This window comes from Schistocerca serialis, chromosome 2 (assembly GCF_023864345.2).
Source record: "Schistocerca serialis cubense isolate TAMUIC-IGC-003099 chromosome 2, iqSchSeri2.2, whole genome shotgun sequence".
Classification (NCBI taxonomy): domain Eukaryota; kingdom Metazoa; phylum Arthropoda; class Insecta; order Orthoptera; family Acrididae; genus Schistocerca; species Schistocerca serialis.
The window spans coordinates 459,655,606-459,799,784 of record NC_064639.1 but is presented as its reverse complement, the minus strand read 5'-3'; positions in this window follow the sequence as shown (position 1 = coordinate 459,799,784).

The window sequence follows — 144,179 nt, the reverse complement described above, 5'->3', positions numbered from 1 at the left end:
GAAAAGCGTTAATGGCCAGATGCCCCGAGGGCAACAGCTGCCTTAGCAGTCAATAGTCCAACATGTTTCCGAATTGTAAACAGTAAGAAAGTGTGAAAACCTTTACTGCTGTGACGAAACAACCGACGAATTAGCTGTCTCAGCCTGAAATAATACGAATAACACCTAAGGCTGTCCACTATCTCGAACACCCGTTTCAAGCTAACAATTACAATTACGGAAAATCACGGGAGGCAGAAGACAGGAAGTAATTTTTTTCGTAGCCATCATCCTCACCAAGTACATAAATTTCTCGTGCTGCAATTTTCTTTTCTTCCATACGTCTTTCGCCTTTTACATTAAGGCATCTGTTCAACAAGATTTCTAAAAATATTTGCCAATGCTCCTGAAACTGGGAATCCCATTGGTTATTCATGATCATAGAAATAAAAATTGACTGATTAATTGATAGTAGTTTTGTTCCGATATAAGAGCAGGAACGAGTATCTAACAATCACACTGCAACACATTTGATGGGAGGGACGTGCCAAACAGGTAGAAAGCTCGATGTCACCTGAAATCTTGGGAGTATGGAGCAAACCAGTCCACATTTGCAGAGCATCTCAGAGAACGTAATCACAAGCCAACCTGTATCAAAGACATGTACATAATCAGAATAACCTTATAAGAAAATTAATCTTATTTACAAAACCAAAGCAGAAAAAAAAACATTTTGAGTGATCAAATGTACATGTAAACAACTCACTGGTTACATTAATAGATGAAAAAATTTTAATAACAGTCCATCAACTGATCTTCATAATAATGCCACACAGCCGTTTCCGCTTCGTTCTTCCCCTCAAAATAACGTCTGAATCAAATATCCAGTCATATGAACTCCTAGAACGTTTTACCCACTCTCTGAACACCTATAAAGTCCACATTCAACTTTCTACAAGCTGTTCCGACTAGTCACAAGACCCTCCCTCACAAATATCTCAACATAAGATCTGAAGAAAATGACTTAACGCGCACATGTTAGGGACAGTCTAATGAAAAGAGGCAAATGAGAAAAAGTAAGTAGATTGCCTATTATTTCAAAAGTAATCGCCACAACTGTTTATCCCACTGTGAGACAAGACCGTCAACGTCTTCGTGGAGAAACGAACCATGATTGACTGCCTACGGTCGCAGGTTCGAATCCTGCCTTGGGCATGGATGTGTGTGGTGTTCTTAGGTTAGTTAGGTTTAAGTAGTGCTAAGTTCTAGGGGACTGATGACCTCAGATATTAAGTCCCATAGTGCTCAGAGCCATTTGAACCATTTGATTGACTGCCAGCGAAATTCACGCAGCGTAGTTGAAACAGCCTTGGCAACGTATCCTTACACATCCTCCATACAGCTATGACTTCTCTGCAAACGATGTCCATCTTTTTAGATCTCTCAAGAAATACATTCGTCGCCACTAATTTGTTTCGGACAGAGAGATGCATGCCTGGGTACAGTTATCGTTTCGTAGGCTGCCGAAACATTTTGCCATGAAAGAACTCACTGTCTAGTCTCACAGTGCGAAGAATGGATTAACAATTATGGCGACAAATAAAATTCTCTCGGGTTTGACGCCATGTGAACTGGTTTGAAATCCACGAGCTTTCGACCAAGTGCTCGTCGGCTATTGTCAAGTGGTGACTGTCGACTTATTGCTGTTGCCGTCCTTGTGTAGCCACGCTAACTCAAGTGACGTCACTGGTGTTCGTTCCGTCGCCATATAAGGTATTGCTTTTGTTGCACGTCCGCTTCAAGCGCTCAACGAAAATATTACCATTTAATGGTTTTTATCACCAGTGATGTCACAGGAGGCAGCGCGACTTCGTAGGACCAAAGCAACATACATTCGACAATCACTACTTAACAATGGCCGAGGAGCACTCAGCTGGAAGCTCGTGATTTTAAACCTCTTGACGCGGTGGAAACCCGATACAATTTTGTCAGTATACATCCCCGCAAAATTATGCCTTGATATAAATTGTGGCGACTACACATACAAACACACACACACACACGCACACACAGGCACACACACAGAGAGAGAGAGAGAGAGAGAGAGAGAGAGAGACGAACAGAGAGAGAACAGTAGTGAACAGTCGTTAAGTTTGTATCATGTCCTTCGTTAAGTTGGCAACACTTGCGTAAACAAGTAAGAAAGACACAAAGTGAACATACAATTATGACAGGAAACATTCACATTTGTGGTAAGAAAAATCTGCCGTTACTGCCAGTGTAGTCATTGTTATTCATAGTAGATAACTTACTAAATATGAAAACTAAAAAACAAAGATATCGTGAAGTGAAAATGTGTCGTTGTTTTGTAAGTGAAGCGACACCGTGACTTTTGACTAAAGGCCGGATGAGAGGAAACACAAATTTCGCCCGAAAGAAATGATAACTGTAAGAACTACTTTATTTATGTAAAAATTACGACGTGAACTACTTCCTAATTTATAAACATTGCATATAAAAACAAAGCTGTATTATTCCAGGTTAAACCCATGGAACATACCTTAATGCAAAACGTGAACCGCGTCTGGAACAAGGAAAACAGTTTGCAACAAGAAAAAGTCGATTAAATTCATAAAAGAATAAAAGGTAAAATTATCAACGAATATGAGCTAGAGAAACAGAGAGGCAGAGAAGGAACAGCTCAGTAGGAATTCAGTTGAAGAAGGCAGTCACAGAAATAGGAAAGAAAACCGTAGGTACCAAGGAAGGGAACTGCGAAAAATCACGGATAACAAATGAAATACTTCAGCTGACCGATGAAGAAGGAAGAACAAAAACGTTCATTGAAATTCAGAAATACAAATCACATAAGAATGAAATAAACAATAGGTGCAGGGATACTAAGGCAAAATATTGCTTGAGATATGTGAAGAAATCTAAAATGAAATGATCGTTGCAAGGACGGACTCATCATATAGAAAAGCCTGAATGAAATTCGGTGAAATCAAAAGCAAGGCTGGCAAGCTTAAGTGTGCAATGGGAATCCCACTGTTAAATGCAGAGGGGTTAGCGGATAGGTGGAAAGAGCACGCTGAAGGCCTCTATGAAGGGGAGACTTGTCTGATGACCGGATGGAAGACTAATAAGAGTCGATATAGAAGAGATACAAGATGTATTATAACTACACTCATGCTCAGAAATTAAGAATAATTGCAGAATGTGGTGCCACACAACATGGCACTAGACAAAACTGGCGCCAATAGCATAGGCACATAAGGAACACGCACGACGCAGACTTGTAAGTCCACGATATCGGTGATAAGTTGAGAAATCCGTCCCCAAACACATGTACTAAAAACGCCACTGTTTCCTGCGATTTCCCCCATCAGTATGGGATGTGATCACCATGCACACGTACACGTACACAGGCCGCACAACGGGTTGCCATACTCTGGGTCAGGTGGTCGAGTAACTGCTGGGGTAAAGCCTCCAATTCTTGGACCAGTACCTGTCGGAACTCCTGAAGTGTCGTAGGGGTTTGAAGACGTGCAGCGATATGTTGACCGAGAGCATCCCAGACGTGCTCGATGGGGTTTAGGTCTGGAGAACAGGCAGGCGACTCCATTTCGCCTGGTATCTTCTGTTTCAGGGTACTCCTTCACGATCGCAGCTCGGTAGGGCCGTGCGTTATCATCCGTCAGGAGGAAGGTGGACCCACAGCACCCCTGAAAAGGCGGACATACTGGTGCAAAATGACGTCCCAATACACCTGACCTGTTACAGATCCTCTGTCAAAGACATGCAGGGGTGTACGTGCACCAATCATAATCCCACCCCACATCACCAAACCACGACCTCCATACAGGTTCCTTTCAAGGACATTAAGGGGTTGGTATCTGGTGCCTGGTTCATTCCAGATGAAAACCCGGCGAGAATCACTGCCCAGACTATACCTGGACTCGTCCTTGAATATAACCAGGGAGCACTGTTCCAATGGCCATGTACTGTGTTCTTGACACCAGGCTTTACGGGCTCTCCTGTGACCGGGGGTCAGTGTAATGCACCTTTCTTTCAGGTCTCCCGGCGAATAAACCATGTCTGTTCAGTCGTCTGTAGACTATGTGTCTGGAGAGAACTGTTCCAGTGGCTGCGGTAATTTCCCGAGCAATGCTACATGCAGTATTCCGTGGCCGTCTGCGGACACTGATGGTGAGATATCGGTCTCCTTGTGGTGTTGTACACTGTGGACGTCCCGTACTGTAGCCCCTGGACACGTTTCCTGTCTGCTGGAATCGTTGTCATAATCTTGAGATCACATTTTTTGGCACACAAAGAGCCCGTGTTTCGACCTGCTGTATATGAACATCCTCCGGTTGCCCTAGTATTCTACCCCTCATAACGTCATCAATATTGTTCTTTGAGCCATTTTCAATACACACAGTCTCCATTAGCATGTCTGAAAACGTCTGCACACTTACTCTCTGCACCGTACTCTGCCATGCACCAACACACCTCTGCGTATGGAGACTGCTGCCGGCGCCACCGTGCGACGACCGCAGGTCAAAAGCATCGCATGGCCATGCCCCGAGGTGATTTAAATCCGAAAACCACCCAGCAGAGCGTTGTTTCACCATGTATCAGCATTATCCTTAATTTATGAGCGTGAGTGTAAAATTTAAAAGAGCTTTGGAAGGCTTAGATCAAATAAGGCACAAGTAAATGATGTCATTTCATTGGAATTTCTAAAATTATTGGGGGACGTGGCAACAAAACAACAATTCACGTTGGTGTGTAAAATGTATGACACACCAACAGACACTCGGAAAAACATCATCCATAAAATTCCGAAGATAGCAGGAGCGAGAAGTGCGAGGATTATCGCACAATTAGCTTATCAGCTCAAAAAATGGTTCAAATGGCTCTGAGCACTATGGGATTTAACATCTGAGGTCATCAGTCTCCTAGACGTAGAACTACTTAAACCTAACTAACCTAAGGACAGCACACACATCCATGCCCGAGGCAGGATTCGAACCTGCGACCGTAGCAGCAGCGCGGTTCCGGACTAAAGCGCCTAGAACTGCTCGGCCACAACGGCAGGCTAGCTTATCATATTATGTATCCAAATTGCTGTCAAGAATAATATACAGGAGAATGGAAAAGAATATTGAGGAACTGTTACATGACGACCAGTTTGTCTTTAGGAAATGGAAATGCATTAGAGACTTGGCTTTGACGTTCCGGTAGGTAACGAAAGCAAGACTGAAGAAAAATCATGATATACTCAATGGATATGTCGACCTGGAAAAAGCGTTTGACAATGTTAAATGGTGCAAGGTGTTCGAAATTCTGAGAAAAATAAGGGTAAGCTATAGCGAAAGACAGATAATATGAAATATGTACAAGAACCAAGAGGAAACAGTAAGACTGGAGTTGCGATTAAAAATAGTTTATGGGAGGGACGTAACCTTTCGCCCCTACTGTTGATCTATACATCGAAGAAGCAATGAGGGAAACAAAAGAAATCCTGAAGAGCCGAATCAAAATTCGGGCGAAAGGTGCTGATATCCTTGCTGAATTACAGAATGTGTTGAAATGAAAAGTGGACGAGTATAGAATATGGATTTAGAGTAAATCGAAGAAAAACAAAAGTAATGACAGTAGTAGAAATGGGAACAGTGAGGAACTTAACAGCATAATAGGGGATCACTAAGTCATGGAGTTCTGCTACATAGACAGCAAAATAACGCATGACGGTTGCAGCAAGGAGGATATAAAAAACAGACTAGCACTGGCAAGAAGGCAACCCTGCAAAGTGAAGTCTACTGGTATCCAACATATGTCTAAATTTGAGGAAGAAATTTCTGAGAATGTACGTTTAGAACACAGCAATGGTATGGTAGTGAGGCATGGACAGTGGAAAAACTGGAACAGAAGAGAATCCAATCCTTTGAGACGTAGTACTACAAAAGAATATTGAAAATTAGATGGACTGATAAGGTAAGTAATGACGAGGTTCTCCGCCGTATTTTTGAGGAAAGCAACACGAAAACACTGAGAAGGAAAAAGTACAGGATGGCAGGACATTACGGAAAAACTTCTATGGCACCAGAGGGAGATGTAGAGTATTAAAGCCGAGCGGAGTGGCCAGGCGGTTTTTAGGCGCCATGTCACGGACTGCGCGGCCCCTCCCGACGGAGGTTAGTGACCTCCCTCGGGCATGGATGTGTGTGTTGTTCTTAGCATAAATTAGTTCAAGTAGTGTGTAATTCTAGGGACTGATGACCTGAGCAGTTTGGTCCCTTAGAAATTCACACACATTTGAACATTTAAAGAGTATGAAAACTGTAGAGGCAGACAGAAAATAATTGAGGATGTAGACTGCAGCTGCTATTCTGAGATGAAAAGCTTGGCAGAAGAAAAGAATTCGTGGGGAGCCGCAATTAAACCAGCCAGAAACCTGATGATGAAAAAAAAAGAAAAAAGAACATTGAACCTCAAATCAGTCGCAAAATTGAAATCACACTGAAAATCACAGATGTTTTATTTGCAACATTCAGTTACACCTTCTAGCTACTTCTCTCAGTAATTGCCGCTCCGACTTCGAAATTTTGTCGTAGCGTGGTACCAATGTCCCAATCCCCCCGTCATAGAAACATATGATCTTCGCCATCCCTCCACTGGTCTGCAGTTCGTCGTTGTCTGTGTCAAAAAACTGTCCTCACTGCCAGTGGCTTATGTGAGCAAAGAGATGAAAAGCAGAGGAACCTAAGTCCGGGATGAATGGTGGGGTAATCAAAGACTTTCCACCCGAAACGCAGCAGAGCGTCTTCGTTACATCTGCGGTGAGCGGCCGAGAATTGCTATCAAAAAGTAAACGCATGACATTTACGCTACATGGGCTGCGTTAAATCAGGCAAAACCTCTCGATAGATTTTCGCGCTTGACGGTAATCTCGTTGTTCTACGCACCGTTACGTAGTCACTGTGTGCTCAGAACTGTTGACATTTTCTAGTGGCTGTTCCATAGTTCCCTCCGTCGTGGTTTTTCGTGAGTCGAGTCTTCCGAACCGTTCTCCTCATGCTACGCTTTCGTAGCTTTCGTGGACCATCTAAATAAAAATAATATCCTCCCACGATGAAAAGCTATCGCTTACGAACAAAGAGAAGATAGTCCCCTTATTACTAGGAAACGAATAAATATCTGAACGTGATAAGGACTGCTTTCTCGAACACATTATCGTGAAAGTCTCCTCACGAGTAAAGGAAGGGAAAATACGTAAAAATAAAATATGTAACATATTTAATTAATAAGGAATAAAAATTTCTATAATAACCTGCGCATGACAAAAAGGAAAATGATCTAACTTTTAAATTTTGAGGAGCGTTTTAAGTATTTTTGGTATCTGAAGCCCTATAGAACAATTTTTTTCCAAACAGAAGCCGACACATTCACAGAATTCACCAGAAGTTGAATTTACTCTCAGTAATGTTAGAATAAGAAGCACAACAACCAGGAAATCAAAAATTAATGATGATATATATCAAAAAATTGAAAAAATAGTGGGCATGATAAGGAAGAGAAGACTGTAGTTTTGGGCAGTAATATGGATGGAAAGATAACAGTCTAAAAAAATGAGAAAACTATCTTCAAGATAGATCCGGAGACTTAAAAAATTTAGACATCATAAAAGAAGAATTAATAGCAGAAAGATGTATTTAAAGAATGTAGTGCCAAAATCAGGTAGAAGTGCTTAGGCAGCTGGAAAGAAGTAACTGAAAGAAGAAAGTAACATGAGGAAAACATGTAGGAATGTCGATGGAAAATGAAATAGTAAATGAAAAGGAATCGAATGTGACAATTGATCATTAGCTGCCAGTAACTCATAAGGTAAACAAATCATCAAACAAAAGTAAAACAACCAGTGATAAGCCGTTGAGTAATTGCACTCGTAACCATGAAGGAATCTGACTAAATACTAAAGTTTTATGAAAACTACCATTGGCCATTTAGAACAAAAACACACATGAAATGTGGCACAATGTATAGAACTGTTCACCCCCCACCCCCCCAAACACCAAAACATACGGCCGTAAGAACAAGGGAAAAATCACAGTGCAAGTTGTCCCTCGTGACAAATGGTGTTGTGGGCAGACATCAAAAAATTCAGCATGTCGGTGAAAGTCTGCTCTTGTGTGTGATACTGACACTGTGTTTTGTTTTTGTTGTGAAATATGGTTCAAATGGCTCTGAGCACTATGAGACTTAACATCTGTGGTCATCAGTCCCCTAGAACTTAGAACTACTTAAACCTAACTAACCTAAGGACAACACACACATCCATGCCCGAGGCAGGATTCGAACCTGCGACCGTAGCAATCGCGCGGTTCCGGACTGAGTGCCTAGAACCGCTAGACCACCGCGGCCGGTTGTGAAATATGCTGTAACTTCTGTGTTCCAGATAAAAGGCACATCTCGTTGTCACGATATTAATTTATTGTAACGTAAGCAATGAAAACTCGTAAATTTCAGTGAAATTCGGACGATGTGCATGTTAATCAACAGACTCTGCCGCGTGCGCAACCAGTGAGGACATCAGAAAGATTGACTGAAACTACAAACAGATGAATTTCCAATCTATAAGCCAGCGTAGCTGAGCGAACAGCATACATCGTTGTTACGTGGATGGCCTATACTCTATCCTTGGTACTATCTAGAACCTTGTTTTTTTTAATAATTTTTTGTTGGGTGCAGTCAGCCAATTTAAAGTACCCGAAGATGAAAAATTAGCAGCTCCGGTCGTAAATAACGGTAGCTGTAGTTGGACCAGTGAGAGTGCAGTGGTCATCACATGCCCCTCCATATAAACCACCGGTCCGATGGTACCTTTGAGTTGCCAATAAGCAATTCTTGGCACGACGGAAAGGTCGCGTGGACCTTGTACTAGTAAGTAAAAAAAACCGCTACTTGCTATTTGTCACATGAATCCGCAAATGGAGAAAGCTTTTTTATCTAATAACGGAGTCGAGTTTAATTGCATGCGATATCTGAGGGGCGGTGGAGAAAACCTTAATGTAATACACAAGAGTAGTTACCAAGAGCCGGTATGAGCCCAGACAACGATCTTAGGGTCAAAGTCACCTCCTTCCGTGAGGCCCAATCCAAGACTCAATGAGATTCATATAGCATAACAAATAAAGGACATGCAATTAATTGCAGAGATTGAGGGCATTGAGACACGTGTTAGCATATCGATTTTTGTGATCACTGGTATCACCCATTACCAGCACCAAATATTCATCAGCCTGTAGAAAAGTGATATGAATTTCGATAAAATGAATCGAAAACAACCGTATATAATACGTGTCAATCCACCGTTTGACTGACGCATTTCAAAGCGAGTTGCATACGACTAAATACTGTGATTTTGACAACTAGGGATCGTCAACTAATCCCCAAATAGCGCAGTTGTTTCTCTCATGCAGCCATCCGTGATTGGATAAAGTTTTTACAACATTATCAACAATCTTACACAATATAATTAAATATATATAATTAAAATAGTCTTAATCGCAAATTTCTTTTAATTGGAGTGACCGGTTTTAATTCTTAAGGATCATCTTCAGACTCCAGTACGGCAGGTGGACTTCCATGGAGCAAGCGGCGCCGACCCACGACGCTGAACTGACTGTTCTGTTGCTTCCACGCTTGATTCGAAACCGAAAGATCATGCCCTTTTGGACGTCAGATGAATTGCCCAGTTTCCGCATTGTGACAACGACTGCACTGTTATCCACGTCTTCGAGTCATATTTTATTTACTCTCTGCTGCTAGCGCTCCCACCTGCAGTTTGTGAGTGGTTATTGCACCTTAACGTCGGACATTGATATGACTATACTGTGTATAAAGGATAATCACATCTCAGTTTTAGGCAAAATATTTGTCTATACACTCCTGGAAATTGAAATAAGAACACCGTGAATTCATTGTCCCAGGAAGGGGAAACTTTATTGACACATTCCTGGGGTCAGATACATCACATGATCACACTGACAGAACCACAGGCACATAGACACAGGCAACAGAGCATGCACAATGTCGGCACTAGTACAGTGTATATCCACCTTTCGCAGCAATGCAGGCTGCTATTCTCCCATGGAGACGATCGTAGAGATGCTGGATGTAGTCCTGTGGAACGGCTTGCCATGCCATTTCCACCTGGCGCCTCAGTTGGACCAGCGTTCGTGCTGGACGTGCAGACCGCGTGAGACGACGCTTCATTCAGTCCCAAACATGCTCAATGGGGGACAGATCCGGAGATCTTGCTGGCCAGGGTAGTTGACTTACACCTTCTAGAGCACGTTGGGTGGCACGGGATACATGCGGACGTGCATTGTCCTGTTGGAACAGCAAGTTCCCTTGCCGGTCTAGGAATGGTAGAAGGATGGGTTCGATGACGGTTTGGATGTACCGTGCACTATTCAGTGTCCCCTCGACGATCACCAGTGGTGTACGGCCAGTGTAGGAGATCGCTCCCCACACCATGATGCCGGGTGTTGGCCCTGTGTGCCTCGGTCGTATGCAGTCCTGATTGTGGCGCTCACCTGCACGGCGCCAAACACGCATACGACCATCAGTGGCACCAAGGCAGAAGCGACTCTCATCGCTGAAGACGACACGTCTCCATTCGTCCCTCCTTTCACGCCTGTCGCGACACCACTGGAGGCGGGCTGCACGATGTTGGGGCGTGAGCGGAAAACGGCCTAACGGTGTGCGGGACCGTAGCCCAGCTTCATGGAGACGGTTGCGAATGGTCCTCGCCGATAACCCAGGAGCAACAGTGTCCCTAATTTGCTGGGAAGTGGCGGTGCGGTCCCCTACGGCACTGCGTAGGATCCTACGGTCTTGGCGTGCATCCGTGCGTCGCTGCGGTCCGGTCCCAGGTCGACGGGCACGTGCACCTTCCGCCGACCACTGGCGACAACATCGATGTACTGTGGAGACCTCACGCCCCACGTGTTGAGCAATTCGGCGGTACGTCCACCCGGCCTCCCGCATGCCCACTATACGCCCTCGCTCAAAGTCCGTCAACTGCACATACGGTTCACGTCCACGCTGTCGCGGCATGCTACCAGTGTTAAAGACTGCGATGGAGCTCCGTATGCCACGGCAAACTGGCTGACACTGACGGCGGCGGTGCACAAATGCTGTGCAGCTAGCGCCATTCGACTGCCAACACCGCGGTTCCTGGTGTGTCCGCTGTGCCGTGCGTGTGATCATTGCTTGTACAGCCCTCTCGCAGTGTCCGGAGAAAGTACGGTGGGTCTGACACACTGGTGTCAATGTGTTCTTTTTTCCATTTCCAGGAGTGTATATCCAAGCGATCGCCGACACAATACATTATTATAGAGATCCGTGTTTTCCGCATTTGCCTGAACCACACTACCAGTTTCTCGCCGCTTTTCTGGTAGTGGCATCAGTGTTCTATTTTGATGCGGCCCGCCACGATTTTTTCTCTAGTACCACTCTCTTCATTTCGGAATAAGGCCAACACCAACCCTCTTCACTTAGTTGGTGTATTCAGTCCAATAGTTGTCTTCCCATACATTTTCCCCCTGTTCTCTCTAGTCCCGTACCAGATATTCCCTGGTATTTTAACACTTCTTCTGTATCACAGCCCTCCTTCTTGTTGAAGTTCACCGCCGGTTCTCCGGGAAGACATCTTGTTACTTATGAGCCTACTTAGGTTTGAGCATCCTGACGATACACTAAACTTCTATTCTTTCGTGTCCAGTTTTGTCTCACAGTCCCAGACCCATTTCTGAACAATACTGTGCTCCAGACGGATATTCTCAGAAATATCTTCCCCAATTAATGGGCTTCGTAGTAACCTTCTACGAGTAGAATTCTTTCTTGCCGGAATGATGTCCTGTTCTGTGCTACTCTCCTTATGCACGTATTTCCTCGCCCACCCTTCCACAGTCCAAGAATGTGATGAGTCCGTTTTTTTTAGAAAAAAAGGGGCGGCAGCGAGACCCCCTGTGGCGGCCCGCGGATTGCCGCGATGAGCAGGAAGGCCTTGGCGCATTCGAAGGCGAACGCGTGCTTTATCTTAAAATAACTCTTGTTGTGAGGCACATATTCCATTAGTGGGTAAATCTACTGACACACACACCTGAGCATCCCTATGTCCCTGAAAACGCTGCTCCTTTATCAACTTACCACGATATTCTGACTACACTCTCCTGTAAGTTAATACTTTTATTTATATTTTATCTACACTGCCACAGAGGAATATGATTTAGGATGATACTGAAAATATGTCAGAAAACCGTTATTCGGATCAAAATGACATGCTAGTAAGCGCAATTGAGACAGAATGGATGATTTTGTTTAAGTCTTTGTTTTAGTTTGTCTTCTTATCTCATCACACTAATTCTTAATACTAACTTTCAAAAAATTCGGCAATAAACTGCCTTAAGCACTGACGTGTACAAACCATTTTGGAGCCGGCCGGTGTGGCCGAGCGGTTCTAGGCGCATCAGTCTGGAACCGCGCGACCGCTACAGTCGCAGGTTCGAATACTGCCTCGGGCATGATTGTGTGTGATATCCTTGGGTTAGTTAGGTTTAAGTAGTTCTAAGTTCTAGGGGACTGATGACCTCAGAAGTTAAGTCCCATAGTGCTGAGAGCCATTTGAACCATTTGAGAAACAGTAAACTGCACAAACAGCTAACTTCAGCATGTTGTAAGAGCCAGATTTCCGGCAGTCTCTCACGCACACGCTACGAATTGTCTGCACGGATGTGATGTGAGTCCACAGATTTGAGCACCTCTGCTCAAATTTCCAACTCCAAGGTTTGCGCACATCTTGTATCTGCACAAGTCACCTGTGGACACACTACATTCTGCCTGCGCTGACATGCTGTGTGCGGACATTTGCTGAAAAAGATTGCTGCGTCTGGAGCGGCCTTTTTTTCATTTTATAGGGTTTCGTGCCGCGCCCATGCAGCCATCTGAAGCCTGATGTCCTATTATGAGGATATGAATGTAAGGGCAGCAGAACACCCAGTCCCCGAGCGGGGAAAATCTCCGACCCGGCCTGGAATAGAACCCAGGCCTCTTCGGCTATTAACGCGACGCGCTTAATGCGCTGCTACAGAGGCGGACCAGCGGCCTTTAGAGAGCAGCATGTACAAGCTGGCTGTTGCGGTGCTTCCTCCGGAATGTCGAGGTGGAGCTGCCAACTCGGAAGTAGCAGCGGTGTCCGGGAGCAGCGGTGGTGGGGTGGCAGCAGAGCCATGAGGGGGAGGGGGGCGGGGGGGGGGGGGGGCAGGCCGCGGCCTCCCCAGGGACGCGGCGGCCAGATTAATCTGCTGCCGGCCGCCGCCTCGCATTACTCTTCACGCCACAGCGCGGCACTGCAACGGCACGGCACAGCACAGCCAGAGAGCGTGCCGTCTGCCCTGCTCACTGCTACCGCCAACGGCCACGTGCTTCCTGCACACCTAGGTGCTTACCGAGACGACAGTTCCCAACCCCCCATCTACATTCACATCTACGTACATACTCCGCAGGGCACCGTACAGTTAATGATATTCATGGTGAAACCTTCCCGTCTCCTTTATACTTCTTTTGTTAATGATAACCTTCCCTTTTACAATAACCTATGTAACCTTTCCTTAGGATTTCTATCTCTTGCTGAATAATAACAAATGAAATCTTCCCTTTGAAATTTATTCTCTTTCTCAATCTTCGCATACAAATTTAATTGCTGCTTGTTAAAAGTGATTTTCTGATTATTTCGACGAAACATAGAATGTGTCGTCGTCGTGGCCCTCAGTCGTTATCTACAATAACCCAAAGCTGTTCCTTACCTTTTTTTGCTGTTACTGGATCGCCATCTGACTGCTACAGCGAACTGCGACATGAATATACTTACTCTGGTTTACTATACCCTCAACTACTGGTGGGCTGTCATAATAAGTGGCTGTATTTATTACCAAAGCTGACGTTATTCTTTAATTAATTTGACTGAAGTTACGTAATTCATAGTTACACTTTTTCTTGACAACAATAAAATTTTGCAAAGTTTTACGTTGATGGTTTTTGGGATGGATTATAATTAGAAATGCAATATTTCTGGTAAAAGTTAATTATATTCTGAATGAAATGATTTTACAAACGTTCAAATGGGACTTACTTTTTACAATAATCTTACAACTAGCAATGCGCAAACATACCTTCAGTAGTCTTGAATTTCTCAAAAAATTAATTCAGTAATATTAGTTCCTCTTATTACAATAGTTAGGTGATGTCTCTGCACATCCGTTTATAATCTCTTGTAAATCATAGCTGGTGGCTGGCAGACACACCGCTGCTCTTAACCTCTCGCTTCAGACCTGCTACCGATTCGCTTCACATCTCGCTTACTACTGACTTCCTACGAACGCTAAAGTGCGGTCTCTCCTGCCAACAATGCTTCCTGGTGCAGACAATCCCTGCTACCATTACAAAGCGTATCAATGCGCGGTCTTTCCCGCTCTTTTCTTAAAATGTATCCATACGCGGTCTCTCCCGCCCTTTTTAAAATTATATCAATGTGCGGTCTCTTTGGTGCAGACATTCCCTGCTACCACAATTATTTCCAATATGACAAATATTAATTATTCCTACTTAATCCTATTAATAAACAATAAACATCTTTCATAAATTGTGGTTTGGCAATAGACAATAGAAATATATACGTCTTACAATGGTCAGGAACGACTGATTAGATACGTTTTGCTAATAAGCATTAAATCTTCCCCAAAGCATCGGCAGCATGCCGCCTCATTCCTGCCGGCCCTAGTTATTTTCAAATGTGTGTACTCGACGTTCTGTCCGAAATACCCTGTTCTACAACACGTGATAAACTGAAAGTGAACGCACTTCGTACCCCTCGATCACAGTGTAGCCATTACTATGTAGATACCGTTATTCCTCCAAAATGACCGGTCTCAACAGTCTTATGGTGCCATCACCTGATCTTATTAAACTTGTTATAAAACATTCATGTTACATTACATGAAGTCAAAGCATGAAAGGTGCTCTCCACATACCCATGTCTTGATAAAAATCCAGTTGATAAAATGTACACAGTTGACAAAATACACCTAGTTTCCAAGATACTACTCCAGGCGGGTGTAAAAATGAAAGTGCGCAACAGAAAATAATAAACGCTAAAATGATGATTTGCCCCTGTCTGACTACCCCCTGAAGCAGATCTTAGGATCTCTTAATGCTCTTTTTTTTACATATAAATTACAAGCTAAGCATAAGTGAATGATGAAGGCAACTAATACTACTAAATGATAAACTTTGTTGTCCAATATCTATTTATTATAGATTAAAAGCAACCCTTTAAGTACAATTGTCTGTACTTCCTAACTAAAATTATTAATAAATTGCCCAACTCTGCCCCTTATTATTACTGCACGGTCTAATATTACTAACTCACTAGAAGACACTACTTTCAAAGATGATTACGATGGTGTGGGACCTCAGTGGAAATAAACTAACGTAATCACAGTTGTTTAGCTTTATTGCCCTAATAAGCTGAAGCGATTTGCGATATCACCGTATGTACTGCGTCCGGTGCGTCGAAGTGATGGTTCTCGTACTCGTCTGCGACGATGGAAGATCCCCAGCCACAAATAAACTCTTTCGAACATTAGGACGGCAGAAAGCGGTCCTCTGACATATTCTAATACTGGCTTCTCCTCTCTCTGTTCTACAGACAAGAAATGCGAACTCCCAGTCACAAGGTCGGAGTTTAAATAACGTCTCAATGTAAGTAGAAGCAGAAGAAGTGCTCTCAAACACTGAACACTACGTACTCAACGACGACTTCCAACCCGGAGGCGAAGTGCAGAATCGTATAAGTTCGCAACAGTACAGTGCCTAACCTTTCTAACTATAAACTCTCCTGAGAGCAAAGATAGCAAGTCCGTCTGTACCAACGAAGCTGATACTGAGCGATCGTCACACATGGACGCTCAAAAACGAAAGACATCTTCCTCTCCACCGCTGGCTTCCCAGCAAGGCTCGGCTCCCCACCCTCGTAATTCCGAAAACGAATCATATTCCCGAAACCACGGGATATTCTCCCTCTACAGATTCTTCCGAACGCCGATCAACCATATTTCAGTCTTTTGTCGTCCAGCGGGGAAAGTTTGCGAGGAAAAACCTCTACTCATACAATGATATGCTTCTGAGTAAAAATGCTTGGAAATAACCCACCCTGCGTGTTTTCCGAGGTGCTGCTTCTTCGTTCCTCTCACCTGCGTCCAAGATTTGCAGAGTTCCCAATTATGCTTCCGGTCCTGCTACAATAGCCCTATTGTGCTCCAGAGCTCAGGTGCCACGACGTCCGTCTAGCTACTTCCTGTTTCTAAGCAGGTCCAACACCTGTGCGAGCCTTCCACCCAGAGCTTGAGTTCTGCTTGCCGTTTCATCTCCACTGGCGTTCCAATCTCTACTAGTATAGGCAATCATTCATTACACCGTTCTGATAATAAAGACAATCCGTCACCTTTCATGCAATAAGCGTTAACAATTATTTACAAGTCGTACGTGACAGTGTCAGTCTTCTTTAAATATTCATATATACGATGTATAACCTATCAAATGATATCTAATTGTGGTTGTAGTTCACGGCCATCTATGTGGATGAGTGCTTGTAAGGTGCGAAATTGCAACCACCTTACAAGTTGATAAAATGCACGCATCTGATGACATACCTACATCGCCGATGCTTTTTGCTGGCGAATACATGATCCTCATAGGCTTGTGACTCTCCACTAGCAGTGTAGTGTTGTGCGACGAACTTGTAGAATTATGTTCGCCACCAGTAATGGACGATATAAGAATGTTATCAACTATGTGCATTTTATCAACTGGATTTCACCAGGACATTTGTATGTGGGGAGTTCCTTTCACGCTTTGACTTCATGTAATGTAACATGGCAATTTTGTAACAAGTTCATTAAGATTAGATGATGGCATCGTAAGACTGTTGAAACCGGTAGTCTTGGAACAATAACGGTGTCTACACTGTTATCGCGGCGTACGAACTATGTTCATTTTCAACCGTACCGACCGCCTCAGAGCACAGCCTTTGTACCTTATATGATATATTATTGTACGTTCAACTAAAATGGTCTTTCCCACAGTTGTAGATTGAAATGGGAACCAAAAGAGTGAGCATCCACTAGATCCTTTCAATTGAAAGCGCAACTCCGCAGCTCGCTGTAGACCACATTGTAGCCATTGAATAAAAGTTCCTTAAACTACCACTTCCCCTCTGCCCCGCAAGCATAATGCTACCTCAGCTCGCTCCACACCATACTAATCCCGCACTCAGAGCTACCAACAATTGTTCAACTTCAATGAATCAGCACTGTCAATTGTTGCAGAGGCATTTGTTGTTATAGTCCTTTTTCTTGTGACATACTCGTTGCTATTGCTATTTTTATAGTCACTTTAGCTGTCATCCGTAATGTTATCTACATAACCTATCTCCAACATCGAAACCAATAATGAAACTGTAAAACCGTCATGTCTGTCTGTTTGCACACGCTTATCTCCAAAACTGATAGACGAATTTTCATGGGTTTTTTATAGGTAGCTTGAGCGTAGCTTGTCGCAACATTCTTTATTTCATCAAATTCAAATTACGGAAATAAATTAACAAACGTCGTAATTTAGAGTTATAGTATTCTGCTTAGCTTAATAGTTCGGATGTTTACTTTAGTGACATGATCGCCATGGGATAGTACAGCACAATACCAATGGATGGCACTGTTACATTTGTAGTACACCAAAGAACCAATAGTGGGAGCAGTTAGCTTTTTTTATCTCAGTGACATAAGTTTTTACTGACAGACGTTGAATTTACTTTGCTAGGCTGTACGGACTTACCGATTTCGCTTTATTTATTAGAAACTCAACGAAATTTCTTTGCTTGTTTCGACAGGTTTTATTTACATTTGATTTCTTGGCTGGTAAAAACGAATTTATTGACAAAGTGACCCTATGTTGGTTCCATTTTTACCGATTCAGATACAGAATAGACGATACGCAAAAGACTTTCTGTGACTTCTGCTGCGGTTCACGGACGTAGAGCTACGAAGTAAGCAAACCACGGTAGTTTTACTGGGGAAACATGCCAGTGTGCGAGGAAATATCGGTAATCAGTGCAATGCCGCACGGAAAACTTCTCGCCACTAAATAGAAAAGAAAATTACAAAGATTTGCTAAGAAATAACACGGCCAACTGGCTATATTGATAATTATGCAAAACTGCGTGTAATGTGCCGACGAAATTAACAATACCAGTAGATAAAGCCAGTTTACTAATACGTCAGATCCATTAATCTGGTGGAAAGTAAAGGGGCAAACAATATATTCATCTTAAATTACAATTAATTTCAAGATGCCAGCTTTTATCTAACCGTCACTTCGAAGTGAGTGCATGGAAAGTATTTGTAAGAGAGAGTTTGAAAGAATGCACAAAAAGAAAACCTAAGCTGGTAATTGCAAAAACGTGATGACGACTCGAACGTTCATCGAAAACAATCAAGTACAAAGTATAAAATTATTCTTGAACATACAGTAATCCACTTTGCGAAGGCCTCTTTTCCTTTTCTTTGCGGATTGGGGAATGGTAGTATCACGGGAGGGGGGCCAAAGGTGGGGGGGGGGGGTGGTTATGGGTAGGGGGATTGATTGGAGATGCGAAGCCTTCCTTTCCAGTACCAACCTCTGGTATGTTGCACAGACAAAATATACGGGGTACAGGTACAGTTCCGATCATAGTGATTTTGCAGAATTTGTGGGATGTCCTGCGCCTACTGTCAGCAGAACGTACCAGACATACTAAACAAATCATTTCAGTTATCTTTGAACAACACAGTTAGCACACAGTTCACTAATGTAGGCAACTGACAATGAATTGCACAAGGTGCCTATAAAAATTCAAAATTTTAAAAAAAAATCATACTTAGGCACGTCATATCTTAAATCTAGATGAGAGATAGCAGACGGATTTCGTGTGAACTATTCCGTTCAAAATGTACCCGCAAAGGTCAAGGCAAATACCCATAATAGGAATGCTGCTGGGAATGTTGATAATATTACTTTGCAATTAGCATTCATATGGTTGACTTTTTTTTCAGTCGAAAGACGAGCCTGATGCAGTTCTCCACGCTTTTCTATCCTGTGAAAGCCCCTTCATCTCTGTGTAACTACTGCAAGCTACATCCACTTGGAGCTGCTTGCAGTTATAACTCATGTCTAGCAGGTTATCTAAAGAAGAACTATTCCTGACTCCGAAGGTAGGCGTAACTAATTTCTCTCAAACCAGAATACTTCAAATGACTTTTGACCCAGCAGAAAAGTGTTATCTGAACATCACTTTCCTGCATTACGAAATTTTCGATTCCTTGATGCCTTAGGCTGCTCCTTACCAACCGATGCCTCCTTTTATTCAAATTATGCCATAAATTACTTTTCTTCCCAATTCCGTTCAGTACCTCGCTATTAGTTGGCCAATCCACCCATTACTTTTTTATTGCTATTCTCGTCTTGTCTAAACTGTTTGTCGTCCACATCCTCCCATGTCGGTCCTGGTTTTTTCTCTGGGGAAGGACTGGCCTAGAGCTGCGATTCATTACTGATGTTGCAGTTACATGCTGTACCTGCACCCTTGGGGCGTCGCTTTTTGGTCCCAGCCATTGCCTCCCGTAGTGCAGTGGACGGAGCTGGATTGATAAGGTTTCTCCCCTGTTTTAAACTGAGTCGGCGATGTTATACAGCTGTTCGACGTTTCCTAGCAGAGTGGTATCTTACTGACAACAAGTTTTCCGCGCCGACTCAGTTGGTACCAGCTGGCGTCGGTCAGAATTTTTGGAATTTTATGACTGTCGCTGTATTTATATGAATAACAACAGAGGATTTACTGACTTGCCATTTTCATTCCTCATTTCATAGTGTCTTGCACTCATTCTGTTAGTGGTTCCATTACTCCTCTTTTAGTTTCCTTTGAACTGTGTATTAGCTACACCCATATATCTACAACAGTAAAAAGTTAGTTTCTCTGTGTATGAGCATTAATTCTGAACATTGTGGTTTAATTATTTAGCTTGCAGATGAATATCACATGTGGAACAGTTTCGGCAGAGACAAGATAGTGGGGTACCAGACCGTCTAGTCACATTCATGAAGAACATGTCCTTATCAGAAGTCTCGAATCTTCTCCTAGGAAGAAATGATCTGCTTCTTTCCAGTCAACCTGTTTTCGGCGTGCTTGCTTAATAATGTCAAGCTTCTTTTTTAATTATCTCAAGTCATCTCTGTTTCCAGTTGCAAAGAATTGTCTTCCATATTCGTGTATTTTTTTCTCAACAACATTGGCTCATTGTTCGACCGTCCAGATGGTATGTTGATGACTCCACTCTAGATATTCCCTTCTGGGAAGACGCGTCAGAGGTACACATACAGCGGGTCTCTGACAATAAAGGCCACTCTGCGGAAGCCTTCTGCACGCCGTTTGCCTTGACACAATACGTCCAGTGGATGCTGCGAGCACAGATGCCAGTTGTCGTGCAGAACTGAGGCGGTACTGTCGTGCCCTCCCAGCAAATAACGTTCCTCTCTTCTGAACTCACGCACTGTTTTTTTTCCCAACAGCATTCCGCTTACCATTATTTTGTACCTTAGAGTGTTTCCCCGTCCTGTGTCTAATTCACGATATAATCATACAAACTATCAACCAGATATCCGCACGGAAGATGGTATTCCAAGCAACGGACAACCATGCCAACGATGACGACAGGGCACCTACGAAACGAGGGAGTGTTTGCCGGGTAGCCTCACAATCACAATCGTTATGTACATAGTCACAGACGGAGCAGTATGGCACAGAGAAGATGCCTACCAGACTCTCTGCGGTGGAGGGCCATAGAAAGAAAGGAAGCAGGACAGTCGCAAACTGATGTGACCCGATGGCTTAATGTGAATCGTTCTGTTGTTTCTCGGATGTGGAGACAATTTATAGAGACTGAAACTGTATCCCAAAGGCCATGGCAGGGCAGACCATGTGTGGCTTCAGAAGAGAGGACCGTTATTTGCTGGGAGGGCACGACAGTACCGCCTCAGTGCTGCACGACAACTTGCATCTGTGCTCGCAGCATCGACTGGACGTGTTGTATCGAGTCAAACCGTGTACAGAAGGCTTCCGCAGAGTGGCCTTTATCGTCAGAGAGCTGCTGTATGTCTACCTCTGACGCGTCTTCCCAGAAGGGAACATCTAGAGTGAAGTCATCAACATGCAACCTGGACTGTCGAATAATGAGTCAATGTTGTTTTCGCAGGTGAGTCCCGATTTAGTCTGGAGAGTGAATCTCGAGTGATTCACATCTAGTGACCCAGGAAAAAGATCGATGTCGAGGAGGATCGCTAATGGTTGGGCAGGGATTATGTTGAGCACTCGAACTCCTCTCCATTGTACGGGTGAATGGGCTATGTTTAACTATTGTCAGGTATCGTGATGAGATCTTGGGACCTCATTTGCGATTATTGAGAGGTGCTGTAAGCCTAAACTTCGTACTGATAACCGGCCGCTGTGGCCGAGCGGTTCTAGGCACTTCAGCCCGGAATCGCGCTGCTACTACGGTCGCAGGTTCGAATCCTGCCTCGGGCATGAATGTTTGTGATGTCCTTAGGTTAGTTAGGTAGGTAGTTCTAAGTGTACGGCACTGATGACCTCAGATGTTAAGTCCCATGGTACTTAGAGTCATTTGATTTTAGTATTGATGGACGATAATGCTAGACCTCATAGGACACGGGTGGTTGATGTTTTTTTGGAAACGAAAGTTATTGCACGTATGGCGTGGCCTCCTCAGTCTCCCGATTTGAATTCCATAGATGATGTCTGGGATGCACTTGGGAGACGGCTTGCATCATGTCGGCATCCACCAACCACTCTTCAAGATTGCGAGCAGCTGTGCAGGAAGAATATGTGTTATTGCCTCAACATGAGACTGATGACATCATTCTCAGCATGCCCTGTCGTTGTCAGGCCTGTATTGCTGCCAGAGGTGGTCACACACCATACTGAACACATTAACCAGCTGTCGGAATGCATGTGTAAATCCGTTAAGTTGGAAAAACAGAAGAACATTTTTGTCTACCGTTATGCAAGTTGCAATTGTTTCCGTACTGATTTCTTTACATTGTTTTTACTTTACTATCGTCTGTTTGTACTGTTTTGTGATCAAATATAAGCAGGCTTTCAAAATTTCCGTTGTTTGCTTTAATTTTGAACATCAGTGTATTTCTCTTGTACTTGGATGATGTGCTCCTCGTAAAGTTCTTCCTTTATTTCTTGCATTCAATCTGCCAGTAAAAGCACAGACATTTTCGAACGTATCATAGAAATTTGTGCAACTAGGTCGGCCGTATGTCCGTTCCTTGCTTCGCCTCCGAGTCACTGGAAGCGGATCCCCACCTCTTCCGCACGTCTTGCGCAGTCGCGGCTCCCATACCAATACCAGCCGAGAAACCGTGGTAGACTAACTCCGAAGGCGGTATTTCGTATTCCATTCTCGGGCGAGCCAATTTCCTGTGCATTGTAAGAGTTACATGACACAGCAATATTAATGTCAAGGGACAGACGTTACCTAGTTATATTTTCCTCCAAATATTTTCAGATTCGCTGACTCATCTAATCATACCATGATTACCGTGAATTCAAACAAGAACAGAGCTTTCACCGCTGAGGAACGAATCAAATTATACGTTAACAGGCAATAACAGCTACCACAGGCTACTTCTCTAAAATATACTAACAACGAACTGTAAGTAGTGCTAACATGTCCACAACGCCAATTATGGGAATTACTCCAACATTACTTTATTTATGTGTATTTGGAAGTAATTTTAAAAAATCCGCTTGTCTCCCTCTTAAAATATTCAGTTTTTATCAAAAGTGCCACTGTACAAGATAATTTGTTTGTTAAAGAAAGAAGTCTGTTCACATTTCACCATCGGTAAGGAAGTCTTGCAAATCTTATAATGATGCACAAAAATTTGTTATCTGAGATTTGTTAAAAAACTAGGCATTAGCTTATTTTTAGTCCATCTATTTCACACCTTTATAGCGATAGCGAATTAAAGCGCCATATTTTTACATCTATGAATTACTATTTCAGTTAAAAAGATGAAATCGAAATGTAAATACTTCAGAGACAATTGCAGATAAGAACTTGAAAAGACAACTTGAGAGGTGAGATTAGGTGATTGAGGGTAAATTCCGTCAAAACACATTTCCACTTGGCCTTTGGTTTCACCACACGAATTGCTCAAAAGCTGTTGTAATTTCAGTAAGTCCTGTGCAATTATACCACGAATTTTTGCTCTTCAATCTGTCGGTGTCACAAGATGAAAATCATTTGCAGAGCTCAATATTAGCTCCAGACGATGAACCATGACCGCATCATTAACAAAAAAAGAAAATAAAACTTGACAAAGAATTTTAGGACGAAGGAGGACAAATTAGCTTTAATAAAACCACAAAACGCCATATAAGATGACGACGTTTGTTACTGTCTGAGGAGTCTCATGAGTGCAATAAACGCATAGGCAAACATCTGTAAGACCTACAGTACAACGGCTTCTGTATAATGAATGGGACGCACCTGGAAAGGATAATATAGTTGCTGAACTATGGAAGTACTCTAGTGACAACATGATACAATGCCTATCAGAAATACTCAAACTGGACATCTGCACTAATGCATCCACTACATAAAAAAGGGAAGAAAACAGATCCTAGCAATTATAGGGGAATCGCCCTCTTACTAGCGACCTATAAGATCTTGTCTAAAGCGCTTTTAAAAAGAGCAGAAGAAATACTTGACATATACCTAGGAGAATATCAGGCTGGATTTAGGAAGTGAAGGTCATGTGCACAACAAATATTAAACTTAAGGATCATAATAGAAATGAGGAAACTCAGGGACTTAAAATATGTAATTACTTTTGTGGATTTTAAAAAAGCCTATGATTCAATTGACGGATATACACTGCTTGATATCTTAAAAGAATTGAGACTCGATACTCAAACAACGGAAATAATTAAAGCAACTTTGACAAATACAAAATTGGAAATAAAATTTATGGGAGAGCTCTCAAAATAGTTTAAAATAAAGTCAGGTGTTCGACAGGGAGATGGTATGTCACCTCTGCCTTTCAATTGTGTGTTAGAGAAGGTAGTTCGAGAATGAAGGAAGGCCATCAATAGTAAAGGGATTCAACTAGGGAGAAATCCAAACAACATCACTGTCGACTGTTTAGACTTCGCAGATGACATGGCATTGATTACAGATTCACTAGATAATGCCCAAGAACTAACAAGATAACTGCAAAAACAAGCAGCCAAAGTAGGACTACAAAGTTCATGACAAACATCTGTGATGCTCCTCAAAATATTGCAGTTGACAACAATACAATATACAAAACAGATTCATTTAAATACATAGGAGAGTGGATTACATACAATGCCAAAGAAAAGATAACTATAGCCTGTATGCGGCAGAAACACTTAAACTAACAAGAAATGGAGATCTTCAGAAATTAAAGAAGGTCGAAAGAAGAATTTTAAGGAAAATACTGGGAGATAAAAGAAACGATAATGCTGAAAATAGGTTAAGACCAAACAGAGTGCTATGCTAGAAAACTGAAAAACTAACTGATGTAATGGGGAAGAGGAGACTGCAGTTTTTTTGGACATATATTCAGAATGGATAAAAACATACTAACCAAGCGGATATTCACATTACTCAATAAAACCCAAACTCGCTTGGTTCATAGAGACTGAAAAGGACATAGAAACTGCTGGAATTACATTTGACACAATATAAAACTGAACACATTTCAGAAAGGCAGTTCAAAAGGCAGAATTTCAGGAGAGAAAGAAAACCACTAGCCGAAAGTGGACTCAAGAAGAAAGGGAACAACACTCTAAAAGGATGAAGGAAATCTGGAAACTAAGGAAATCTATACAATGAAGAGTAGCCAAAGTTGATTCATAGCACCCTCCAAATGGGTTATTCGAAAGAAGAAGAAGAAGAAAAAGAAGAAGAATGGGACGCAGTCAGCTCTGTGCAAAGTTTTTCTTCAAAACAAAGACTGTGCTTTAACTTATCACATTTTATTGTCATACAGTCCACCCCGATAGCTGAATGGTCGGCGTGACGGACCGCCGTCCTAGGTCGGGAATTTTCTTCATCATCGTTTCATCCCCATCCGGTGCGCAGGTCGCCCAGTGTGGCGTCGAATGCAATAAGACCTGCACCAAGGCGGCCGGACCTGCCCCGTAATGGGCCTCCCGGCCAATGACGCCAAACGCTTATTTCATTTCATAGTCATACACAATTTTTCTTTTGCTCTTATACTCCTACAAAAATTTGTTCTGATTTGAAATTTTGCTTGTATGTCCTGCAGCACATATTGACGTGTACTATGACTCATTACGTAATACGAACAACGATTTTCAAAAAACATTTTTACTTCTTCATGTAAGGAAAACAGTCTGAATGTTGGTCAATATTCTTGAAATGACTCCATAACCTCTGTCTTCTATACGCCTAAACTGGGTGACTCATTGTACTGTCAAAACAATGCCAATAAAACATTTCAGTTACTTCTCTGTACGGCGACTCAGACTGGCTATCAAAATGTAGAAATTTTCTTGACAGTGTGAATCAGCTAGCCAATGAGAAATAAACGTAACACAGAAACGAATACAAAAACATGCGTCTTTCACTGTTTAAACTGCTTTAAACTGCGTAAGGATACAACAGTACATCTCCATCGATCGAAAGTAATTCGTTAATGTGGCCCGCAGTGTTTGACGTTAAATGAAACCTGTCCTTTATTATTCCTGTTAAAATGTTAAAATCGGAATGGGAACACCTTAGAGACCGAAGAATTTTAAAAAAACTAGCAACATCAGATTAGGTGATCTAAGGAAAATTCTACTTAAACGAACTTCCACTTGGACTTGGTTTTATCACACGAATTATCTAAAAAAATTATCGTACTGCTAAGAACTGCACATGTTTCTTTGAAAGTGGTGATACGGTAATTATTTACAACTTATGGTACAGCATTCTGCCAAAAGTTTGAAAGTTAAACTGTCAAACTGGAACACTTAGTGTGTTAATCACGGTAGGCATAGAAACAGCAATAAACGTACTTCTTTATTTGGCTTCGACCGTTTTTCATCTCCAATTAGAAGGCAATAGAATGTTACAAGCATTTATTACGGTCAGTCTACAACAAAGTCTCGTTTTACATTAATTTATTCTCTTATTCTAGTTTTATATACGAAATGTGCATTACCCACATAGTTGTAACACGTGGATGAACATTAATTGCTTGTCTCATATGATGTAACACGTGGGTTATTGTAAGACCATAGTAGATGACTGTGTCCAGAGGTACCAGTCGATGCCAAGGAAAAATCTCTGATGTATTTGGAATCTTATGAATCGTTAAAATTGCACGAGGGTCCGATATCAGGCCCGCATTGCTCGCTAGTAATTCGTTTCTTATGTTCTGAAGTGCTTGCCACTGTGGTAAGCCCGGACGAAATTCGCCGGCTTGCGATCGTTCGCGGCATTGACGCCATCCAATAACACTCGTTTACCTGTGACAGAAGACAGCTGACAGTCTCACGACCATTTCAAAATCTTTTTTTGTACTTGTGGTCTAAAATATAGCAAACAGTGAGCTTCACGCTATCACACTTTCTCAATACAAGATTCGCAAAACAAGTGCATGTGCCTGACACATAGTGTCATTTCACAATGACTGTTACTAAAAATGAAAAGGTAAATTGTTTATTAATAAGCTAAGATCCCATGCGATCCTGTGTGATGAAATCAGATTTTTAAACGGAATACTTTTTTTCAAAGGCGATTCAGAGACAGTACGCAACTAAAAAAATATCCCGAAATGAAAACAGTTTTCTTTTTTCACAAGGAAATTAAAGCTTTTGACGAAAAAGAAACGATGACTTGGTCTTATATCCCTTTTAATATCGCAGTGCGAAAATCGGCAAAGCGATTTTTTCCCCTTCAAGTATTCGCGCACCCCTGCCAGGCTCCAATTTGAACACAGGAACGAACTGGATCACTCTGGCGCTCAAGTTGAGAAAGAGACATTCACCCACATGCGTGCCTCTACCTGCGTGTTGGGCAAAAACAGCCGCGCGACGACTAGGCGCGATGTGCACATGTGTAAACGCAGCCTTAGCTCAGAGTGCTATTGTGCGCTACGCGAAGGGGGCCGTGTTACTGTTTGCGACAGTACCTGTAGCACACCGTTTGTTTTCTTCTGCCCTGGAAACCAGCGCAATGCATGTATGAAAACTAGCTTGTCAACGGTGGCCTCGGTGCATCTATTGGACATGGGGAACATACTGATTTCAAAACCGATTTCGTCCAAATTTGAGGCATATGCCGAGACTGGCCAGGAATAAAAGTGAGAGAAGTGGAAGCTCCAGATGGTCAAGCCTTTAGAAAAAGTAGCATTTTTGGCGTGGGTCGGACGGGGCACTAGCTGCTTATGTTGACGAAGTCTCCGGGCAACGGTTGGTGCAACAGAACGAGTGCTGGCTCTGAGCACTATGGGACTCAACTGCTGTGGTCATAAGTCCCCTAGAACTTAGAACTACTTAAACCTAACTAACCTAAGGACATCACACACATCCATGCCCGAGGCAGGATTCGAACCTGCGACCGTAGCGGTCGTGCGGTTCCAGACTGTAGCGCCTTTAACCGCTCGGCCACTTCGGCCAGCATGAAAGGAAAAGGTAATGCAAAATTTTGGATTGCTAATAAATTTTACTAAATTATTGTACTTACAAAGTCCACGAGGCCTCAGCAAATAACTGTCGAGGAAGGGATCGTAATTAAAGCTTACAGGAATACGTATTCCATTAGTTTCATTTTTACCTTCTAACGGTCCTTGGGAGACAATGCTACCCTGCGATGTCCTATTTTTATCGCCAGGAAAGGATTTGACCAAATAGCTACAAAACTGCTCATATCTCATCGAAAGAGACAAAGAAATCTTTTCCCGAAAAGAGATTCATTCCATTGTACATCACCTGCTGTCCTGAAAAATATTTGGCGAAATGATGCGTTACGCGTGGTTTACTGCCAGTTCGTGCAGTGAGAGAGAACCTTTTATGAACGTAAACCAAGTTTGTTTTTCTATAGAAACTTTAAAGCTACCACGTAGTTGTAAAAATGCGGCGTTTATAGCGTTTGCAAGATTCTGAGGAAATTACTGCTATGCTATTTTTAGGATATCAGCCCAGCTCGTAAAAATAATAAAAGTATCTAATTTTACACCTGAAATCCTCGTGTATGTCTTAAAATCCCTTCCTGGAAATTTATCTGCAATCTCAAATTTTCCTTCACCTTTTCTTTTCATTCCTTTTACGAAAATCTCTATCTCCAGCATGATGGGCTTGAAAATGTTAATAAACACAATAACCCGGGAAATATTTCGACTAATTTGTAGTGTAAGTAAGACAAAAATTTAAAAAAATGATGTTTCCGCATAGGGACTCGACCTCACGACTTTCTGCACTTTTTCCGTGGCACCAACAGCTGACTACGTGACCAAAAATAGCTCATGTCTCGGTCGACCCACGCCAAAAAGGCCTTTTTTGCTTTTTTTTCTAAACACACCTGGAGCTCCCGTTTCTGTCACTTTCATTTCTGGCCAAGTCCTACACATACTATAAATTTGGACGAAATCAGAGATGATGTGTAAGTGCAGTCCCCTTGTGAGTATACCCGAATTTCCAGGAGGTTTTGAACAGCTGCACCTCACTGAACCACGGATGGAATGCCAGTGTGACGTTGTGTCTGTTCTATTTGTATTACTTCTTAATAGGAGACTATTTTCCTGCCGTGTGCCCTCTTCCCAGATCTCGATACTGGTTTGTTACCAGACTCTTGGTGTTGTCTGTACAAGGAGCTTAGAAAGGATCCCGCAGGCGACGCCACTCCGGACTACTTACAGTGATGAGAGACGCAGCTAGCTGCGCACTGCGTCCAGTTGTATAATGGAGTTTGTCACTCTGTTTGTAGAGAGTTAATGGCCCAGTGTCCATTTCCAAGGTTATTAGCTGGGCAAGAGCTATCCCTGGTGGGTACTGAGCTAAACTTGGAAGTGTCTTGACCACTTATGAGCAGTTACTTTATGTACTTATTTAAGCATTTATAAACATTTATTTTAAGCTATCAGTTGTTGTTAATTAATTGAATGAAAGCGTATTCGTCTCGGGGTTTGAAAGTTTATATAATTCCGCTCATGTTATTTACTCTACGGAGTGTGTTTTGAGCTGACCCGCTGGCTTGGCTGTTTAAGTTTTACGTAATAGATTCAAAAATGGTATATAAAAAGAAAACAGAGAGCATGGTAGGGCTTGGAACTGCAACCTCATATCTTGGCCAAATTCTATTGCGATCTGTTTTTCAGATGACTAGAGACCTCACTGTATACAATATTTTAGTGACTCGTCAGCAAAGTCCATAGGGTTTGGTACCCATAAGCGGAGCAACGTTCAAATCCAAGGGGACAAAGCGGCTACCGTCGTATTTAATCTAAACACTTGAGTTACTTCAGTAGCTGGGAAAGGAGTACTTTCCTGGCATGAAGTTAAAATTTTGTAATACTTAATCAATTAATTTCGAGCAGTCATTTCCCAATTGACTTACCCAATTCTCACATCCACTATCACGCCGAAGTGACAACATGAAAACCAGTTACTATTCCTACAGATAGTCTAAAGTTATATCTGGTGTACTTCCATTTCTAAAATTAATTGTACATTTAAAAGCCACTGAGGACGCACAACCCAATTATTTGTTTGTGGCTTACATTTGTGGCACCTGTCATTCCCTACTCACAGGAGCTGAGGTGGTACTCGTAGAACTTTGCTCTTGTCGATGAAAAACGCCACAAGATTGGAAGTGGGATTGTGGAGTTCCGGATTAGCTATATTTTGTTCCAGCTTTGAATTCGCTTGACAATTTCCCAAGCTGGAACCAAGAGATTAAAACTTTTCACCAAAAACCCTATAAGACAGTGTCTATGACAGTTGTAAATATCCTCTTTTTCCAGTATTTCCATTAATTATCCTTTATATATTTAGCGTATAATACGGATCAAGTCATTAATACTGAGAGTTTTCTGTTTCAGACTCCATTTCATGTTCTGCAACGAAATTCTATATCGCTATACAACTCGCCAGGATTATTATTTTATGAAGATACAGATCTCACTGTGTTCAAAACATCTGTTTTGAACACCTGCAAATTCTTTTTATATCTACCTTTATCATTGTTGTTATTATTCTCATTATTATTATGTGATCACTATTAGTGGCAGCAGCAGCAATAGTAGAATTACTGCAAGTATAAATTTAATAAGTTCATAGCCATGATTACTTACTCACATTGTCACTATAGACACTCAAATTATTTTAACGCGGTTTGTCATGTTGAAATTGCTATTTCTTAGATAACTGCGAATTAACAAAAATATTGCATGTGTGAGGTGGCGCAGTGGTAGCACATTGGACTCGCATTCGGGAGGACAACGATTTAAACCCGCGTCCGGCGATTCTGATTTAGGTTTTCCGTGATTTCCCTAAATCGCTTCAGGCAAATTCCGACTTCCTTCCCCATCCTACCCTAATCCAATGCGACCGACGACCGCGGTGTTTGTTCCCATCCCCCGAATCAACAAAGCAACCAAGCCGTGGTTCTACTGAGAGATCCTAATGGCCCTAATCAGGTCAGGTTGAATAAATAAATAAAGTAAAACAAATAATAGCAATTTGTTGTACTTCTAACCTACAGACTCAAAATACACAATGAATAACAAATTTTAACTAACGTATTATAAACAGTTATCCCAGTGATCATACCCTACACGCATGCTATTATGTACATCTAGAAAACAAAGACAGACACACACACACACACACACACACACACACACACACACACACTTCATAACAGTACCTTCCGTTGAATTGACAATATACGCCACCAAGGCATTTTTCTGATCAAACAGCTAACATTGCATTTTGTAAGCTATTGCATATAGTGTAATTTTAAATGTTCTCGTTAGCTACTCCTTTAAATATTACATAATAATAATGTGCTGAGCGTCTAAAATGTTTTTTATAAAAAAAAAGGAATTAAAAGGGTACTTGAGACGTGCCGAAACCCTTTCCATCTGCCAGATGGGTTGTCAACTTTACGCAATATTCTCACTGCACACTTCCGTAGAATAATTACTTTCTTGACTGGTTTGTCGAGGAGAATGATGCCGTAGGAAAATATTGCAGGCTAAAAAAGGATGTGGGCGTCCGATTCAGCTGCAAGTGAAACAGAACATCTCGGAAGTACACTCTAAGAGAGAGAGAGAGACAGAGAGAGAGAGAGATAGAGAGAGTAAGTCGGTAGATGCGATGTACATATCTACCAGAAATAATTTCATAAAAAATTAGATAATTTATTCATGAGAAAGGGCTTCACAAATTAAGCACGTCAATAGCGCGTTGTTCCACCTCTGGCCATTATGCAAGTAGTTATTCGGCTTAGGATTGATTTACAGAGTTGTTGGCTGTCCTGAGGGATATCGTGTTTAATTCCGTTCAACTGGCTCAAAAATCCCGAGCTGGTCGGAGGAACCTGCCCATAACGCTCCTAGTTCCGATGACCTCGCTCCCCAAGGTAGGATTTGAAAAGGACGAAAACAAGCAATCAAAGCTCTTGCCGTGTGAGTACAGACATTACATTTGCTGAAGTCTTAGCACAGAATGGCTTGCCATGATGGTGAGGAAAACTGAGGGTAGAATGTCGTTGACGTATTGCTGTGCTGTAAGGGTGCCGCGGATGACAATCACAGGGACCTTCTTGAAAAGAAAAGCCATCCCAGACCATCACTCCTGGTTGTCGGATTCTATAGGGTGCGAGAGTCATGTTGGTAGCTCAACGCTGTCCGGAGCGTCTCAAGACACGTCTTTGCTGGTCATCGGGACTCAATTCGACACACGACTCATCACTGAAGACAGTTCTACTCGAGCCAATGACATTCCAGGTCGATGACTACACGGACAGCTGTGGGACAGCAAACTAACTGTCGTCCGCCATAGCGGACCGGGAGTGATGGCCTGAAATGGCTTTTCTTTTCACGGCAGGACGCCTTTGGTTATCAACCGCTGCACCTTTACAGCACACCGGTACATTAACAATATTCTATGCTGCGTTTTGTTGCCCTTCATGGGAGTCCATCCTGGACTTACACTTCAGCAAGATAATGACCGCCCACACATAGCGAGAGTTTCTACTGCTTCCCTTCATGCTTGCCTAACCCTACCTTGGCTGGCGAGTTGGCCGGATATTTACCCTACTGAGCAAGTTTGGAGCATTATGAAGAGAGGCCTTCGACCAGCTCGCGGTTTTGACGATCTAACGCGCTATTTGTGTAGAATGTGTCACGATAGCCCTCAGAAGGACATCCAACAAATTTTTCAATCAATGCAAGCTTGTATGAAGGCCAGAGATGGCCCTTCACTTGCTCAATTTCTGAAATCCCTTCTCTTCAATATATCACCCAATATTTCTGAAACTGCAATAATTTGTTTGTCTGTATATGTACATCTCAGGTACAGAGTCCCGTGCTGTTCGGATAATTCCTTGGTGGTACCTCGTTCTCTTTTTATCTTATAGTGTAATAACATGCACTACTCTTCATTACAAGACAAAATGGGCGCACCAGAGAGACAACGTACAAGCCACCAGTAACTCCGTGGGGCCATCGCGACCGATTATTTGTGGATAAAAATCTAAATGCAGGAAAGAAGTGGGAGGACGCCGCACTGGTTCAAGAGCTGATAACAGAGAGTTGTCTCCGGACAGACGTCTGCGCATCCAGTACGTTGCCTCCCCTTCCTATGTTTTCTATTGGTTAGTTGAAGGTGGTGAGGGGAAACACAGTCTGCCAGTATTCTTAACTGGAATAATCCACTTTTTGCTAAAAACGATGCTTCAAGTCGGTTTGTATGCTACGAAAATTACTGTCAGTGCGAGATAGAGAGATTTTTTTTTTTTTAAATTTGTAAATGAACTGCTCCCGATACACCATAGAATGACGGTGGCTTGTGCAGCATGCAAAATATGCTAACTGTCCCATCTGCAGGTCAACATAATGAGGTACACTGAAAATCATCTTTGCATTTCATATGTGTGAATGCTTTTAAGAGTACACATGCTTCGTTAACAACCTGAAAAATTGCTCATGATCAAAAGGAAATGAAGTTATTAACTGCCATTCGATACTGAAATACGCCAATGGGGAGACTGAACATTTGTGGCAGACCAGGAATCGAACCCTAATTTTCTCTTTCTCACGAACAGTCGTCTCCACCGCCTCAGCTATCCAAACACGATTCCCGACCGGGACGAATCTCCAACTTATCCACGCACCACGGACGAAGTGGTCCTGCCTGATATGCTCACTATCCGCAGCGATTCTAACATGTCAGAACAGACACCGCATGTGTTGGGTTGGTGCATAAGTTCGTAGCGTTTTTGTTCTGCATAATGGTATTCCAGTTGCTATGGGTTTATTTATGGATTGTCATTTTTTATTTGTACTTCACTGTTGCTATTTTGGTTTACATATTGTCATCGTGTCATTTGGAGATAGTGAGTGGAATTGTATACGCTAGAAAATATAGTGCAAAGTGGAGAAATCGGAATATTTCTGACGTATTCTTCTAGTTGAATTTATTAGAGAACTGATAGCAAGGGGGCAGCCAGAAACATTTGGCTGTATAAAGCGACAATGCCATTGGATAGAGCACTGCAAGGAAATAGTTTTCTCGTTTCCACGATGATCGTTTAGACATTGGTGACCCTCCAAGATCAGGAAGACATTCAGGGTTTGATGATGATCGTTTCAACGCATTAATCCACAATGATCCATATGAGGGTTCTCGAGAACTGCCAGATGTCATGAACTGTGAGCATTCCTTCATCGTGCGAAAATTGCATGCAGTGGCGTAGATTAAAAAAATTGTGTGTATGGATACCACATGTTCTAAGCCAAAATCACAAAAATTTGCGGATAGCATGGGTGTATCTCTGCTTGCTCGTCATCAACTGGCTCGTGAACAACATCGGCTATTCCTATTTTGTAACGTAACTTACGACGAGAAATGGTGTGTTTATGCTAACATAAGGTATGACTGAGACCAAACAAAGCAGAAACTGCCCTTACATACGCGCATTCATCAAAGATAATGTTGTGCGTCTGGAGGAAAAACGACGCTGTGGTGTACTACGAATTGCTTCCCCGAGGTGCTACCATCACTGCTCACATTTATTGTCAGCGACTGAGACGTCTTGGAGACTCAGTCCAAGAACAAAGACCAGGAAGACTGCGTGAAGTGATACAACTCCAATATAACTCCCACCCGCATTCTGCTAAACTGACAAAAAAATTAGTTGAGTTGAGAAGTCATTCCGGACCCAACTTATTCACCTAGTCTTGCGACCTCAGATTTTCCCCTTTTACATCGTATATTGAACAGTCCTCAAGGCTGAACATGGTCCGATGTGTCCTTTGCCTCAAAAGCACTTGACTTCTACTGTCGCGGAATCGAAAACTACCCTAGCATTGGCAGACTGTGGTAAATAGTGAAGGAGAATATATTACTGATGACTAAAGTCTGTGTTATGCTTGTCTGTTGTCGACATAAAAGTTTTCTGGGTCCCATACCCAGAAAACTTTTATTTCGACTGACTGACCGCGGTAGCCTTCGCAATTATATTTATCTGTTGTGTTTATTAAACTTATGGAAAAAAACGTACGAAATTACGAGCCAAATTAACATATAACTAGGCAGGGAAGGCCCAATGATCCTTTCAGTACAGATGCAGAATATACTCGATCTCTTAGGGGAATCAGCGAATCGCTGCGTATATGGTGAGGTAATGAGCAGGCACACTACACGAGTCGTAAAAGTTGGTAATCTGAGTCGGTCCCAGACTTTGCCCGAATCGCCGTGGTGGTCAAGGTTAGTTCGCAAGAAACGGAAAAATCCAGGTTCGATTACCGGTCCGGCTCTAATTTTAAACTTTACCCACTGATGTATTTCAGTGCCCAATGGCAGCTAATGTCTTCCTTCCGTTTGGGTCATAATAGCATATGGCTGTAGGCTCGAAGACAGTGTCCGTTCTTTCGGACGGTGTGGGAAAGAGAAGACACCGCATATAAGGAACGTCGCTCGCTGCGGAGGACGGGCTGTGAGACGGCTCGGCCGCACCCGTGCCTGCCCTGGACCGCGGAGGGCGCTGAGAGGTAGTCCGCCCGCCGAGGCATAATGAGGCGAGCATGACCTGCCGCCTAATGCGCGCCTTTGAATCCTCCCGCCCAACCATTCCCGCTTCTTTACAACTTTATTCGCTGCTTCGCTACTTCATTATTCATTCACCAGACGCGCCAAGAGGAGCTTTTTAAAGAAAAGTCCGCCTAAACTTTTTTCGCTCCCTAACCTCGCGAGCTTACACTTTAAAGTCTCCCTGCAGGCGCGGCGCGGCGCTGCCCGGACACTTTATTACGCGCCGCTGTTTTGCTATTCTGCTAGGAATCGTCATTTATTACGGGCGCAGCGCCGGGGCTCGCCATTATTCATTAAGAGGAAGCCGCGCGAGTGCGAGAAACGGCAGGCCACTTTGGTCTCGCCGCTGCAACTTAACACTCCGCTCGTAATCGCTGCACTCCTCTCCGCTTTCACTGCCGACTCGACACTGGCTTCCTTCTCTCGACGTAGAAACTGCGAAAGCAAGTCTAAACACGACAAAATAACACGGTTAGTATTTAATTTGAGGTTTGAATAACTTTCCTCCAGAGTGCTGAGTGGAGGCTGAATAAGTAAGTAAATAGGTGAATGAAACGTTCGTTTACAATTTTTCCTTGAGAAAAATTTAAAAATAGACAAGCATAAACAGAAGGATAGAGGCCATTCAATGAGTCCAGTAATATGTTTTATCTATTCTTGCCTCCGTCTACCCTAATTAATGTTTCCAAAGTATTACTCCTTACAATACCAAGCGAACTTTGACTTTGGCCTCACTGTCAGGTGTTTTCTTATGGGGAGAGAGTTCTGTATGAACCACTGGATTTTGATGTATTAGCCTCGGTCATGCTAGTCTGACCAGACCCATTTGTGACCAAACCTACTTACTTCCTGTGGTCTGGCTTTTTGCATCACATGCACAAAATGATTATAAAATATGAAAAGAAACTCTTATACTACGCGCAGCCAGCGGCACAACAAGCATAGAAAATGAATGAAGGCAGCCTGCTCAACATTCAGTAAATTTTTTATTATACGATGGCGTGCTGAAAAGTAATGCCTCCGAATTATTTATGTAAAAACTCTTAAAGCTTTTTAAATAAAATAGAAGTCTTTAACGTTCTACATCTTTATTCTTCACGTCTATATATTTATTTCTCTCGATTGTCAGCGTAGCGACGAATCCATTCCTCTCAACGAAAGACCAGTTTGTAGCTGCCTTCACTGTAGAATGTTTGATTTTGTAGGCGGAGCCATAACCTCGTCTCTCTTTTCACCGCAATACCACTATCAAACTGAAGTCCTCGAAGGTGTTCTTTAAATTTTCTAAACGGATAAAAATCAGATGGAGCCAAGTCGGAAGTGTATGGAGGATGATCGCTGACAATGGACGCAAGGCGTTTGATTGTAGCAGATGTCGCAGTGTTTGTTTGTGCTCTGGCATTTTCATGCGAAGAAGAGCATACCCCGTATGTGCACGGACTCTTCGAATTCGGAACTCGATTACATCGTGAATGAAATTTTCACTCTGTAGCGGAGTGTGCGCTGATATGAAACTTCCTGGCTGATTAAAACTGTGTGCCGGACCGAGACTCGAACTCGGGACCTTTGACTTTCGCGGTTAAGTGCTCTACCAACTTGGATAGCTCAGTTGGTAGAGCACTTGCCCGCGAAAGGCAAAGGTCCCGAGTTCGAGTCTCGGTCCGGCACACAGTTTTAATCTGCCAGGAAGTTTCGATTACATCATCTTGTTTCTCAAGCACCGACATGATTATGTTACGAAACGGAATGTTACATTGTACATTTCGCCAAGCTCTAGCGGCAGAGTGCTGCAAATAAGTAGACATGAGGAACAAACGTAATGTTAATAACGTTTATCTTATTTAAAAATCTTTAAGAGGTCTCACAGCAATCGGATGTATTACTTTTCAACATGCTCTCGCCGATACATACCAGGTTAAATGCAGGCAAAATGGCCGCAAGTCAGTGACGTCTTGAAAGGTACCGACATGGATGTGGGATGTGGTGCCATGCCGAGTCCTCTGCCGTGACCAGTTGCGCTAGGGGAATTCCGTGATCAGGAAAGTACGGCAAATTCGTTTGGTGCTCTTTTAACCACGCGCGTACTATCATCAAAAATGGTTCAAATGGCTCTGAGCACTATGGGACTCAACTGCTGTGGTCATCAGTCCCCTAGAACTTAGAACTACTTAAACCTAACTAACCTATGGTCATCACACACATCCATGCCCGAGGCAGGATTCGAACCTGCGACCGTAGCAGTCGCACGGTTCCGGACTGCGCGCCTAGAACCGCGAGACCACCGCGGCCGGCAGTACTATCATCCTCAAAAGTATCCGAAAGAAGTGAATTTCGTTTTGCCTTAAATGTCAACTCACATAAAGTAACGGTCGTAATAGTCCTCTGCTCTCTTTTCGGTACAGCCGTTTGACTACGTGAAATGGATACTTCAAGAGGACACAAGAGATAACTGCTCTCTATAGCTATCATTCCAGATGCAAATTAGTATCGCGATGATGCAAATATCAAAAAAACGTTATTACACCATTATTTCGCTTTATTACAGTAAATTAGACTCAAAAATCAAGTTCCAACTTGAAATTGCTTTACGAACATTTTTGCAGTGGACTGGAAACCAGAACTCCAATCCAGTACCTATTTTTCCTGGTAACTAACTTGAAAGCTCATAAACATGGTTTCAATCACAAATAACAAAGTGTGCCCATTTTAAACTTGAAATGAACAAACATAATGTTTTGTGCTGCCTGGGGACTCGAACACAGCACCTAATCGGATTTTTAACTAAGCACTACCAAATGTCAGAAATCGTAATATTTCAGCAACTAAGAACTGAATGAAACTGAAATGACGAGATGATAAGGTTTCCAGCTACTGGGATTCGAACCCAGTGCCTATCATCATTGACTTCTAGTCACGAATAGACGTTGAAAACCGGTTCATTTCACCAGTAGCGAGATGTGAAAATGTCTGAATTGGAAATAACGTGACGTAAAGTTGTGTGGTGACTGGGAGTCCAACGCTGGAATTTTCTTCGTCGTTGACTACACACGAAGAGACGTTGACTATCAAATTCTTTTTCAACAGTTACTGAGAGTGGCAGGTTTGAATCTGAAATGGTATGACGAAAAGTTCTGTATCAGACTGGGAATGGAAACCGGTACCAATTGTTATTTCTGAAAACACACAGAGAGGTGTTAAACACCATAACCATTTGTGACCTGTAATTTGGTGTGCGCATGCTACGAGTTGAAATGACACGATAGAAACGTTTGTGCCAGATCAAGATTCGAACCGAAACAGGAACTTCTTTCGGAATCTTGAGGAAACAATGAAACGATGTAATTGCATCGTCAAAGGCATCAAAACCAGAGAATCGAGAGATCTGAGCTCGAATCCCAGTGCAGCATTACAATTTTCAATATCTCAAGTTCAGATAGAATAAGAATCAAGTGCTCGTTGACCTTACGTGGCGATTTGCTCATCAATAAAAAAAAAGTCTTGCATGAAAGCAAACCCATGACATCGTTTCTACTTGGCGTATCTACTGCTTCTATCGTGCCTTAACCTCCACCACTCATCGAAGGTGGTCGCGAAGAAGCGTCATGTTTAATGTGCGTACCCTGCATTGTTCAGCTTTCGGCACCAGAGGTTGGGAAGGTCTGTTTGTGCTTGTCAAAAATAGTTGCCTGATGTGTGAATCGAACCCGGACTTTAAAAATATGTAACTTGAATCATCCCAAGAGACAACCACCCTACACAGTGGATTGGTTCCTAATTGTATCATGAAGGAAGATGCTCCACACAGAAAAAGAATTGTGATTCTCTGGAGTTTATCTACAACTTGCTCGATAGATTAATCTCCTTGATCGTCCGCATCGATACTCTCTACCTGTCTCCCCAATGCGTGTTTTTGACATGATTTTTTGATCACTGAACTAACGTCACACAACACCTAGCTGCACAAACTCGCAATACTGTAGGACGCGGAAATCTTTGCTGGAAGTGTGGTTTTCCAATGTGTGTGCTGATGTAGGTCTACTTACAAATAATGGCCCACTGTAAACTTAAAGACCATATATCGAGCACGCTCTTGTCTTTACGTTTTTAACGAGCATTTCGTATGATATAATTACACAGGTAAGTGCGCAGTGACTTCTTCTCATCCGGCCATCCTGATTTAGGTTTTCCATGATTTCCCTAAATCGCTCCAGGCAAATGCTGGGATGGTTCCTTTCAAAGGGCACGGCCGACTTCCTTCCCCGTCCTTCCCTAATCCGATGAGACCGATGACCTCGCTGTCTGGTCTCCTTCCCCAAAACAACCATCAACGAACTTCTTCTCATGCAACATATTATGTGAAGAGTATTAGTGTATGTAATCCACCAGGGCAAATTTTACCCAAAAAAACTGGACAAATGCGAGTAGGACTCGCGTTCTGAGGATTCGGTTCAAACTTAATTATGTTTATACATAATAATAATAATAATAATTATGTTTATACATAATAATAATAATAAAAATAATAATAATCAATATTAACCGTTAAACCCCAATTCGCCATGTATGAGTGATGGAAAATGTGCGAAAAATACTCAAAACCATACTTGGACGACACACAAACCGGAGTTGATGCCTCCAAATACAGAAAACGATCACCAGAAAACAGTCGCTGCACACCAAAAACACGAATACGAGACAGCGACGAATTGGAAATAGATAATGCTTGAATAGCGTAAAGCTGAAATATTAAACATCTTTTTCCAAAGCTGTTTCACAGAAGAAGACCGCACTGCAGTTCTTTCTCTAAATCCTCGCACAAACGAAAAAATGGCTGACATCGAAATAAGTGTCCAAGGAATAGAAAAGCAACTGGAATCACTCAACAGAGGAAAGTCCACTGGACCTGACGGGATACCAATTCGATTCTACACAGAGGACGCGAAAGGACTTGCCCCCCTTCTAACAGCCGTGTACCGCAAGTCTCTAGAGGAACGGAAGGTTCCAAATAATGGAAAAGAGCACAGGTAGTCCCAGTCTTCAAGAAGGGTCGTCGAGCAGATGCGCAAAACTATAGACCTATATCTCTGACGTCGATCTGTTGGAACCCCAGAATCTACTCTGTAGGAATCAACATGGATTCCGGAAACAGCGATCGTGTGAGACCCAACTCGCTTTACTTGTTCATGAGACCCAGAAAATATTAGATACAGGCGTTCGATACAGTTCCGCACTGTCGCCTGATAAACAAAGTAAGAGCCTACGGAATATCAGACCAGCTGTGTGGCTGAATTGAAGAGTTTATGCAAACAGAACACAGCATGTTGTTATCAATGGAGAGACGTCTACAGACCTACAGACGTTAAGGTAACCTCTGGCGTGCGGCAGGGGAGTATTATGGGACCATTGCTTTTCACAATATATATTAATGACCTAGTAGATAGTGTCGGAAGTTCCATCGGCTTTTCGCGGATGATGCTGTAGTATACAGAGAAGTTGCAGCATTAGCGAAATGCAGGAAGATCTGCAGCGGATAGGCACTTGGTGCAGGGAGTGGCATCTGACCCTTAACATAGACAAATGTAATGTATTGCGAATACATAGAAAGATGGATCCTTTATTGTATGATTATATGAGAGCGGAGCAAACGCTGGTAGCAGTTACTTCTGTAAAATATCCGGGAGTATGCGTGCGGAACGATTTGAAGTGGAATGATCACATAAAATTAATTGTTGGTAAGGCGGGTACCAGGTTGAGATTCATTGGGAGAGTCCTTAGAAAATGTAGTCCATCAACAAAGGAGGTGGCTTACAAAACAGTCGTTCGACCTATACTTGAGTATTGCTCATCAGTGTGGGATCCGTACCAGATCGGGTTGACGGAGGAGATAGAGAAGATCCATAGAAGAGCGGCGCGTTTCGTCACAGGGTTATTTGGTAACCGTGATAGCGTTACGGAGATGTTTAGCAAACTCAAGTGGCAGACTCTGCAAGAGAGGCGCTCTGCATCGCGGTGTAGCTTGCTCGCCAGGTTTCGAGAGGGTGCGTTTCTGGATGAGGTATCGAATATATTGCTTCCCCCTACTTATACCTCCCGAGGAGATCACGAATGTAAAATTAGAGAGATTCGAGCGCGCACGGAGGCTTTCAGACAGTCGTTCTTCCCGCGAACCATACGCGACTGGAACAGAAAAGGGAGGTAATGACAGTGGCACGTTAAGTGCCCTCCGCCACACACCGTTGGGTGGCTTGCAGAATATAAATGTAGATGTAGATATAGATATAACACACTTATTTCCAAAATGTTCCAAGCACACAAAAACGTACAATGCTGCAATTCATGGAAATCCATCAAATCTGTCCGTAAGTATGTGAACAAAGGCAGTGATATGACATTATTTCAAATATGCAAAGACTGCGAACAACAAAACAAAAACGACGATTCCCCATTTACCAAATGTGTAGAAACCAGTAACGAAGCAGCATGGCGGATTTCGGTTTTCTCACGCACGAACGCCAACCAGCTGTGCAACATCTCTCAGTACATTTGGAGAATGGACAGAGAGTTTACTTCACAAAAGACACCGGAAGATAAACTGCAAGAGAACCACCTCAGAACACAGCATTAACAACTTTTTAATAACTAGACCAAACGAATTCATTCTGGAAAATATTACTAGTTGTTGACGTCCTTAGGTGGAACACAGCAAGAAAAATCTTTCAACGACCGAAACAAGAAATTCCAGTAGAAGATCATCCAGAAATCATAAAAACTAAGGCACTAGGCCGAGTATACACAGTACATCCGAACAACGCCGAATGTTTCTATCTCCGGATGTTGCTACACGAATGCAGGGACCAACAAGCTTCACAGGTCTCAAGATTGTTCATGGCTACCTAAGCCAGACATACAGAGAAGCATGCCAACGCCTAGGACTACTGGAAAATGATAACCACTAGGAATTAACTCTACAAGAAGCCTCATTCACAGCCTCAACTGAACAAATGAGAAACTTATTCGCCTTCAGTCTAAGAGCATGTAGCCCACTCCAAAATAGCTATGCAACTCCTTCAAAGGGAGTATGAGTGATGACGTACTGTACAAAATTCGACAAGCTCATCCTGAACAGCGAATTGAACGACGCCATCTTCAGTGAAACACTCATTCGCCAGAAGATAAATATTTAGCATTTAAAAACCAGACCTTACTACAACTTTGGATGTAAACACCACGAAAAGATGCTATCAGGTTACTAAACTGGCAGCTTTATATTATATTACATATATGTTGTTATTATAACCCATTCATCTCTGACAGAGTGAACGCTAGTTAACTATATGTTAATTGTATCGACACTCCATGACCCGTCACATCGCACATGCAATAAATAATTTATTTACATTATTATTTTTACATTATCTATAAATTTTTACACTGTATACTGTTCGTTTGTCTGAATGAAAATTCCTGTTGGAACTAAATCCCTCTAGTTAAGAGTTATTGCTGAAAGGCTTAATACTGACAGTAGCTTTAGTGTTAGATAAACAAAGTCCTTGGATTACAGAAGAGATACTGAAATGAACTGATGGAGCAATGAATCAGATAAGTTGAAACAAGGCATTTCGACTAGGTGACATTCCCTCAAAATTGAGATTCTCTGGAGAAAATACCATGACAAAACTATTACGTCGGATAAGCAAAGAATATTCTGTAGAAAAAATACCTTCTGACGTCAAGAAGAATGTACTAATTCCAATGCCAAAGGTGGCAGTGCTGAAAGAGCGAGACTAGTACCGATCTATCAGCCTAATAAGTCATGGTTCCCAAATACTGACACAGATTATTTACAGATGTATCAAAGAAAATAAATAGAGAAAGCCGGGCTCAGGGAAGATGAATTTGGATTCGGGGGAAATGTAGAAACAGTCACGCTATTTTAGAAAGCAGGCTGATGAAAGGTTAACTTATATTTCTAACATTCTTCGATTTTATGAAAACATTTGACAATGTTGACTGGAAGACAAACAGATATTCCGAAGGCAGCTGGTATAAAATACAGGATATTAAGGTTATTTACGACTTGTATATAAACTAGAATGTGGTTGAAGGACATAGAGGGCGCCAGTTGTTGAGGATGTGAGAGAGTGTTGTATTCTAGTCCCGCTGTTATTCTATCTGTGCATTGAGCAATCAGTCAAAGGCACCAAGGGGAAATTTGTAAAGGGAATTAAATTTCTGAGAAAAAAAATTAATCATTAAAATGACACTGTAATTCTGTCGATAATGGAAAAAGACAGAGGAACAGCTGAATAGTAAGATAGCGTAGAAGAAAAGAGGCGATGTGGTATATATCAACGAAAGCAGAATAAGAATAATTAAATGTAGTCGAATTAAACCTGGTAATAATGGAGGAATTAGATTAGCAAATAGGGCACCGAAAATAGGTTAATTTTGGTATTTTAGCAGCAAAATAAGAAAAAATGCTTAATAGGGAGGATAGAAAAAGCAGTGTGCAACAGCAAGAAAAACATTTCTGACAATGAGAAGCTAGTATAAATGCAATACTAATTTAAATGTTGGAACGTCTTTTCGGAAAATGTGTGTCTGGAGTTTAACCTTGATCGAAACTAAAACGTGGTTCAGGCTGGAAGAAAATAGAAGCTTTAGAAACGTGGTGCTTCAAAAGAATGCTGAAGATAACAAGGATTGATTAGACGATGATGGGGTACTGAATCGATCTGGGAAGGAAAGATACTTATTTCACAACTTGACAAAAATTAGGGAACGGTTGATAGGAAACGTCTTGAGGCATCAAAAAAATTATTATCATAGGTCGTTGTGCTCACTGCTGACCGTCGTGACTCCATAAAACGGACATCTCCATCCTGGACGGGTTACCAGGTTCTCTTAGAACCTGTTGAATAGTTAGACCCAAAATCTTCTTGATTTGATCACCTGGTTCCCGGTCTTCCTCTCGATGTCTTATCCTCGATCTCCTCTTACACGATTACTTTTTCAAGGTTTTCTTCATCTCTTCACACGATATGACAAAAGAACTGGAAATTTTTTTGGCTGATGCGAGTAGAAAGGTGTTTGGAGATACTAAATTGCTCAATAACGGACACATTTTTTGTTCTTTCAGTCCATTTTGTGCGCAACATCCTGCTGCAGCACCAAAGCTCAGATGGATCGATGAGCTTTTTGGCACTGGCTTTAAGGGTCCATCTCTCGCAACCATAAAATAAGACGGAAAACACGAGTGTTGCAACAAGCCGGTCCTTTGCGGTGTTCGTTATTGGTCTTTCTGCCAGATCTTGGTGTGCTTCTTCACAGCCACTCGCCCTATGTGATCCATCTTCTTATCTCACCTCCACTGCTTCGCGTCTCGCAGGTGGTTGACCCAAGATAGATGAAAGAATGTACGAATTCCAGACCCTTTAATCGAGCTGAGGGTTACACCTGCACTCCTCAACTAATTATTATGGTTTTGGACATGCTGAGATTGAGGTCCAACACATATGATAAAGTCCTTTACTTTTGTTAATAGCTCAGCAAGTTCGTCTTCGCAGCTGGCTAAAAGCACCGTGTCATCAGCAAGTCGCACGTTGTTAATAGTTGTACCGCCAGTTGAGATGCCTTTAGTCCAGCCTTCAAGAGCATTCTTAATGACACGTTCTGCAAAGATATTTGGAGGCATAGAACGCAATCCTGTCTGAAAAATTTGATACATTGAAGGAATCACACGTATCGGCATTTGTCTTCACAGCTGCGAGGTGATTATTGTATAGTCTTCTAATCAGTGCTACCAGATGTCGTGGAACTCTGCAAGCATCTGTCACAGCTTTTCCCGGAAAACACAGTCAAAGGCTTTCTTATATTCAAGGATGTAGATGAAGACAGGAACATAGAACTCTCACGATTTCTCGGTTATTTATTATGGGAGTATGTTGAGTGGTGTCTGTTCACGAGTTCCTTTACTTCAACAAAACCTGCTTGTTCTCTAGATATGTGTGACTGTGTTGCTTCAAGCTCTGATTCAGCATGTAGAGGAAAATTTTGCGTGCGTGAGATATGAGAGCAATGGTTCGGTAGATCGAGCAGTTCCTCGTTGATCCTCTCCTGTGTAGTGGGACGAATAGAGACTTTGACCAGACTTTTGGCGATTCCCCAGTTTCCCATGTTCTTGTACACACTTAATGCAGCATATCAACACCTTCCTGTCCTATTTCCTTGATCATCTCACCAGATATACTGGCCAGACCAGGGAATTTACAGTTCTTCAGACTTTTTATTGGATTTTCTATCTCGCTGCGTAAGACGGTACGTTGCAATGTAAGTTGGCCAAATGATTGACGTCCCCTACTATTGATAATCCCAGACTATAGCTTTTCACAGTACTGTTTCCACCTAGCAAGACCTTTTTCCTTGCCTCCAGTAGGGTTGCCATTCTCTTTATGTCCCACTCACGTACGAAGATTAAATTCAGCGGTGATGCTTTTGAATTTTTTGAAGAGATCACATATTTGATTGTGATTATCATGTTATCATTTTTGTTCATCAAGGAATAGTGCTTTAGTAATGGATGGAGCTTTGTGTAGGGAGGGGGCCGGAGGGGGAAGAACAGATGACAATGACCATGATTTGAATATGGGAAAAAGGTAGAAGAGGCAATTATGTAGAGATAATGGACTTGTTGGAATAGTGTACAGAAGTGCTTCAAACCAGTCTTTGGACTGAAGACCACAGCTCTAACAACAGCAAGAGCATATACATAACTCTCTAAGAAGTGTTTCGTTTCATCCACTCTTCAGAATTATTTCATGTAGCTCGTCACGACTGCCTCTCCCGTGAAAACTTCTCAATTCGCACTAAACGTTTTCAGTAATATGATGCATATATTTCAGTACGTGTCATCCCCTACAGCTTTTGTCGTCTATGGCTCTCTCTGGCGCCATGGATGTTTTCGCCTACTATCGTAACACTTGTTCTGTCACCCTCTTTTAGTTAATGTTTTCCACGTATTTCTTCCGTCGTCGTTTCTGCAGCTAATATCCTGTTTTATTATCTTATCAGACAGTTTTCACCATTCTTGTGTGAAACTACTCCTAAAACGAATTGACTTTCTTCTTTCACAGTTTTCAAATGAAAATATGACTGTATCACAAAAAAATGTCACAGGTGAAAATTCCTGGGTAAAAGCCTTAGAATGAGTCATTTCAGTAGTTAGAATACGTTATGTACATCTACATCTACATGATTACTCTGCAATTCACATTTAAGGGCTTGGCAGAGGGTTCATCAGACCACAATCATACTGTCTCTCTACCATTCCACTCCCGAACAGCGCGCGGGAAAAACGAACACCTAAACCTTTCTGTTTGAGCTCTGATTTCTCTTACTTTATTTTGATGATCATTCCTACCTAAGTAGGTTGGGCTCAACAACATATTTTCGCATTCGGAAGAGAAAGTTGGTGTCTGAAATTTCGTAAATATATCTCGCCGCGACGAAAAAGTCTTTGCTTTAATGACTTCCATCCCAACTCGCGTATCGTATCTGGCACACTCTCTCCCCTATTACGTGATAATACAAAACGAGCTGCCCTTTTTTGAACCCTTTCGATCTCCTCCGTCAATCCCACCTGGTAAGGATCCCACACCGCGGAGCAATATTCTAACAGAGGACGAACGTAAGTGTAGTGTAAGCTGTCTCTTTAGTGGACTTGTTGCATCTTCTAAGTGTCCTGCCAATGAAACGCAACCTTTGGCTCGCCTTCCCCACAATATTATCTACGTTGTCTTTCCAACTGAAGATGTTCGTAATTTTAACACCCAGGTACTTAGTTGAATTGACAGCCTTGAGAACTGAACTATTTATCGAGTAATCGAATTCCAACGGATTTCTTTTGGAACTCATGTGGATCACCTCACACATTTCGTTATTTAGCGTCAACTGCCACCTGCCACACCATACAGCAATCTTTTCTAAATCGCTTTGCAACTGATACTGCTCCTCGGATGACCTTACTAGACGGTAAATTACAGCATCATCTGCGAACATCCTAAGAGAACTGCTCAGATTGTCACCCAGTTCACTTATATAGATCAGGAACAGCAGAGGTCCGAGGACGCTTCCCTGGGGAACACCTGATATCACTTCAATTTTACTCGATGATTTGCCGTCTATTACCACGAACTGCGACCTTCCTGACAGGAAATCACGAATCCAGTCGCACAACTGAGACGATACCCCATAGGCCCGCAGCTTGATTAGAAGTCGCTTGTGAGGAACGGTGTCAAAAGCTTTCCGGAAATCTAGAAATACGGTATCAACTTGAGATCCCCTGTCGATAGCGGCCATTACTTCGTGCGAATAAAGAGTTAGCTGCGTTGCACATGAACGATGTTTTCTGAAACCATGCTGATTACGTATCAATAGATCGTTCCCTTCGAGGTGATTCATAATGTTTGAATACAGTATATGCTCCAAAACCCTACTGCAAATCGACGTCAATGATATAGGTCTGTAGTTCGATGGATTACTCCTACTACCCTTCTTAAACACTGAAGCGACCTGCGCAATTTTCCAATCTGTAGGTACAGATCTATCGGTGAGCGAGCGGTTGTATATGATTGCTACGTAGGGAGCTATTGTATCAGCATAATCTGAAAGGAACCTAATCGGTATACAATCTGAACCTGAAGACTTGCCCGTATCAAGCGATTTGAGTTGCTTCGCAACCCCTAAGGTATCTACTTCTAAGAAACTCATGCTAGCAGCTGTTCGCGTTTCAAATTATGGAATATTCCATTCGTCTTCCCTGGTGAAGGAATTTCGGTAAACTGCGTTCAATAACTCCGCTTTAGTGGGACAGTGGTCGGTAACAGTACCATCGGCACTGCGCAACGAAGGTATTGACTGCGTCTTGCCGCTTGTGTACTTTACATACGACCAGAATTTCTTCGGATTTTCTACCAAATTTCGAGACCATGTTTCGTTGTGGAACTTACTAAAGGCATCTCGCATTGAAGTCTGTGCCAAATTTCGCGCGTCTGTAAATTTTAGCCAATCTTCGGGATTTCGCGTTCTTTTGAATTTCGCATGCTTTTTTCCGTTGCCTCTGCAACAGCGTTCGGATCTGTTTTGTGTACCATGGGGGATCAGTTCCACCTCTTACCAGTTTATGAGGTATGAATCTCTCAATTGCTGTTGCTACTATATCTTTGAATTTGAGCCACATCTCGTCTACATTTGCGTAGTCAGATCGGAAGGAATGGAGATTGTCTCTTAGGAAGGCTTCTAGTGACACTTTATCCGCTTTTTTAAATAAAAGTGTTTTGCGTTTGTTTCTGGTGGATTTGGAAGAAGCGGTATTGAGCCTAGCTACAACGACCTTGTGATCACTAATCCCTGTATCAGTCATGATGCTCACTATTAGATCTGGATTGTTTGTGGTTAAGAGGTCAAGTGTGTTTTCGCAACCATTTACAATTCGCGTGGGTTCGTGGACTAACTGCTCGAAATAATTTTCGGAGAAAGCATTTAGGACAATCTCGGAAGATGTTTTCTGCCTACCACCGGTTTTGAACAAGTATTTTTGCCAACATATCGAGGGAAGGTTGAAGTCCCCACCAACTATAACCGTATGAGTGGGGTATTTATTTGTTACGAGACTCAAATTTTCTCTGAACTGTTCAGCAACTATATCATCGGAGTCTGGGGGTCGGTAGAAGGAGCCAATTATTAACTTATTTCGGCTGTTAAGTATAACCTCCACCCATACCAATTCGCACGGAGTATCTACTTCGACCTCACTACAAGATAAACCACTTCTGACAGACACAAGCACTCCACCACCAATTCTGCCTTATATATCTTTCCTGAACACCATCTGAGACTTCGTAAAATTTCTGCAGAACTTATTTCAGGCTTTAGCCAGCTTTCTGTACCTATAACGATTTCAGCTTCTGTGCTTTCTATTAGCGCTTGAAGCTCAGGGGCTTTCCCAGCACAGCTACAACAATTTACAACTACAATTCCGACTGTTCCTTGATCCAAGCAAGTCCTGTTTTTGCCATGCACCCTTTGAGATTACAGCCCACCCTGTACTTTCCCGAGGCCTTCTAACCTAAAAAACCGCCCAGTCCACGCCACACAGCCTCCGCTACCCGTGTAGCCGCCAGTTGAGTGTAGTGAACTCATGACCTATTCAGCGGAACCCGAAACCCCACCACTCTATGGTGCAAGTCAAGGAATCTGCAGCCAACACGGTCACAAAACCGTCTGAGCCTCTCATTCAGACCCTCCACCCAGCTCTGCACCAAAGGTCCGCAGTCGGTTCTGTCAACGATGCTGCAGATGGTGAGCTTTGCCTTCATCACGTAAGCAAGACCGGCGCCATCACCAAATCAGATAACCACTGGAATCCAGAGAGAATTTCCTCAGATCCAAAGCGACACACGTCATTAGTGCCGACATGTGCCACCACCTGCAGCTGGCTGCACCCTGTGCTCTTCATGGGATCCGAAAGGACCCTTTCCACATCAGGAATGACTCCACCCGTAATGCACACGGAGTGCACACTGGATTTCTTCCCCTCCTTAGCCGCCATATCCCCAAGGGGCCCCATTACGCGCCTAACATTGGTGCTCCCAATTACCAATAAGCCTACCCTCTGCGATTGCCCGGACCTTGAAGGCTGACAATCATCCTCTGAGACAGGGCAGGCAGCTATATCTGGCTCAGTCAGAGACGGTAGCTGAAACCTGTTTGTCAGACGCACCGGGGAGGCTTTCTGATCAGCCCCCGGGGAGTCTGTCGCTGCCTGCCACGCCTTGGAACGACCTCCCAATCAACCACAGGCGAGGGCTCACTCCCACTGCAGGCAGCAACCGGGGCAACCACAGCGGCAGACCGATCTACGGACAGACGGGACGAGGTTGACATCCCCGTGATACCCAAGTTCGGCTCCCCACAGTGGTGCTCATTGGCAACAACCTGAAGCTGCGCGACCGAAGTCAGCGCCGCCCGCAGCTGTGAGCAAAGGGATGCCAACTCAGCCCTCATCCAAACACAGCAATCACAGTCCCTGTCCATTCTAATCGATGTTGAACAACAGTCACTGAAACAAGAGTCCGTGCCTAGATAACGCAAAGGAAACACGCAAAGAATGTATGAACTAACCTGTTCAAATGCCTAATGACTGCGCTACAATATGCCTGAATTTACGATTACAGTAACTACAACTCGAAATTACACCTCCTATACGAAACTCACACGCAATTTAAGTAAGAATCTACGAAGTAAAAACAGAAAAGAAGCTATATACATATCTTTCTGCGCTGTCAATGTGCACCAACTGGGAGCTCAGGCCACACTGAGTCTAGTACGATAAAACATTGAGGAGCATCCAGTATCTCGGCTTTCGGTAGTTGTTTTGAGCTTTTGTAAAGCTGTACTAACTTGTGAAGTAGTAGTAGTACATCTAAAGTGAGGTGTAGACGGAAATGTGTCTCCAAAAATGTATTGTACTGTTGCAGATGTTCATGCAGGACGTGCCAACATTCACTAAAATTCTGAGCATGGAAAGATAGGTGGCAGTGAATTGATTATTTACCAAATTGTACAACAAAGAACATGGTCAGTGACCATCATGTCGCTTGTGTGCCAGATGATAAAATTATCAGGGGTGGCCTCAAGCCAAGGAGACATAAGTCGCCGCTTGGGCCAACCTGAGGAGGCTGCCAGAGGTGCCACAACAGGGGGATTTGTGTACAGGACTGTCACAGTCAGCAGCGTTTGCAGCATTACGTCACCCCTGGCTCCAAAACCGCAGTTGGTAGCGAAAATTGACACGGATGAGAATGCACGAGAGAAAACGGTGGGGGGGGGGGGGGAGGGGGGAGCGCCTCATCATACGTCGTTGGCGTGGAAAAGTTTTCTCGAACCGGCCCTGGAAATTAACACAATAACTGTAGCAAGCAACGAATGACGGCAGTAAGCAACAACTTTCTAAGAAGATATGATTCCGTGCAACGAAAAATTTGGTGCATGATTACAACCAGTTCTGATTGGCAGTCGATGCAACAAGGTCTTCGAGTTTTCACGGCAGACAAGACTACTTCCAGAGCAATTTTGACTCATTCTGCATGTCACCAGAAGATGAAATAAAATTAAAATTTAACAATTACAGAATGTTAATTACGGAATGTTAATTCTCATATGAAGTTTCTTATACCACACTGGCTTCGCTAATATGAAAAAATCAGGAACTAATGGTAAAGCAAACATCATCAGTTATGAAGCGCTGCGTAGAAACTTCACACCAATTTCAGACTGATGGATCTCCTACTGATAGTCTGGTTTACCTCCGTCTGAAACGCAATGTTGACACGGTCAATCATCAGACGCATTCTGCTTTCACTGACAAAGCAGTATCGACGATTATATTGTAATTAATAAAAGTACATGGCACCTTTTGTTATTTTGGTTACTGTAGAGACAATAGCGGTAACGCTTAATGAAGACATATTTATCACTATGGGGACAATACTGTCAGAGTTTTATATTCCTTTTTAAATGCGTTGATAACACCTGCTTCTCCCTTCGTGTTAGCAGAAGTTCAAATGGCTCTGAGCACTATGGGACTTAACTGCTACGGTCATCAGTCCCCTAGAACTTAGAACTACTTAAACCTAACTAACCTAAGGACAGCACACAACACCCAGCCATCACGAGGCAGAGAAAATCCCTGACCCCGCCGGGAATCGAACCCGGGAACCCGGGCGTGGGAAGCGATAACGCTACCGCACGACCACGAGATGCGGGCGTTAGCAGAAGTACAAATCGGATTTGCCCCACACACAGTCGTCAGTGCCCATTTCTTTGCGAGTTCTTGAGCCAACTTCGCTTCATGGATTTGAAACCGTATGTCATGTCAATGAAAGTATTCTTAAGAAAAATTGTTTGTAAGTTCATAATGATGATAAGAAGAGAAAGTCACATCTCCTCACAATCTTTACAGGATAATCACGTATGATGACGGATAAAATAAGAAGTGACTCGCATCCGACGAATGAGTTTGTCAGTTCGGAGGAAAAATAATGACAACTACTAAAGAGGAGGGCCGCCTAAATAATTGCCCTTCTTCTTTATTAATGATGTTTCAGTTGCAATGGATGAGTATGGATATCAGACTTCCTGGCAGATTATAACTGTGTGCCGGACCGAGACTCGCACTCGGGACCTTCGCCTTACGCGGGCAAGTGCTCTACCAAAGGTCGCGAGTTCGAGTCCGCGTCCGGCACGCAGTTTTAATCTGCCAGGAAGTTTCATATCAGCGCACACTCCGCTGCAGAGTGAAAATTTCATTCAGTCTGGATATCATTCGTAACTATGCTTCAGATCAAAATCAGTGGGCTATGCTTCTAAATTTCAGCTGCCACTTTATGCGGTAGTAGCATGCGTCGCCTCGTCTGCGAAAGGCCAGCCAGTTTAGCACGTCGACTGACCAATAGTGTTCCTCCTATCGCTCTTGTCTAATGGAGAACTGATGACGTTGTAAGATACATTTGGCAACTACGTGACTGTCGATATGCTTCATGATGTGGTTCAGTATTGTCCTGCTAAACTCACTTAATAGTTTGTTGTCATTTGCGATGAATAATCTGAAAGATTCTGACTTACGGTGTAACACTGAGCTGACAAATTTATTTTTTGATTCCAAGACGGCCATTCTACACAGAATCAATAACTGACCTCGTACTTAGCATTACTAATTATCTCTGTTAATCAACATCACAATGAGACAGCTCTGCCCGTACAGGCTCACTAGATCAGTTGTTGTGAAATACACTCCTGGAAATGGAAAAAAGAACACATTGACACCGGTGTGTCAGACCCACCATACTTGCTCCGGACACTGCGAGAGGGCTGTACAAGCAATGATCACACGCACGGCACAGCGGACACACCAGGAACCGCGGTGTTGGCCGTCGAATGGCGCTAGCTGCGCTTCATTTGTGCACCGCCGCCGTCAGTGTCAGCCAGTTTGCCGTGGCATACGGAGCTCCATCGCAGTCTTTAACACTGGTAGCATGCCGCGACAGCGTGGACGTGAACCGTATGTGCAGTTGACGGACTTTGAGCGAGGGCGTATAGTGGGCATGCGGGAGGCCGAATTGCTCAACACGTGGGGCGTGAGGTCTCCACAGTACATCGATGTTGTCGCCAGTGGTCGGCGGAAGGTGCACGTGCCCGTCGACCTGGGACCGGACCGCTGTGACGCACGGATGCACGCCAAGACCGTAGGATCCTACGCAGTGCCGTAGGGGACCGCACCGCCACTTCCCAGCAAATTAGGGACACTGTTGCTCCTGGGGTATCGGCGAGGACCATTCGCAACCGTCTCCATGAAGCTGGGCTACGGTCCCGCACACCGTTAGGCCGTCTTCCGCTCACGCCCCAACATCGTGCAGCCCGCCTCCAGTGGTGTCGCGACAGGCGTGAATGGAGGGACGAATGGAGACGTGTCGTCTTCAGCGATGAGAGTCGCTTCTGCCTTGGTGCCAATGATGGTCGTATGCGTGTTTGGCGCCGTGCAGGTGAGCGCCACAATCAGGACTGCATACGACCGAGGCACACAGGGCCAACACCCGGCATCATGGTGTGGGGAGCGATCTCCTACACTGGCCGTACACCACTGCTGATCGTCGAGGGGACACTGAATAGTGCACGGTACATCCAAACCGTCATCGAACCCATCGTTCTATCATTCCTAGACCGGCAAGGGAACTTGCTGTTCCAACAGGACAATGCACGTCCGCATGTATCCCGTGCCACCCAACGTGCTCTAGAAGGTGTAAATCAACTACCCTGGCCAGCAAGATCTCCGAATCTGTCCCCCATTGAGCATGTTTGGGACTGGATGAAGCGTCGTCTCACGCGGTCTGCACGTCCAGCACGAACGCTGGTCCAACTGAGGCGCCAGGTGGAAATGGCATGGCAAGCCGTTCCACAGGACTACATCCAGCATCTCTACGATCGTCTCCATGGGAGAATAGCAGCCTGCATTGCTGCGAAAGGTGGATATACACTGTACTAGTGCCGACGTTGTGCATGCTCTGTTGCCTGTGTCTATGTGCCTGTGGTTCTGTCAGTGTGATCATGTGATGTATCTGACCCCAGGAATGTGTCAATAAAGTTTCCCCTTCCTGGGACAATGAATTCACGGTGTTCTTATTTCAATTTCCAGGAGTGTAGAATGCTGCGTTAGCCCTCGGTTCTACTCTTCAAAAGAAACAAAAAAAGAAGTCTGCTTTCCTATTCTTCTGTTACCAAGCTGTAAGCTTCCAGATTGAAAACCATTGGTAAAATCTTAATTTCGCCGTTTTAAGACTCGTCGCAGAATAAGTACAATAGGAATTGCTTTCCAGTCCAGCTCCCGATTAGGCTCTGAGCACTATGGGACTTAACATCTATGGTCATCAGTCCCCTAGAACTTAGAACTACTTAAACCCAACTAACCTAAGGACATCACACAACACCCAGCCATCACGAGGCAGAGAAAATCCCTGACCCCGCCGGGAATCGAACCCGAGCTCCTGATTAGGTTCCTCTGCAAAGTTAGCAGAGTGTAGACGGGCGTAGCAACACTAGTTGCCGTTTCCCAAGTCGCTTTCGTATGTTGCGATTGCTTTCCTTACATCGACTTTTTTTTTTACATTTGTTGCTCGTCTGTCTATCTGTCTATCTGTCTGTCTGTTAAGACGGGTAGACGTATAGAGATGAAATTTGTTATAAATACTAATATCTAAGGTCCCTTGGTGGCGTAAAAAATTTTAGTTTCTAGTTCAATGGAATCAAAAGATACGGCCGTCTGCCAAGATCCATTTTCTCCAAGAACGGATAGAAGTATCAAATTGACGTTAATGGCAGATACTAAGGTCTTCGGTCCCTTGGGGATGTAAATAATTTAAGCTTCTAAGTCAATGCAATCAAGCGCGTACCTAGAAGCTGAGAAGTCGTGGAGTTGGCTTCCGTTCGGATGGGCGATTTTTGATACTTCTTTTTAACCTAGCCTCCACCTCTCCACGATGCAAGGAATCGACATTAACCTGTAGACCCCCTTTGTCTAGCTGGATAACTGGGATAGGTTAGGGACATGCAAGTCGCCAAGTGACATCCAATAGAAAGATTTGTACTAGTGCATGGAGCCACATGAAACAATACTGATAATAATAATAATTATTATTATTATCTATAACATAATTAAGTTTAAATTCTCAGAGTGCAAGTCCTAGTCACACTCTTCTGATTTTATGTTTAAACTTTACGCTGGAGGATTACATACATTGCATACTTACATACATATATACGTACATACATACATACATACATACATTAATACTCTCTACATAATATGCTGCGTGAAAAGGGTTCTACACCCTTACCTACACATTAATATAAGATGAAATGCCCTTTAAAAACATAAAGACAAGAGCCTTTGCGTGTTTCCTGTGCTGTATTTATAACTATAAACAGCTACCAAGCGAGGTGGCGCAGTGGTTAGACACTGGACTCGCATTCGGGAGGACGACGGTTCAATCCCGCGTCCGGCCATCCTGATTTAGGTTTTCCGTGATTTCCCTAAATCACTCCAGGCAAATGCCGGGATGGTTCCTCTGAAAGGGCACGGCCGACTTCCTTCCCCATCCTTCCCTAATCCGATGAGACCGATGACCACGCTGTCTGGTCTCCTTCCCCAAACCAACCAACCAACTATAAACAGCTACATCAGCACAGAATGAAGAAAGGGAAAAAAATTCCACCAGAGATTTCCTAATCCAACTGTGATATCCGTTACTGCAGCTGTCTGTTAAGTGATTTCATTTCAGTGATTAAAAAATCAATTCAAGAACACGTATTGCATAGACAGCTAGTGAATATCGATGAGGACGAACAAGGAAATGGATTTGTAGAGCAGGTTGTAGTCACCTCCAGAGAGTGTGGAGAATTCTTCTTTATGAAACAATCATGACTCATTAGGATCTGTAGGACATTGCTCTGCTGGAATGATTCTAACTAGATATCCCTAAGGTCCCAGCTCGAATCGCACATCACACACCATTTTTTCTAATGAGCGAATGTAAGGTCAAATGGCGCCCATTTCTTATTTTATCTGAACTTGAGATATTGAAAATATTGATGCTGGACTGTGATTCGTGTTAGATCCCTCCTTTCGCTGGATTTGACGTCTTTGAGACGATACAATTTCATCCCTTCCTTTCCCCAAGATTCCGAACAAAGCGCCTGTTACGGTTCGAATCTTGATCTGGCACAAAAGTTTCCATCGTGTCATTTCAACTTGTAAGATGCGCACACCAAACTACAGGTCACAAATGGTTATGATTTATACATCCTGTAATGTCCCCACAGAAAATACCCTCTACCACGCACCAATTAATCATTGTCAATCAAACCATCCACATTCATTCACTTTGGAAAAGTATCTGATCTGATTTTCTCGTAACATATGCGGAGACAGCTAGACGACGCCAAAGTATTTTCTAGCGCGTTTATTCTTTGAAATAACAGAGATGCATATATGCATTCTCTTTGGTTGTTAGAGTGGTAACTAGGACAGCTTCTGGAGTAGGGATTGAAGGATTGACGTATTTCTGAGAGATACATATTCTGATTTTCTTCTCGCTAAATCGAGCGAATTAACTTTTGTGCCACTAGCGGTTTGTTTGAATAGAAAGAGAGTGTAAACGGAAAATAATTAAGACGTGGAATCACCGGAGATCTGGACATGTAATGGAGATGGATTTAATACACAATTCCCTTCATAAATAAGGTTTGTGACTTTTTGTTCCGGAGTGAATGAACGAATGAGTTTTTTTCTGAACCATTTGTTGATCACGTTGGCTCTGTAATTAGTGGGGAAGTTTCAGCTGTGTCGAAGAGAGCCTGCAATCACTGAGTCTGTGTTAAATCGTCCTAAAAGGCTTCGTACACATCTGGAATTCGCAATCTTCCGTAAAAGGAACAAATTGTCCACACGATTGATTCTTCCGACTGAATACAGTGTTTAAAAGTAATAATAAATGTAAAGATCTCTTACAGCAAGCCAGCCGCTGATTACCAAGACGAAGGACTGCACCAAAGATCCTATTTGACTGATTTCACGTAATGAAATATTATAATAAAAACTGTACATAGATAAAGGAGAGAAAGAGAGAGAGAGTGAATGAAAACAGAGATAATATTAATAATCCTCCATTAGTATAACTTTTCGCCTGTCTTATCACGGATCAACCAAGACACCGGACGCCCTTACATTACTGTATAGATTTATGTGTGAAGGTGAAAGGGTCTTAAAGACAACAGATACACGTCTATACAGACAAGACATTACACAAAGTTAGCGGCTAGCTGCATTCATCATCTATTCATAGAGGAAGAGACAACTTATTATTATCATGTTAAAATCTCTCCGTGTGTTTTCAACAAAAGCGGTTGGTACCAGTTTCGACTCCCAGTCACACACAGGACTTTTCGTCAGTTTCATATTATTTTGATAGGCACTGTCTCTTAGTATGTAGTCAACGCCCATAAGTCCAGGGTACGACTCCCAATCAGCATAGAACTTTAAGTCACGTTATTTCCAATTCAGATATGTTCATATCTTACTAACGACAAAGTAAACCGATTTTGGACGTTTATTCGTGACTAAAAGTCAATGACGATAGGTGCTGGGTCCGAATCCCTGAAGTGAAAACTTTTTCGTCCCGTTATTTCAGTTTCGGTCCATTCATTATTGTTGAAAACTTACGATTTCTAACATTTGATTGCGCTCAGTTAACAGTCCGATTAGGTGCTGGTAACGAATTACTATCCAACACAAAACTTCATGCTTTTTCATTTCAAGTTTAAATCTGCGGACACTTCGTTACTTGTGATCGAAAAGATACGAGTATTTAAGATATTTCCATAGTTAGTTAATAGGAACAATAGTTACTGGATTGGACTGGCGGATCCCAGTCCAGAGCAAAAATTTTCATAATGTAATTGCAAGTTAAGACTTACTTTCTGAAGGGTCATTTACTATAATAATTTGAGTTTACAAGTGTAATGGTTGTGTCACATCTAATAACCTTTTTTCCGATATATGAGTTATCGTGAAATTAATTTGCATCTTGAATGATAGCCATCAGAGAAGTTATTTCTTGTGGCCTATTGAAGAGAACATTTTGTATAGTCAAATAACTGTACCAAAAACAGAGCAGAGGACCTGCAAGACAGTTACGTTATGTGAGTTGCAGAAAAATCAGGCGAAACGCAATTCAGCTCGTTCGGATACTTTTAAGCACGATAATACGTTTCGGGCTTTGTGACACATTGCATTTTCCTGCTGGTATATGCCAACGTTCCGAGGAGAAAACAAATTCCATTTTAGGAGACGACATGGTGTGTGGCCGGAGTGGCCGAGCGGCTCTAGGCGCTACAGTTTGGAGCCGTGCGACCGCTACGGTCGCAGGTTCGAATCCTGCCTCGGGCATGGATGTGTGTGATGTCCTTAGGTTAGTTAGGTTTAAGTAGTTCTAAGTTATGGGGAACTGATGACCACAGTAGTTATGTTCCATAGTGCTCAGAGCCATTTGAACCATTTTTGAACAGTTATCTGTCCCTAATCAATATTTTCACTTACCTCATTGTTGCGGATTACTCGAAAGCACAACAGCAAACAGTTAGCAGGCAGCGGCTAAGGTAGATTTCTGTTTTTAAATAAAGTTTCAAAACAGTATTCGAACAGTTGCATACCACATGGTGCAATGTGGCAATGCGTAATGATAAACATTCTACAAACAGCTGGGTGGCGAGAGTAACTGTTACTACGAAATGGCATTCCAAGACAACAGTTTTAGAATGACTTGTGTATTCAAAAAGACAGAATTAAACTTCGTGTCATCTTCACAAATAACGTTGTTCTAAACAATACTATGCGTAACAAGTGTGAACAATGAATGAGAAAGGATACAATGGTAACAGAAAATTTCTATAGAAACCAAACAGCTTAATGCGGTGACATATTAATGCAGGGAAGTTAGGTGGTCTTTCTCTAAGCTATGAGCAAGTGAACAGTCAACTAGCTGACAATAACCAATCCGAAAAAGTAGCTGCGCTGTGCTGCAGTCTTACCTCAAACTTCTTCTCTTAAAAAGTTATATTCTCTTCGCCTTTGAATACATACATCAATATACCTCGTTCTTCCTTGCTGCGCTTTACAATAAATCTTTCTTCATCTCACATATGCAATCACAAGTCAACACAGCACTGCCCATCGCCTACCACACTTCAACTACGTATGTATCAGACGGGGCAGAGACACAGACTATGCCATAACAAGACCAGAGGTTATTTAGCAGTAACATATCTTGCTCTATCTCTCTGATGTCTACATCGATAACTTATGAAAATCAAAATGGCATGCCCAACTTATAATCGTCCCCAAGGATAGATGATACATATGACGGTCGATTGTGCCTTCCAGAATGACGAGAGCACACAGAGAACACACTAAAACATTTCCCAAACCATAACGTTCCCTCCTCTGGCCTGAAGGCAGACGTTTCACACCACACAAGCAAAAATGGCTATCTGTCCGATGGAGCATAAACTGTGATTCATCTGGGAAGGCCACCTGTCGCCACTCGATGGACGTCGAGTTGCTGCGTTGTGGTGCACCACCGCTGCCTCGGCACCTGTTTTTGATACTGCCATTTTGTCATGCGTGGTATACTTTAATCATGGCGGTACGTGAACAATTTAAAAACTTTGGCAATTCTAAAATGCTTCCACCTTGGCTCGAAAGTCAATGGTCATGATCTATTGGACCTCATATAAATCACTCGTTTCCGCATTGTGACAACGAGAGCACTCTTTTCCGCGTCTACCCGACACGTTTTATACGCCCTCCACTTCCACCGGTGGCGCCTACCGTCTGTGGATGGTTCTTACCGGTTGACGTCGAACATATGCGGTGTTAACATTAATGTGACTGCACGGTGTAGTTACAAATTTTTCAGACATAAAAATGCAAAGCGTTCGACTTACTAAATTTAGGGGAAAGATAAAAACAATCGGTAATAATCATATTGAGTATTAATAAATCGCTTCAGAGGTATTTAGCTCTTTATCACTGGATCTCTACCGGTTTCGTGGATCTTCAGCTGAACATGAAGATCTGGCTGTTAGTGTCACGAAACCGATAGTGAGCCAATGATAAAGGACTCAGTACAGCTGAAGCGGTTTATTAATACCCAAGACCACTACTCATACCTGTGGTTGCCCTACGTACAAGGTTGTCTGCATGAAAAATATATAATGGGACAGGACAGACAAGTATATGTTGAGATACCTCCTAACTCCTTGAACCCTTTCCCACACGGGTAGATGTTGCCGTAACCGGAGACAAGGCCGGAATATCTTAACAAATCTTTTAAATCTTCAGATGTACCATTTCTGTTACCTGTTGCTGGCTGCATAGTATGTACATCAAACGCCAACAAAAGATAAAAAAGTAGTACAGTACTTAGTGTCAAATGCCACATTTGCATACTGCATCTCGTTTCGTCCTTTACACACATACCCACCTCCTTAAGCAGCTTAAATCTTATACATATAACAACATGACATGCTTTCAGTATCTATGAATAACCCCACGTAGCTGACTTAATGGAACAATACGTTCAAGGAAATGGAAAGCTGCTGAAGAACAGCCGAAGGTGAGATGCGTTCGTAGCGAGGCAGGGGGTGACGACAGAGCAGACGGCCTCTGGTGGCTGAGATACACGATGGCGTAACAGAAGGCTAGAGTGGTAGGTGTGTGCTCCAGAGGGCAGTCAGCGGGTGACCAACGCTGTGGGCGGCGATAGGCGAGCACTGCTGCCTGGCTAGCGATGACAAGCGAGGCTGACAGCGTCAGCACCGACTGGCGGCGTTCGGATAGCGACACACAGCTACCGCACTGCGTCAGCTGCCACTGGAGAATATTGGCGAAAGCTGTGGACGCCTGATGGCCGGCGTGGAGGGTGCGAAAGTGAATGGCTTCTCAGCCGTGGTTGGGAATCGCTGTAGTCTGCTGGTCATTCTTCAGTGGTAGCAAACATTTCTTCTACGTAGTCGAACAGCATCGCTTCTAAGACAACCTTGTTTGGCTACGCAGTGAACCTACAGCGGCCTAATAATTTTCCAGTCTTCACAGTTTACACGAACGAAGCATCTTCTGAATCACAACAGTTTAACAGTACAACTGTTTTTCCCAACAGCTGTACGCATCCTTTTGATGAGCTACCAAGTAACACATGGACGTGAGGTGCTCTCTCTCTCTCTCAATCTCTCTCTCTCTCTCTCTCTCTCTCTCTCTCTCTCTCTCTCTCTCTCTCTTTCTCTCTCTCTCTCTCCCTCTCCCCTCTCCCCTTTCCCCATTTCCCCATCCCCTCGATGCACAAGTCCACATCTACCACGCCACGATGTTTGATCGAGAAAATAGAGAGGGAGGGGGAGGGGATAAATTGTGAAAGTGCCGCATTCGGCTTTATTTCACATTTCTTAACAACACAAATAAGAAACTAAACAAAATTTTAATATTATTCTTTTGGTTTTGGCCCGCTGAAGACGTAATAAAAATTATGTCTGGCGCAAATAGACGGCATATGAACAGACACATAAAGCTGCGCACATTTCCGGTACTTAGGTTTCCACGAAATGGTGATATCTTTTCGTAATCAGAAAATGCCTTTCGCACACATATGTTGAACGAAACGTTGATATCACGTTTGGAACCTCATTAAGAAGATGTGGAAATTCCTTCCGAGGAGTGCAACTGCAGAACACCTGAACAGTTTTAACGTAAAAGAATTTCTTCTAAACGGGAATTACATTGCAAATCGACCAGAACCATCAGCAGATGCACAGCGGCGCTTGAACTGAATTGACAAAGTGCCTCTAAAACAGCTCAAAAACAGATGTACAGTTGGCAGTGTCCTCAAACCTTTAGAAAGGTATTCCTCTAATTCTTTCATCGCCGTAATAGAGTGTCCATAACTATCGTTTTGTGTAACGCAATTGAGCTTAGGGAAATGGACGGTTTTCTTGTCACAAGTTGTCCCTTCCATACTGCAATTTCCTTGCCTTTTTAAGTGCATCAACTTTTTCCATGAAATCAGAAATAAGTTACTTCTCACATTTTAACGTGTCTCTGAGGGCAGTCTACAGTTCCTTATGTTGGTAACGCCACGTAGCGCTCTGTATGAAAATCACTGACTGTGCTGTGTGTGATCTGTTGCTGGTTTGCATTGTTGGAATATTCTCTATTGTAGTGTTGGGCAGTTGGATGTGAACAGCGCGTAGCGTTGCGCAGTTGGAGGTGAGCCGCCAGCAGTGGTGGATGTGGGGAGAGAGATGGCAGAGTTTTGAGAGCAGACGATCTGGATTAAGGTGTCGTTAGTGCCTTCAGTAGTTAGAATGTTTTGTTTAGCTGGCAGTATTGGCGCTCTCTGTATTGCAGTAGTTCGAGTAACGAAGATTTTTGTGAGGTAAGTGATTCATGAAAGGTGTAGGTTATTGTTAATCAGGGCCATTCTTTTGTTGGGATTATTGAAAGTCAGATTGCGTTGTGTTAAAAATATTGTGTGTCAGTTTAGTGATGATCAGAATAAGTAAAAAGAGAAATGTCTGAGTACGTTCAGTTTTGCTCAGCTGTTTGAAAATCAAATAACGTAGAGGTTTTCTAAGGGGACGTTACAACATTCCGCTGAGGTTGCACCTATGGTATGGCAATCTGTATCGCTGAGGCACGCAATCCTCCTCACCAACGGCAAGGCCCATGGTTCATGGGAGGGAAATATGTCTTATTAGTGTGTAACCTTCATTTTATGACTACTGATTTACTTTTGCAAAACACTGTTACGTCTTTTGGAAATGAGGGCAGAAATTGTTGATCACACAAAGAAACTAAACGTTGTAATCTACAATGATTTTTAGAAACTCAATGAAATTACTTTTTCATGATCACTAGATGTTGATATTGGTTTTTTAAGTGAAGATTTCACTGAGCAAAAATGTCCATTATCTTTAACTTTCAGTCTCAAATGTTCTTTAAGTTTTGATAACTTTCACTTTTAACAAATTATTAAAATTAAATTAGCTCAGCAAATCTTTGTCTTTTTATCACTATTATTAATAAAAACAGGATGGGACCTTACTTGGTAACTCTTCAGGTTCAGGCACTTGTAACACAGCGTTGACGTTGAGTTGGTAATTATTCACAAAATGAAGCTACTACGCTGGTTAGCCTTGACACACTTCTAAAAATTAAAGTTGGTCCTGTGTTACTCCACTGAGCAGCTGGTGGTGCAGCGTAAGGTAGTGATCGACGACAATGAAATGCACTAGGCTCTTCTTAGTGTTGTTTTTCAATAAACAATGTTGGGCCCACAGTGTTCTTCATATTAGTTCCTTTTGATGCTTTTTGCACTGTGCCCAATTAACGCCGCAATTATGTCTTCCAGAACATGCAATTCTTGCAGTTTGGTACCCCGCAATGTACCGCACTACATGCCGCTAGCAACCACTGCGCATTGAGCGCTTCTGTCAGACTCTACTGCACAACAGCTCGCGCCAGACTTCACTGCACTTTGCGCCTCCTCGGCCGGCGACAATATTCCCTACCCAAATATACTCCTGACTAAACCAGCGTGTTTACTACATGTTATAACATAATTGTTTATTAGATATTCCATTTAAATTACATAATCATATTCAGTCACAAGAAAATATTTAAAAAGTATATTACATGAAAAATTGCCCCATTACTGAAAATTACAAGACTAATACGGCGAAAATTTCTTACGTGAGACACTGTGCTGTGGTTTTACGATCCCCATCTTCGTTTCCGTTATCTTTTGTAAGAGATTAAACCACAAAAACGTGGATCCAGGACTTACTCGGGGTGCAGATTCGACATTCATCACACTGTAGTATACAATAATAATAATTCGTTGATATTCCCATTAAATTTATTACTGTAAACGTCTATCAATTTAATTTATTAACCCTGTACACAAATCTACAATTAAGACATTTATGTAAACCGTCCATCGATTACAGTTCAAATCGTCCGTTAATACTGCCTATGTCCATCGGATTTAATGAGTGTGCCTTTTGCTATATAAACGGCGATTTAAAAAAAAATCATCAACTACCTCAGTTTACTCTCTCTGTCCTTCTGGGAGCTCTAGTGGTACAACAAAGTTACGGACACTTAATTCTGACCACCTTCCCGCATGAACTGAAGATGCATACCCACCCATCCGCTTCGCAGCCGCTGTTATTTCGCACAGTTGTTTAGTACCTGCCACGTTCCAGAGAATACGGCTCACTGCCTGCTATTTCATTCTAGAGCAGGCAAGTCAGCGTCTCACAATCAACCATCAGCAAATGCCAAGCCCTATGAAACACTCGCCAGACATGCTGGTGGCAACCGAAATGATAGATTCTGTCTTAAGTATCTATTGAGTGACTTGGCAGGGCCTCACAACCAACATGCTTCACAAGCAGACGGTGAGCGCGGCCCTGTGAGCAGTGAGCACTGTAGTCCCTCTACCGTCACAGCACAGGAGGGGGAGGTGGGAGAGGGGGAACCACCTGGAGACTAGAACAGACGAGATGACGTGTGTTTATCAGGCTAATTAATTTTGCACTCAGAAGGATCTAAGTCACTGTAAATGAGTTTCACTGCTACAAATGTATCAAACTAAACACGTACATCTGTCACATAATTTTGTTTTTAAGTAGGTACATATTTCTCATTTAACTACTACGTTCTCTATCTATTTTGATTTTCTCTTTGGAAGAAGTATATACAATCCACACAATCCTCCGCGTGCTCTGTAGACGCAGCGTACAGTTGAGGTTACGGTGTAACAATAAGTTACTCAAACTCGTTTTATTGTTCATTATTGAAAGCACTTGTTCACTGACGAACGTGAAAAGAAACGTTAATATTATCATTACGCCTGCATAAATCTCATGTAAATGAAGGAATCGAACCTTAGGCAAACGTTTGTAGCAATCTCGAACGTTTTTCCTATTATTAGAGTTGCCTCTATATTCTCTGTCGCATACCAGGTCAGTTAGTTCAAACTGGTGAATGTTACCAATACTCACTCAATATAACGAGCAAAACGGATGAAAATCAGGCTCTAGAACCGTCACACCCGTAAACCGTCTGTGGTATTCTTCCTTAAGGCTATGTTGAATACGTGGATAGCATTCGAATTCTACGTTGGGCAAGAAGCCCTCATGAAGATAACTTTTGGACATTTACTTTGACGAACTGACTCCTTAAAATTGACAGGATCATTTTGAATCAGGCCATCGGCTGATATTTACCCAGAATTCTCTAAGTCGTTCAAGATGGCAGCATGCATTGCAGTTGTGTCCTAATCACCGAACACCTGGATTAAAACAGGTAGCAACAGATTTACCATGCCATAGCAACTATTTCTGCGTTTTCAAACGTAGGTTTGACACCTGCCGGGAATTTTTGAAATATAAAAATATAACTGAGTCATGACAGAAGAAGTCAGTCAACTTCCTTCCTATATCAAGGTGATTCTAATTAATTAAGAGACCGGGGAATGTTGACACGGGATTAGAACTAGTAAAACAGATACAATCTACGAACATTCATAAATACAAGTATACAGCCGAGAGCAACTTAGAAACTTTCACTAACGAGTTAGCAGTACTTACAGAAAAGGTAAGGATGCGGAAATCTGGGAGTGTTGAGTGGCCTATTAAACTAAACGTTCGTAATTTCTAATTTGCTTAAAATCACCAATAGCAGACCAGACACTCTAAACAGCAAAACACTTTCTTTAAAAGTATCTCTGTGTCTCATCCTTCAATTAATTCAAAACTAATAATTGATAGAATTCCAGTAGCAAGAGTGAAATTACAGTGCACAATTATAACACCAAAATAGCAGGTCAACTGCCGACGAAGGAAGTTAAAGCCTCATCCTGAGAAACTTAGTTCAGAAGTTGGTACAAGAATTATTTACATTCGCCACAAATTTCAACGTGCCTTCCCACCAGATTCAGACAAGTATATTGAAACAATTAGGTTTTAGAGCTCTGAGACAGAGAAAAACGACTTTACTACACATGCCACATTTTAAAACAATTACACTAAAGGAAGGCACCAGAGTTGCCCATTTTCCACAAATCAACAAAAACTCTACGACAGCCAACGGCCACCTCAGCCTGTTCAAAACAAAGTGAAGTTTGTGGTAGGACCCCACCCATGGGGTGCAGTATTTACAGATCAGGTTAAATCACAAGAGCGTACTCCCTTTGGAATCTTAGATAGAAGAACATATAAATTTAACATGTTGTACCACAATAGCTCCCATCCAATTTTTAAGGATCAAAAACAGAACTACTTTTCGTCAGCAAACGTTACAAGAGAGGCTTTGTGCATCACGGAGAGATTTACTGTTGAAATTTCGGTACAGCACTTTTCAGGAGGAGTCAGACAACATATTACTTTCCCCCACATGCATCTCGCATATTGACCACAAGGAGAGAATTCAAGAAATTAGAACCATTTCAGAGGCTTACCGACAATCATTCTTCCCACGCACTATTCGCGAGTGGAACAGGGTTGGAGGGATCAGATAGTGGTACCGAAAGTACCCTCCGACACAACCATTAGGTGGCTTGCGGAGTATGATGTAGATAGTCAATGTACGTAAAAAAAGAAGAGGGTAAAACAAATACTAACTGTCCATATGAAATAATAAGAAAACAAAAACATTTGAAATATTAAAGAATATATATAGAGGCTGTGGCAGTACAAAAACAGAAAGTACAATTGAAAAGGACATAGATAATAGACAGTCACTTTACGATGGCTTCCCTTTCTTTCTTTTATGACAGTTTTCGGAAGTGAGGGTGCGAAACGTGACTTAGTCCTGTTGAGAACAAGGGGCATTCCGTCTTTTCTCTTTTTTTTTTGTAATACCAGATGTTGGCACTTCTGCTATCCACATCATTGGGGAGGGGTAGGGGTGTCGAATGTATGTCAGGAGATTAGTCATATAAACAACAACACGTTTCTCAGTGTGGCATCTTTCATCCTTTTCTCACAAATTCTCCAGGTCTATTACGCAGTGAACACCCCTGATTTCATGGAGTACTAAATGTATCATTTTTCACTTACTCCCTCATTTGCTCTGCTAATTCTTTAATTATTTACTAACATGGCTGCAGACCCGTTTATAGACACAGAGAGTACTAAATTCCGTAAGGAACCTGTATTTTATACACTTTTTTCAATACTACTAAGACCACTGTTACTAACAATGGGTCTAGGAGCTCTTCTCTGAGCTAGAGTTCGTTGTTTATGTCTCCGATATAGCGCCGGCCACTGTGGCCGAGAGATTCTAGGCGCTTCAGTCCGGAACCGGTCTGCTGCTGCGGTCGCAGGTTCGAATCCATCCTCGGGCATGGATGTGTGTGATGTCTTTAGATTAGTTAGGTTTAAGTAGTTCTAGGTCTATGGGACTGATGACCTCAGGTGTTAAGTCCCATAGTGCTCAGAGCCATTTGAACTACTTTGTTGTCTCCGATATAAGTGGGTAACTGGGCTGTACCAGTGGTGTCTACACTTTCATCGAGCACTGCATATTTTAAAGTTTATTCTGCATAATGTATGCTCTGTCCTACGTATACACTATGTGATCAAAAGTATCCAGACACTCCCAAAAAAATATTTTTTTCATAATAGGTGCATTGTGCTGCCACCTACCGCCAGGTAGTCCATATCAGCGTCCTCAGTAGTCATTAGACATCGTGAGAGACGAGAATGGGGCGCTTCGCATGAACTCACGGACTTCGAACGTGGTCAGGTGATTGGGTGTCATTTGTGTCATACGTCTGTACGCGGGATTTCCACACTCCTAAACTTCCCTAGGTCCAATGTTCCCCATATGATAGAGAAGTGAAAACGTGATGGGACAGGTACAGCACCAAAGCGTAGAGGGCGACCTCGTCTGTTGACTGACAGAGACCGCCGACAGTTGAAGAGGGTCGTAATGTGTAATAGGCAGACATCGATCCAGACCACCACACAGAAATTCCAAACTGCATCAGGATCCACTGCAGATACTATGACAGTTAGGTGGGAGGTGAGAAAATTTGGATTTCACTGTCGAGCGGCTGCTCGTAAGCCACACATGACGCGGTTAAATGCCAAACGACGCCTCGTTTGGTCTAAGGAGCGTAAACATTGGACGATTGAAGAGTGGGAAAACGTTGTGGGGAGTGATGAATGACGGTACACAATGTGGTCATCCGATGGCAGGGTGTGGGTATGAGGTTTCTTCGTGGAGGAGGCTTGCACCCCTTGTTTCGCGTGGCACCATCACAGCATAGGCCTACATTTATGTATTAAGCACCTTCTTGTTTCCCACTATTGAAGAGCAATTCGTGAATGGCGTCTTTCAACAGAATCGACCAGCTGTTCATAATGCACGGCCTGTGGCGGAAGCGGTTACATGACAGTAACATCCCTGTAATGGACTGGCCTGCACAGAGTCCTAACCTGAATCCTATAGAACACCTTTGGGTCGTTTTGGAACGCCGACTTCGTGCCAGGCCTCACCGAATGACGTCGATATGTCTCCTCACTGCAGCAACCCGTGAAGAAAGTACTGCCATTCCCCAAGAAACCTTCCAGCACCTGATTGAACGTATGACTGCGAGAGTGGAAGCTGTCATCAAGGCTAAGGGTGGGCCAACACCATACTGAAGTCCAGCATTACCGATGGAGGGCGCCTCGAACTTGCAAGTCATTTTCAGCCAGGTGTTCGGATACTTTTGATCACATACTGTAGTACCTGATTGTCATGTTCGATAAGAAGACATCCGAATCCGTTGCACTCGAAGGAGACATAAATATTCACGTACTACTACCAAGCATTGTTATATTAAACACTGGCAGTGTAAGGGCGCAAGTACTTTTCTGGACGTAGAGCGGCATTTTATCTCCTGAACGGCAGATTCACTTTCTTTTGCTTTATCTTCTTCGCCCTCTTCAGAGAGCTCCTTCCACGTTCTCAAATTTTGTATATATAGTCATTTCTCCACATTTTCTGTTTCTGTATTTCTTCGCGTAGTAAGACCAGTAATGCCTTTGTGAACTGAATTTACTAAAAATACTATCACATAGTAGCAGATTTTTCTATAGAAAATAAGGTTCGTACCACTGTGGACTGAAGCGCGAAGACATTGTTCGTGTTATTGACGACGTTTCGCCATTGCTCCTACTTCACGTCTCCACTGTCAAGGGGATGCCCTGTTTCTTTTCTACAGCGTCGTCACATTGTGTGTGCACCTGTCCCTCACACCCAACAAGTGCAACGACTTCAGAACTGGTCGCGCTCAAGAGCCCAACCGGCGCGTGTTCACGCTCAAAATTAGCGAGTTGCTAGGCCCTACCCAGAGCCTCTTCGATAGAATTATATAAACGATGCGTTTGAAAACAATTGCGCGCAGCCGAGTAGTCACGAAAAGTGGTCGTTGTGCACACATATATCTTAGCTCAGCGAGCAGCAGTCGTGACCCAGTAGCAGGCAGCCGACGCGGTTCGCAGCGGCCGTATCAGAAGGCAGGCAAACTCGGGACTAGGGCGGCGCGTCCCAGCGACCGCAGAACACCCCTGCGGTTTAGACCCTAACTCGGCAACCAGACGAGGCCGCGTTTCCTGCCCTCCACCAGCCGCTACCTTCACCTGGAGTGGAGTCTAATGCACCGGCACTCGACCGCCTCTACTCAGCAGGTACTAGCTGTAATCACGTGTCAGTCTCAAGACTTTTTATTTTCATTTTTTTGGGGGAGGAGGGGGGGGCGAGAGGTGACATCAGTTTTCCAACTGGTCTGACGAGGCCTCGACGAATTTCTCTGCTGTATCAACCTCTTCAACTCAGGGTAGTATAAACAAGAAAGTTGGGGAAGCTAAGTGAAAATGGCTGAATGGAAAACGTGAAGAAATTGAAAAAGAAATGATTGTCCGGAGGACTGACTCAGCATACAGAAAAGTCGAAAAACCTACCGCGAAATTAAAAGCAACATCAAGAGTGCAATGGGAATTCCACTGTTAAATACAGAAGAGAGAGCGGATAGGTGGAAGGAGTATAGTGAAGGCAACCAGTCCACTATATACGTTTCTGTATGCAGTTTAGCCCAATTTTATCTCCCACTCTATAAAAATCTACATATTACCAAAGGTATGTACCCACAAACTGTTATACAACTTAAACTCGTATGGTAACCACTGACTGCAGAGAACCTAATTTGAACTGAACTGTAATTGGTCTCAACACAACTTAATGTGGAACATTTAATGTGCAACTGACGTAAAACAGTTATCTGGCCCTAATCAAAATTTCCACTTACCTCACGTCTTGATCTAAACAACCGAACTAGGTTAATAATTGGCTCCTTTTACCGACCTCCCGACTCAGCAGCATTAGTGGCAGAACAACTGAGAGAAAATTTGGAATACATTTCACATAAATTTTCTCAGCATGTTATAGTCTTAGGTGGAGATTTCAATTTACCAGATATAGACTGGGACACTCAGATGTTTAGGACGGGTGGTAGGGACAGAGCATCGAGTGACATTATACTGAGAGCACTATCCGAAAATTACCTCGAGCAATTAAACAGAGAACCGACTCGTGGAGATAACATATTGGACCTACTGATAACAAACAGACCCGAACTTTTCGACTCTGTATGTACAGAACAGGGAATCAGTGATCATAAGGCCGTTGCAGCATCCCTGAATATGGAAGTTAATAGGAATATAAAAAAAGGGAGGAAGGTTTATCTGTTTAGCAAGAGTAATAGAAGGCAGATTTCAGACTACCTAACAGATCAAAACGAAAATTTCTGTTCCGACACTGACAATGTTGAGTGTTTATGGAAAAAGTTCAAGGCAATCGTAAAATGCGTTTTAGACAGGTACGTGCCGAGTAAAACTGTGAGGGACGGGAAAAACCCACCGTGGTACAACAACAAAGTTAGGAAACTACTGCGAAAGCAAAGAGAGCTTCATTCCAAGAGCAAACGCAGCCAAAACCTCTCAGACAAACAGAAGCTAAAAGATGTCAAAGTTAGCGTAAGGAGGGCTATGCGTGAAGCGTTCATTGAATTCGAAAGTAAAATTCTATGTACCGACTTGACAGAAAATCCTAGGAAGTTCTGGTCTTACGTTAAATCAGTAAGTGGCTCGAAACAGCATATCCAGACACTACGGGATGATGATGGCATTGAAACAGAGGATGACACGCGTAAAGCTGAAATACTAAACACCTTTTTCCAAAGCTGTTTCACAGAGGAAGACCGCACTGCAGTTCCTTCTCTAAATCCTCGCACAAACGAAAAAATGGCTGACATCGAAATAAGTGTCCAAGGAATAGAAAAGCAACTGGAATCACTCAATAGAGGAAAGTCCACTGGACCTGACGCGATACCAATTCGATTCTACACAGAGTACGCGAAAGAACTTGCCCCCCTTCTAACAGCCGTGTACCGCAAGTCTCTAGAGGAACGGAGGGTTCCAAATGATTGGAAAAGAGCACAGATAGTCCCAGTCTTCAAGAAGGGTCGTCGAGCAGATGCGCAAAACTATAGACCTATATCTCTTACGTCGATCTCTTGTAGAATTTTAGAACATGTTTTTTGCTCGCGTATCATGTCATTTCTGGAAACCCAGAATCTACTCTGTAGGAATCAACATGGATTCCGGAAACAGCGATCGTGTGAGACCCAACTCGCCTTATTTGTTCATGAGACCCAGAAAATATTAGATACAGGCTCCCAGGTAGATGCTATTTTTCTTGACTTCCGGAAGGCGTTCGATACAGTTCCGCACTGTCGCCTGATAAACAAAGTAAGAGCCTACGGAATATCAGACCAGCTGTGTGGCTGGATTGAAGAGTTTTTAGCAAACAGAACACAGCATGTTGTTATCAATGGAGAGACGTCTACAGACGTTAAAGTAACCTCTGGCGTGCCACAGGGGAGTGTTATGGGACCATTGCTTTTCACAATATATATAAATGACTTAGTAGATAGTGTCGGAAGTTCCATGCGGCTTTTCGCGGATGATGCTGTAGTATACAGAGAAGTTGCTGCATTAGAAAATTGTAGCGAAATACAGGAAGATCTGCAGCGGATAGGCACTTGGTGCAGGGAGTGGCAACTGACCCTTAACATAGACAAATGTAATGTATTTCGAATACATAGAAAGAAGGATCCTTTATTGTATGATTATATGATAGCGGAACAAACACTGGTAGCAGTTACTTCTGTAAAATATCTGGGAGTATGTGTACGGAACGATTTGAAGTGGAATGATCATATAAAATTAATTGTTGGTAAGGCGGGTACCAGGTTGAGATTCATTGGGAGAGTGCTTAGAAAATGTAGTCCATCAACAAAGGAGGTGGCTTACAAAATAGTCGTTCGACCTATACTTGAGTATTGCTCATCAGTGTGGGATCCGTACCAGGTCGGGTTGACAGAGGAGATAGAGAAGATCCAAAGAAGAGCGGCGCGTTTCGTCACCGGGTTATTTGGTAACCGTGATAGCGTTACGGAGATGTTTAATAAACTCAAGTGGCAGACTCTGCAAGAGAGGCGCTCTGCATCGCGGTGTAGCTTGCTCGCCAGGTTTCGAGAGGGTGCGTTTCTGGATGAGGTATCGAATATATTGCTTCCCTCTACTTATACTTCCCGAGGAGATCACGAATGTAAAATTAGAGAGATTAGAGCGCGCACGGAGGCTTTCAGACAGTCGTTCTTCCCGCGAACCATACGCGACTGGAACAGGAAAGGGAGGTAATGACAGTGGCACGTAAAGTGCCCTCCGCCACACACCGTTGGGTGGCTTGCGGAGTATCAATGTAGATGTAGATGTAGATTGTTCCACCTTTTCGAAAGCACAAAATCAAAAAGCAAGCTAGATTTCTGTTTCTAAATAAATATTCAAACTATTGCATACCACATGGTGCAGTGTGGTAAAACGTAATGAAACAGTGGGATGGGGAGAGAAACTACTCCTATGAAATGACATTCCAAGACAACGATTTTAGAATGAAGTATGTATTCAAAAAGAGAGTAAAACCTTACGTGGTCACACATAGCATTGATCTAAACAATATTACGCTTCACAAAGTGAACAATGATTTAAATAGGGTACAATATTAACAGAGTATTTCTACAAAAATCAAACAGCTTAATCAGTTGGTATCTTAGTGCCTGGTTAAGGGAAGTGGGGTGGTCTTTCTCTCAAGCTCTGAGCAAATGACCAAAGTTAACTAACTGCCCATAATCATTCCTACAAATTAATTTCGCAGAGCTGCAGTCTTACCTCAATCTTCTTCGAAAAAATAAGTTCATTCAAAATTTATATCCCTTTCGCCTTTCAGTATACACATCACATTCATCCTTGCTGTCTTTTACAATACCCTTCCGTCAGAGGTTCGAGTCCTCCCTCGGGCATGGGTGTGTGTGTTGATCTTAGCATAAGTTAGTTTAACCAGTGTGTAAGTCTAGGGACCGATGACGTTAACAGTTTGGTCCGTTTTGCAACCTGCACCACGGAAATAACGAGCAGCCTTTAGTGGCTCTCCGTCGGAGTTTTCTTTATATTAAATATCTTTATGACTAATTCTGTTTTGGCATATTTATTATTTTATAAATGACATACAAGTACGATAATTCCGGACTTATACTCTACCATACGCTTTTATTCATAATTATGTGACCATGTTATAGAATATAGACCATTCTTTGATTTAAATTCTGAGGAAGACACTCCAAGCAGTGTTGAAACCCGGTTAATTCGTTTAAACATAGTGACCGAGGGTTGTTTTTCTTTCAATTGTGACAGTGGGAACTGCCATTTCTCCTTATCGTCGAGCATCCCTCTTGTTACTTAAATGTTACACGCTCGTTCTGTTTTTTTTTTACGGTTTGACCATTTGTCTGACTGCTTTGCGCTTCGTCAGTATTCTTCCCAATACTATACAGCCTTCCTCCTCTTCCCTAACTTCCATATGTTTTCGGAGTGTCAAAATTAACAGGTTTTTAGATCGATCACTGCGCTGCATGTTTCGTCTCAGCTGTATCCGGTACTACTGTCGCGCAGCACTGTACCGCGTCTGTGACAGCGAAATGTTCCTCCCAGAGCTCTGGAATTCGCTTCGCGCCAATGACCTGCACAATACTGCTGTCGTCTAAGAGAAACTGTGACACACATCGACTTCCAACAAACTGTAAAAATAAATCCACACCTTTCCCTAAGAATTTCTCGCTTTGACCCCCATATAAAGTGTAAAGGGAAAAAGTTTGTCGCTTATTACATTTCGGATGTTGGTTTGCTAAAAATTTCGCGTCATACGTGATATTTTAATTTATTACATCAGTGTTACTGCCAATTGGACATATACTACTGAAGCCAACTATAAACTTACGTTGTTGTATAGTTTACGACATATCGCGTGATAGATGTTGGTTAGCATGAAAAACCAAATTTTCTTAAAAGCTAAAATATTTCTCTATTTCAATACTACAAAATTTTCATTGAATTAAGAAAAGGTATCTGAAAGTAGTTCTTATGGCACTCTCACGTACGGCTGTCAAATTATAATAAACACCACTTTCATTTTTTACGTCCTCATGCGGATCGCCCTGCGCCTGGAAAAACGTTTCACACAGCGTCCTGCGGCCCGGATCGGACAGCGAAAGACGCAAGCGTATTTCTCACCAGGCTGCGATAAATTTTCGCTCTTAGGAAAACTTACTATAGCTTTAGCAAATGAGACGGGTCTCGGGCATCAGGGGACCAGCGATTGTGAGCAAAAACAGCTATAGAGTTGGATATGAATGGCATTCTACTTGCAGGCTTCTGGAAGGACGCTGGTGCCCAAATCTATAATGAGTAGTGATAATTTTATTTCATTTTTAAAAATGAGCGCTGGAAACAATACATTCTTTGTCGTAAGTTGACACCACCGCAAAACTTACACAGGAATTTCCTAATGTTGTCGGAGCTAGTCGTAATAAGCCGATCAGTTAGAATTTGGCTCTATGATTACCAACAGCAAAGTAATTTATGAATATTGTATCTTGTAAAGTAGTATTACAGGCGTTCATTCTTTCTACAGTGTATTAATTTTTCTTACAGTGCTTTTTATACGAGCTACCTAGAATGAATGTCGCTTTCTTGTTGGAGGACTCTTGTTGTATAACGTGTTGTAGTTTCGCTATTACTGGGTTTATTTTATGTCGTTTCTTCGGCGGTCGCTGTGGAATAAGTAGCATACAGTACCACTGTATAAAAATATAAGATATTAAGAGAGTGAAACATAATTTTATTCAGTGACAGCAAAATTTGCCGAAACGAGAAGCACTTAAGAATAAGGTAAGCTTGTTTTTTTATATGCACAACCGAGTTTTAAAAAGTGGATTTTTTGTGCAACGTATGTAAAAATGACGGCATCATTTATCGGTGTTTCGTATGATCATAAAATGATATTGGCACTATGACACGAAGGACGGCGATGAATTTTTGAAACTACCCATACACTGGTATAGGACTGGCTGTCAGGTTTCAAAGCGTGCATGCATCCACCCAAGTGGATACTCGTTTGTGACAATGTGCACCGCAGCATAATGGCTAAAGTTCTAGGCTTGTAAATTCGTCACTTGTATGGCCATAGTATCCGTAGTTGCTTTATAATGCTTGAGGATATTTTTGGTCTGTCGTTGCAACTACAAAAATGCGTGTTTTTTTCACCAGAAGCGTTTCGCTTTATTGAGGTAAAGCATCGCCTGTGGTGGTGATTTTTCGGCTGATTTCTCCCTTACATCGGGAAGTGCGGACTGCTAGCACATCGTTGTTTTTCTGTTTTTGACATTGATAATTTTCGTCTAATTTTTAGATGTTCTGCAGCACTCTGCGTTTCTCACATCACACTTTTATACACACCACTTTATGCTGCAGAAATTAGACGAAAATTATCAGTGTCAAAAACAGAAAAACATCGATGTGCTAGCAGACCGCATTTCGCGATGTAAGGCAGAAATCAGCCGAAAAACCACCACCACTGATGATGCTTTACCTCAACAAAGCGAAACGCGTCTGGTGAAAAAATCACGCATTTTTGTAGTTGCAACGACAGACCAAAAATATCCTCAAGAATTCTAGATTCGTATACCGAAGCTCGCGTTTTCAATATTTACAGAACGATATTTGTCTAAAATCTTCATCAAAATAACTGTAGTCTATATTTTTATTCTTTAATTTGATTTTAAATATAATTCTTTTCTTAAACTTTAAATCTCAATTAAATCTTTGCAGTAAATAAACTATTTTTCAAAAATTTAATGAAATGAACTTTCATTAAAAATGTGGTTGCACTAAGATAGCATTTATATTTTGTCACGGTGCGAAAAGAATTTATATTTTAAATATTTATATGGCGATGACAATACAAGAAACTTTACATATCGTTTTCGGACCAATACATGGCAAATATGCAGTCTGTAAAACTTTTAGTAAGTCTAGCCGTTCTAGTTCCGTTCGGTAGATGTCGGAAAAATTCGGTAGGCATCGTGTACTTCTCACTGCTGCCGAACTTTGGCTAAATGAAGTGTAGACGTGTTAATTTCATATTTAGTATTACACTTAAGTACCACACATCAAAGTGATATATATATATATATATATATATATATATATATATATATATATATTCGATATAAATATATATATCGAATATATAAACTTTGTTAACTTCCGTGACATATCTCCCGTAATAGGAACATTGGTTGTCAACCCTGACGCAACAGCAACTCCTCCTGATGTAGCCACATCTCCTACAAGTGATATTGTAATTAAACGGACAACACCCCCGCCCACCCTTCCCCCAAATTCAGCCATATCGTCCTCCAATCAAAGTTAAAAGCACGGCAAGCTCTCTCGTCGAGACGTCTTCTTCAAGCCAAAGAGAGATGGAAAGTCTATTACATGCTGCTAATATTATTACATGTTCCACAGGCCAAATACGACACGAAAGTAAATTGTACTCCAACAGTATTGGTGTTTGCTGAGCAGCTTTGATGGACAGTATTAGATTGCGAATGGTCACATATGAACAGTAATTTTTGTCTTCAAAGAAACTGCACGGCAAAGAAAATAAACCACGATTCTGTCATTTTTCACATTTAGACATGAAATAACGAATAAAACTCATGTTAAAGAGCGTTTGTGTTATACAGAATCCAAAGGGAAGCATTTTTGTTTAGTTTTCAAAGCTATGGATTCAAATGATTCGTCAGTGTACATCAAAGATGGATTACGTGACTGGAAGAATATGAATATTTTTTGAAACGACGTGAAGAAAGCATGCCCATGCCATCTATAATTTCGTTGTTAGTTCACAAAAACAAGGATGCGCCTATCGATTCTCAACTTGTTGTTCACATTGAGACCGGACAAAACTATTGGCGGACACCATTAGAAAGAGTTGCTGCAGTTATAACTCTTTTAGCAGAAAGTAGTATTGAAATTGTTGTATCACCTCACAATAGATGTTATTTAGGTTTATTAGAATTACTAGCCAAATCAGACATTTTCCTTGCCCAATATATACATATTCATGCAAATGAAGGAACAGGACGTATGACATACTCTGAAGAGCCAAAGAAACTGGTACACCGCCTAATATCTTGTAGGGCCCCCGCGAGCACGCAGAAGTGCCGCAACGCGACGTGGCATGGACTCGACTAATGTCTGAAGTAGTGCTGGAGGGAACAGACACCATGAATCCTGCAGGGCTGTCCATTAATCCGTAAGAGTACGTGGCTGTGATCTCTTCTGAACAGCACGTCGCCAGGCATCCCAGATATGCTCAATAATGTTCATGTCTGGGGAGTTTGATGGGCAGCGGACGTGTTTAAACTCAGAAGAGTGTTCCTGGAGCAATTCTGGACGCGTGGTGTGTCGCATTGTCCTGGTGGAATTGCCCAAGTCCCTAGGAATGCACAATGGACGTGAGTAGATGCAGGTGATCATACAGTATGATTACGTACGCGCCACCTGTCAAAATTGTATTTGGCGTATCACCAGTCCCGTGTCATTCGAGCTGCACACACTCCACACCATTACAAAACCTTCACCAGCTTCAACAGTCCTCTGCTGACATACCCCATGCCCGTACAAGTCCACTCGATACAATTTGAAACGAGACTATCCGCCCACGCAACATGTTTCCAGTCATCACCAGTCCAATGTCGGCGTTGACGGGTTCAGGCGAGCCATACAGCTTTGGATCGTCCAGTCATCAATGGTACACTAGCGGGCCTTCGGCTCCTCCCAAAGCCCATACCGATTATGTATGAAGGTAGTATCTGTTCCCGAAAGAACAGATACCATTGATGACCGCACAGCTTCTCTAGAATGAAATTATAATTAAATCGACACCCTAGCTGCAAACAGGCGTTGATATACATTATTGGGGACATTCATTCAAGAGAAGCTGCATGGTCATCAATGTCGGGAACAGATACTACCTTCATATATACACTCCTGGAATTGGAAAAAAGAACACATTGACACCGGTGTGTCAGACCCACCATACTTGCTCCGGACACTGCGAGAGGGCTGTACAAGCAATGATCACACGCACGGCACAGCGGACACACCAGGAACCGCGGTGTTGGCCGTCGAATGGCGCTAGCTGCGCAGCATTTGTGCACCGCCGCCGTCAGTGTCAGCCAGTTTGCCGTGGCATAAGGAGCTCCATCGCAGTCTTTAACACTGGTAGCATGCCGCGACAGCGTGGACGTGAACCGAATGTGCAGCTGACGGACTTTGAGCGAGGGCGTATAGTGGGCATGCGGGAGGCCGGGTGGACGTACCGCCGAATTGCTCAACACGTGGGGCGTGAGGTCTCCACAGTACATCGATGTTGTCGCCAGTGGTCGGCGGAAGGTGCACGTGCCCGTCGACCTGGGACCAGACCGCAGCGACGCACGGATGCACGCCAAGACCGTAGGATCCTACGCAGTGCCGTAGGGGACCGCACCGCCACTTCCCAGCAAATTAGGGACACTGTTGCTCCTGGGGTATCGGCGAGGACCATTCGCAACCGTCTCCATGAAGCTGGGCTACGGTCCCGCACACCGTTAGGCCGTCTTCCGCTCACGCCCCAAGATCGTGCAGCCCGCCTCCAGTGGTGTCGCGACAGGCGTGAATGGAGGGACGAATGGAGACGTGTCGTCTTCAGCGATGAGAGTCGCTTCTGCCTTGCTGCCAATGATGGTCGTATGCGTGTTTGGCGCGGTGGAGGTGAGCGCCACAATCAGGACTGCATACGACCGAGGCACACAGGGCCAACACCCGGCATCATGGTGTGGGGAGCGATCTCCTACACTGGCCGTACACCACTGGTGATCGTCGAGGGGACACTGAATAGTGCACGGTACATCCAAACCGTCATCGAACCCATCGTTCTACCATTCCTAGACCGGCAAGGGAACTTGCTGTTCCAACAGGACAATGCACGTCCGCATGTATGCCGTGCCACCCAACGTGCTCTAGAAGGTGTAAGTCAACTACCCTGGCCAGCAAGATCTCCGGATCTGTCCCCCATTGAGCATGTTTGGGACTGGATGAAGCGTCGTCTCACGCGGTCTGCACGTCCAGCACGAACGCTGGTCCAACTGAGGCGCCAGGTGGAAATGGCATGGCAAGCCGTTCCACAGGACTACATCCAGCATCTCTACGATCGTCTCCATGGGAGAATAGCAGCCTGCATTGCTGCGAAAGGTGGATATACACTGTACTAGTGCCGACATTGTGCATGCTCTGTTGCCTGTGTCTATGTGCCTGTGGTTCTGTCAGTGTGATCATGTGATGTTTCTGACCCCAGGAATGTGTCAATAAAGTTTCCCCTTCCTGGGACAATGAATGCACGGTGTTCTTATTTCAATTTCCAGGAGTGTAGTTAAAATATGGCTACCTGGCCACTTACCTTCTTGTGCGAACGCACACGCTATGCCCCATCTCGTATGGGACTTGGTAGATTAATCTGCAGCGAGTAATGAGTGTAATGGTAAACATCTATTAGGCGCACTACGAATGTAGTGGTGCGGACATGTTGGGAATGTGGTTCAAATGGCTCTGAGCACTATGGGACTCAACTGCTGACGTCATTAGTCCCCTAGAACTTAGAACTAGTTAAACCTAATTAACCTAAGGACATCACAAACATCCATGCCCGAGGCAGGATTCGAACCTGCGACCGTAGCGGTCTTGCGGTTCCAGACTGCAGCGCCTTTAACCGCACGGCCACTTCGGCCGGCTTGGGAATGTGGGTCTCACGGGGAACGTGCTAGTGATAAGTCCCTACAGGCGCACTATCCTCTGTGCCCTCGCTAGCTCGGCTAGATGCCCGCACGGTAGCTCAGCGTGTTCGGTCAGAGAGATGGTTGGCCTCTGTAATAAAAAAACTGAGTGAAAGGATGAACAACGACCTTGAACGGATGTTATGTGACGTCCGCAACGACCAAATACAACGATCATCAACGAACAAAATACGAAAAAAAATGGATAGAGTGTCTGCTAAGTAAGCAGGATATCCCGGGTTCGAGTCCCGGTTGGGGCACGCATTTTCCACATCTCCCCAATGATTTACATCAACGCCTGTTTGCAGCTAGGGTGTCGATTTAATTATCATTCCGTATAAATGATGTTTCGTTGAATGTTTCGCATGCTGAGACTTGTTCATGGCCCAGCATTGAAATCTGCAGCAATTTGCACAAGGGTTGCACTTCTGTCATGCTGAACGATTCCGCTCTTGCAGGATCCTTTCCCGGCCTCAGCGATGTCGGAGATTGGATGTTTTACCGGATTCCTGATATTCAAGGTACACTCGTGAAACGGTCGTACGGGAAAATCCGCACTTCATCGCTACCTCGGAGATGCTGTGTCCCATCGCTCGTGCGCCGACTATAAAACACGTTCAGACTCACTTAAATCTTGGTAGCGTGCCATTGTAGCTATATGAACCGATCTAACAACTGCGACAGACCCTTGTTGTCTTGTATAGGCGTTGCCGACCGCAGCGCCGTATTTGCCCGTTTACACATCTCTGCATTTGAATACGCGTTCCTATACCAGTTTCTTTGGTTCTTCAGTATATATTGACGGAAAAGAATCACACCACCAAAAGCAAATAATGAGGAGTACTAATATTTCGGGAATACTTTTGTCTAGGTAACATATGTAAGTGATCAACATTGCAAGATCACAGGTTAGTGTAAGCGCAAGATAAGCCATTGTAAATGTGGACTGTTTGTGCATGTGTAACCAGCAGAACGTTGAATGCACGCATGAAAATGTGCATGCATCGTGTTCTACAAGAGACAGATGGACTTCCATGTCTGTTGCAATTGGTTGATCAATACAGGGACGGTTAACGATGTATGTGGGAGACGCTAGAGTTGCCGTCCGACGATGTTCCATACGTGCTCGACTGGAGACTGATCTGGTGATAGAGTAGACCAAGGAAACATATTGACACTGTAGAGCATGTTGGGTTACAACAGCGGTATGTGGGCGAACGTTATACTGTTGGAAAACACCCATTGGAACGCTGTTCAAAAAATGGTTCAAATGTCTCTGAGCACTATGGGACTTAACTTCTAAGGTCATCAGTCCCCTAGAACTTAGAACTACTTAAACCTAACTAACCTAAGGACATCACACACACCCATGCGCGAGGCAGGATTCGAACCTGCGACCGTAGCAGTCCCGCGGTTCCGGACTGCAGCGCTAGAACCGCACGGCCACCGCGGCCGGCGAACGCTGTTACGAATGGCAGCACAACAGGTCGAATTACCACACCGACGTGCAAATTTGCCGTCACGTTGTGTGGGATAACCGCGATAGTGCTCTTGCTATCGTACGAAAACGCAGTCCAGACCCTAACTCCAGGTATACGTGAAGTGCGTCTAGCACGGAGACAGGTTTGTATGCAAGCCCTCAACTCGCCTCCTTCCAACCAACATACGGCCTTCGCTGGAACAGAGGCATAACCCGGTTTCATCAGAAAACACAACAGACCTTCACCCTGTCCTCCAAGGAGCTTTCGCTTGACACCACCGAAGTCGCAAATGGTGGTGGTTCGGGGTCAGTGGAATGCACGCTACAGGGCGTCTGGCTCGGATCTGTCGTTCAGGTAACCGATTTGTAACAGTTCGTTGTGTCACTGTGGATCCAAGAGCTGCTCAAATTGCTACTGCAGATCCAGTACGATGCGCCAGAGCCCTAAGCCGAGCACGACGATCTTCCTTTTCGGTAGTGCTACGTGGCCGCCCAGACCCCGATATTCTTCCTAGTGTACTTTCCCGTGGCCACTGCTGCCAGTGATTGCATTCCTGCCAAGATTTTCTGTAATATCGCAATTCCTCATGGCGCTACTGCACGACCACGTTCAAACTCGGTGAGGTATGACAAAGGCGTCTTTGTCGCCTTAAGGGGCTCCGGAACGCCCTATACTTGCAATGTTAAAATAGCGCTTATAAATTACATCTTTCCTCACAAAGTATTTGAGGTAGGAAGTTGAACTTTTTACAGATTATTTATTGGAATATGGGCTACAACTTAACACAGGGATTTTACAAAATTTTAGTTCAGTTATTAAAGATGATTTTTTTTTCAATTGTAATGAAAATTCACAACATTTTTTTGCAATTTTTTATTTATATATTCAAAAATATACAGTTTTTTGGAAAAAGGCTGTGTTAAATTATGCAGAAGGTACTGTGTAACATTTACTGAAAGTTTGAAACAAATATGTTTGGAAGATCCTTTGAAAACATGTAATTAGTATGAGAAAATAAAAGTTTTGTGAATCGAGCGACACAGATTGGATTAACTTTTTAGTGCATTCCAGGTCCGTAGGATGGATTATCTTCATCCTCTGCAAACTCCTCCTCCAGCTTCCTCTTGTTCCTCCTCCTGTTTACTCTTGCTTGTATTTCTAGACTCTTTACAGCCCTGTCTGCAGCCCGAAGGCGTTCCTTGTCTAAAGCAACCATCGCTCGTTGTTGTGTTCGTAGATTTTGCTACCATTTTCTTCAGTTGCAGTAACTGCAACACTGTTCCAAAAGGTGGTCATGTATGAACACTTATCACATTTCACTTGTATTTCACTAGCAAGTCCTACGTGCTTTATTATGGAGAGTTCCAGACCAACTTCACTACAAAGAATACATCTTACACAGTTTGAAAAAATTCCTTTGAGAACCGACATATCAAATATTTCATTCACATCCGATTCGCCCATAAAACATTCATAGTTTTCACTCATTGAACCAAGCTTCTTCTGTGAAGTATTTTCTTTCCCACTTTGACTGCTATGGGCAGGTGTACTTGAGAGGTTAGGTTCACTCACTTGGTTATCATCTTTATTGTTTACAGTAATAACACATACCTTTGGCTTTCCAACATTTCTCCTTTTCTTAAAAGCCTTCAGAGGATTTCTAATAACTTTACTTTTACTCATTATTATACTTCAACAAAACAGAGACTCAAGAAACAGAATTAATTACGAATATTTTCGAGATAACGACAGAGTAAATAAACATGAAACAATCGACAATCACAGCAGCGATATATATTGAACCATCACAGGTTAGCCACAACACATACTTTATCTCACATCACTAAAATGTACCTGATGAACACGGACGTTAATAATAACACCATTTGACAGCAGTTTAACAGCGCCACAGTGGGTCACGCCCATGTAGAACACATTTCAAAAAAAATTTGAAAATAGTTGTAGTCTTCGGAATTGAATAAATTATATATCTATTAAAAGGTAATAGTCTGCAGATTCAGAAAACGCAAAAAAGTAAAAATTGAACATTTCATGATTTTGAGCCTTTCCGGAGCCCCTTAAAGTAACTTTTGAGTAACATCAGCTCACCACGTCCAGTGTCAAAGCTAACTAATCTCAAGACGATAACAGCGCTAATTTAAAACAAACCTTAACTTGCATCGTCTTAGTGGCGCTACTGGCGCCACTTGTGTGCGATTGGCGCGAAATTTTGAATAGACACCATTTCTCCGATTTAGAACAATCCTACCAACTTTTGTTAATGTCGTAGAACTCCTCCTCGGTGTTGCGGTATTTTTTTCCGTCAGTGAATTTGACAAAAAGAACAAGCGAGAAATGTATCCATCTAATTGCATCAAGCATACGGGTTCATATAATTTGCCAAATGACGAGATGCAAATATTATTCTGTTCCATTGGATTGCACTCTAGATATATTGCATGTAGACCAGCTAATGAATGGTGCTCTGCTACCTGGAACAGCGTAAAGATACATAAGGTTCTTGAACATGTAAGGCTATACTGCTGAGCAACTCGCTCACCGCTTACTAGATTTTTTAAATGAGAGTAACACTGATGTCGAAGATTGTTATGGACAAACCTATTACAACGCCAGGAACGTAAGTGGGAAGTACGCCGTCTTAGGAGCACAAATTAAGAAGATAACTAAATACGCAGGATACGCTCCCTGCTTTGCACATTCATTAAATTTGGTTGCCAAATGCGCTGCAGAATGCCGTACAGAAAAATCGTTTTTCTTCGGCTGCGCTGAAAGCATCCATTCATTCCTCTTCCGCTTCTTCAGCTGCTTCTGTCGAAAACATTGAAAGAAACTGGTTACATAACCGATTTTGAAAAGGTTTTCGTACACTCGGGGATCGAGTCGAGCAGATGCTACCCCTATCAAAAAAGGTTTGGATGATATACCTAATAACAAGAATCAAAAGATGCAGTGTCGTAATCAGGCTTGCGGACTAGTTTCTTTAAGGTGAGTGTGGTGATAACTGGAACGCTACCAAGTGACTAACGCTTCGCTGCATTTCATTTACTCAACATGCCCCGTTACTGTATTTGTAATACCGTACGTTTAGATACTAAGATACATAAAGAAGAAGCCTGATTGTAAAAAGTTACAATAGTATGGATCGAAAGGGTTTACAGTAGAAAACTTCTGTATAATCGATATAAGGATTTCAGGTAGAAAATGATCTATTTTAATTTTAGTAACATAAATATTCATATACTGGGAAAAGTTATTAAATTCCAAAATTCGTTCATGTATTGCGTTACTAAAACCGGTTTATCGACGGGCCAGCTGCCTCCGCTTCGCTGAAGTCATTTGATCAACATCTTAAAACGAGATACGCCCCTTATAAATCATTGCTTGAATAGGTCCAAATAATGCATTGTACATTTACAGATACTGAAGGAAAAGGCAAAGTGCTGACCGGCTGTGAATAACACTATAAGCAACAGACTTCAAGCAGACGGAAGCTAAATACACTACTTGCCATTAAAATTGCTACACCACGAAGATGACGTGCTACAGACGCGAAATTTAACAGGTAGGAAGAAGATTCTGTGACATGCAAATGATTAGCTTTTCAGAGCATTCACACAAAGTTGGCGCCGGTCGCGACACCTACAACGTGCTGACATGAGGAAAGCTTCCAACCGATTTCTCATACACAAACAGCAGTTGACCGGCGTTGCCTGGTGAAACATCGTTGTGATGCCTCGTGTAAGGAGGAGAAATGCGTACCATCACGTTTCCGACTTTGACAAAGGTCGGATTGTAGCCTATTGCGATTGCAGTTTATCGTATCGCGACATTTCTGCTCGCGTTGGACGAGATCCAATGACTGTTTGCATAATATGGAATCGGTTGGTTCAGGAGGGTAATACGGAACGCCGTGTTGGAACCCAAGGGCCTCGTATCACTATCAGTCAAGATGACAGACATCCGCATGGCTGTAACGGATCGTGCAGCCACGTCTCGTTCTCAGAGTCAACAGATGGGAACGTCTGCAAGACAGCAACCTTCTGCACGAACAGTTCGACGACGTTTGCAGCAGCACGGACCATCAGTTCGGAGACCGTGGTTGCAGTTACCCTTGACGCTGCATCATAGACAGAAGCGCCTGCGATGATGTACTCAACGACGAACCTGGGTGCACGAATGCAAAACGTCATTTTTTTGGATGAATCCAGGTTCTGTTTACAGCATCATGATGGTCGCATCCGTGTTTGGTGACATCGCGGTGAACGCACATTGGAAGCGTGTATTCGTCATCGCCATACTGGCGTATCACCCGGTGTGATGGTATGGGGTGCCATTGGTTACACGTCTCGGTCACTTCTTGTTCGCATTGACGGCACTTTGAATAGTGTACGTTACATTTTAGACGTGTTCCGACCCGTGGCTCTACCCTTCATTCGATCCCTGCGAAACCCCACATTTCAGCCGGATAATTCACGACCGCATGTTGCAGGCCCTGTACGGGCCATTCTGGATACAGAAAATGTACGACTGCTGCCCTGGTCAACACATTCTCCAGATCTCTCTCCAACTGAAAACGTATGTTCAATGGAGGCCGAGCAACTGGCCCGTCACAATACGCCAGTTACTACTCTTGATGAACTGTGACATCATGTTGAAGCTGCATGGGCAGCTGTACCTGTACACACCATCCAAGCTATGTTTGACTCAATGCCCAGGCGTATCAAGACCGCTATTACGGCCAGAGGTGGTTGTTCTGGGTACTGATTTCTCAGGATCTGTGCACCCAAATTGCGTGAAAATGTAATCACATGTCAGTTCTAGTATTATATATTTGTCCAATGAATACCCGTTTATCATCTGCATTTCTGCTTGGTGTAGCAATTTTAATGACCAGTAGTGTACAAAAGGAAGACCATTTCAGCGGCTCTAGTACACTCGATGAAATAGGAGAAAATTAAACATTTGGACAACATTGTGAAATTCATATGTTTATTGTCATAATTGATGATGTCCTGTCTGCATTAACCAATTGCTTGGAAGCCAGCCATCTGGTGACTAGTGCATTTTGAATACTTCACCAATTTAAGTGTTCAACAGCAGAAGAGATCTTGAAAAGAGGCTCATTTATCGTCCGTTCTTACCCAGGCGATTTGGAAGAAAGCCTGGGTAACTAACTGGTGCAGTTCGCTGAACTGCCCAAAATACGTGTGGTTACTGATACTAGCAGCAAAAAGTACGAGCCCCAGGAACTGTAGTTTTATAAACTTTTAATGAAAAATTCATTAGAATCACGTTTCCAAAAGTACAAATAGTCTTAAGCATGCTTCGTTTTTGATGATCAGAAGCTGCAGTCGAGAACGTTGTTTTTCAACATTAAAACGTAGTAAAAAGAATTGACGAACACAACTGCGCAAGATCATCTGAACGACCATACCTTAATGAACATAGAAAGTGATTTTCTTAGAGACACTCTTTTAACTAGTGTTATCTCTAAATTTGACCATATTAAATAGAGAAAAGATTTTTTTCCTTTATATATATCCTCAACTTTGAGATCTGAGGGAAAGCAGTGTAATCTTCTTTGCATTTGCTTCTGGCCCCACGCTCGCTTAATCCAGCACTGTGGTTCACCCAGACTGATTCAATGGCACAGGCGCAATAATTACTACGCAGGGCAAGCGACAGTGCGATGCACCAGTAGCCGGCCGAAGTGGTCGAGCGGTTCTAGGCGCTACAGTCTGGAACCGCGCGACCGCTACGGTCGCAGGTTCGAATCCTGCCTCGGGCATGGATGTGTGTGTTGTCCTTAGGTTAGTTAGGTTTAAGTAGTTCTAAGTTCTAGGGGACTGATGACCACAGCAGTTAAGTCCCATAGTGCTCAGAGCCATTTGAATTTGATGTACCAGCTGTTTGGACCATTTCCTTGTTTCATCTGAAATAGAAATTAATAGTGAGTTTTGTTATGTTCTATTCATATACATGACTTCATATTACTCACCGTTCATTCATGTAATCAGATCCACTCTTAATAAACAGATCCTAGCCTGTGTCAGTTCAGCTGTGGAACGCCCATAAACCATTAAAATGATGATATGACAATAAATTGACATGATTTAGTTGTCATGTTGAACCCAGAGAAAGTAACCATCACTTAGTTGCGGCACCCACAGTGAGATTAGCTAAGTATACCACAACGAGATTGTTTTTTTTTTTGTTTTTTTTTAGGTCTCGTAATGACCAGTGTCACAATGAGAATACTTTGACATGCCAGTCTTTGTACAAATAGGTCGTTTCCTTGATATGTAAACTCATGAACGGTGCACTCTTGACGTGAAGCGAGTAAGCACACTTTGACACACTGTTTCCAAACGGTCCACGGACGTATGAAACTCAGTTTTACTCACAATAGTTATACAGGGTGATTCAAAAAGAATACCACAACTTTAAAAATGTGTATTTAATGAAAGAAACATAATATAACCTTCTGTTATACATCATTACAAAGAGTATTTAAAAAGGTTTTTTTTTTCACTCAAAAACAAGTTCAGAGATGTTCAATATGGCCCCCTCCAGACACTCGAGCAATATCAACCCGATACTCCAACTCGTTCCACACTCTCTGTAACATATCAGGCGTAACAGTTTGGATAGCTGCTGTTATTTCTCGTTTCAAATCATCAATGGTGGCTGGGAGAGGTGGCCGAAACACCATATCCTTAACATACCCCCACAAGGAAAAATCGCAGGGGGTAAGATCAGGGCTTCTTGGAGGCCAGTGATGAAGTGCTGTGTCACGGGCTGCCTGGCGGCCGATCCATCGCCTCGGGTAGTTGACGTTCAGGTTTCATAACTAACCTTTTTCGTAGGACTCTCCATACAGTTGATTGTGGAATTTGCAGCTCTCTGCTAGCTCTGCGAGTCGATTTTCCTGGGCTGCGAACAAATGCTTGCTGGATGCGTGCTACATTTTCATCACTCGTTCTCGGGCGTCCAGAACTTTTCCCTTTGCACAAACACCCATTCTCTGTAAACTGTTTATACCAACGTTTAATACACCACCTATCAGGAGGTTTAACACCATACTTCGTTCGAAATGCACGCTGAACAACTGTCGTCGATTCACTTCTGCCGTACTCAATAACACAAAAAGCTTTCTGTTGAGCGGTCGCCATCTTAGCATCAACTGACGCTGACGCCTAGTCAACAGCGCCTCAAGCGAACATATGTACAACTAAATGAAACTTTATAGCTCCCTTAATTCGCCGACAGATAGTGCTTAGCTCTGCCTTTTGTCGTTGCAGAGTTTTAAATTCCTAAAGTTGTGGTATTCTTTTTGAATCACCCTGTATAGTTCGAAGATGAAATATGTTGAAACTAAGCGGAACTTTGACAATGGACATATCCCAGCTCAAACGGTTAAAACCGAACACAGTGATTTTGAAATAAGGAGACGTATTTGTCCCAGCACCCAGAAATATCACTCATCTGTGTACGATCGATGCTTGAAAGGTAAGAGTTCTAAAGACAAGAGAACCGAAAGTTGCTGTAGAAAGAATACTGCGCAACAGACGTTTAGGATCATCAGATTTAAAGAAGACATTAATGAGGTGTTATCTAGCCAAAAGGTAGACATTTGCTTGAAACAACGTATCTTAACACACGATTGACTTTCAACATCTTCACCTTGTTGCCGAAAAACAGCTATTCAGCAGCGACGTATGTTAAAACATGTGTGCCGAAGATTTGATTACGAAGCTGATATTCCTGTTGCTTCGTTTGATGATTCCGTCACTATGGCTATTGGTATTGGACTACCGCAGCGCGGTTGCACCCAAAGTGAGGTAGCATCTCCACATTCGTTCCTCGTCGAGTGTGGACATTCCCCTCTGTTTTAATCAGTTCAGCCCATTATTTGCAATTCGATGACGAATAGGAAACAAACCTAGAGCAAGCAACTCTTTCTGAAACTTAACTCTGTAAGTACTACGTGCGTCAACACAAAGATTATTTCAACCGTGCTACCTCATTTATAACTCCCGAATATGCTGCTGATAAATGTCTGTTTAACGGTATGCTTCTTTTGCGGCTAGTGATTCTCTATTGTTCCGTTAATCTTGAAAGATCAATTGCACACACATGCAGCGTTTTACAACGTCAATGAGTAGTAGAATAGCATTTTAAAATTATTATTATTTTGTTTTAGCCGTTCGAGCTGTGCTACTTCCCTTGTGACTCATCAATGGTTTCGGACTTCACTCGCAGCCAAAATGCATACCCAACACTGTTGCACTACGTGACGACCAGAATCATCCGAGAATTTTGTATAGCAGAAAAGCGTTTCAACGTTCCATGTAGGTACATGCTTGCAGGAGTCTACAGCTCCTCCTCTGAATCATCCGAACATTTTGTAGAGCGTAACATTTCAACGTTCCATGTGGGTACATATTTGCAGTAAGTCTACAGCTTCTCCTCTGATCATCCGAAAATTTTGTAGAGCATAAGAAAGTTTCAACGTTCTTATGAAGTACAAAGCAAGTGCGAACATCGCACCCAAACATTGGAAAATTTTACATAAGGTTAAAGCTTTCATTAAATGTGCATTATACACGCTTGTTGAGGGAGTAATTAACTGACATGATATATTTAATGAATTGCGCGTAAGTTGTTACGAATTTATTATTAAGAACAGCAATCAACTTAATAAGCCAAGGAGACTGAGTGCCAAGCCTCCGTCCCAGCTCAACAATTATAGTCTAGAAAGGGGCTTCAAAGCCACACTGGAAAAAAATTAACAGTAACGAATCACTTTGCGTTGTACAACGTTTTGCACTCAGTTCGGATTATTAAGTTTCAGAAAGAGAGCGGCCACCTGAGTCTCAAAGCGCTAAAATGTCATTTCAAACGATATAATCTGAAAACAACTAACAGTAATTTACCCTACAATACTCTGGAATTCCTAGTGAAATTGTTAAATATGTTAGAGTTACTTAATTGGCCGGTGCGCGATAGTGATCCATGCAGGACGCGATGTAGATGCTGTAATACAAGTATTGTTTCTGAAGTTCGAAACATTGAAAGCCATTTAAAAAGTAAGCAGCAACTCAACATTGAGCAGTCTGTTATTGTGCGACAACCTGCAGCTTCTCAATTTGTGTGAAACGCGCAATCAGTTAAGAGGAAGGTCGCTAATGTTGAAATTAACAGCATTCTTAGCAGGACATAGAGTGGCATTTTTGTCAGTTGATCATCTGTCCGATTTTTGAAAGAAATATTTTCAGACTCGGATACTGTCCTGGCCATGACTCAAATGGCAAAAAGCACGGGCCGTAATTTCTAATGTGACTGAAATGTCAAAGAAAGAAGCAATGTTGAAATAAGTATAGCGTGCCAAATTTAGGATAATGAGGCCACAGGTACTGGAACTGTAAAAAATTCCTGTGTGGCGATCCGTTTTTATGCAAAAGTTTCAGGTGATTAATGATGAGAGCTCATCTTGAAATAATACACAACTAAATTCTAACATAAAATTTCCTCTTAAGTTATAATTTTGTATGATTTCTCTTACAGGTTGCATTGAAAGTAAGTTATTGGAATTATATAAAGTTTACGATCATGCAGGCGTAAATATTGAGAAAGCTTGTGTTGCAGATAATTTCTACAATGGCCCAGTAAAAAGGTTCCAACAACAAAACTTGGCTTTGGAGCAGTTGGTTGAAATGCCATGATGGGAGTTCGTAATTTGGTGGCAAGCAAATTACGAGATACTTGCCCGGTAACTTTTTTAATGACGTGCGTTTGATACTCGGCGCATGTATGCGCAAGCGAGGCGTGCGAAAGCCTTCCAGAGGCTTTTTAAGACCCCACAAGGAATATTTACAGTTTTTTCAAACTCGGCCCAAACAGGCAGGCGGAGTTCAAGGAATCTGAGCGTTTTGTATCTCACGTATTTTATTCTACGTCGGGTCGAGTGGAAATAGGCTAAGCGTAATGCTTCATTCCACGCGCTTTAAAACGTGGAACCACATAAACTGCTTCATCCTTCGCAGATACGTTGGATATGGATCATCGCAGTGTTAGGGCAGAGTTGCATAACTAAAATGCCCTAATGTTTTTAACGAAGAATGGCTTTTTGAGTGAGTTCTAAATTCTGAATTAACTATTTATACTACCCATTCGCAAAGATGTACTACACGTTATTGGAACGGATTCCAACAAAATTTACGTTTCAATGAGTATTTCCAGTTTAAAACAGTAGTAATCACTAATCTGCATGACAAGAAAGAAGCTCGCTGCACAAAAATACTTTTGTATTTCAAAAAGGGTCTTATATCATGGGAAGAAATCTGAATGATGCACACCCAAAATATGTAGCTGATCACTTTAACGATTCACAACTACATTGAGGTGTAAATATTGTAAAGAGTACTGGGATACCGAAATAAAAAATTACCCACACTTTCCTAAGGATTTTTATAATCGATACAGGAACCTTCTTGTGGTGAGTACACCGTATCTTTATTTTATCTGTACGATACAGAAAATGAGGTAATTTCATTTTTATTTTCCAATGAATTTTAAAAAAAAATTTCCTATTTATTTTGTTTACTTCTACTGTAATGTTTCTCCTTTCGAACAGGTGTGAATATTATTATCTTTGCAGCCATAAGAGCTGTTAATATGTGAATTTTGAAACACATAATGCGTACTATTAATTCTAAAATATTACAGAGAGCTTCATGCCAGATCAGATTAAGATATGGTACGGGTGATAAACTGATGTCCAAAGTAGTGGCGCCGAAACATGAAAATGTCCTGCCACGAAGTATCAGAGACACACCACCTTCGCTTATGCCCTTGATGGTATTATTGTCACGTATTATTCCTCCCACAGATGTTGATTTAGCGCAGGCTAGATATGAGCCATGGAGGCGTCAACCACTGGTTTTGGCTTGTCTCACAGATCCACTACAAAAGGAGCAATCACTGGACAAAATGCGGAATATATTAAAGCATGAATTTGAAGAATTCAAGGAACTGAGCGATTTCGCTCTCACTATTTTTAGCTTAGCTTATTCGAATGCTGACTGCGACAGAGATTCGTCCACGGAATGTGAAGCATTAAAGCTCATAAACTGTTTTATAACTAGTGTTCAAATTTTTTAGGTTATTGATTTTTATGTTAAATTTCAGGTAAACCAAAATCAGAAACCGAATGCAAACCAATACTTTGGATGGAGCACTTCTTGCCTCAGATTGTATGAAACATGGTCCAGAAAATGAATTTGGCTACTCTGTATAAAACGGAGGTTAAGGCGGGGAAGAAGTGGCCTTCTAATCTGAATCACAGGTACAAAATCTTGTTATTTTTATTATAGTTCTCTCGGAAATCAGTTTTTAGGTACTACTTGTAGTGTATAACACAGCACGAAAAGAATATTTTTTCAAAATATACGATAATTTTTACGAAAATACGAGATTAAAATTTTCACTCTGCAGCGGAGTGTGCAGGGATACGAAACTTCTGGGCAGATTAAAACTGCGTACCACAGCGACGCTCGAACTCGAGACCTGTACCTTCCGCAGGCAGACGCTCTGCCGACCTTTTTTGTTGTTGATCTAATTTTGTTCTATATTGTTCGTTGAATTTGTTCGCGGTGGACGTCCGATAACACCCGTTTAGGTTCTTCGTTGATCCATCCACTTAGTTTTTTGTTAGAGAAGGTAGCTAACCCTCTGACCGAACACGTTGAGATACCGTGCCTGCTGAACTACCCAAAAACGACTCACAATCCTTCCTCACAGCTTTACTTCTGGCAGTACCTGGTCTCCCACCTTCCAAAGCTAAGGTCCGCAGCTCGTGCACTAGTGACTAGTGTTGCTACCTCTGGATCACGGGGTCCCGGCTTCGATTCCCGTCCAGGTTGAGGGATTTTCCCTGCCCGGGGACTGGGTGTTTGTGTTGTCCTCATAATTTCATCATCATCATCATCATTCGTGACAGTGGCTAAATTGGACTGGGCAAACAAGCGGACTGTGTAAAAATTGGGATCTTGTACGGACGCTGATAATCGCGCAGTTGAGCTCCCCATGAACCAATCATCATCATCTAACGTTAACAGGAGTGCTCCTGTGAAACTCGCAGAACTAGCGCTTCTGGAGGAAAGGATATTTCAGAGACGTGGCTTAGTCACAGCCTTCCAGCAGTGCTAGTTCTGCAAGATTCGCAGGAGAACTTCTGTGAAATGTTATAAGGTAGGAGACGAGGTGCAACCGGCAGTAAGACTGAGGATGGGTCGTGCGTCCTGCTCAGGTAGCTCAGTGGGTAGGGCACTTGCCCGCTAAAGACAAAGATCCAGAATTCGAGTCTCGGTCCAGTACACAGATTTAATCTGCCAGGATAAATACGAGAAACTTAGAAGTTGGTACGCGGATCGCGCGCTCTGGATATCAAAACCTTTTTACTCTAAATAGCGTCATCTCACGGAAGAAATCGTTTATCGAGAGAAACCGTTATGAATGCATCATGGAAACCAGCGATACAAATCTTCACTAACCGGGGGGGGGGGGTGGGGGTGACTGACAGTCGATACTTCGACGCGTGCTTGTCTGTTCAGAAATAAGAGGATTTGTTTTAACGTTGTTGACCGTTCTGGGAGCTCTTAAGTGTGACTACCTGCAACGGATACTGTTGTGGATTGGCAGGAGAGCCAACCCACTAATGTGAGAGGAAGCCGAAAGGCACGCGTTTAAGCTCACGCAGGCTGGCGTGAGGTCTGGAACAGGACGAGGAAATTAGAACTTAGAAAAACGGACGCAGATGGGGGAATACTTAACTTTAATCCATTAATGTTGAACGTAGCTCTTGTCTGTACATTATTTACAATAGCAATAGCAACTGAACATGGCGTCTTGCTAGGTCGTAGCAAAATACGTAGCTGAAGGCTATGCTAACTATCGTCTCGGCAAATGAGAGCGTATTTTGTCAGTGAACCATCGCTAGCAAAGTCGGCTGTACAACTGGGGCGAGTGCTAGGAAGTCTCTCTAGACCTGCCGTGTGGCGGCGCTCGGTCTGCAATCACTGATAGTGGCGACACGCGGGTCCGACGTATACTAACGGACCGCGGCCGATTTAAAGGCTACCACCTAGCAAGTGTGGTGTCTGGCGGTGACACCACAGATACTGCATGCTCTGATACTTCTTAACTGAACTTTAGTGAACTTCCATTAAATTCCTGTTGCTTACGATATCTGTATTAGCTGTGATCTAACTAAATCAGCTGTTCTTCATCTACATGATTACTCAGCAATTCACAATTAAGAGCTTAGTAAACGGGTCGTCGAACCACCTTCAAGTCATTTTCTCTACTATTCCACTCCCTAAAAGCGCGTGGCATAAACGAACACTTAAATATTTCCGTGCGAGATTTGATTTCTCTTACTTTATTATGATGATCATTCCTCTCTACGTAAGCGGACGCCAACAAAATACTTCCATACTCTAAGGAGAAAGTTAGTGATTGAAATTTGATGAGAAGATTCTGCAGCATCGAAAAACGCCTTTGTTTTAATTATTGCCACCCTAATTCGCGTATCATATCTGTGGCGCTCTCGTCCCTATTTCACGATATTTTTTTTCGATGTCCTCCGTCAGTCCTATCTGGTGTGGATCTCCCACCGCACATCAAGACTCTAGATTCTAGAAGGTGGCGGACAAGCGTAGTGTAAGCAGTGTGTTTAGTGGGAATGTTTCAGTTTCTAAGTGTTCTCCCAATAAACCGCAGTCTTTGATTTGCTTTCCCCACAACATTATGTATGTGATTGTCCCAATTTAAGTTATTCGTAGTTGTACTCCGTAAGTATTTAGTTGAATTTACAGCGTTTAGCTTTGTGTGTTTTATCCTGTAACCGAAATTTAGCGGATTCCTCTTAGTACTCAAGTGAATTACTTCACACTTCTCACTATTTAAAGTCAATTGCTAATTTTAAGCACATTATGTTGTGCATCATTTACAGTTGAGAACTATAAGTAATGAGTAAATGGGTATTACTCATGCTCCTAATTGCAGTGATTAGTTTACAGTTATTTGACAAGTCATGTACGTTTTCAAGATCAATCAGTTGTTGGCATATTTTATTTTGAGATTCAGTATTGCATGTCACAGAGGTAATGTAAGGGTGTTCACTCAACCCCACTTCAAAACTTGATGAGCCATAGCAGTTTATGGGCCCCAAACACCATTTATTTAATTATAACAATCTCGCAATATATGAGCGTCTACAACCATTTATTAGTACTACGAGGGTAAGTCAATTATTATCCGCAATTTAGTTATATTTTTGTTTATTTTGGTAATACTGTCGTTTTACGTTGATGACGCATGCTTTGTTTATTTGTTGTTATATCTTTGCTATTTTCAAGCTGCTAGGTTCGTTTCGTTATCGCTGCCGTATTGTTCATGGTTGCTCCGCTGTCTATTTGCACCAAAGAAGAGCAACGTTCAGTGATTCTTTTTTTGTGGTCGGAAGGCGTATCAGGGGCTGAAATTCATCGAAGACTTTCGGTACAGTACGGGAACAGTGTTTTGCCACAACAGAGTGCCTAGGAATCAATTGAAAAATTCTGTAATGGTTCCACAAGTGTTACGCACGATGAAAGCGCCGGACGACCGTTTCCGCCGCCAATGAAGAAACCTTTGAGCGTTCACGTGAAATGATTCTCTTAGACAGACGGTTAACTATTGACGAACTGGTACATCGTCTGCAAATTAGTCACGATTCTGCCGACGAAATCATCCATAACATACTTGGGTTTCATAAAGTTTGTGCAAGATGGGTCCAAAAACAACTCACACAGTTGCACAAAAAGTGCGCTTGGACATCTGCAAAAATCATTTGGATCGCTATGGTAACGAAGGGGAGAACTTCTTAAACAGGATCATTACTCGTGACGAAACATGGAGCCATCATTACGAGCCGGAGAGTAAACGGCAGAGTATGGAATGGAAACATCCAAATTCGCCGTGCAAGAAAAAGTTCAAGACCCAACCGTCCGCAGGAAAACTGATGCTTACGGTCTTTTGGGACGCACAAGGTCCAGTACTAGAACAGTGTGGGGAAAGGGGCACAACAACAAACAGTGCACGTTACAGTGAGATGCTTACTGCCAGACTAAATCCTGCAATTCGAAGCAAACGCCGAGGATTGCTGTCAAAAGGTGTTGTGTTGTTGCACGATAATGCCCGTCCTCATACTGCTGCTCACAATGCTGAAACATTCCAATTCCAGAAACTCAAATTTGAATTACTGGATCATCCTCCATATAGTCCCGATCTTGCCCCTTCTGTCACTTGTTTGGTCCACTCTAAGAGGCGTTAAGGGGCCGTCGATTTGCCTCGGACGAAGCAGTGAAAGATGCGGTGCATCACTGGCTCGCAGATCAACCGAGAACCTTCCTCTATGAGGGCATCAGGAAGGTACAACGATGGACCAAGTGCGTTGAAATGCAAGAAGACTATATCGAAAAATGATGTTCTTGTAAGTTTCCTATTTGATTATAACAAAGTTTTATAACTACTTTGCGGGTAAAAATTGACTTACCCTCGTAACACCGACGGTAGAGTTTTACTCTTACCTAAGACAGGGCTTTTGTAGTCTACTTAAATTCGCGGAGGGAGACCAGGGGTTATCATTACGTTAATGTGGAAGTGTTCTGGGTGTGGTGCTGTGTCACGATATAAATAAGTATCACTGATTAAATCAACGGCTACAGTGTTTTTCTTCTGGTTCTTCGGTTCTCCGGTGTATTTAAGCCGCAAGAGACCAATAAAATACACGGTTTTAAAATTGCGAGGTAATGTCATGATCAGTACAAGAGTCATGACAAAATATAATGGACTCTAGTCAATATAGTACACCAGTAACTGCAACGTAACTATCACTGTATAAACCAAACGTTTCGACAACGGTTGCCATAGCTTTCTTCTGGGTTTACTGATGTATTTCCGCCACAAGCGACCAATAATGTCAATTTTCTTTTTTTTGATTGTGACTCAATGTCATGCCCAGTAGAGAAGTCATGACAAAATATAATGTAGTTTTATAATAATTGTAGTCAATATATAGTAATTGTATTGTATGAAAAATAATAATTGTTGTCAATAAAATACAACAGTAACCACACCGTGAATATAACTGATCAAACCGACGTTTCGACAACGGTTTCAGTTCTTTGTTTCTGGCCCTGCTGATGAATTTCTGCCACAAGGGAGTAATAATATCAACGTTTTTAAAACTGTGACATAATGGCTGTAGTACACCAAGAGCATGCCGTTGTAGCCGTGGCTGAAACGCTAGACCAATCAGTGATAGTTACATCCATCACGACGCAGTGCCATAGGCAGAAAACGTTGATGTTAACTCACTTTGGTAGTGCAAGGTTGGCACAGAAATATGACGAAGAATATTCCATAATATGCGGTGAGAAGTTTTCTTCACGATGGGCGTTTTAGTTGCTTGTACCCGTTGAGTCTGCTGATTGCACATAGACTCCCAGTGATGCAAAATGCACGGCATAGAAATGTACTCGCTGCGTGCGTAAAACGCCGTTTGCTATAAAAGCAAGCAAAGGGAAAGAAACCCAAGAGCTCAGTCTGTTATATCTTCCTCCTGCTGATGGCGATTTCTTCCTCTTTATCGCCGAAAGAAGTTAATAGGTTTCATCACAGAGAAATCAGGAATCGCGATTTTACTTGCAGCTTCTGTTAAGAACGCACGAAGCTCACATCCAAACGCATCACGGCAAATTTTCTCATTTAACAGGATGGAGGAAAATCCTCAAGGTACAATTCAGGGTAACAAAAACATTTAAAACTAAGGTTTTGGCTATAATTCTAAGTGAGAGGTATATTTTTATATTCTCTCCGCAAGTTATGCAGATACTGTCTACAATGATTTTATTCAAAATGCACATCAGATTACAGTGCGTCGCCCTGTAAATAAGAGGAAGCCTTTGGTTTACTCATGACGGGCTTCCAATACAATTTAGCGACATTGTTTGAGATGCATTGTTTCCCACTTTCGCTTGATGGGTACATACCCGAAACAACCTTGGGAACACGTTGCCGAGCAAGGTTGTTTCGACTATGCTGCAGAATTTTCTCTGTAGAGCCGTCACAAATCGTCCATGAACTTCCAATTTCTCCACATGCGAACTTAATCTTTTTGGATACCTGTGGTCTAGGGGTAGTGTCTTTGATTAATAATCAAAACTTCCTCGGTCCCAGGTTCGAAACCTGCCACCCCTTAAATTTGCAATAAAAATCATCAGCAATGACGGCCGAAGACTTCCGGCATAAGAAAACACCCCCATGTGCCAACAGCCTTGTCAAAAAGGGCGGAAGAGCGGATAGAGGTTCATGGTACTCTCTTATCCTTGGGGTGCGAAACTGCCCTTAAAGGTGGAAGAATCAGCAGTAATCAACGGCATGAGGATGCAGAAGGCAATGGAAACCACTGCATTAAATATACATAATGTATATCCACAGGACATGTGGACTGTAATTGAAAAAGTGTCGAAATGATCTCCCCATTCGCAGAACATTCTCGATTAGTCCCCCCTTCGGATCTCCAGGAGGGGACTACTAACAGGGAGGTGGCCATGAGAAAAAGATTCAATAGCTAACGAAAGTGTAACGTTCTACAAATCGGGGCATTGGGTGCCCGAAGTTTGAGCAAGGTAGGGAAATTAGAAAATCTGAAACGGGAAATGCTATGGCTTAATCTAGATATAGTGGGGTCAATGAAATTAAATGAAAAAAAAAAAACAAGGATTTCTGGACATGTGAGAAGAGGGTAATACCGACAGCAGCAGAAAATGGTATAAATCTATTAGGATTCGTTAGTAGTGGGACTTGGCGGCTTCTGGCGCAACTTCCATTGCAGCCAAATCCGTACATGATGTAGGATCCAAGATGGCAGCCTTTGATGTGGAGACTTCACACTGACATCATGGCGAGAAATTCAAATTTTTCTGGGAATTAGAGAAATCGAGTTACCTAGAATGACTTAACTCCCTCACTCCTCCCCCCTCCCCCACCCCTCCTATGAAGTCTCCCCATCCCACTCCAACCCTAAAAATGGCGGGAAATGGTAAGTTCATGCTGAGCTGCAAGAGACAAAGGGCTTAAGATATTTAATTAATTTATTAATTTTAGCGGTATATGTGTTATCATTGGTGTTACCCTGGTGGTGGATTGCCTTCCCTATTCCCCCACCCATACTTTCCGCCATGCTCCACTCACACTTTATTCGATTGCACGTTTGAAGACTGACAGCAGTAGTCCACAATACTGCCGCCAAAGGCTGCACAAAACTATCATTCAGAACCACTCCCACATTCCACTCTCCCCCTCCCCCCGAGCCCATCACTCTCCCAGTTTCAGCTGCTTGTTTGGAGCCATCGTCAGAGAGAAATAATTTCGGAGTAGTGCAGCTATTGTGGTGTTCATCACTTTTCAGAAACGCTAAGTGCGCTTGTTTACATTTTCAGCTGGAGTCAGGGACGTTAAGGCACTTATTTATTTTCCTCACATTTTGGAACACAGTTCTACAGCGTAAAACACAGACTTGTGTCTAAGCGCATTACATATCTAAAAATTCCTGACATCTTTCGAAACCCACAACAGATAGCGAAAAAGAAAAAACATAGACACCCAGTAGATCGCATGTGTGAATGATTCTCCTACAATTCGGAGCAATCTCATACAGATGAGAAAAAGAGTTGGAATTTTCGTTGAATTTCCAATGTCCTACAGTTGTTGATCTGGAGATGCTCTAAAGCCACCCACCTGTCCAAACCACAGCAGGCTGGTCTGCCTTGACTTGTCTCTGAACACTCGAACAAAGAAGACATCACGTGACTCTCTGACGTTACGGAACTGTCTGTAGTTGTCTTGTTCGGCCCCTGTGTTGCTCAAACCAGTCTGTAGAGACTCCATTGCTCCCCAAAAAGAGTGTCTTGTGATTGACGTCATCGAACTTACTGTGAATGGAGCATCCTGATTGGTTCTTACTAAAATTATCAGCCAAACCGCTGCTGTTGGTGTAGGGAGCATCGTCCGCCACTTTCTGCAGATGGACAAATTTCTAGAATATAGTGGTCATATAGTAATGACAGTTAAATCCTGTAAAAGTAGCCTAAAAACCATGAAATATAGAAACTATTGCCAAAGACGCGTAATCAATTACGCTGCTCTGCTACTGTCGAGGGAAGTTTGAATTTTTAGGAATAAAACCGATCTCCAACCAACCTATATCGCCGGCCGGAGTGGCCGAGCGGTTCTAGGTGCTACAGTCTGGAACCGCGCGACCGCGACGCTCGCGGGTTCGAATCCTGCCTCGGGCATGGATGTGTGCGATGTCCTTAGGTTGGTTAGGTTTAAGTAGTTCTAAGTTCTAGGGGACTGGTGACCTCAGAAGTTAAGTCCCATAGTGCTCAGAGCCAACCTATATCACCACAAACGACTGCACCATCATATCAAATCGCTATTTCACTGTAGTAAACACAATTCCTATCCTACCGCATACAAAATTATCTCTTGTACATCCTTGTTATAGCCATCGGCCACCAGACACTCCTACATACACTGCAAAGACATACAGGTCCCAAAAACAGAACAAAATGCACTGTATTTAGTTGCAAGACTAGATATGCCCCACGAGGTCGGTCGGCCATCCACCACGGCCAACGGTCACGAAGCAAATGCTCCTTCACATACTGGCGTGATGCGCGACCAGGGCGCCCTTCGCAGACAGCGGTCACTCACCGAAATGCTGTACAAAGGCCGGACTGGTTCATCCTGCACAAAGGCGTCTGCTAACAGTACTATTTCTGACCCGGCCTGTTTGCTACCGTGGCTGCTACAATGAGTTGTGACCATCTCCAGACTCTGGGATTACAAGAATATTAAGATTCTGAGCTCTGTCGGTGAGAAATGCTTCGTCAACCACAAATTATTTACCGATCTCGAAACCGACATCAGCTGCAGTATCCGACTTTATACACCATAAAATGATAATATTCGTGACACTCTTAAGCTGAAATGGAGTACCATATGAAAATTTTAAGAATTTCATGAATTTTGACGTGGTTTGTCGAAATACCATACCGTTTATGCAGGTGTTCTCGATATTAACCACATACCTGTCGAAAACCATTATTGTAGATGGTGGCGTTGCTGTTAGGGTTCCTCCGAGCCATAATTCTTAGGTAGCGGTCATCCGCTGCAGTAGTAGCCCGTGGGCGGCCTGAGCGAGGCATGTCATCGACAGTTGCTGTCTATCTCTCTCTGTTCCATGTCCGAACAACATCGCTTTGGTTCATTCTGACACGCCTGGACACTTTCCTTGTTGAGAGCCCTTCCTTTCACAAAGTAACAATGCGGACTCGATCGAACCGCGGTACTGACCGTCTAGGCATGGTTGAACTACAGACAACACGAGCCGTGTACCTTCTTCCTGATGGAATGACTGGAACTGGTTGGCTGTCGGGCCCCCTCCGTCTAATAGGCGCTGCTCATGCGTGATCGTTTACGTCTTTGGGCGGGTTTAGTGACATCTCTGAAGAGTCAAAGGGACTTTGTCTGTCACACAATATCCACAGTCAACGTCTATCTTCAGGAGTTCCGGGTACCGGGGTGATGATAAACTTTCTTTGATGTGTGTATAACAAATTCCAGATCTTCCTAAGGTTTTAATGTTCATAATTGTAGGTGTTTCTCACGTCTAGACGACCAGCAATTTTCTGTTGTTTCACCATCTCGTTGCGAACAACATATCACAGTCGGTGTTCTCTCAACGAAATTAAGACTGGAAATGTGTAGAATGTCAGTATACCTCACAATCGAACAAGAGGCTTCCGTAATTTCAGAGCTGCTGGACCGGTGGATCAGAATGCCACTTCTAACGACGTACCTCACTACAGCCCTGACAACTGTGACGTCACTCATCACATCACCTCACAGTCTAATAGGAGGCTTCTGTTTTCGATGTGCAGAAACCAGTCACAGATGGGCAAAAGACTCAAGAACAGGACGCTTTCTCAAATCATTCAACGTAGTTTTCGGAAAGGATGGCCCCCCACTAGATCTATAGCGCAGTATCTGACTATTCTTCATTGATGAAGAACTGAATGGTGAACAGCAGTGTTCTTCCAAACGTTCTGGATATTCCGGCAGTGTCTGAAAGTGGTCGTCTGCTAAGTAAAATCTGGCTAATATAGGAAAAACATTAGGCTGGTCGACGGGACTCTTTGACGCTTCTCACTGCTGACACCTTCATACCTATATCCACCGGATACATTATGGACTCGTTTATTGCATTTAGTTTCACGTGAGACATGTTGGCGCTGTCGAAAAGAATGGGAACGTTGCATTGCTGTATAACCTAGTCATGAATTTGACGACGGAGTTCACTCAAATATCCTTCCTCAACGCACAGGTCGTGTGCAAAGATTGCTGCCCGGCCCCACTCCGCGGCCGCCGGCGAGCCTGACCTCAGCTGCCAGGTGACTGGCGACCATAGCTGCCTGGCTGACCACACAGGCATGTATAGAGCGCGAGCTCGTACTTGGGTGGTCCCAATACCAGCTATCAAAAACGTAGTCTTCGTATCGCAATTCTTGTGACAAAAAAATCAAAAACACTTGCCCCCTACTCCACCAAACGCATCCACTCTAAACGATGCTCCCCCGCGACCCTGCTTTATTCCACTATCCCAGTAGGCTCGTGGAGAGTTAGTTCACTATACAGCCTTCGAAAACCTCATCCGCTAGGAGATGCACCAAAATTACATTTCTTATAGCTGAACTGTTAGACAACTTTGGTGCTCGGATCACACAGATAATGATGCCACAATTGAAGGAAAATGAAGCATCATGATGATCTAAAGCAACCACCATTTTAAAGTGTCAAGCGAAACCATTCTGATTACAGACACAGCTAATACATTAAATACACCAAAGAGAGCGCTGAGAGAAGAAATCTCCCAACCTCCTCCGTCCCCGCTCCTAACCCTAGAGCTGGTTTCCCCGAAGAAGTGGTCCATTCTTCAGGATCCGAACGCAAATACGCAATTAGCCTCACGTGTATAGATAAAGTAAACAGAAGCTGGTGCTGGTCTGGAAGAATAGCAAGCCAGCCGCTATGGCCGAGTGGTTCTAGGCACTGCTGCTACGGTCGCAGGTTCGAATCCTGCCTTGGGCATGGATGTGTGTGATGTCTTTAGGTTAGTTAAGTAGTTCTAAGCCTAGGGGACTGATGACCTCAGATACTCGTATTAAGTCCCATAGTGCTTAAGCTCCATTTGAACCATTTGGGTGCTGTATGCGGCAAGCGGAATCAAACACTTCTTCGTTTACAGAATTACCACGTAGAACATTCCATGAACCGTTAAGCGTTCTGGCTTCAAAAGCATTCCTGAGGACTGCTTTTTGCAAAACGAAACTATACCTGCATTATGAACGATGGAAAAACACCTGTCTGCTGAACAACCCTTTCTAAATGGATATCCTCATCTCGCATTCGTAGCGACTGGGCAAACACATGTTTTCACATACCTAAAGTGTCGTGAAAATCGTGTACAACATTATGTCATAGACTGTATATTGCTTCAAAGTATTCCCTCATCTGTTTAAAAAAATAATCTACCCTTATCAGCTTAATATCTGTTACGTCTTTCATCGCAGGACTACAATATTAAACTCATTTTTCGTTTATAATAAGGAAAATCTCCATCCAGAACAGTGGAGGCACCTGCAAGTGTTTTTCTATCCCTTTCCAGTCGGATACGTAGTGGTCGAGTAAAAATGAATGTCTGCCTCGGTATATACTCTAAATTTTCTCTATGATCGCTACGCCTCGTACAGGTTTTTTAATGAGCAATGAAGCCTTACTGCTGCACCTTTACTACGCGAGGACTGCACAAAGAAAATCAGATACATCTGCAATTCATCGCTGTCGAATGATTGGTTATAAATATGTCCCTGTACGTGTCCCAATCTTTGCCGTATTTCTACGATTGCTACGGTAGAAATACGACAGTATAATGGTGTCAGAGTCATCGTTGATAACATAATGTTCCGCGAGAAATACATTACCTTTTTTCCTGATGGTGCATACCTCCATAATATGAACCTGATAGTATTACAGAGTTTCCAGCACACTACCCATTGAATTAATTACTATTGTGCAGCAACTTCACACCTCCACTCATAATTCGGAGCTCTTGTAAGAGTAGGTGGAGATTCGGGACTCAGCATCGCCCATTTTTTTACCCCTACACGCTGTTCGATAGTGGACCAACCATGGTACTGTATTTCGTCTAGAGCGGAGTATACGCACATGCATAGTACGCGTAACCGTAGGTGTAATTATTTATTTAGAAACAAATCTAGTACTTACACACTTATCCAACTATCTACATCAAGAACCAATTAACAAACAAGTACAATCCGGAACGAATCAATGTCAATGTTTGCCCCAGCAACAGCAGCCGTCTTACTACCTCTTATACTTCGATCCGAATTGTAGCTCCACAGTCTCTAGATGACATACCGACGAGATACGCAGTCACTCGACTCCTAATACTCACTTCTTAGTCGGCGGATCACATATCCCTTAAATTCCATGCAAATGAATTTGACCCTGACATATTCTTCTGCTTTAGCCCACCAACTTGTCAGTTCCTACTGCTTGGATTGCTTTCCTTAAGATTCCATCATATGAATCCGAAACTGACACAAGCATTTTACTTCATCTCGCTCCATATGCTTACTGCTAGGCATTTTACTGCAGTTAACGCTTCCGTAGACAGTGTACGGCATTCTTAGCCCTATTAATGTACAATGGATTTAGTTACGTTCAAGTCAACATCCACCTCCAGCACAAGTCTACCCGCCTAACTTCAGACAACTCTATCACCTATGAACATCCAATATCTAACACAAACACATTGTAAACGGCTCTACGGTGCATGGTGGGCGGTGCATCACACCAGTATTATCGACTACCCTTCGATCCCAATATCACACGCTGACCGAGAACAAGGCTGCCTATATACTTCCATACATATCCTAATCTGTTCCTACGTTTCTGGGAGAAATACGTCGTCTTTTCCAGAGACATTTTTTTCCGTCACATATTGGAATGGAGTGTGCAGACCTACCAAACGTCTTTCAGGGCTTTTTAAGTCAAGCGATGTTGTGTGTAGTACTCCCTCCCACTTCTAACAAACGTAGCATTAAAACTACGGTCTTCCATGCCATATATTTGCATATAGATCCTCTTCTGATTTCGAAAAGTGATTTGTTTAGGAAGGGAAAAAATACTCCATTAAAACTAGAGTCTTCCATGTCATATGCATGCATACAGACTCATTCTAATTTCGAAGTGTAATTTGCCTACGAAGAAAGAAAAAAATCCGCCGGCCGTGGTGGCCGAGTGGTTCTAGGCGCTTCAGTCCGGAACCGCGCTGCTGCTACGGTCGCAGGTTCGAATCCTGCCTCGTGCTTGGATGTGAGTGCTGTCCTTAGGTTAGTCAGGTTTAAGTACACTACAGGCCTCTAAAATTGCTACACCAAGAAGAAATGCAGATGATAAACGGGTATTCATTGGACAAATATATTGTACTAGAACTGATACGTGATTACATTTTCACGCAATTTGGGTGCAGAGATCCTGAGAAATCAATACCGAGAACAACCACCTCTGGCCGTAATAACGGCCTTGATACGCCTGGGCATTGAGTCAAAAAGAGCTTGGATGGCGTGTACAGGTACAGCTGCCCATGCAGCTTCAACACGATACCACAGTTCATCAAGAGTAGTGACTGGCGTATTGTGACGAGCCAGTTGCTTGGCAACCATTGATCAGACGTCTTCAATTGGTGAGAGATCTGGAGAATGTGCTGGCCAGGGCAGCAGTCGAACATTTTCTGTATCCAGAAAGGCCCGTACAGGACCTGCAACATGCGGTCGTGCATTATCCTGCTCAAATGTGGGGTTCCGCAGGGATCGAATGGAGGGTAGAGCCACGGATCGTAACACATCTGAAATGCGAACAAGAGGTGACCGAGACGTGTAACCAATGGCACCCCATACCACCACGCCGGGTGATACGCCAGTATGGCGATGACGAATACACGCTTCCAATGTGCGTTCACTGCGATGTCGCCAAACACGGATGCGGCCATCATGATGCTGTAAACAGAACCTGGATTCATCCGAAAAAATTACGTTTTGCCATTCATGCACCCAGGTTCGTCGTTGAGTACACCATCGCAGGTGCTCCTGTCTGTGATGCAGCGTCAAGGGTAACCGCAGCCATGGTCTCCGAGCTGATAGTCCATTCTGCCACAAACGTCGTCGAACTGTTCGTGCAGATGGTTGTTGTCTTGCAAACGTCCCCATCTGTTGACTCAGGGATCGAGACGTGGCTGCACGATGCGTTACAGACATGCGGATAAGATGCCTGTCATCTCGACTGCTAGTGATACGAGGCCGTTGGGATCCAGCAGGGCGTTCCGTATTACCCTCCTGAACCCACCGATTCCATATCCTGCTAACAGTCATTGGATCTCGACTAACGCGAGCAGCAATGTCGCGATACGATAAATCGCAATGGCGATAGGCTACAATCCGACCTTTATCAAAGTCGGAAATGTGATGGTGCGCTTTTCCCCTCCATACATGAGGTATCACAACAACGTTTCACCAGGCAATGCCGGTCAACCGCTGTTTGTGTATGAGAAATCGGTTGGAAACTTTCCTCATGTCAGGATGTTGTAGGTGTCGCCAACGGCACCAACCTTGTGTGTATGCTCTGAAAAGCTAATCATTTGCACATCACAGCATTTTGTTCCTGTCGGTTAAATTTCGCGTCTGTAGCACTTCATCTTCTTGATGTAGTTATTTTAATGGCCAGTAGTGTAGTTCTAAGTTTAGGGGACTAATGGCCTCAGATGTTATGTCCCACAGTGCTCAGAGCCATTTGAACCATTTGAAAAAATATCCAGTAATCCCACATAGCATTGGAATCAGTTGACTGTAACTTGAGTCCCAACGACTGTCAGGGCTATTTAAGTACAGTGAAGTTGTGTGAAGTACCCCTTTCCATAGCTAGTAAATGTTCCATCAAAGCTACAGTCTTCCACACCATATACACCACATATTGATTTCTGAAGCGTACTTCCGCTTCTCTAGGATTTAGACAGAATCAAACCCGAACAGTCCATTTCCATAGCTTCAATAAGAGCTTAAAAACCAGATTCATTTTAGCGGATAGATGTTACTATCACATTCCTGCAGAAGCAGGAAGTGTCTGCGATACAATCACTGCCAGGAAGGTAGATTTCTGATGAGATGGTGACGTGATGTTTGAAATACTAAGAAAATAAGCTTAAGCTGTAGAAAAAAAAAGTGTAAGAACTGGTCGCTACTGCAATTTGCCAGACAGCTGCTCCATCAGAATAGCAATTTTAACGTCAACTATTTCCAACTCATATGGTCTGATCGCGGATCTTTAGATGCTTTCCCACAATCACATTTTACATGAGGTGGAACTTAAGAGTTCCTCAGTTATGGTACAAATGGCTCTGAGCACTATGGGACTTAACATCTGAGGTCATCAGTCCCCTAGAACTTAGAACTACTTAAACCTAACTAACTTAAGGACACCACACACAGCCATGCCCGAGGCAGGACTCGAACCTGCGACCGTAGCAGTCGTGCGGTTCCGGACGTAAGCGCCTAGAACCGCTCGGCCACCGCGGCCGGCTTTCGCTGTTAGTATGGCAGAGTTATCAGTTTGATACTACTTCTGACCTACATCATCCGTCTACCGGTACACCTGCAAAGTCTAAGAGCTATATTTTCAGGTACGGCTTCTCACAGTTTCTTTTAAGTTATGACCATTACCAAGAATGTTCCTATGGCATTCCTGCAGAACTTGGAAGCGTCTGTGACATAGTCGCCGCCAGGAAGGTTAATTTCCATTGAAGTGGTGAATAGATGTTCGAAATTCTAAGAAAATATTCATAAGCTATAGGAAAAAATTGTAGGAACTGGTGGCTACTGCAATATTCCAGGCAGTTGCTCCATCATAACAATAATTTTTAAGGTCGGCAATTTCCAACTTACGTGATTTGATCACGGGTCTTTAGATGCTTTCTTGCTGTTTTTACTTAGTGTTCCGACCGCCATCACATTGTCATCCTCATGTAGGAGACAAGCCTAGACAGAGGAGGAGGGGGAGATTTAGTGTTTAACGTCCCGTCGACAACGAGGTCATTAGAGATGGAGCGCAAGCTCCGGTTAGGGAAGGATGGGGAAGGAAATCGGCCGTGCCCTTTCAAAGGATACATCCTGGCATTTGCCTGAAGCGATTTAGGGAAATCACGGAAAACCTAAATCAGGACGGCTGGAGACGGGATTGAACCGTCGGCCTAGACAGAGATGAACTTGATAAATTCACCACGTAAATAGCTGCCAAGGCCACCACACGCATTAGGAAGTGTTCGTCAGCTGAACTCATCTTACCAAGAAGTTGAAGGCTGCTATACCCTATAGAGTAGAACAAGCAGACACAAAGAATGAGAGACATGTATATACTGAACAAGTGAAACACACACACACACACACACACACACACACGCGCGGTGTTTATGGCAGGGAGCGAGGGACTGCCCCTCGTGAGCCTCAACCTGTCCAGTAACGCTTAATCACACAGTGAGACCGGATACAACGCTACACTGTACCGTCAAATGAGCTGTGCCACCCCACACGAAATCGCGTCAGGGCACACCGTTACAATCTAGTGGCCGGCTAGTGTGCTGTACCACATCGTGCGAATCGTGTTCAGCTACGGTGCTGTAGTTCACCGCCTGGCTAGTGAGCTGTATGAATCCGTCCGAAACGACCTTCGGTTACCATACTATTCTCCACCGTCCACTCACGAGGGCAGTCTCTCCCTGCCATAAACACCGTTTTGTGTGTGTGTGTGTGTGTGTGTGTGTGTGTGTGTGTGTGTGTGTGCGTGCGCACGCGCGTGAGGGCGAGCGCTTCACTTGTTCGGTGTATATACATGTCTGTTAGTCATCGTGTTTGCTTCGCTATTCTATAGTGTCTAGCAGCCTTCAGCTTCTTGGCAGAAAGAGGATTGTAACTGACGAACATTCTCAAGTGTGAGTGGTGGCTTTAGCAACTATCTGAATTTCTCAAGTTCATCTCTGTCAGGGGTGGGAAACCATGTATACTGCGTGAGGATGACAGTGTGATAGCGGTAGGAATATTAGGTAAAAACAGCAAGAAAGCGCCTAAGGACCCGTGATCAAACCATATAAGTTGGAAATGGCTGACGTTAAAAATTCCTGTTATGATGCAGGAGCTGTCTGGAATATCGCAGTAGCTGCCAGTTCTTACAATTCTTTATTCTATAGTCTAAGCTTATTTTCTTAGAATTTCAAACATCTGTTCGCCACCTCATCGGAAATGAACCTACCTAGCAGCGGCTGTCACAGACTATTTTCACTTCTACAGGAATGCGATAGAAAGATCCTTGATAATGGCCATAGCTGGAAGAAACTGAGAAGCCGTATCAGAATATATAACTCTTAGACCTTTCAGGGGTAGCGGTATAGAGAGGATGTAGGTCAGAAGTAGTAGGCTTAGTGTAAGTGATTGGAATGTCGTGTGTGAATAGCAAGCTCGAATCTGCTTTTTAACCTCTGATTTAAAACTATGAAATGGACTGTTCAAGTTTGATCCAGTCTAAATGGTAGCGATACAGAAGTACACTTCAAAAATCAGTATGGGGTGTATATGAGGCGGAAGACTGGATTTTAATGGAACATTTATTAATTGTGGAAGGAAGTAGGTTAAAGAGCTTCACTGCACTTCAATAACTCTGACGGTCGTTTGGGACCTGTGTTACACGCAATGATTCCAATGGACCATAGGATTGCTGGGTATTTCTTTTATTCATAGGCAAATTACGTTCCGAAATTAGAATGAGGTCCGTATGCATGTGTACGACATGAAAGACTCTAGTTTTAATGGAACGTATGTTAGTGGCGAGAGGGAGTACCATCCAGAGCATCACCGTACTTAAATAGCTCTGACAGACGATTAGTAACTATGATACAGACATCTGAGTCCATTACTACGTTCGATGGGCTGCACTTTCATCGTTAATGGTTGGAGGGAGTTCCATGCATGGCATCACTGTACTTAAATAGCACTTACTGACGTTTGGAAACTGTTAGACAGTATTTCGCTAATAAAATTTTTTCTATGCTTTGAATCGACACTTTTTTGCGTCTGCTTCAACGCTCCGAACTCCTGAAGAATTTCAGCGAATATGCAGCTCAGTAGACCACGCGTTAATCGATACAACAACCGAAGCAAAATATTGTGGGAAACTCCTAAGGCATCGGCATGAAGTTCAAATTAGTCAGCCACGACATGGATTCTACTTGGCTCAAACTTTCCTCAGAACGTTCCTCATTCCCTGAGAAGAAAGCATTATCGTGTTAGGGAATTTACCAAAGGACTCCCCAGCTGTCTCCTCCACTGCACCATGACATTACTACTACTTCCGACACGTAGCTGCTCCCCACGCATTGGCACTGAGTCTTCTAATCCAAGCCGGCTTGCGCTACGTTGCAAGTTTCGCACCTGCGCATTCAAATGCTGGGCCAGTTTGACGTGCTCAACATTAAGCTCAAACTGCTCAATATCAACTAAACGCTTTTTTTTAATGAACAATGCCGGCCGAGGTGGCCGAACGGTTCTAGGCTCTTCAGTCTGGAACCGCGCGATCGCTACGATCGCAGGTTCGAATCCTGCCACGGGCATGGATGTGTGTGATGTCTTTAGGTTAGTTGGGTTTAAGTAGTTCTAAGTTTTAGGGGACTGATGACCTCAGCTGTTAAGTCCCATAGTGCTCAGAGCCATTTGAACCACTTTTTAATGAAAAATCTGCGCATAATGCCCATAAATTGGTTTATGGGTGAGCTGGCTAATTTCTAAATATCCCGTGTTCTGACTTTTGTATCCCATCTGGAAGGCGAAGCGTGGGTCTGCTCCTGTAAACTCAAGGGTAGGCCGAATGTCGGAAGCGAGTAGGAGCAGGTGAGATAAAATTCTCGGTACTGCTTTTAACGTAAAAGTACATTCAACAGAGAATATTAGTCAATGACATATACGTAACTTTTGGTAAAGATGAGCACGTAGGTGCGAAGCCGGATGTATTAAAGCTAACACAGTCAAAATCTGTAGTGGCTCGCCCAGTATGAAAATGAAACAATGTTGACTGGACGTTAGCGCGCGAACAAAATCTGAATCTGGAGCGGTGCTCGTAGAGCCGCACAGCGCCGGCTAGAGGAAGCTGTCGTCGATGTCGGTGTCGTAGTGCCAACCTAAGAACTTCTACCTACGCCGTGTCATCGTAGCTATCGATACCACACTGACCTAACAAGGGGAGGCCACGACGTTTGGAACGCGGATTTACTTCAAACTTCGTACACTCATAATACTCCATTAGGACAACAAAATGTGTAAGCAGTAGCGCGTACTTCTCAAGCGTTATTGAGAAAATCGCAAGATAATTTCGGTCGTCAAATATATACCTGTGCGTGGCCATTTTAACTACGAACCGGCGGCAGCCGAGTGGCAGCCCGTACGGTAGCTCAGCGTGTTCGGTCAGAGTGTTTAGCTACCCTCTGTAACAAAAAAAATTGAGTAAACGGATCAACGAACGTTAGCGTTCAAGCCCCGTAATCACTGGGTCGCTGGATCGAGGCCTGTTCGTCAGTTTCTTTTTTTTATTTTCAACACAGTCATTTTCTTCACTATTAATATTACAATTGATATAATGGGAAAAATGCGTATATTCGGATGAACTTTTATTAAATTTACAATGTTATTTGGCAGTGTACAAATTTTTGTTGTTGTTGTAGTGGTCTTCAGTCCTGAGACTGGTTTGATGCAGCTCTCCATGCTACCCTATCCTGTGCAAGTTTCTTCATCTCCCAGTACCTACTGCAACCGACATCCTTCTGAATCTGCTTAGTGTATTCATCTCTTGGTACCCTCTACGATTTTTACCCTCCACGCTGCCCTCCAATGCTAAATTTGTGATCCCTTGATGCCTCAGAACATGCCCTACCAACCGGTCCCTTCTTCTTGTCAAGTTGTGCCACAAACTCCTCTTCTCCCCAATTCTATTCAATATCTCCTCAGTAGTTATGTGATCTACCCATCTACTCTTCAGCATTCTTCTGGAGCACCACATTTCGAAAGCTTCTATTCTCTTCCTATCCAAACTATTTATTGTCCATGTTTCACTTCCATACATGGCTACACTCCATACAAATACTTTCAGAAACGACTTCCTGACACTTAAATCTATACTCAATGTTAACAAATTTCTCTTCTTCAGAAACGCTTTCCTTGCCATTGCCCGTCTACATTTTATATCCTCTCTACTTCGACCATCATCAGTTATTTTGCTCCCCAAAAAGCAAAACTCCTTTACTACTTTAAGTGTCTCATTTCCTAATCTAATTCCCTCACCATCACCCGACTTAATTCGACTACGTTCCATTATCCTCGTTTTGCTTTTGTTGATGTTCATCTTATATCCTCCTTTCAAGACACTGTCCATTCCGTTCAACTGCTCTTCCACGTCCTTTGCTGTCTCTGACAGAATTACAATGTCATCCACGAACCTCAACGTTTTTATTTCTTCTCCATGGACTTTAATACCTACTCCGAATTTTTCTTTTGTTTCCTTTACTGCTTGCTCAATATACAGATTGAATAACATTGGAGAGAGGCTAAGCCCTGTCTCACTCCCTTCCCAACCACTGCTTCCCTATCATGCCCCTCGACTCTTATAACTGCCATCTGGTTTCTGTACAAACTGTAAATAGCCTTTCGCTCCCTGTATTTTACCGCTGCCACCTTTAGAATTTTAAAGAGAGTATTCCAGTCAACATTGTCAAAAGCTTTCTCTAAGTCTACAAATGCTAGAAACGTAGGTTTGCCTTTCCTTAATCTTTCTTCTAAGATAAGTCGTAAGGTCAGTATTGCCTCACGTTCCAATATTTCTACGGAATCCAAATTTTTGCTATCACGAATAATATAATATGCGTAACTATCGACTAGTAAACGACCAAACGCGTAAAGTGATATTGAGGATGTATGCTTGTCCGCGATTTGAGAAATCTCTTATGCCTGGAAGGAGCCCGAAATGACTTGTTACGTCCAAATTTGGACCGGCACAGACGGCTTTCGAAATGTGTATAACTAATCGTCGCTTTCGTCATTACGAGTAAAAGTTGCAGGATGGTATTTTTTGTAATAACATCGAAAACATAAAGTTAAACGGTACCAGTTGCATAGAATAAATGCTATGTTTCCGCATATGCAAGGTCTTTTGAGGTTTTCCGTGGAAAAACAAACCTCGTTAACATCTTCAAAAACCTCTCTTTTAGCCGATAATTTGAAAGCGAACCATGCATAACGCACTATTTCCATAAATATCGGCGCTGATAATTGGTCATGTACTATCGACTGTATTGTAATAGCGTCTTCACGAGAGGCAGTTTCTCGTTCTCTTTCGATTAAATACGAACAATTTTGAAGACACGGACAAACATACATCTTCAGTTTCACATTATGCGTTTGGTCGTTAAGTAGTCGATAGTTATGAATATTATATTATTTGCGACAACAAAAATTTGTACACTGCCAAATAATATTGTAAATTTAATAAAAGTTCATCCGAATATACGCATTTTTCCATTATATCAACTGTAATATAAATAGTGAAGAAAATGACTGTGTTGAAAATAAAAAAAAGAAACTGACGAACAGGCCTCGATCCAGCGACCCAGTGATTACGGGGCTTGAACGCTAACGTTCGTTGATCCGTTTACTCAGTTTTTTTTGTTACAGAGGGTAGCTAAACACGCTGAGCTACCGTGCCGGCTGCCACTAGGCTGCCGCCGGTTCGTAGTTAAAATGGCCATGCACAGGTATATATTTGACGACCGAAATTATCTTGCGATTTTCTCAATAACGCTTGAGAAGTACGCGCTACTGCTTACACATTTTGTTGTCCTCATGGAGTACTACGAGTGTACGAAGTTTGAAGTAAATCCGCGTTCCAAACGTCGTGGCCTGCCCTTGTAAGACCGATAAAGTAACTACGCAATGGAATAACTCGGCAACTACCTCGCCAATGCTGCCAGTACCGATAATCAAGGGACTGTCCGAAACCACGTGCAAGCGGTCCGCCATCACACGGAAGACGGCGTATTCTGAGCTCACACCCCAAATGTTCCTTTTTCAAATGGGACAAGCAAGGACAGCGACGAGACCCCATGCTCAGAAATAATTATCTAAATAAGCACAATCAATTAATGCCAATATAAGAGACCACAAACAAAATTAAAATACAAATGGAAACAAACAAACAATGGTAAATGATGAAACTTCCTGGCGGATTAAAACTGTGTGCCGGACCGAGACTCGAACTCGGGACCTCTGCCTTTCGCGGGCAAGTGCTCCACCAACTGAGCTACCCAAGCACGAGTCACGCCCTCTCCTCTCAGATTTACTTCTGCCATTACCTTGTCTCCTACCTTTCAAACTTTACAGAAGCTCAGTTGGTAGAGCACTTGCCCTCGAAAGGCAAAGGTCCCCCGTTCGAGTCTCGGTCCGGCACACAGTTTTAATCTGCCAGGAAGTTTCATATCAGCGCAAACTCCGCTGCAGAGTGAAAATCTCATTCTGGAATGGTAAATGATGTTACGAGGGCATACTGCCCCCCTGTCCCCCTCCCTTTTCCTCGGAAAATGAACGCTCTGTTACGATTCAAATGTCAGCCAGGCGCCCAGAGTAAATGACGTGGAAGAACAAGTCAGGTTTCGGGTAAATATCATTTACCATTTGTAAAACACTTATTACAAAGGATTATAAAGGGGAAATTTCCAGTTTCACATTAAGCAAACTGATTATAAAGAACAATTTTTTCAGTTTCACTTTAAGTTAACTGTCAACATATACCCAACGGCATTTGCCGCTTATAAGTTTAAAACAGAGTGACTCCAAAAAACAATTTAAATACAAGCCTAAAGGGCCTTTCATAAAAAATGAAGAATAAAAAACAAAATTTAGCCTAATTTGGATATTCACACATCTGGGAACAGGAAAAATACTATCAATGGCAACATGTGGGGTGATTATTCTGATAAAGACAACAGCCTTGGGGTTCTAGAATCATATACCGCAATTCAAACCTACAAACGGGATCCCGACTAATATGAAACCAGGAACGTGGTGGATAATAATGACAATTACTTATAAATGCAACTCCATTAACAAACTGCCTCTACATCTAAAAAACCATTCAATTAAAAACTTGATCAATACCAGATAACAAAAATTTAACAAATTAAGAAACGGCCAACCACAGCCTTCGGAAATTTAAACCTGGCCAACGCCAAACAATATAATTTAAAGAAATATTATAACCTGGGCAACAGCTGTTCACTGCAGTTGCTAGGACATTGGACTCGCATTCGGGAGGACGACGGTTCACACCCGCGTCCGGCCATCGAGATTTAGGTTTTCCATGATTTCCGTAAATCGCTCCCGGCAAACGGGCACGGCCGATTTCCTTTCTCATCCTCGACACAATCCGAGCCTGTGCTCCGTCTCTAATGACCTCGATATCGACGGGCCATTAAACCCATTAGCTGTTACGGCCCTGTAAAATATTAATCCAACCAATTGAAACTTTTAAACTCATATTAATTACCTAGGACGATATGCCTTAAAAAAAAGGGAGAATGAAACAAAATATTATAATTATTGCGGCAGAATCCCGCAACACAGATTATATTTAATCCTTGCTGCTTGAGGTGATGTAGGAGGTGGCAGGCTCGGCGAAGACGATATCGGAGCCGATACACGAAGGCGGCCGCTTCACAACAGAACTAGAGGGCCAACAAGTTCGATGTCTGAGAGTGTCACGACAGCCATAGGACTGAACAAACTAAGGGAGCGACTAAGTTGTGGCGCCACAGGCCCCTTCCACAATGTCCCATAATCGGCCGTTCAGACGGGAAGGGGTTTCCTTAGCAGGCGCGACATCCACCGAAGTCAACAGTTCTCCACACTCTGAATTACCAGTCATTTACACAATGTTAAATACTTTTGCCCTGACAGATTTACTGCTGAGTATGCGATTACTAAAGCCACAGCTCAGGCATTGCAGTCCCCTTAGTTCTGCTTAGCAGAGGCAGGCAAGGTACCGCGTCAGGAAACAAACCCAGACACCAACAACATTGCCTTCTCCTGACTTAGGCCGTCTGACGTGATTAACCAGCTCCGAGCTCACTGGGCCAACGGACAGCATGGTGATCTCACAATCCAAAAGCCAAAGCATCTAATTAATCAGACTCTCCATAATGCCAGTCTCTCTGTGCTTTAATCCATAAAATGAGAGGAAAATGACTCAAACACACAAATTAAATTAATTTTGGAGCTCAAGGGACACGAAGGACCAAGGTCACTGAAATAATGCACACTTGAGAATAACATATTGAAAGGAATTTAGCTAAAACTAGAGTTTTTCATGTCATTTACATGCATATAGACTCCATTCTAATTTTGAAACGTAATTTTTCTTCGAAAAAACGCCGTATCAGCAGATCACGTACCAAATCGTAATGGCCAATGTGACCAGATCCGGGCCCGACACAGCGCATCACTGCGAGCGGAACCGAGACGATTTGATGCCGCAAACTGCACAGGCGCTGACCGCAGCCGCCGATCTGCCCCGTAGTTGGAAGGCGCTCTCTCTAGCAGGAAACCGCTAGTTCTCTAGTGTGCAAGGCGGCAGATTTGAAAGAAGGAAGCCGCCAATGCTCATACACGATGGAGGGAATGTTTCACTTTTTTGAAACAGAAATGACACCTTTAATCCTAAAGGCAACTGCAAAGAGTATCGCAGTGTTTTATGTGCATACTTTTATAAAAGCGAATGGTTCTTTTGAAAATAAAAACTTTGTAGTCGTATGCGTCAGGTAAAGTTCATTCAGTGTTTCTTTTTTCTACGGTAAGGTCGTATGCCGGCCGGTCTGGCCGAGCGGTTCTAGCCGATTCAGTCTGGAACCGCGCGACCGCTACGGTTGCAGGTTCGAATCCTGCCTCGGGCATGGATGTGTGGGATGTCCTTAGGTTAGTTAGGTTTAAGTAGTTCTAAGTTCTAGGGGACTGATGAGCTCAGATATTAAGTCCCATAGTGTTCAGAGCCATTTGAACCATGTGAATTGGCCGGCCGGTGTGGCCGTGCGGTTCTAAGCGCGTCAGTTTGGAACCGCGTGACCGCTCCGGTCACAGGTTCGAATCCTGCCTCGGGCATGGATGTTTGTGATGTCCTTAGGTTAGTTAGGTTTAAGTAGTTCTAAGTTCTAGGGGACTGATGACCTCAGTAGTTACGTCCCATAGTGCTCAGAGCCATTTGAACCATTTTTGAACCATGTGAATTTTTTGCAAGGTCATATGGGACCAAACTATTTAGGTCAACGGTCCTTAAGGCTACACACTACTGAAATCTAACTGAAACTAAATTACGCTATGGACAACACACACACCCATGCCAGAGGGAGAACTCGAACCTCCGACGGGGGGAGCTGCACTGACCGTGACAAGGCGCCTCAGACTGCAAGGCTACCCCGTGCGGCCCAATGTTTCTACCTCAGTTTTGTGAATTCCGATGAATTTTTCTGAAACATCTTGTAACTTTGGGATACGACCGGACGGCAGATAATTTCTCATCGTCCTCTATCAACCGCACTTGTTGCTTTGTGGACTCCTAAAGAGACAGCTCAGAGAAATTGATCTACGTTCTCAAGAGCTGTCTTTCAAGACTTCAAGCTACTTTCCATGAGTTATATGCCGTTACCGGTTCGAGTTAACTTTTGATTTTGTAAAACAGCTTAATCCTTTCAAATACAATTATTCTAAAAGCAAACGCGCTTCTTCAAGTCACAACATTATTACGAAGTGATGCTGAAACGTAATGCCTCAGAACTTTTAATGTGAAAACTCTCCAACCTTTTTAAATAAAACAACCGTTATTAACATTCCATATCTTTAGTCTTCATGCCTACATAATTATTAATTAACATAATCACCCTGGCAGCGAATACATATCTCCTAACGAGAGACCAATTTGTTTTAGACACCATTTATGTAGAATATTTGATGATATTGACGGAGCGAAAGCCTCACCTCGGCTTGCAACGCTTCATCAAAGTGAAGTCCCCGAATATGTTCATTAATTTTTGGAAACAGATGGAAATCGGTTGGGCCCAAGTCGGGACTGTGTGGAGGATGATCAATGACAGTGGACCCAATGTGTCAGTTAAAAAAAATGGTTCAAATGGCTCTAATCACTATGGGACTTAACATCTGTGGTCATCAGTCCCCTAGAACTTAGAACTACTTAAACCTAACTAACCTAAAGACATCACACACATCCATGCCCGAGGCAGGATTCGAACCTGCGACCGTAGCGGTCGCGCGGTTCCAGACTGTAGCGCCTAGAACCGCTCGGCCACCCAGGCCGGCAAAACGCTTTGTCACCATTCGGTATACTTCTTACGTTTGCAGGGGGTCAACCCACGCCGTTGGGAACACACACTTAGCTGGTAAGATATACTTACTTCAGCTACGCCATTACAACCACGACACACTACTGACCGTACAGCTGGATCTCACCTGCATCTGACAACAATAACACTCGCTGGGTGCATTGCGTGACATCGAATTGAGGCGAACGCTGCAGTTGCTGTTCTTATGCTCCTGTGCATTTTTTCGACGTGAATGTGATCCCCCATGACTGAATGGCCCAACCGCTACTCATTTATGTTCTCATATTTATTTGGTGGTAACTGAAGATGAAGCTTTTGGCTTCGAAACCAGTCGTGTTAAGAAATTACAGGCAACTGAAGTGGATTTATTTATTCAATTATTGTTACTAGAACGATGACTTTTTCCCAGATTCCAAACCTCCAACATCAGCCCCTTCTTTGTTGTCGGTTCTTGAAGCATGATGAGCTGCAGTTCCTCCACTTTCAGACACCTCTTTGAAAGTGTCCCCAGAAACGTTCAAATCGTTATAAAGGTGAATGGTGGACACATTCCACATTGATGTCCGATAATAGGTGTTCGGATACATTTAATCAGATAGTATATCACGAAATACCGGGGGGCTCGCTAGATGTTCAAAACTCTGTGAGGCAAGGACTATCAGTCTCAAATAATACTAAGGGCCGTCTGAGTACTTCGTTCTAGAAGATCCATAGTTCATTCTTTGCAACGGAGAACCTAGCAAGGTCATAAATTACACAAGCCAGGACAAAACAAAAGTATATAAAATTGACGTAAAAAGTGTTAATTAAGTACCGATAAAGAAACAAACATATAGATGCGGATCTAATCACATTTTCAATGACAAAATCCTCTACGGCTGTAAAAGTTATTTATTTCTGAAAAGGAAAGCCCTACCTGGTTTCAGGACTCTCATCCCATCTTCAGGTGCATATTAAAATGTAAGTCCACAAATGATACATAACTAAGGTTAAAATAGGTTAAAATGTGTTAAAACAGAGCATCCCTGGTACATGGCATGCATGTTAACATCCTCATCAGTTCTAGATCTGCCAAAAAGCCTCTCGCAGAGAAGCACACAACCTTCGTTCTGCATCCTTTGTGGACGCACATTTTAATATGCAGTTGAAGATGAGACACACATCCTGAAATCTGAAAACGCTTTCCTTTTTAGAAATAAATATTTTTACAATTATAGCGGATTTTATCATTGACACTGAATAACAGTTTTGATTGTCCCGTCAAGGGAAACGTGTGTAACCACATTTACTGAAACTTTAAGTGAACAGATTTTGTGTACAATATTGGGTCCATTAACCAAGTATTTGCTAAGCTTGCTGACGCTACACACGTTCCCACAATACCGCTGCCATTTTCAGAATCACCACTCCCAGTGTGTCTCTCCCGCTTCTTGTAATTCACAGGCTATTAACTCTCATCAGTGACGTAAACTAAATTGGTCGATTTTGCAGAATACAACTACAGGAATATGACAATAACACTCCTCTTACTGAAGGGGCGACAAATCATGTGTCTGAAAATTTTAACTCAGTGTTCTAAACAAATCGATTTTTGCATTTTGACATTTCTGAATACATAGTGTTCAGTACCCAAAAGCAATAAATTTAGAGACAAACCTAGGAGCCTGTAGCTCTGACGGCAGCGATGGCACGTCACGGAATTAGCGAAAACCTTGGGCAACCATCCTCATGCATGACTGCTTACAGCGTAACAAACAACTTGGATACAACTTGCTCGATAGGGTATTATGCGCAGGAGGCTTGTGTTGTGTCATGTAAGTCCGAGAAAGAAACCGGAAGTCCATCGACACGATAGACGTGTTGTCATAAAATTATACGTATCACCTCGAAAAATAATGTTAAATAATAACCTTTTTGTTTCTTTCAGATACAAGTCCGGAGTCCTGGTACATACTGAAATCTCGCCACGGGAACGTAGCACTCCTGTAGAGGAACGAAAAAAATAAGGCAGCCCACTCACGAAGTGTATAATATCGTGCAGTAATTCGTCTTCTGCAGTAGTGAAAACGTTGCAAGTCTTCTGGATTAAGCTGATACAGCTGCAACATTTCCACTGCTGGAAATGAAGTCCCATGCTTCTTGACAGAGCGTAGGAAAACGATGCGAGAGATCCGCACCATCGTACTAAGCAAGGCGCTAATGAAGGTGGTTTGCCGTTGCCTTCTTCCGACTCTAATGGGGATGAATGATGACGTTGATACGATGCAACAACACCCAGTTACCTCGGGCAGGTGAAATTCCCTGACCCCACCGGGACTCGAACCCGGGACCCCATGCTCGGCAAGCGAGAACGCTATCGCGAGACCACGAGAGGCGGACATTTCCACTCCTGCAGAACATAAATTACCTCACGATACTCCATTATGTCAGTGGGCTGCGCCATCTTGTTATCGTTCTTCTGGTGTTACAATACTGTGTCGCGAAGATTTGCATGTCTACCAGGTCTACAGACATGTACCTAAAAACAAGCCAAAAATTAATTTCTAACATTCAATTTTGCGAGGTAATAGTAATAAAACAATGACTAACTCTCGTAAACGGTAATCTCGCTTTCCTTCTCGTTTCCTGTTGTTCGTGCAGTATTCTCATAAACTGTTCACGAAAAGGTTCGGCAGCGAAGGGTTGCCATATCGCCACAGTAAAGGCAAGGGTAAGCTGCAGCGTAATGTAAGTCACTGCAAGGAAGCGCACTGTCGGATACTGGGTGCAATATGATATGAGCGTGAGTCGCCCTCCTGCAAGGCAGACATTCATCAAACATGCGAATCAGGCGAAGTGAGTCCGCAAGTAGATTCTAGTAGCCCGCGGCAGACATCGCTAGTGGAGTATAACTGTGATTCACATCTCGCATCGCGTGCAGCAGATAGTGCGGAACTTTGTATCACTGCGCACCAAGACACAAGCTGCCATCTGCGTCATAAACGGCAGAGTGCGTTCGAGAGTGTGTTGCTGCAGCAATTCCAACGAGAGCCAGTCGGACTTCCAGTCGCTACCGCTACGGGTCCATTTCATCACAACTCTGCTGCCCGAAGGACAGTATTGCTCATCAGTATGGGACCCTTACCAGGTTGGATTAATAGAAGAGATAGACATGATCCAGCGAAAAGCAGCGCGATTCGTCATGGGGACAATTAGTCAGCGCGAGAGCGTTACGGAGATGCTGAACAAGCTCCAGTGGCGGACACTTCAAGAAAGGCGTTACGCAATACGGAGAGGTTTATTATCGAAATTACGAGAGAGCACATTCCGGGAAGAGATGGGCAACATATTACTACCGCCCACATATATCTCGCGTAATGATCACAACGAAAAGATCCGAGAAATTAGAGCAAATACGGAGACTTACAAGCAGTCGTTCTTCCCACGCACAATTCGTGAATGGAACAGGGAAGGGGGGATCAGATAGTGGTACAATAAGTACCCTCCGCCACACACCGTAAGGTGGCTCGCGGAGTATAGATGTAGATGTAGATGTATGACGCTTTTTAACAACCCAAGACACCGACACATTAGCACATACGCCGGGTTGAGACTACAGTGTACACTAATTTCACTAAGCTCAGAGTAAGACAGTCACAGATTATGAATATTGTACAACGATGTCTTAAAGTTGGGTCTTTGTGGATCAGAATTGCGTTCATTTCAGTAGTTAGTCTTATAGGTATGAGTGCCTGATGATTTGTTGTGAATAGAATCCCTTTTTTTTACTGATATCAGTGGCACCTAGATGTGTGTTGACAAAATACCTGTTGGTGACGAAGTGTAGTTACATCACGAGGCATTACATTCACGGCATTAGGTATTAGAACCAAGAAGGAAAATTAAGACTGGGAAACCAAGACAGAAGTGCTCGGCTTAAAAACCTGTAAGACTGCGATGGAGTCTTTCTTCTGTGCTGTTAACCTGTATCCCGAAAAAGCAGTGTAAGGCATGAAAGAGAGGTTCAAGAATGTGATTAAAGTTGAAGATGAAAGTACATCTGTATTAAGATTCGCGGAAGACGTTGCAAATTACAGGACCTGTTAAAACGAAATCGGCATACAACACTAGCATGTCGTTATACGTCTCTCATTCCTAAAAACCGAACCTGCTATTCTTGTACTGGGAAAAGCCACGTATAACGGTAACTTGCCGTGAAACAAGCTAATGTTACCCTCTGAGAGGATTTTGAAATATTGCCAGCGTGTGTCTATTGGATAAAGGTATCGGACTATAATTTTGAATATGGTGAACTTAACAAAAAAAACTAAACAGACATTAAACTTGGGAGTTAATGAAAGTGAAAAAATTCGTATGTGAATGAGTTAATGAACGGTCGTCAGCCCAATTGGGAACATTAATTTGGAAATATATGTTTAAGTAAATTGGACTTTTGTTATTGAAGCTATTTTCATTACTATTTCCCTTTGAATAGTGCACAAGATACAATTGACGTAGGACACTCTGAGCAGTGTCTAGCAGCAGTTGTCAATAACGCATGCACCAGTAATTATAGAAAGCAAATTTGTACCATGCTCATACTAATAACAGGTACACCAAGATCATTACTTAAACCAATTCTGAAATGTTACTGCATGAAGTGCAGAACTAAATTTGGACATGAAGGGCTTCTATTTTAACTGACATGTAAAAACACAAATTAACATAAATAATATAAATAATACCAAAATTACACTTTATACTCTCTCTCTTATATATATAATTTCCTTAGCAACAGTAGTAATCCAATTATCTATCTAATATGCGAAGCATATGTGGGGACCCATAAACCAAAAGAGTGTCACTAGTCAACCTCTATGATTATTTCAGTAGAAAGACTAATTCAAACAAAGCTAGTCCTTAACTTCACTTGGAATAATTTATAGTTTACTGTACGAAGCAAAATATTCAACACTGATCTCGATTAACTTTAAAAAAATCATTCATGATAGTAATCAAGACCACATTCTGTTTAAAATGAGCTCAACTTATTTGCCTTTTTTATCACGTTTGAAGCAGATATTTTAGACAATAACCTTTACACAATCTGGCACTGTATTCTTGCAAAACTATACTTTTGCAATAAACTGACAGTACTTTAGCGAAATCCTATGTGACTTCACTTTTGTGGTTCTAGCTTTAACTTTTGCTACTCCTTTCACATTTGACAAACAAAAAGAAACCACATTGAAAACACTTGAAAGCAAGAATAGTTCATTTAAAACAGGGTACTCGGTTTTAGTAACACTTACGAGAGGACCCTGCATAAATTCGTGATCAGGATAGAAGATATGGTTACGGACACAGATTTATAGCATGTTGATTATTAATATTATCACTCACACAAATTAACTGGTCCATGCCCATATACATATCTAGATGTATGACGTTAGTGAAGCAGTGGCGAAGTTTTGGTCGCAAGGGATATGGCGGCTAACTGTACTCACAGCTCTTGAGGTACGAATGCTGTATAAAATCTCTTCTTGGCGTGGAATTTTCAACATATTAGAGACATTCCTCTCTGCCGAGAATATCTAGTAATAGCCATATCCACATCCGAAGCAAAAATCCCTTGCAAAGCAGCTTCCAAATGCACCGTCGAAGTTTACTGTGGCAGAGCTGGCCACTTACTGCGTACCGTTCACATCAAACAACCGCCCAGTTTGACAGCCAAAACCACCTTTTACATCACGCCATGCCACTTCCGTTGCGGAGGGACTTCACTACGTCTTTTACATTTTATAATACAAGTGCCCTAAGCATGAACCAGCTTCCAATTAACATTGTCTTTCTTATAAACATACACATATTATAAAAATTCAATATTTTAACAAATCATTTTGCTTTTTGTCATATATATGTTACGACATCCCAATTTCCCGTCACAAATCAGTTAGCTTAACTAACACAGAATGCACACTCCATAATTGCAGCTACACGGTTGCATAATATAAACCTACTTCTAATCGACATAAGTTTTACAAGCAGTCTACTAAGCGCAACACTAATTAGACTGAGAGTAAACCAAGATGAAAGCAGTGCAGGGTAGTGGAAATGAGATTGGCGGCAAACTGAACGCCAAAATTGGGGACCTCTAAGTAGAAGAAGTTAAAGAACTCTGTTATACTCGAATTAAAACAACGAATGACGAAGGAAGCAAAGATGAGATAAGAAGCAGTCAAGTACAGGCAAATAGCATCGAATAGTCTGATATCTTTTACTGTTGAAAATTATGTGGAGGAGGTCCTCTACAAAATCTATGAGGAACAGATTTTTTTGGAAGAAAGGACTGGATGGGAGTGCAATATCCACAACTATATTTTTTTCAATATTATATTGTCGACAATATTATATTGACGACGATATTTGTATGTGGAATGTAACTGAACTTTGATCGTATTCTCGTGATACTGCTAACAGGGACTTCATCGTTAAATAATTATTATCAACGATATAATTTAATATTTTGTACAAAAATAATATCTCAGACAAAACCCATGTAAAAAGACTAAGAAAATCTCAATCTATTGTTATCTATGATTTCTGTAGAAAAATCCTTCTTCTTGTTCGAACTGTTGTACTGATAGAATGTGATAGGCCTGTAAAAAACTGCACTAAAGTATTGTTATGTTGCTAACTGATATATGAAAACATAGTATATGTGTTATTGAAATGAATCTTCTTTGTCTGCAGTTTTATTGCATTGTAATCTCGTCCTATATAAATGTTAAGTTTTCTGCTCAGCTACCAAAGAGCGCACCCATTAGCGCTATTGATCTACAGCGCAGTTTTAGTAAATAGTGAATATTAATATCTCATGAAACATAGAGAAATATTTTCGAATGTTAATGCATATAGTGAAGGTGAGAAAATATTTAATAAATATTATTTATTACGAGTAAAATACAGCAGGAAGTAGACTCGATAAGTGATTGTCTTATGTTAGCAGCCATCTTAGAAAAATATTGCATCGGCAGTTTTAGATCGATTTTCTATCCAGATTTAAATGTTTTTGTTATAATTGCAATAATAATTGTGTACTGGTGGCCGAGAACCCACTATGAGCTAAAAAATCCCAGTTAGACGGTGAATACACGCAAACAGCATCTTACGTGATATAAATTCTTATCTGTTGATGTATGAAGCCTGGTAACTTCGTAATAACTCTTATGAAATATTTCGACAGGAAAATGCATTAGTGTTGTGTACGTGTGGTACTGTGTGACAAAACTGTTGATTTTGCTTAAAGAAAAGTGTTGCCACCGCGAGATTACAGTAGCGTTAATTTAGATAAACGATCTGCAGAGAGCAAAGAGTCCTTTAAATAGCAGCCCTGAAATTACTTAAAATTATAACTCTTGAATAAATGATAATTAATTGAAACCCTGAGGTGCCGACAGGTGTTGTTGATATACCTCGATGGGGACAGCTGAAAATGTGCTTTGTCCCGCCGGCCGAAGTGGCCGTGCGGTTCTAGGCGCTACAGTCTGGAACCGAGCGACCGCTACGGTCGCAGGTTCGAATCCTGCCTCGGGCATGGATGTGTGTGATGTCCTTAGGTTAGGTAGATTTAATTAGTTCTAAGTTCTAGGCGACTGATGACCTCAGAAGTAAAGTCGCACTTTCGTGAATGAACTTAGTGACATTTACACTGCTTGACAGACAATACTGCTACTCGTTCCCAGGTGGCGATTTCATTAGAAAAATTACGTTCATTAGCCGGGAAAAGTAGTGATTAAATAAAACATCATGTTACGTTAATAATAAGTAACTAGTTTTATTGTAATCTTGCTGAAATTGTACAACACAACACACGCAATTACACCACACGCCACAGCAGGACATGTGTTAAGATATCTGGAATAACTTCCACGGTACTAATTCAGATGACTGCTGACAAAAAGATGGTAAAAGAACGAGAGACGATCGCAGACAAATCAAGAGTCTTCTTTCATGACAGAAGAACTGGCTCACCATCGCCTTGCCCATATTGTGCAGGGCTGTCACCCCTACGGCCAGTACAGCGTCTGAAAAAATCCCTGTAGTGCGACGCGGTGATCTTGACGACAGAAGTGGTCTTAATCGAGACCAAGTCCTTATGAATGTAATTAGTCCATTAACGCTACTCTTTTCGTCTTAGTGAGAGCAGTAAAAATAAGGCATTTAGATGTTGCAGTTTCAAATTGAGCACCCAGTCATTTACTATCTCATCGATCGCCAATTCGTTGAACAGCAAATTCACTGTGGCATTTAATTCCGTTGATAACTACAAACATCACAGTGACGGCTTAATCTATATAAAAGCTAACAGACATTCACGTTCTAGCTCGTTAAACCGACACTCAAGTTGTCTTACATTCGAACAGAACAGCAATGTTAAGTTGTCGGCCAGATGTCACAACGCTACCTAACCGACACAGCAGTCAAGTATTGTCTCATCGATCCGATTCAAAAGCCACTGCCTTGACGCACATCTTAGCGAACAGAACAACGAAGCATGGAGAATAATGGAAAAACACACCCTGGGTGGCTCAACACTCTTTAGCTGCATAACAGGTTCAAGCTGGTACACAGGTTATCTACAGGTTCACTTCTTTCTATTCACAAAATTTATTTCCCATTAACTGTGTTCTTGGTCATATATATAATGATGAATAATCTAAAACTTTCACCTCAAATATTGCGGTAATGGAAAGTGCGATTGTTGTTGTGTTGTATTCACAGAATGGATTAGTAGTCAGGAGCCGTCCACTGTGGCCGAGCGGTTCTAGGTGCTTCAGTGCGGAACCGCGCTGCTGCTACGGTCGCAGGTTCGAATCCTGCCTCAGGTATTGATGCGTGTGATGTTCTTAGGTTAGTTAGGTTTAAGTACTTCTAAGTCTAGGGGAATGATGACCTCAGACGTTAAGTCCCATAGTGCTTAGAGCCATTTGAACCATTTAGTAGTCAGGAACTCGTAGTCAGTCAGAAGAATGTAATAATACTTAGAAATGTATTTTTGTGCAAACATATGCTTTTTAAATGGAACAATGCCTATTGTCTTTAACATACTTAAAGTAGTGTGAATTAGAATGTCAGTGAAGGATTATAGCGCGAGTCGTTTACGATATACTGTATTTTGAAAAGTTCCCTCACCGATACTTGTACAATACCTGTGGTAGCAGACACTAAAAAACAACACAAGTACACAAACAAGTTATGTGGATTATGACCAGTATAGAGACAATTGACCATCATAGGTTGTGTTCAAAATGACCACTGGCAGAGGCAATAAACTTTTCCAGTTTGGTATGAAACGACTACACACGTGTTAGCATTTCAGCGCAGATGCCCGAGCAGGCTGCAGTGATACGTCATTGCATATAATGGTGTGCCCTTGTAGACAGCATCGTTCAGCTTTCCCCACTGAGAAAAGCCTACATTTGGGAAATCCGGGGAACGGGCCGGTCACGGTACAGATCCTCTGTGTCCAATCAAACGATATGAAAACCATTCGTGAAGTCTTGCTGTGTTACTTCGTGCTCTATGGGCTGCACAACCATCGTGCTGGTACCACAGGTTCCTCCTGATTTGCAGAGGAACGTCTTCTAGCGTCCATGGAAGATGGTATGTTAGGAGGCTGCGGTACTTGCGTGCGTTCGCTGCTCCATGAATGAAAAACAGGGCTATGAGCTGTTGTTCCACTATCTTACACCACACGTTTACACTCCATGGACGCTGACGTTCTACCTGTTGAATTCAATAGTGATCGTCAACTGATCAATAGTGCATGTTTAGGTGCTTTACCTGGTCATCATTAAACAAGACACGCGATTCATCTTGAGTATCCTCTCTAAACCCCGAACACGATTCTCATAAGTGTTTCCATGCAGCTCTTGATGGAGGAGGATGTGGTAGGTGTTTTGGCGTAACCACAAGCGCCGGAACGAAGACGAAGAACACAAGAACAGAGAAGGCGGTGAAACGACGTCGGTCAATGATGTGCTGATTAAGACCGCGCCACGACAGGAGCGACACCTGCAAGAAGTGAATAGAAGCGCCGCCCCTCCAGTCTCGGCAGCTCAGATCGACTCAGTGTACGGACATTAGTGGACAGTAGAGGCACATATGTAGACTGGCATTCGCAGATCAGTTATTAATGACGTGCGTCAAACTTGCAGGAACATTGCATAGCCAAGATAATTACTCTTCGGATGTCGCCCATCGTTTGCGACTTCTCCTTGTAAATCTCCAAATTAAGGATTGTTAATTTGCTTTATAGAAATAAAACTGCTAACATTATTTGCTTGAATTGTATAGCATTCCGAGAAAGCCGCATCCCTTAGGCACCCTATACGAGACGAGTGGGCAACACCCAACAATAGGGCCGGCCTCGGTGGCCGAGTGGTTCTAGGCGCTTCAGTCCGGAACCGCGCGACTGCTACGGTCGCAGGTTCGAATACTGCCTCGGCATGGATGTGTGTGATGTCCTTAGGTTAGTTAGGTTTAAGTAGTTCTAAGTTCTAGGGGACTGATGACCTCCGATGTTGCCGGGTGGTGTGGTCGTGCGGTTAAAGGCGCTTCAGTCTGGAACCGCGTGACCGCTACGGTCGCAGGTTCGAATCCCGCCTCGGGCATGGATGTGTGTGATGTCCTTAGGTTAGTTAGGTTTAATTAGTTCTAAGTTCTAGGCGACTGATGACCTCAGAAGTTAAGTCGCATAGTGCTCAGAGCCATTTGAACCATTTGAACCTCCGATGTTAAGTCCCATAGTGCTCTGAGTCATTTTGATTCCAACAATAGGGATGTAACCTATGTCGATGGAGAATGCGTAGGACACTTGCCTGACTCGTGCCATTTCCTCGTACGAATACACAGGAGCTACTCTGCAACAGCAGTAAGAACATTAATTCCTCCCCCCCCCCCTTCTTCTGTCGTCACTTATTTCCTTCTGTTACCTTGTCTAGGTGTTACACTGTCACTTTCACGTAACTGGTTGAACAGGATGATAAGTAATTGCCGAGACAGCTGACGTCTATTGGGAGAACTTGCCGCATACATTGTACAAGAACTGCATTCTTACTACACTCTCCATACACGATGTTCATGTCTGCTATTTCTACGTTGGTAAATCCTATAGTGCACTCACGACCTACTGTTTGGACTGATTAGCAAGTAGCAATGCACTCAAGAACATACAAGCACACTGTAAGTGTTGTGTTGGCAGAAGAGCCCACACCGTGTTACGAACGGAGGCCGAAATGCACGCGTTTTAGCTCACGCAGGCTGGCGTGAGGAGGGAAGAACTATATTCACGTGAGGCCTGGAACATGACAAGGAATTGGAATTCAGAAAGCGGACGTAATTAGTTTGATACTTAATTTTAATCTATTAATGATCAACGTCGCCCTTGACGGTACATGATTCACAATATTATCAGTAATTATAGTAACGGTATATGGCGCCTTGCCAGGTCGTAGCAAATGACGTAGCTGAAAGCTATGCTAAACTGTCGTCTCGGCAAATGAGAGCGTATATAGACGGTGAACCATCGCTAGCAAAGTCGGCTGTACAACTGGGGCGATTGCTAGGGACTCTCTCTTGACTAGACCTGCCGTGTGGCGGCGCTCGGTCTGCAATCACTGATAGTGGCGACACGCGGGTCCGACGTATACTAACGGACCGCGACCCATTTAAAAGCTACCTCCTAGCAAGTGTGGTGTCTGGCGGTGACACCACAGTAAGTAAATGAAACAACATCGTACCTAGGAATTACGCTGGTTTAATGGCACAAAACACGTCGACGTCGAAACTTTTCAAAACAAGATATCTCATAAACGACTTGCACTAGAATCCTGCAACAAACACCACTGACATTCTAATTTACACTCTTTTTAGTTTGTTAATGTCAGTAGGCGTTGTCCCGTTTAAAAAAGTTTATGTCAGCTCAAATATACACCTTCTATGTATTATTACAATCTATTTATTGGCTAACAACACAAGCCCCTGACTGCCAATCCATACTGTGAAAACCACAGTGTAATGGCACTTTCCATTTCCGCAACAATTGCAGTGCAAGTTTTAGGTGATTATCCAGAACACAGCTGTTAATGGGAAATAAACAATATTCCTCGACCATTCGAGAAATATCAGTGTTTTGATGGATTTACCAATTTCCCTTAAGCAATACAGCGGGAAGTACACTATTGAAGAGCCACAATAATTTTTTTCCTTTATAATTATGAAGTTGTTCTACCAAAAAGCGACGGAAAGATCAGTTAACATAAAACTTAGTTGATTCCGTGGCCTCTCCATAGTAAATACACTCCTGGAAATTGAAATAAGAACACCGTGAATTCATTGTCCCAGGAAGGGGAAACTTTATTGACACGTTCCTGGGGTCAGATACATCACATGATCACACTGACAGAACCACAGGCACATAGACACAGGCAACAGAGCATGCACAATGTCGGCACTAGTACAGTGTATATCCACCTTTCGCAGCAATGCAGGCTGCTATTCTCCCATGGAGACGATCGTAGAGATGCTGGATGTAGTCCTATGGAACGGCTTGCCATGCCATTTCCACCTGGCGCCTCAGTTGGACCAGCGTTCGTGCTGGACGTGCAGACCGCGTGAGACGACGCTTCATCCAGTCCCAAACATGCTCAATGGGGGACAGGTCCGGAGATCTTGCTGGCCAGGGTTGTTGACTTACACCTTCTAGAGCACGTTGGGTGGCACGGGATACATGCGGACGTGCATTGTCCTGTTGGAACAGCAAGTTCCCTTGCCGGTCTAGGAATGGTAGAACGATGGGTTCGATGACGGTTTGGATGTACCGTGCACTATTGAGTGTCCCCTCGAAGATCACCAGTGGTGTACGGCCAGTGTAGGAGATCGCTCCCCACACCATGATGCCGGGTGTTGGCCCTGTGTGCCTCGGTCGTATGCAGTCCTGATTGTGGCGCTCACCTGCACGGCGCCAAACACGCATACGACCATCATTGGCACCAAGGCAGAAGCGACTCTCATCGCTGAAGACGACACGTCTCCATTCGTCCCTCCATTCACGCCTGTCGCGACGCCACTGGAGGCGGGCTGCACGATGTTGGGGCTTGAGCGGAAGACAGCCTAACGGTGTGCGGGACCGTAGCCCAGCTTCATGGAGACAGTTGCGAATGGTCCTCGCCGATACCCCAGGAGCAACAGTGTCCCTAATTTGCTGGGAAGTGGCGGTGCGGTCCCCTACGGCACTGCGTAGGATTCTACGGTCTTGGCGTGCATCCGTGCGTCGCTGCGGTCCGGTCCCAGGTCGACGGGCACGTGCACCTTCCGCCGACCACTGGCGACAACATCGATGTACTGTGGAGACCTCACGCCCCACGTGTTGAGCAATTCGGCGGTACGTCCACCCGGCCTCCCGCATGCCCACTGTACGCACTCGCCCAAAGTTCGTCAACTGCACATACGGTTCACGTCCACGCTGTCGCGGCATGCTACCAGTGTTAAAGACTGCGATGGAGCTCCGTATGCCACGGCAAACTGGCTGACACTGACGGCGGCGGTGCACAAATGCTGCGCAGCTAGCGCCATTCGACGGCCAACACCGCGGTTCCTGGTGTGTCCGCTGTGCCGTGCGTGTGATCATTGCTTGTACAGCCCTCTCGCAGTGTCCGGAGCAAGTATGGTGGGTCTGACACACCGGTGTCAATGTGTTCTTTTTTCCATTTCCAGGAGTGTAATTCGCTTGCGTGACGCACAAAACACAATGAAAAATGAGTTATTGGTGGAATGTTGTCGTTTAAGTTAGAAATATATTGTTCTTACAATATCTGGAGACCGAAATATTACCGAACACATGATTGTATTGAAAGTGCGATTAACAGAATATGTGAGACATCACATCGGTTTCATCTCCTTCGTGTCAACGCAGTGAACGCTCACACACGGCTGCTGATTACTCTCTTTGAAAGTTAGATTACTGAACTGCGTTAGCAGACTGGACTCAAAATTCTATAGTGGCCAATGGTATGTGACCTTTATTCATAAACAGGAAGCCAAACACATGAGGGATGTCCCTATTCACTGAACAGCACGGGAAACTGTCTTAAAAACCAGCATTGAAAATCAAACTCCTGTTCGGGGACACGTTTGATTGTATTTCGACGCATCATTTTGCAACTTCTAGTGTCAGTCAAGGTTTTATCACTTCTGCGAAACGTTTATACTTGTGCCAAAAGCTGATCACTGTAAGTGTCGTACGAATAAGTTCGGATAAGAAGCTAAACTCCGTACCAGTACAGGCCTCGAGCCCCGACCCATTTCCTGAACTATTCATTCGTTCATCTTATTACGTAGATTCCATCAACAAGAAGAACCTTCACGGACGTATAACGAGTCCAGTTATACATTTGCACAATCTTAATATATTCATTGCATTGTCGTTGATAATAACACTGTACTGCTCACAGTATTTGTGCTTACGTCAGTTCATTATAATCTAGTAAATTAGAAGGGCACATCTGTAACAACAGAGACAGGTTGGCACAACAGTACTTCTTGTTACCTACCTGCATAATGAACGCTGTTACTTGGCACCTACCTAATCGTAGTCTCAAAACATTGAAGCCAGGTAATCCATAAATTGTAGAGAAGATACTACGATGCGAACAGTTTGCTGTCTCCCTTAGTCGTACGCTGTATGTTTCGGCTGATCTGTCCTCGAAAGTGTTAGCAGTGGAGGATCTCCATACGTGAACTTAGTTTCTGCTTACGACTGTCTCTTTAGAATATGATGTAGAAATAAGTGACGACAATGGTTTTAGGTGAGTAACATTTGAGATGTGTCCTTAGTTCTCTATGCTGCGGAAAACATCATAACGGTCCGCAGCTCGTGGTCGTGCGGTAGCGTTCTCGCTTCCCACGCCCGGGTTCCCGGGTTCGATTCCCGGCGAGGTCAGGGATTTTCTCTGCCTCGTGATGACTGGGTGTTGCGTGATGTCCTTAGGTTAGTTAGGTTTAAGTAGTTCTAAGTTCTAGGGGACTGATGACCATAGATGTTAAGTCCCATAGTGCTCAGAGCCATTTGAACCAACATCATAACGAGGTAGCCACCATCAACCACACACTAACATGAAACTCGTATAGAAATTCGTGACAGATTAAAACTTTGTGCCTGAAGGAGCTGGAACGTAGGCCTTTTGCCTTTCGCTGGCAAGTGCTCTATCGACTGAGAAGGCGAAACTCATACCTTAGAGTTCAGTCCTCGCACTGCTTATAGCCGGCAGACAGAAATACAGTATGACACAATTTGCTCTCACATCACGAGACATACGTTTCTTTGCTACTGTGCAGCTTCTCGGCATTCCTAGTTGCACACTATTCAACTAAGATGTTAGAGTTAATAAAAACTAGGCGTGAAGAGTAGTGGCGAGAGAATGGGAGATTTCATAGAGCCCAACATAAACAATTTCACTGGGGTTCAGCACTGAGGTTGAGCAATGAGATGTGATTTGTCCACGACGGATATTATCGTGAATACCCCTTCAAGGAGTAAAAATTTATCATATCTGTACATTTAGGCAACAAAGGACGCTTTTATTTACATAGTTCCACTTGAAAGTGCAATCATCTATAACTTTTTATTGTATGATAATGAAATGGTTTCGGACCATCTGGAGGAATTTTACGGGCATGTATGCAATAAGAAATACAGGAGAAGGGAACGCTTAGCAGATACGTATGTTTTATAAGGCACTGCGTTCTTTGTTATCCTACACGTCGATAAAATCCTACACGTCGAAAAAATGGCATCAGGGAAATGCATTTGAGTGATGAACGCTTGTCTTTATGCAGACAGCTTAACAATGAACTCGTTCTGAATACACTGTAGAGGCTTTGGAAATCAAGCGAACGGACGTGTGTCAGACACGTTTTGCTGGTGCTCCATAAATCACAATACTTGTTAGCGGAGACCTCAATTAGGTCAGCAGCGCTCTCCCGTTCAAATTCATTTCTCGCAGGACAGCGAGAAAACGACACGTCAGTCGCGGTTCGTTTACTCTGCTACGCTCAAATCCCCCCCCCCCCCCCCCACTTCTCAATCTTCCCACCCACCACTCCCGAGTCGCACTGTCCCCTTTTCGCCCGTAAAGCCGCTGACAGCAGGAACATTTAGAGGTAGTGTGCGCAGTCTACTGGGGAACTGTGGTATATCACTGGTCTGCACGAAATCTGCACACTAGGCCTGCTGAACGCTGTGATTTGACGGGCGACGGGGACAATTTTGGAGGTCGATACACGACTCGCGCTTTGTCCCATTATGCATCCAATTCTTAGGAAATACCAACACTCGATGTTCTTCGCGGCGCGCCTGATCGGTCTGCTGCCAGTCACCGTGGATTTGAGCCGGTACCCTCCCAGGGCGCGGCGATCCTGGCTGCTGCTGGTGTACTCCCTGCTGCTCGTCTGCTCCTGGAGCGCCGTCTGTGTCGTCAAAACCATAGCCGCGCTGCACCGCCGCGATGCAGCCAAGTGGGACGCCTTCAGAGAGCTGCTGCTCAGTTTCGTCACCACTTTCCAAATACTCGTTCCTCTTCTGAAAGCGGACGAGTACACGGCTGCCTTCAATCAGTACATGGAACTAATCAAAAACTCTGAGGACACGTGGGGCAGTGGACTGCCTCACTCGTACACCAGAACTGTTAAGGTACTCTGCTGCAGCACAGTTTTCCTGTACATCGTTCCGACGATGCTCATGGTTGTTTTGATGTACGTAGAGAGCAGGCACGACTGGGTTCCGATTGCAATGTACTTTTCGTCCAAGTTCAGCACACACGTTCAAGACACGTTCCTAATGATCATGATAGCGAACATCAGAGCGAGGGTGCAGTGGTTGAACAGCGTTCTTAAGGAGCTGGTGGACAAGACGGATGCACATTTCTGGTTGAGCGGCTCATGGAGGGCGCGCATGTTGACCTCTATACAGGTGAGTGTCACTCTCAAAACCATGGAAAAACTTTTGGGTACGTAATATTTCAATACGGAATGGTCATTGAAAATGTGATATCTACATGAACTGTGATACAGACTGACCCCTGGTGCCGTATAGTTTCATTTGGTTAAAGTACGTATGCTTGCGTTTCAGGCACGCTGCCCAGTTTCGTTCGATAATGAGGTGTCAGTCTGATACAGTTGGAGAGCTTCCGCAAAGCAGTACGAGATTAGGAGAAATACCAAGTTGGCTGGGCCACGAATGGAAATTTAGTCTGTGGGTGATGAATATGATGTTTGGTTTGTGGGGCGCTCAACTTCGTGGTTATCAGTGCCATTACAGATTCCCAACCTTTGCCCATGCCAATCTCACACTTTCATGAATGATGATGAAATGATGAGGACAGCACAAACACCCATTCATCATGAGGCAGGTGAAAATCCCTGACCCCACAGTGAATCGAACCCGGGACCCCGTGCTCAGGAAGCGAGAACGCTACCGCGAGACCACGAGCTGCGGATTTAGACTGAGGAGCGGGCCTGATAGAGTAGTCAGCGCAGTTGTACAAAGCCACTGTCCAACGGTGGGGTAATTGTTAGTGCATCTGCCCAGTGGTCAGGAGACCTGGGTTCAAATCCCAACCACGTCGCTTTAGTCTGCGTATATACGTCATAGACGTTTGAGACTTGAGAAGGTGTTTGGAATCATACAATTTCATTTTCTAAGTAAATTGTTGAGCTGGCACACATTGATCACATTTTAATCTGTCTGAACAGAATCAGTATCGTCTTTACAGCCACCGTAAATTCTGCAGGGTGTAACTGAACTCCACCGTCAAAATTTTGCATGCTGCTCAGTGATATGTTCTGGATATTCTGATATAAAGGACCTGTGGTCTACAGGATAATATTGCAATTGTGGCCGGCCGCGGTGGCCGTGCGGTTCTAGGCTCTGCAGTCCGGAACCGCGTGACTGCTACGGTCGCAGGTTCGAATCCTGCCTCGGGCATGGATGTGTGTGATGTCCTTAGGTTAGTTAGGTTTAAGTAGTTCTAAGTTCTATGGGACTGATGACCTAAGATGTTAAGTCCCATAGTGCTCAGAGCCATTTGAACCATTTTTTGCAATTGTGATTTATTCATTTTGCTACCCCAATTGCCTCTATTTCTGTGAAGATACTTTCACGATACTAAAAAACACGCTAACATGACATCACACAAAATGTAAAACACAAACACAGCCCTCAGACGAAAGGCGTATACTTATGTCACCAGCGTAAACATCTCCTTCCCCATTGATGATTTTGTATTTAGAAACTATTAGCACGGTTAGACAATAAAATAAAAATAGATATATAAATAAAATTAAAAAAATAAAAAAAATCATTGTTTCTTAGTGTGGTAGCGTGAGTAGGACTAAAAAAATTGTATATTCTTAAACTGACTCATTCCACATTATTTCGATAAAAGAATGGCTTAAATGATCTTTTGACATGTTTTGACTTGTGTTTATAAAATATACTGTAGAATGAAAAGTTTCGTGTATGTAGGTAAACGTGTTTACTCATACTGTGCTTGAAAACCATGTATCCACTACTGGAACCAGGCCAGAATTAACCTAAATCTGAGAAAAAGGCTGTGTATGCTATCAAAGCAACTGAAGATGAGCCCTCAGCTCTCCAAATGGAACGTGCATTGAAATAAAATCACGATTGAGACTGAAACCTGTTGTTCTTTATTTTACTTAAGTAGTGAAACCGCAGAAGAAACACTGACAGCAGTGGATAAAATTAACTTTGAAATTTTGTTAGTGGAGTCTGAGTACACCCTCTGTAAGAGGAAGATTAAAAGTAAACGTACTTTACGTACCCATCATAAGTATTCGTCTTCATACTACAAGTGGCTCGCTTGTGGCAAGATCTGCACAACCCACCAGTATTAACATTATCCGGCAGCTTCCGGCACATCAAACTGATGAACAAACCTGCATCACTGACGGTTCTATGCTACTGCATGCTGACAGGCACCCCGCACAGGGAGACAACTGCAGACAATTTGCGCAACAGTCATGCCATCATACCTACAATATGTGATCAAAAGTATCCGGATACCTGGCTGAAAATAACTTACAAGTTCCTGGCGCCCTCCATCGCTAATGCTGAAATCCAATATGGTGTTGGCCCACCCTTAGCCTTGATGACAGCTTACACTCTCGCAGGCACACGTTCAATCAGGTGCTGGAAGGTTTCTTGGGGAATGGCAGCCCATTCTTCACGGAGTGCTGCCCTCAGGAGAGGTATCGATGTCGGCGTTCCAAAACATCCCAAAGGTGCTCTACAGGATTCAGGTCAGGACTCCGTGCAGGACAGTCCATTACAGGGATGTTATTGTTGTGTATTCACACGCCGTGCGTTATGAACAGGTGCTCGATCGTGTTGAAAGTTGCAATAGCCATCCCCGAATTGCTCTTCAACAGTGGAAAGCAAGAAAGGGCTTAAAACATCGATGTAGGCCTGTGCTGTGATAGTGCCACGCAAAACAACAATGGGTGCTAGCCCCTTCCATGAGAAACACGACCACACCATAACACCACCGCCTCCGAATTTTACTGTTTGCGCTACACACGGTGGTAGATGATGTTCACCGGGCATTCGCCATACCCACATCCTGCCATCGCATCCCCACATTGTGTACCGTGATTCGACACTCCACACAACGTTTGTCCACTGTTCTGTCGTCCAATGTTTACGCTCCTTACACCAAGTGAGGCGTCGTTTGGCATTTACCGGCGTCATGTGTTGCTTATGAGCAGCCGCTCGACCATGAAATCCAAGTTTTCTCACCTCCCATCTAACTGTCATAATACTTGCAGTGGATCCTGTTGCAGTTTGGAATTCCTGTGTGATGATCTGGGTAGATGTCTGCCAATTACACATTACGACTCTCTTCAACTGTAGGCAGTGTATGTCAGTCAACAGACGAGGTCGGCCTGTGCGCTTTTGTGCTGTACGTGTCCCTTCACGTTTCCACTTCACTACCACATTGGAAACAGTGGACCTAGGGATGTTTAGGAGTGTGTAAATGTCGCGTACAGACGTATGACACAAGTGACACCCAATCACCTGACCAGGTTCGATGTCCGTGAGTTCCGCGGAGCGCCCCATTCTGCTCTCTCACGATGTCTAATGACTACTGAGGTCGCTAATATGGAGTACCTGGCAGCACAATGCACCTAATATGAAAAACGTATGTTTTTGGGGGCGTCCGGATACTTTTGATCACATAGTGTACTTTTCTAAGGCATATTTTCCCCGCACCTTTTTATCTTTCTGCGAATTAAGTGGACCGATGAGTTAAGAAAACAGGAGGATCCCTGCTGAAATGATAAGGAAAGGAATGTGTCAAAAGCCACTGACTAGTAGAAGGCACAGTGTGATAGTACATGTGTCGTGAAATTAGGTTACGTAGGAAGCTGTAAAGGACAAATTTATAGTTGGAAACAGAGGTTAGAATGTATCAAATAAACAGCCATCGATGTTCGCTGTAAACTCTACTTTCAGATGAAGAGGCTGAAACAGTGGAGGAAGTTGTCGCAGGAAGCATCGAACCCTTCTGATGACTGCTGAAAAAGTAAATTCAGTCTCTGATCAGTCAATGAAAAATGAACCGGAAATCCTTGGACTTCTGTTTCCCAGAGTCCGATAACTTGATAATTGTCAGCGACTGGATGAGCCAATCTTGCAACATCTATGTTCTTGCTACCCCCTAGCCCCAATAATTCACTTCAACGCTCCAGTCCCGAAGGGACAATTGCACAGACATTCGCGACTCTTATTGGGGGAATCGGATCTGTTGTGTTGACATAACCTGAACGATATACGAGCACGTCTTTTGATGATATAATTTTTTCTTCTGCATTCGCCTCTGCAGAGATATTTCTTATATGTGACGATAAGAGAACAACTCTCGACGTCACTGTTATTTCTACCTTTCTGTTTCATTTGCGGCTAGTACTTGAGGAAAACAAGATTCGGTAAGCTGCCATATGAACCCTAAATTTTTCTCCTTATTGTTATTTTGAGTAATGTAGGTAGGTGAGGACGTAACATGTTACCTGACTGTTCTTCGAACGTACGCTCTGGGAATACCAATTGTAGGTCCTTCCTTGACGCACAACGTGTCTGTAATAGCGTCTGATGCGAACTCTTAGATGTGCAACTCGGTGTCGCACCGGAATTAACTAAATAAACCCAAGACGAAATGAATCGCTCTTCTTTTGATTTTCTCTGACCCCGCTATTCTATGATGATCAGTGAGAAAGAATGGATGAAGCGAATGATTTGTATGTCATTTATTTCTGGATGAGTTTCGTGTCCTTAAAATTCTTTCAGTGTGTCTGTCTCTAATGTCTACTTTCCCTGCTACTACTTTTATGTGGTAGTTCCATTACAAGACGTTGGGGTTGAATATTGTTAGGTATTTTACGGATAGAACTGTTTCCGAAAATGGGTTATCCACACTTTTTATAGAAACTAGCTTCCAGCTAGAACAGTTGAAGGGCGTGGTAGAGAAACTGTGGTTGATTCGGGAGTAAGATAACTGTTTAACCTACCCTAAATGTCATTCAACCTGTACACTGAGCAAGCAATAAAGGAAACCAAGGAGATATCTAGAAACGGAATTAAGTTCAGCGAAGGGAAATGAGAATTCTGAGATTCGAAGACGACATTGTATTTCTGTCAGAGACGGCAAAAGACTTCCAGGAGCAGTTGGACGGGATAGGTAGTGTCTTGAAATGACGTTATAAAATGCGTATAAACGAAAGTAAAACAACGATCATGGAATGTAGTCGACTTAAATCAGGCGATGCCGATTCGTTAGGAAATGAACGTTAAACACTGATGAGGTTTCCTGCGAGATGTGCTGAAACGTTATGCCTCCGAATTTTTTATGTGAAAAAAATAAAACAAACTTTATTAACTTTCTGTATCTTTAGTCTTCATGTCTACATATTTATTCCCCAACATTATCAACCTGGGGACCAAAACATTAGCCGGCCGCGGTGGTCGTGCGGTTCTAGGCGCTGCAGTCCGGAACCGCGGGACTGCTACGGTCGCAGGTTCGAATCCTGCCTCGGGCATGGATGTGTGTGATGTCCTTGGGTTAGTTAGGTTTAAGTAGTTCTAAGTTCTAGGGGACTGATGACCTAAGATGTTAAGTCCCATAGTGCTCAGAGCCATTTGAACCATTTGAACCAAAACATTTCTTCCAGTGGGAGACTAGTTTCTTCATACTGTCACTGCAGTACGTTAAAGTTTGTTGACAGAGATCCAACCGTTTCTCTGCTTGCACACCGCTTCATTACTATGAAACTGAAGTCATCGTCGGTGTCCTTTAAGTTTTGGAAATAGGCGGAAATCGGATGGGCGCCAAGTTGGGACTGTTTGCAGGGTGATCGATGACAGTGAACCCAAGGCATTGGATTGTTCCAGATATCGTAGCGCTCACGTTTAGTCTAACGCTGTCATGCTGAAGAAGAGGGTGCTCCACATGTGGACGAATTCTTCGAATTAGAAATTCGGTTACAGAGTGCTGTTTCTCATGCACCGACATAGTTACGTTACACACCGGCATGTTATACCTTACAATTCTGAGCCCTCTAGCGCCAGAGACTAGCAAATATGTAGACTAGAAGAATAAAGGAGCAGACTGTTCGTTTTACTTAAAAAGCTTTAAGGTTTTCACTCAAGAATTCAGAGACATTACTTCTCAGCACGCCCACATATTTTGGCAGCAAAATAACTATGACCAAAGCAGAGAGGATAGAAAGTTATAAAATGCAGATGAGATAACAGACAAACTTCAAAAAATCGAATACAAATTTAAGTGATGGAAATCCGCTGAGAAGGTGTTTGCACGAAGTGTAACTTAATATGCAACTCAAATTTGGATGATAAGCAGTTCAGAAAAGAAAAGAACAGAAGCTTTTGAAATGTAGAAGAATGTTGAGGATTAGATGTGTAGATCGAATAACTAATGAGGAGGTACTGAACAGAATTGAGTAGAAAAGAACTTGAAAAAGGAGAGATCGCTTGATAAGACACAACTTAAGCCATCAAGGCACTTTGGTAATTGAATGAAGTGCAGAAGGTAACAACTGAAGAGCGTGGCCAAGAATTGAATACATTTAGGAAATTCAAACAAATGTGGCTGCAGTAGTGATGTGGAGATGAAGAGGGTTTGACAGGATAGACAGACACGAAGTGTTGCATCGAATCAGCCTACAGATTGAACGCCATCACCACCAACACCACCATCACAACTACAACAAGAGCATCAGTAACGGTTTAAACTGACTTTTCACCAGTAGTTTAATGGAAAATCAGTGGGGCATTCCTGCAACTTTTGTGCAATACTTTACATTTACTTATGTCGAGGATCAACAGCCGGCTCATGCACCAATCGCTGGTCATTCACAGTTGTTCCTGCATTGCACTACGCTTTTCTGGCGCTGCAACTGCGTAGCCAGGCGGTCGATTCAGTTCCGCACTGTCGCCTGATAAAGCCTACGGAATATCAGACCAGCTCTGTGGCTGGATGGAAGAGTTTTTAGCAAACAGAACACAGCATGTTGTTCTCAATGGAGAGAGGTCTACAGACGTTAAAGTAACCTCTGGCGTGCCACAGGGGACAGTTATGGGACCATTGCTTTTCACAATATATATAAATGACCTAGTAGATAGTGTCGGAAGTTCCATGTTGGTTTTCGCGGATGATACTGTAGTATACAGAGAAGTTGCTGCATTAGAAAATTGTAGCGAAATGCAGGAAGATCTGCAGCGGATAGGCACTTGGTGCAGGGAGTGGCAACTG